General features: G+C 37.7%; 1 protein-coding gene and 1 long non-coding RNA gene across 3 annotated transcripts; both read left to right on the forward strand.

The window, feature by feature from the left end:
• Window positions 1-15,603: 15,603 nt before the first annotated feature.
• Window positions 15,604-58,619, forward strand: RIPK2 (receptor interacting serine/threonine kinase 2). Of its 2 annotated transcripts, XR_006213214.1 has the most exons (17): window positions 15,604-15,868; window positions 20,340-20,493; window positions 22,665-22,820; window positions 30,368-30,525; window positions 31,248-31,297; window positions 32,614-32,775; window positions 37,003-37,088; window positions 40,432-40,521; window positions 41,393-41,486; window positions 43,130-43,285; window positions 43,880-44,340; window positions 46,844-47,002; window positions 50,021-50,511; window positions 51,517-51,642; window positions 54,453-54,558; window positions 55,642-55,746; window positions 56,960-58,619. XR_006213214.1 is itself a non-coding variant. In XM_007084342.3 (11 exons), exons 1-11 carry the CDS (start codon window positions 15,696-15,698, stop codon window positions 44,215-44,217), a joined length of 1,617 nt encoding a protein of 538 aa, XP_007084404.2. In that variant the 5' UTR covers window positions 15,604-15,695; the 3' UTR covers window positions 44,218-44,694. The 2 variants fall into 2 exon arrangements, 1 of the variants encoding a protein (XP_007084404.2); XM_007084342.3 differs by lacking the exons at window positions 46,844-47,002; window positions 50,021-50,511; window positions 51,517-51,642; ... (1 more) ...; window positions 55,642-55,746; window positions 56,960-58,619 and having other exon boundaries at window positions 43,880-44,694.
• Window positions 58,620-72,991: 14,372 nt separating this feature from the next.
• On the forward strand, window positions 72,992-85,050 carry LOC122235012. Its single transcript, XR_006213080.1, has 3 exons — window positions 72,992-73,062; window positions 77,882-78,035; window positions 84,932-85,050. It is a non-coding gene; the product is annotated as an uncharacterized LOC122235012 (long non-coding RNA).
• Window positions 85,051-115,123: the final 30,073 nt, after the last annotated feature.

Raw genomic sequence — 115,123 nt, forward strand, 5'->3', positions numbered from 1 at the left:
CAGATCACCTCTTGACATGTTTTCCCAATCATTTATACTCCACAAAATAATAGTGATTCAATTTGTCATTCATTACCTATCTAGCAACCTCCATGTTTTAGCTTGAATATTACTGAATTTCCTGAAGTATTTCTTTTTTTTTTTAAGTTTTTAAATGTTTATTTATTTTTGAGAGAGAGAGACAGAGACAGAGAATGAGCAGGGGAGGGGCAGAGAAAGAGGGAGACACAGAATCCCAAGCAGGCTCCAGGGTCTGAGCTGTCAGCACAGAGTCTGACATGCAGCTCAAACCCACAAACCACAAGATCATGACCTGAGCCGAAGTCAGACGTTTAACTGACTGAGCCACCCAGGCGCCCCTACGTTAAATAACTAACGTAATCACAGGCATTTAGTTTCAGATGCACCATTTGAGTACTCACTAAGTAGAAATATACACAATGCATTTATTCTATAGAATTCATCAACTAATCACAAAGAAAATACGAAGACAGATGCAGGGCCTCCTGGGTGCCTCAGTCAGTTGAGTATGGGGACTCTTGATTTCAGCTCAGGTCATGATCCCAGGCTCAGTTTAGATCAAGCTGAGCTGCATTGGGCTCCCCACTGGTCATGGAGCCTGCTTAGAATTCTCTCTCTCCCTCTGCCTCTGCCCCTCCCTCACTTGCACTCTCGCTCTCGTGCTCTCTCTCAAAAAAGAAATAATAATAAAATAAAATAAAATAAAATAAAATAAAATAAAATAAAGATGGAAATTTATGATATTTAGCTCTTTTTTATGTTTATGTCCTTGTTTTACTGTAGCTCTAAGATATTTATCAAAGACTTAATTAATAAGAGCTTTCTGATGCAATGAACTTGAATTAGACTATCTCGGTTACTCCCAGCTCTATCACCTTCTACTTGTAATACTTGAGGCCAGGAACTCTACTCTAAGGCTCAGTTTTTCTGTCTTTAAGTTGGGAACTATTGAGTAAAATACTTATCACCCCTACCCCTATTCCAGTATTTCCTTCTAGGAGAAGAGTTCTTTCATTGGAATCACATACCTGGCCTCTTGCCACACCATTTATTCCCAGTACTGCTTCCTAGGGGAATAAGAGTATCTTACCTGACTGGTGAGTTTAGGAACATAGATGCTCATCTCCTTTCTTCCTTTCCTCTTTGGAATCTTCCTGTGTTCAGAGAGAATAGATTCTGCCTTACTCCTATGTGTAACACTGCCTAAAAAGAGGACAGGCCTCAGTTTGTTCTTCCTATGATTAAGTGGGTACAAGATTAGCAAACCCACTTGCCCAATATCTCTACATCATGTTCTCCAAATTTAGTAAAAGTAGGCAATTTGGCCTCCATCCCCACTGCTCTTTTACTTGCTTCTCAGTTGGCCTTGAACTTTGAGCAAAGAATATCATTTATTAGCCCCATCATAACTCAATAGGGATAACGGTTAGAACATAAGATTGTCTTAATGATATTGTATTTTATAGAATGTAAGACATTTTTAATGTATAAGTAGGCAGTACTGAAATTTTAATACTTCTTTTATCTATTTATTTCATAGTAAATTTTTAAGATTCATTTATTCATTCAATGAGATGACAGAGTTTTGACTAAATCTGCTGGGAGGAATAAGCTTAAGTCAATATCTAATTATGCTTAAAGTAAAATATCTTCCATCCAATGTTTTCAGCTGTACATGGTTTATTTTTTAATAGTTAATAAAATTTTAATTTTCTAAGTAGTTGACAGAAAATACTACTGAACTGGATACAGTCTAGAGTTTACATAATTATTGGAATACTGGCTGCAAAGATTTTTTTGAAATCTGGTACTTTTTTCATAACTTTACCTCTGCCAACTACAAGGATTTTTAAATGTGAACTTATAACTTTGAATAGACAAAAGCCTGAAATGAGCACATCAGATAATTCTGCATGCTTTTAACCAAAGAATTGCAGCCTTTGACTGGCTATAACAACATCTTTCCACAGCTTAAAGTGATAGTAGGTGAGTTATTATCACGTTCATTCATTGTCCTAAGCACTGGTAAACAAAACAGACATGGCCCTTGTCTTCACGGAGCTCACATTTGAAACAAGAGCACGACCATATACTATACTTGTGGTGAGCGCAGAATAATGTATAAAGAAGTGGAATCACTATGTTGTACATCCAAAACTAATGTAACATGGTGTGTCAACTATACGCAAATAAAAAAAAATTATTTTAAAAAAGACCATGGCTACATAGGTTTCAAATCACTTTTCAATTTTTCACAAACCAGGCTTTATAGTCATCTTACAAAGTTGCTAATTCCCACTTAAACTAAAACTGGCTAGGTTCTAAACGCTTCATTTTGAAAAGGGAAACAAATATTTATTGGATACGACCTTATACACATAATCCTGATTTGATTCTTGTAACACCTTTAAGAAAGGTCCATTGAAATCACATGTTGCCAAAGAGGTCCTGCACACTGGTCAATGAGGAAGAAGAATTTTAACTCAAAGCCATCGGATTCCAAAAGCCCTTCTTTTTCCTGCTAAAATGAATCAGTTAATGTCAATTATATCCCAAGTCAGAGTTGTTATTATAATGAGAAAGATTTTTTTTAATTTTTTTAACTTTTAATGTTTATTTATTTTTGAGACAGACAGAGACAGAATGTGAGTGAGTTGGGGCAGAGAGAGGGAGCCACAGAATCTGAAGCAGGCTCCAGGCTCCGAGCTGTCAGCCTCAGAGCTGAACTCACGAGCTACGAGATCATGACCTGAGCCGAAGTCAGATGCTCAACCGACTGAGTCACCCAGGCGCCCCGAGAAAGATTTTTAAAGGATAAAAATGGTGACCATAAAGACTTCAGTCATCAGCTTTGTAGGAAACGATGTAGGGAGCCTATTTATCTCTTGGTGTCCCTTATCATATACCAAAGATCCATTCACATCATCGACACTCAATAAATGTTGGATTAAATTGTTAATACGTAAAAAGAAAAAGCAAATTATACTCAATAGAATTGGTTCCATAAATTCTACGTTATTCCTAACAGTAAGCTATCATTAAAGAGATACACCGACATCTTTATAATTGTTAGACCGAACTGTTTTAAAAGATATTCTTGCTCACATATAAAATAACTCTTCATATAATAGTGTGTTGAGCTTTACCAAATCATTCACACTCCATCTCTCAGTAGTCTAGTACCACTTTGTGAGAGCAGTTGAATAGATTCAGGATACAGCAATATAATTTTCTTGATTCAGATCCAGGCTGTGCCACTTAAGTAATTAACATCTCTGTACCTCAGTTTCCACATCTTTAAAATGAGAATAACAACGGCATCTAATGCTCACAATGCTATATTAAATGAGTTATTATGTATAAATTATTTGGAAAAGTTCCTGACACATAGCAAACATTAAATAAGTGTTCTGTTATGGCTATTGTTCTTGTTTTAGAAATTTGGCACCTGATGTCTACATCCCCATAATCCACAAAGGACTTGAAAGATGAGATCGTGGAGATCATGGCCAAAGTCTCTTCTTCAGGAGTTCTGGAGCACCAACACCATAGACAAGACACTAGAGAAGTCACAGGAGTCAGCTCTCTGACTGAAATGCAGATAGTGAGGACTGCTGGCTGGGTATAACTGCTGTATGAACTTATCAAGGTTCTCTGGCCAAAGACCACCACGACCACATCTGCAGTTCTAGGAAGCTGGGTATATTGACTCATTGCAAGGAGAAAGAAATGTGTATCATGGGGAACCATAGGACATCTCAGTAAAAAGATGTTAGAAAAAAACATTATAGAATTTGGCCTTGTGTTAGGTGATTTGTTGGGGTAGGGGGGCGGGGTATTTAGGAAAACAGTCATCTTCCCCACCTTGGATGCTGTCTGCAAGTGGGGGCTATTGTCTGATTGAGTATCTCAATAATTCTTATCCATGAGAGGAATGAAGTTGAGCTAAAGTAATTAGTAAAAAAAGCAGTGGTCACTCATTATTAACCAGGAAAAGAGGATGTTTACTCTCTTTTGTGGTTTGGACGATGTTCTTATGTCTGTTTAGACATAATCATGAAGTGGTCCTATGTTGGTCTTGCTCCACTGAGTCACAAAGCAGTGTTGTCTGAGGCTGATCTTTAGTGAAAGTGCTTATACTCAACACGAGAACTTTACAGGTTCACTGTGAGTGCCAGGCCAGCTCCCAGTAATAGAGGCTGCCTTTCTCTTTCTCAAAAGAGAGGAGAATGTTTTGCTTGAAGGGCAGGGCTGGCCAGGAAAAGAACAACTATTACTGTTATTATTTACACGTATTGACAGGTTTGTAGTTTATAAAGTCCTTTTATATTCATTGTATAACTTGAGCCTCTCAGAACAATCCTGGGAGATAAGTAGAACCTGGGCCCCCATGCTGCACAACTCCAGGGGGCCCATTCATAATATATTCCATTGACTGGTACCTCTCCAATGTGAAGTGTCCCCTAGAGTTGTGTAATATGAATACATCTGCCCTATTCCTTTTTGCAATTATGAAGACTGAGTCAGAGAAACTTCTTGAGTGTTCTCTATTTCCCAATAAACCCTAGAGTTCTCTCTGGCAACCTGTTCAGCTGCTGTTATTAGAGCCTTGATTCAGTCATAGTTTCCATTTCCTCACAATTTCTTCAGCCTGCTCTGTTACAACCTAGACTACACTGGCTACTAAATAAGAAAAGTTCTGCCTTCTGCCCTCTTCCTCTACAACTTTGTGCCTGCCCAAAACAGGATGCTAGAAAGTTTACTGAACTTACTTACAACCAACCTCTTTCACAGTCACTTCCTAGAGGGGGGAAAAAAAAGTGTGTGTGTGTGTGTGTTGCCTAAAGAGTTAATATATCATAGTATACGTTGCTTACAATATCAGAATGGCAGATGGAAAACATGATTTTGAGTTCTGAAGAAATTTTAAAAAGCAGAATATCCTGTTAAATTCAGGGGCTGAAATTTTTGAATGCAAACTGAACTGCTAAAAACATATCTTTCCACAGTTCTGAAAACCAGACAAGGAAAATGTCAAAGGAAAATGGAATTTCCCATGAAATGTCCATTTATAGTGAATTTTTGTCCAGCATTGTATTTCTGTAGCTGGGAATTTCCCTCTTGCTATTAAAGTTCTCTCCTGAGACATTATATAAAGTGAAACTGAAAATAGAATACTCTACTGACATATCAAGCAGTTCTCGGAAAGACTACGGGCTCTGATTCAGATTTGTTGAGGAAATCCTGTCACAGTAACTCGCAAGCCCTGTGACTCTGGGCAGTTCATCTAACCTCTCTTTCATTAAGTTACCATGCATGCTTCTCTCCTCTATGACCTGAGAGTACCCTGGACTTCCCTATGAGAACATTTATCACACTCTATGTTCAGGTTTCCGTCCCACTTAGAACACTAGAAGCATCTAGAGGGTAGGGACCATATGTACTTTTTTACCCTTGTACTTCCAGGACCTAACGTTATGGCACATAAAATATTTGTAAAATGTATTTGTTGCCTTAGGGGAAATGAACTGGAGACCTGGAGAATCAGGAAGGTTTACTTTTCTTTTACATACCTCTTTATAAATTTTGAATATTTTACCATACCGACTTGGTACACGTATTTATTTTTAATGAAAAATAATATTTACATGAAAAGAAAAAAGGGAGAAAATGTTTCTTGCCAACAAATTGTTGGTAAAGGAATAGTAGCCACTCAGTACTGTTCAGTTGCCTTTCTTGTTTAAGCATGGGATCAAAGTCGGTGATTTTAGGCAAATTATTTTCTCTATATTCTTCTACATAATAAACCATATGTATAATTTGAGGACTAAAATGTAAATTTACGTGGATGTAATTTTTATTTTATTATGAAAAAGTGACAGACCAGCCAGTTCTATCTTAAATCCAGAACATTCCAGTTTGAGGTTAGGCGCAGGAGGACAGTGAGGGGAAAGATGAATTGCATCTTTTGCGTAGTGCTCCAGTCAGCTAATCAGAGCCTTGAAAATATAGTATGACTTTTCCTTCTTTGCCACTGTTCTTTGTGTGTTTGGCTTCTATCAGGGCACCTTATGGAACAAGATAGCTGAGGCATGATATAGCTACTCTTGAGTCTCTTTTCCAAATACTATGAAATAGCACCAAAATCCCGAACTCCACCCACTAGCAATTTGCACTTTTTAGTAACCAATTTTCCCTGCATGGAATACTTCCAAAGATTTCCGTCACTGATCATCTTACTCTGAATGACCACAATAAACCCTTTAGTCTTTCTAAAGGGCTTCTGTTTCTTTAGCCATACATATAAGATCATGCTGATGTCAAAAGATTTGAGTCAGAATTTATACACTAATTGAATATTTTCTGCCAAGTCATGCTTTATATTTTCACTTTTAAAAACATAACGATAAAATAAAATGAAGTCTTAACAACATGATCTGTTTCAGTGAGCAAATAAAACAAGCAATTTTCCCAGGCTATAATCTAAAATGTAAAAGATACTTTCTGTATAGCATGATCTAGAGGTTTGTGGGTTTGAGCCCTGCATTGGACTCTGAGCTAGTAGTGCAGAGCTTGCTCTGGATTTTTCTCTCTCTCCATCTCTGCCCCTTCTCCATTTCCACACTCTCTCCTCCCCTCTCTTAAAATAAATAAATAAACTTAAAATAAGATATTTTCTATATAGTAATTTATCTGGTTAATTAATAAAGAGAGGTCTCTAGTAGTCACCTCTAGATTCTGAACTTGTTTTGTTCTGGTCTACGTTTTTGTTGAATTAAAAACACAGAAGGGAATGAACATAGCATCTACTGAAGATATGCCATATACTAACCATTTTGTATACATTATCATACTTCATATTTAAAAAATTTGTTACAGCAATAATTTCACAAAGGGAGAGAATAAGGCTTAAAGAATTTAAACAGGCTACCCAAAGTTACACAGTTCATAAATAAAGAAGCAGAGAACTGAGTCAGATATGTATAATTCCAAACATCACGTTTCCTGGAAAAGATTGCCAATATGGCAAAGTACACATTTAAGAGAATCATGGAAGGGTAGAAGAACTGACCTACAAAGATATGATAAAACAATATGATTAAATTCAAAAATTGAACATGGGTCTACAAATGAGCTATTACTATACACTTATTAGATAGCCAAAATAAAAAAAATAGAGAAAATACAAAATGCTGGTAAGGATGAAGAAAAATGGAGTCTCTCCTATAGCGCTGGTGTGAATGTTAAATGGCATAGTCACTTGAAAAGGAGTGTGGCAGTTTCTTTAAAAAAACTCAGAAATAAAAATGTATATCCAAACAAGAACCAGTACGTAATTATTCATAGCAGCTTTATTTGTAACAGCTAAAACCTGGAAAAGTGAAAATGTCCTTCAATAGGTGAATGGTTAAAGAACTTTGGCGGGGCGCCTGGGTGGCTCAGTCGGTTAAGCGTCCGACTTCGGCTCAGGTCTTGATCTCACGGTCCATGGGTTCGAGCCCCGCGTCGGGCTCTGTGCTGACAGCTCAGACCCTGGAGCCTGTTTCGGATTCTGTGTCTCCTTCTCTCTGTGACCCTCCCCCATTCATGCTCTGTCTCTCTCTGTCTCAAAAATAAATAAACGTTAAAAAAAAAAATTAAAAAAAAAAAAAAAAAGAACTTTGGTATACCTGTACCATGGAATACTGTTCAGCAATAAAAAATAATCAGCTACTGACACAAGAAAAAGTTGGATGGATCTCAAGGGCATTATGCTTAGTGAACAAAGCCAGTCTTAAAATATCACATACATATCAATAACATAACATTTGTGAAATGACAAAATTATAGATATGGAAAGCAGATTAGTGGTTACCAGGCTTTAAGGATGGAAGTGTATGGGGAAAGGGGGGGGGGGAGGGGAGGGAGATCTTGTGGTAATGGAATAGTTCTGTATTTTGACGGAGGTGGTGGTACAGGAATCCATGCATGTGATAAAATGACACAGAGCAACATACACACATTGGATGAATGTTAAATTTCTGGGTTTGATATTACATTGTAATTATGTAAGATGTAATCATTGGGGGAAACTGGGTGAAGGATACTGGGGCCACTCTGTATCATCTTTGCCACTCCCTATGGATCTATTTTTATCCCAAATCAAAAAAAAAAGTCTTTAAAAATTGTACCTGTTAGTGTCCTGGGGCTGCCATAACAAAGGACCATAAACTTGGTGGCCCAGACCACAGAAATGTTGTCTCACAGTTCTGGAGGCTAGAAGTCAATATGTTAACAGAGCTGGTTCCTTCTGAGGACTATGAGAAAGAATTTGTTCCAAGACTGTCTTCCTTTGGCATTCCTTGGCTTATATATAGCTTTCTTCCTGTGTCTTCACAATATCTTCACTTTATATATGTCTGTCTGTGTCAAAATTTCCCTGCTTATAAGGGGTCATATTGGATTAGAGCCCATCCTAATGACCTCATCTTAACTGATCAGCTGCAAAGATACTATTTCCAAGTATGGTTACATTCACAGCTACTGGGGGCTAAGACTTCTACATCTTTTGGGGGAATACAATTCAACCCCTAACTCTGTGGTTAAAAGAATCAACTGCACAAATGCAGGAGAGAAAACCTGGCCTAAAGCCAGTTTATATCAAAAAGCAAGCAAAGAAACAAGTTAACAAACAAAAATCTCCAGTTTTAGTTGACCACAGGTCCAACCTAAATTAATAGTTTAATAAGACTGCTTTTAAAAAATAAATATTGTTTTTCATTAGACTAATAGATTCAGATCACAGACAGGCATAGCCACATGCCCCTCTCACCTATGAAACTTCATATGAAATTTTCTAATCTATATGGATTTTGGAGAATACTGATGAAGTGAAGTAGGTTCATAGGAAAACCACCATGAGTCTGAAAACCAAACTGAGGTAAATGAGATACATTAAGATGCCAAAAACTAAAGATGACAAAACTGTTTTCCAAGTATTCATTTTTTTAAATCCCTCATATCACCTTAAAAAGTGGTATCCCTTGGGGCGCCTGGGTAGCTCAGTCAGTTAAGCCACCAACTTCAGCCCAGGTCATGATCTCATGGTTCTTGAGTTCAATTTCTGCATCGGGCTCCTTGCTGACAGCTCAGAGCATGGAGCCTGCTTCGGATTCTGTGTCTCCCTCTCTCTCTGCCCCTCCCCAGCCCACGCTCTGTTCCCTCTCTCTCTCTTTCTCTCTCAAAAATGAAAACAAACAACAAAAAACATTAAAAAAAAAAGTGGCGTCCCATTTGTGTTTGTTTAATGAATGACAAAACTCAAATTGTCTAGGTAGAAGAATTAGGGTTATTCAATACAGCATAAACAGCTAATATGAAGACCAGAACTTCGTAAAACTCAATGTTAGAGAATTTTAATAATAGAAACTTACAACTAACGAAAACATCTTGTTCAAAATGTAGTTTATTCCCTACTGCCAGGAAACGCTCAAAAGAAGCCGGACAACTCTTTCCTAGGTGTTGTTTAGAAAGGAGATTGTACTAGTTCAGTGTCTTCCAACTTTTTTCTTTTTTTAAACTTTTCAGCACTTTCACAGAAAGTCATGTTAACTTAACTTTTTAGGAATTTCTAAAAACCATTTCACTTTGACTGCTAAATGATAAAGATGCAAGTTTAGATTGAAAAAAGTTTGAGAAAACTATTATCTATATTAACTATACTTATAGGTTGACTTTAATGTTCTTTATTAATAATTCTAGTGTGAGAAATGCTTACTTTTTTCCAATTGAGATGAAAATTTTGTTTAACTTAGCTTAATTACCAGAAAAAGCATCATCTTCAACAATTTTAAAATTACATGTTCAATTTTAGGATTGAGCACAATTAGAATGCTAAATGAGAAACATGATTATGCTCATTAACTGCAAAAACGTGTATTTTTCTGACTTCATAATTACAGACTCCATGTCATTACAGAGTTTATCAGATTTGTTTTTGAGATTTTTGGGGGGGAAGATATACTAAACGTGCCCTAAATGTCAGATTTCCCATGCAAAACTTACTAGGTGCTTTCAGACTGAAAAAAATAGAAAAAAATTATATATGAGATGTTTGAAATTCTTGGATTTAAGTGGTTTATTTTTCAATTTTCCATCTTTTTTCTAATTAAAGAGATATTAGGGATTTAAATTGCTATTTCCTAAAATAGCACTTGCAGTATGAATAACCTTAATTCTCAGTTAATGGCAAAACAATTCTTAATGTGATTTTACAGAATTTTGAACAGATGAATTCAACAGACAGATGTGATACTTGTCTTCTCATCTAATTTGCGTAATTTTTTTTCACTTAGTTGATGTAATTCAGCATCAGTATTCTTTAAGTTTTCTGTCTTTAGCCAATTAATTATGGAAATTAATTTAACAATATATATTACTAAGAATACATTTTTAAACCGCATAATGGTGAACACTATCATGAAAGCTAAAGGCGTGTGGTCATGACAAATAAATTGAACCCAAATATTTAGAAGTTTTGCAAGAAAAAGAATCTTAGCATTTAAGATTAAGCACTGAACTCCAGCAATCAACAGGCCAACATTGTAGCATCTATCTCAAAAGAAAATGAAAGCAACTGCGTGGAGGAACAGCACTCTTATTGTTTGTAGGAAAAAAATTGGTACAACCTCAGTGAAGAGAAATTCAACAGAAACCAAAATTACACATAGGTTTAACTCTTTGGTCCAGCAATTCAGCTTCTAGGAATTACATATGTAGATATTTGTGAATGATATTTGTGAAGATTATTTATTGCAGCATTATTTGTAATAGCAAATATGTGGGAACAATCTGAGTATTTGTGAAGATTATTTATTGCAGCATTATTTGGAATAGCAAATATGTGGGAACAATCTGAGTATCCACCAATGGGAAATAAATTATGGTATAGACACTAACCATTAAAAACAAAGGATAAGGAAACATCTTATGTGTTTGCATGGAAAGATATCCAAGATAAATTGTTAAGTAAAAAACAAGCAAGGTGAACATAGTGTGAAACTAATTACATAAAGTGAGAGACATAATACATATCCACATATATAGTTATTTTATGTTGAAACCTATTAACTTTTTGTTGAAGGATAACGATATACAAAAAAGTGCATGTTCAGTGTAACCCCAAAGAATGTTCATAAAGTGAACACACCCATGTAACTGGCACCTAGAGTCCACGTCCTAGATCCAGAAACAGAACACTACAACCAACCCAGAAGCCTCATTATGCCCCTTCTAGTCACTACCCTTCTCCCTACGAGAGTAGGAGTAGTGATCAGTATCCTGATTTCTAAAAGCACAGATTAGTTTTATTTTTATACTTAACGGAAATGGACTCATACAATCTATTCTTTTGTTTTTTTCATCCAACATTATATTTGTGTGATTAAATTGTTGTACATTGTTCAATCTCATTGCTGTTTAGTGTTCCACTCCATAAATATGCCGCAATTTATTTACCAATCTACTGTTTATGCGTATTTAGGTAATTTCCAGTGTGTGCTGTTATAGATAGCACTTCTATGAACACTAGCATTTGTGTGTCCACATAACTAGAAGAGGAACCGCTGAGTCATAGAATCTGCACAGCTGCAATTTTAACAGAAACTGCTCTACAGTTTGCAAAACTGGTTGTACCACTGACACTCACACTAGCAGTATACGAGTTCCAACTGCTATAAATCTCCACCCACATTTGGTATATTCTATCTTTTTGATTTTAGCTAGTATTTGTATAGCGGTATCACACTGCGGTTTTAACTTATAGTTCCCTGATGACTAACAGTGTTGAAAGAGCCTCAACTCCTTCATTTGCTATTTGCTATTAAGATACTCTCTTTTGTGAGCTGTCTGGGTCTTCTGTCCAGTTTTCCATGGGATTATGTTTTATACTGTTAAATGTTGAACCACATGATTACTTTTTAAAATTTTTTTTAATGTTTATTTATTTTTGAGACAGAGGGGGACAGAGTGCGAGTGGGGGAGGGGCAGAGAGAGAGGGAGACACAGAGTCTGAGGCAGGCTCCAGGCTCTGAGCTGTCAGCACAGAGCCCGACACAGGGCTCGAACCCACGAACCGTGAGATCATGACCCGAGCCAAAGTCAGACGCTTAACCAACAGGTGCATTCCAGGCGCCCCTATATTACCTATTTTTTAAGCAATGTAACTAAAATATAAATTTTATAGTGTTCTATGCTTCATACTCTCCCCTTCTTGGACATTTGTAAACTACTAGCATTGCAAAAGCTCTGAAGTCTTATTCTTTTCACCGTCACTGAACAGTCTGTAGAAATGTTTTTGTATAATTTTTATTTCTCAACAAATTGCTGCCTTTTCACTTGGAGTTTTGTAAGTTCTTTTTCCAATTTTATCACATATTTCATTTATCAAACATCTATAATATAATTTCCCCAAAACTCAAAATTAGATAATCTGTAAATTCAATTTTTTTAACTAGAGTCTTTCTCTTGGAGTCTGTCATCCTCCACTCCAACAAAAAATGATTGCTAATTCTGCCATATCCTGGGCTTACCTTCCTTTTCTCTTGATCCTTTTCCAGATCCCATGTCTTTCTCTTTGATTTAGTCCCATGTTTTGTTGGAGCACATCCTCCAGTAGCTTTCTTTATTAAAAAAAAAAAAAAAAAAAAAAAAGTCGATGGAAGGAAAGGAAACATTTGTATCCTTGTATATGTGGAAACATTTTTTTATTCTGCCTTTATACTTGATAGTTTGGCAGACTATAGAATTGTAGGTTGGAAGTTACTGTCTTTCAGACTTTGAAGAAATTTCACTTCACTGTGTTTTAACATTAGTGTTATCGCTGAAGAATTTAATGTCATTCTAATCCCCATCACTTTATTCTTGTTTCTTCTTTTTGAAAACCTATAGAATCTTCTATTTATTCTCAGGGTTTTGACCTTGTTAATAACGTGCTTACATGTAGGCTTTTTTTTTTTTTCATTCACTGTGGGTACTTGGTGGCCCTTTCCATTTGGAGACCCCTGTCCTTTGATCCTGCCAAAATTTCTCGAATTATTATTTTGATCATGTCTTCCCTTCCTATTTTTTGTTCTCCTTTTCTGGAATTCTTAGTTTGTTAACGGACTGGAAAAAAATGAATGAATGAATGAATGAACGGGAAAAGGTTTCTGAGCACTTTTTTTTTTTTTTTTTCTGAGCACTTTTTGTAGAAAAAAGCACAAAGCATCAGACCATATCTTTAAAGCTAAGCATTTTATTTTAAATTACCGAAATTTTAAAACACGGTGTTTTCAGGGCATGTGGGTGCCTCAGTCTGTTAAGCATCGGAATCTTGTTGATTTCAGCTCAGGTCATGATTTCAAGGTGGTGAGACAGAGTGCCGGGTCCAGGGAGCCTGCTTAGGGTTCTGTCTCTCTCTCCCCCTCTCCCTCTGTCCCTTTCCAGCCTGACCTCTCTCAAGAATCAAAAACAAACAAAAAACAACAACAAAAACACTGTGTTTCATTACAACTTCCCAGTATTGTAGTAACATTGCTACTCTCATCTCAGGCAACACAAAAATACAGGAAACACTGGTTCTCTACAGGCAGAAATCCCCTATTCAAGTCAGGTATTCCTTATTACTGTGGCCTTAGAATTCATTAAAAATGACTAGTATGGGGGACGCCTGGGTGGCTCAGTCGGTTGAACGTCCCACTTCGGCTCAGGTCATCATCTCGGGGTCCATGAGTTCGAGCCCCGCATGGGGCCCTGTGCTGACAGCTCAGAGCCTGGAGCCTGCTTCGGATTCTAGGTCTCCCTCTCTCTCTGCCCCTCCCCCACTCATGCTCTGTCTCTGTCAAAAATAAATTTAAAAAAATAAAAATAAAAATAATGACTAATATGGGGCCACCTAGGGGCCTCAGTCCGTACAGCATGGGGACTCTTGATTTCTGCTCAGGTCATGATCCCAGGGTCATGGGATTAGGTCCTGAGTGGGCTTCGTGCTGAGGGAGGAGCCTGCTTAGGATTCTCTCTTTCTCTCTCTCCTCCCCCTCTCCCCCTCCCACCTTCCCCTACTTGCTCTCTCTCCAGAAAAATAAAAATAATAAAAATAAAGAAGTAAAATGCCTAGTATGGACTTGGTATTGTATATAATATTTGCACTCACACTCTACAAGAGCATCATCCCAGTAGAAAAGGTGTTTCGTTCTAAGGTAAAAAAAGAAAAGATTTCTGGTTGCTTTGGGTTGACATTCAACGTTAATTGCGTTCCTCCCAGATGTGTGAGAAGGAAATTTTTGCAGTCTTACCTGGAATCAGAGGGATTGACTCTTCTCCGTTATTTTTCACCCTCTATGTAGTTATGGACAGCAAAAGAGAGAAAAGTAGGTCCCTGGCAGAAGAGCACGCAACAGGAGCTCAACCCGCGATTTGTTGACCGAGTTCAACCGTGACAAGCTCTCTCACCCACCTGTCCCTCCTGACGCACCTGGAAGCAACACTGGAAGCGAGGGTAGGCAGGTGCATTTACACCCCCACGGGGTTCTCCCCACTCACTGAGGGGCGCCAGGCGGTCACCGCCACGCCTCCTCCCCACCCAAAGCGTTTCCTGTGCAGGCGCGGGGCGAGGAACCCAGGGCCCTCCGACCCACACCCTGCCGCCTGGGGGTGAAAAGAAAAGCTCGTAGAAACGAGATAGAAGGGGCCAGATGGCCGAGGCTAGATCCTCTCCTTGCATTCTTTTAGCTTCTGTAATCTCGTTTGCCTCCTGTGTCCACCACCTGGCCGGAGTACCGGTGATAAGGCTCCCTCCCCTTTTTCTCGGGTCTCTCAACCCCCTACCATCCCAGCCATAAAAGGAGGCCGATGCCAAGGTTCGGGGGCTCAGCCTTTGGAGGTGACTCCGCTGGGAGGGCACACCAGTGGCCAACACACAGTTTTCTGTTGTTGTTGTTGTTGTTTTTCTGATTCCCCGAGTGCGCCTGGCTTGTTTGTCTCTTCCCGGCACCGAGTATTTGCTGCAACATATGGGGTGGGGCCACTCCCCCAAGACGCCATCTCAGAGGAGAGTCCTCCCCGGTTTGAGAGCCCACAGACCCACCGGACGGCAGGCTACTAAAAGGAACTTTTTGCCCTCAGAGAAAACTTTTCCAAACCTGGGAGCTGGGGGAAAAGAAGACAAATAGCCTCTCCGGCTCCCTTCCCCACCCCAACCCCCCGCCCGCGCCCCTGCGGGTGTCGCCCAGAGCGGCTGGGATCCCGGGGCCCGGGGGGGGGGCGCCCTCACCCCGCCTCAGTGTCCGCCGCTGACGTCGCCCGAGAAGTTCGGGGAGGGAGGAGCTCGGACCGCCGGGGCTCGGGCGGCTGGCGCGCCTAGGAGGGCCAGGTGGGGCGAGGAAGCTCCTCCTCGACGCGTCGCCGCAGCCCAACTTGACCCCGGCCCCCGGGAAAGTCCGCTCGGGCTCCAAAGAGCAGCGGCTGGCGTGGGCCGCGCGGGCGATGGGCTGCCTCGTGACCTAGTCCCCGGCGGCGGGCAGGGCCCGGCCGCTCCACCTCGGGCACGGGGGGCGGGTCCCGGCGCCCGAGCGCGGCCGAGGAGCCCCGGAAGCCTCCGAAGCGGCGGGCACACCCAGAGCCGGCCGGCGGCCCGAGCGCCCGCGCCGCGCGCGACCATGAGCCGGGAGGCCATCTGCAGCGCCCTGCCCACCATTCCCTACCACAAGCTCGCCGACCTGCGCTACCTGAGCCGCGGCGCGTCGGGCACCGTGTCGTCCGCCCGCCACGCAGACTGGCGCGTCCAGGTGGCCGTGAAGCACCTGCACATCCACACCCCGGTGCTCGACAGGTAGGGCGCCCGCGCGCAGCCCCGAACCCCGGGCTCTGGAGCCCACACGGCGGTGACACTTGGGGTCGGCCCCACCCCTTCGTCGCCTCTGGGCAGTCCTTCGAGGCTTGGGGCCCCGCGTGGTGGGGAGAACTGTGCTGTGTGGAGGAGCTGCAGCCGTCGCATTCCTCTGCTGCTCACCTCTTCCCTCCACCGCCCTCTCCTCCTTCCCTCTTACTCTGGGCTTCGTTCCTCCCCACACCAAAGTCTGTTCGGCGTGGGTTTGCTCTTGTTCTTGTTTTGTTTGCGGTTTACTACGTGTGGTCGTGAAAGTTTAGATACCAAACTCGACTTGGCTTAGTTTCTCTTCTGACTCCGGCAAGGAGGCCTGTCCCCAGGGGGTGTGGATTATTTGGCTAACAGCAAACCGAATCAGAAGACTATTACATGGCCAGAAATTTTGAATGCCTCTCACATCCTGGAACCATTTACATGCACTGTCTAGGTTTCAGAGGGGAAGGCTAGCATTAGTTTCTATTAACAGGAAAACATTTCAACCCTATACCATTGACCTGTGAGCGAAGGGACTGGTCAGTAGGGTCTAGTCGTTAGTCTTGTGTACTTTCCCTTCCAGTAGGGATATAACTGAGTCCCGCATTCAGTGAGTTCACATCCATGATTGCAACATTCGCCTCACCTCCCGTGTATCTAATGCCAGAATTCATCATGCTAGATGCCTGATTGGTCCGAGGTTGTTAGTATCCAGTGTCAGATAAATTCCTCAGTTTCAGCTCTGCCAAAGTTACTGTACTTTCATCTGCCTGTGGCTTTTCTTTGCTGTGTTGCTGTCAGGCTTGGATGGGCCACTCTCACAGTAGATTCCAGACTGTTCCCGCCTTTTGTATATCCTAAACCAGGTCTAGTGATTAATAAGATGTGGTGTCTGTTTCACCGGGGCCTGAGTTCTGTGGGGCAAGTGCTGGGCACACGTGGGTAGGTACATGTAGTCGACTTTGAAGAGTGGTTGTTGGTTACAAGGGGTGAATGGAGTTTAGAATCAGCCATGTAGATTACGGATATCTGGCCCTAGTGGACCCTTGTGGTATTTTAAAGCAAAGTGATCTTCCCATCTTGGATGCAGCTGCTCAGGATTTTCGTTTATCCAAGTTTTGTGCTATTTGAGAGCAAAGGAATGAAGAAGGGGGTTCCCTTTCTATTCTTTTTAACAATTTTCATAACCTAAAATTCTTCAGTAGGAAATTCTGTTGTCAAAGAAGCCATAAGGACCAGTTAAACCCTCTGGCATTACTGCATCACGTTCTTTCTCACACTTGTTGCCTATGATGTTAACATTAGCAGTATTTATGTAATCTGAGCATAGGGCTGGGCTATGCAGTTGACTCACAGGGTGTCCATTTCCTCACTTACAAAGTGGGAATAATAAATACATGTACATCTCGAGCTCTTGTGTGGAAAACGTTTGCATTGTTCTCTGAGACCACCTGGAAGAAAAAAGTTTATTTGCAGTTACGTGTTCTCATTTTAATGATCGGTGGTGAGTCATTCTCCCAAGCCTGACTTCTGCTCAATGAGTGGGCCTTCCCCAACAATCTCCTAACTCCGTATGTGTAGATGAGTCTGATTGGTTGTTCAAACATCCTGTGTGGATGACATAACTGTTTTGTGATTCAAATTTTGATCTGGGTAATATTGGTGATGTACCTATAAAAGCTGTATTTTTATTTTACATTTTTTTTTTTTTAATAAAAACCTACTTTTGACCTTTTTTCTGTTTTGCCACTCACTCAATCTTCCTGAAATCTGACTTCAAAAACTTGATTCTTTCTTTTCTCTGATCAAACACCAGAATGGAAAGAACACAGGCTTTGGAGTCCTACAATTGTGATTCAAATCTGATTTCAACTCTGCCACTTAATGTTGGCCTATTAGAAAATTATTTATCTGAGCCTCAGTGCCCTCATATGTAAGGTGGTGATATAAAACCAGGTTTAGAGGGTTGGTCTTTAGATGATAGTCCATAAACAGTGGCTGACACATAATAGGATGACAGTAGAAGGAAGAATGCCTGATACTCTTAATGGGAGAATGAACAAGTGTATTAAGTATCACTGAGACTTCCCCAGCATGCTCGTGCTCCTTCGCGCGCATGTTTTCTCTCTCTCTCTCTCTCTCTCTCTCTCTCTCGTTTTTTTTTTTTCAATGTATCCAAAAATCTTTAAGTCCATCCTCTGTCTCCCTGTAAGAGTGCTGAACAATATGTTGTTTTTGTTGATCTACATCTCTTGAGGCAAACACAGAACTGTTTAACTTTAGGGAAGATAAGTTTAATTAGGATAAGCTTCATAAACTGATATAACTGGTTGCCTTACCGTTGGGGTCTTAAGAAGGGGGCTGAAGGAGTTGGGGGCTGAAGAACAGGGAGAAGTAAAAAAGTTTTTTACTTTATGATAACTTGTAACTCTTGAATTTTAAAATATGTAAGTATATTACCAAAGTTTTGCTTTATTTTGCTTTTTGTTTTTAAAGCAAGCCTTGTAGTCTGGTCTGGAATGTCTGTTGTTTTCTTATTTCAACAGCCATTCATCCAGGGCTTGGGTGGTTTAAGCACTAACTAATCATCATTGCTTACTTAATAAGCTTCTCCTGGAGATGTTTTTATTATTGCTGCTACCAACATACATCCATCCAGGGTAAAAACGGTGATATCTCCAATTCCTTTGCCTTTTTTTTTTTCTTTCTTCTTCTTCTTTTTTTTTTTTTTTTTTTTTTTTTTTTTTTTTTTTTTAATATATCCTCCTTAGTCAGTCACCACAACCTGGGCATTCTATTCAGCTAGTGTTTTTCTTCCCATTTTCGCTGTGATCTGTATAGTTTCAGACTCTCACTGCTGCACATCTTCATTAGTATTATAATAATCTAATATTATAGAATAGTAGAATATTCTGCCCCTTTGTGCTGATCCTATATCTTTTTGCCAACTTAATCATCCTAAAAGTTTGTTCTGCTGATGCCGTTACCCTGCTCGAAAACCTGCAGTCATGATTTGGTGACTACCAAATAAAGTGTAAACACCCTCACCTGGCTTTAGGCTCTGAGATGAGGCTGTAGCCTACCCTATTCACCTTCATTCCTTTTACATGCTCTGTTACATATCCTGATTCGTATGAAACAATTTGCCATTTTCCAAACACAATCTTCACTGCAACTCCCTTGAGTACGTTTGATACATATCTATTACATATCTACCAGGTGCCAGGCCCTGTTTCAGGTCCTGGGGACACACAGGTGAAAAAAAAAAGTCCCTCCCCTCTTGGAGACCACATCCATCTTGACTGCCCATTTACCAGTAGTCGATAGTCTATCCATCCTTAAAGTACAGTTGAAATCCCTCTCTAAAGACTGACAACTCCTCTAGCCCTCAGTTTACTCTTTTTCCGAGTTTCCTATAGTTATTTATTTGCTTACTTATTTGTTTTTGGCAGCACTTACCACATTCTACTTTATATGTCAAGTATGTATTCTCTTTCTTTTATATGCTTTCCTTTTTTTAAGTTTGAGGAATAATTGACAAATGTAATTATATATATTTAAAGTATACAACATGAGTTGATGAACATATACATAACATATACATATTACCAAGATCAAGACAATTAACATATCCAAAGAAGACCTACACATGGCCAATAGGTATATATGAAAAGGTATTCAACATCACTAATCATCAGGGAAATGCAAACCAAAACCACAATGAGTATTTGTTTCTCTTAAAAGATTTCTGGGCAGCTTGAGGACACAGACCATGTTTATCTTTATATTCTCCATAATGCTGAGCATAGTCCTTTATTCGTAATAAATGTTCAATACTTATTTATTTGTTTTGTGAATGAATAGGCAAACCAACCTGAGATCCAGAGTTACCCAGGGATCTGTTACAAGCATTTACTTGTTCTAAGTGTTCTTTTCCTGAATTCCATTGTATAATTTCTAAGTATTTTTGACCTTTATGCAACTATTATCATCTAGTCATTTAAATCTACATCTAGTCATTTAAATTATATTGTTTGAATATCTGGAAAAAATTTACATGGTATGCAACCATAAAATTTAACATAGTACTGTAATACAACATAAACTTTAATTCAAACAGCAATCATGCTAATATAGACATTATAAACTTACTAAAATATTGTGTCCTTTCCCTTTCCTAGGAAAGTATAATAATAATAACCTGTGTATAGCACATTTTTTCTATCACTGGCTTAGAGAAGTTATTCTGATTTGTAAACAGACCTGTGAAATATATAGGACAGGTGTTATCCCTTCTTTAAATATAAAGAAAGGGACAGAGAAGTTGCATAATTTACATGAGGTCAATTAATGAAAAAAATCTAGGCTTAATTAATACTATAGATATGATTATTGTGTATTTTTCATTACCATGAAATAATTATGCATTTTCTTTCTTTAGTGAAAGAAATGATGTTTTAAGAGAAGCTGAAATTTTACACAAAGCTAGATTTAGTTACATCCTTCCAATTTTGGGAATTTGCAATGAGCCTGAATTTTTGGGAATAGTTACGGAATACATGCCAAATGGATCATTAAATGAACTCCTACATAGGGTAAGTATTGTGTATTTTCAGTAGCTATAATTCTGTTATTCAAGTGATCTAGTGTTTTGGCTTTACATATGATCAGATTATTTAGAGATATATAGATGAATCAAAGTAAGAATAATGGAAAACAATTACAGTAGTAAAGTTACACAATTTAAGTCTTCTTTTGTTTTGTTAAAAATACCATAGAGTCAGGTCATGCATTCTATGGGACCTAGATTATTTTGCTTAGGTTACTGAGTTTGAGGTTTAAACTGAATTCCAGTATCCACATGTGTATATACAGAGAAAGGAGTAGGAAAGAGAAGAGATAAACCCTGCACACTATATAATACCCTGTTAGGTAAGCCAGATTTTATTTTATGTTAAAAACAATTTAAGATTCAGATTAAGTATTAATAATACCAGCCCATTAAGTTCTGAATAGGCCAAATAAATCTGTCTCTGAGTACCAAATATATTAGTTTTTCCAATAATAGACAATGGCACGTGCCATTTACCTTTCTATCAAGGTACCAGTTACTCAGGCTTTGATTGCAAATCCCATCAGTGAGCCAACTAGACGGGCAAATCCTACCAGTAAGCAAATTTGGATCCTTAATCTCAAACTATGTGTATTCATCTATTATTGTTTGCTTGATCTTATATTATTAATATTATCTGCGTGAAGCCTGCTTAACATTGTCTCTCTCTCCCACTGGCACCCCCCCTCTCTCTCTAAGGGGAAAAAAATACACATATACATACATGTATATACATGTGTATGTACATATATGTATGTATATGTGCGTATATGTGTGTATATATATATTCTGATATTTTCTTCCCACACCCCAGTACCCATTAGATACTCTGGTACCCAAATTTGGAACCCATTAGAAATTATAGAGCCTCCTTCAGTGGACTGCCAACTCCTAGAAGGAATCAGAACATATAGAGTGAGTGCTCTTCTATTTCCATCTCCATGATCAAAACCCTCCATATGATACCATTCTGCACAGAGGCCTCGTTACTCCTTTGAACTACATAATTTTCAGAAAAAAATGACCTTTTATAGATTAAAAGATTCAGTTACTCACCAAGATGGGGGTCTGTGTATACCAAAGGAAGTAATGTTTTATGTCTCTTTTGGTTTCCTGTGTTGTACCATTAGGGTGGGATTTACCTTGAAAGTATTCTTCCCGCAACCTCAAAAAAGATTGTTGAAAAAAATCAAAGTGCAATGTAAAACCGAGTATTTTGAGCCTGTCAATGAGTGGATTAACATGTGATGTCTAATCAATGAGCTATAAGCTTACCCATTTGTAGAAAAAATTCTCAAGAACAGATTTGAGCTTTTAGTAAAAGCATACTTGTTCATGTCATTTAAAATGTATTCAGTAGCTTGGTGCCTGATGATTCATTGTCAGATCTTCCCAAATTACCAAATTTTTCTGAGTTTATTCATTTTCCTTGGAAGCTACCCTAACTTTTATGTTCTAAAGTTCAGATTAATATCACTTGTAAGTACAAGGAAATATAAAAGATTCTATTTTAAATATGTCTGTATTATATATGCTTAGAAATGGAGATGATCTTTGTCTCTTTCACAAAAGCAAAATGTCCAAAGGCTAATTTTTCGTTAGAATACAAAAATTATATAAGAAGCATGAGATATTAATGTATAGTAAATATAATATGGTCCTAATTTTAGTTGATGTAATGATAATTATAGTAAAGTATGATTTCATAACAATAGGAAAGTTAATATATAAATTTTGTATTAGTAGTTAGGTACTAGAAGCAAATTTTTTTTGTGTGTTTGTGTGGGTACATGTAGGTTACTTGATGTAAACCATAGAATGAAGAGATAGGTGTGAGTATATGTGTTCAGGTATTACACAGAAAAAAATTGAAACTGTGTTAAATGAAGAAAGAAGAGCCTATACCAAGTAGTTATATTACTGACATAAACCAAAAGGAAATATCAGTATTATAAAGCCATTTTCTCTAAAACCTGAGGGAAATAAGATATAAGAATATTAAATAATAATTGATAGCATGATACAATGAAATAAAAATAAGTATATGTTTTGACCTGAGTTTATGCTGTATTTCCACACAGAATATTTAATTTTCTAAGTGGAAATGTAATGAATGTGGTCACTTATTTTGGTTTTATTTTCATATATATGAAGAAAATGGAATATCCTGTTGTTGCTTGGCCACTGAGATTTCGCATTCTGCATGAAATTGCACTGGGTGTAAATTACCTGCACAATATGAATCCTCCTCTACTTCATCATGACTTGAAGACTCAAAATATCTTATTGGATAATGAATTTCATGTTAAGGTAATTTGGAAAAAAGTTTATCTGCATCCTTGAGTTTAATAGTGTTGAAGACTTTTTAGGATTTTTTTCACCCTACCTAGCCGATTTAATATCTCACTTTTCCATAGCCCGCAATTCTTTTCTTCAGTGCCCCTTCTTCCTGTTGCAGTGGCTTAGTTCTTTCTAGACTCCAGAGGTGATAGAATTGTGGTACGAAATACAAAGTCATTATGTCCTTAATTGAAATTGTCATGTAAACCTTTTTTTTTCTTTTGATTTTGAAGTTCTTACAGATTCATGTATGTAGTTCTATGTCACTTTATCACATGTGTGACCACCATAACAATCAAGATACAGCACTGTTCTGTCACCACAAAGCTATCATTCCTGCTACCCCTTTATATTCATACTCACCCTCTTCTACTATCCCTAACCACGGACAACCACTAATCTGTCTTCCATCTCTATGATTTTGTCATTTTGAGAATGCTGTATAAATGCAATCATGCAGTATTTGGCTTTGCTTACTTAGCATAACACATTTGAGATCCATCCAAGTTGTTGCTTATATCAGTAATTGGTTCTTTTTTATTGATGAATGGTATTTCATAGTAGGGGTATACCAAAGTTGTTCAACCATTTACCTATTGAAAGATACTTGCATTGTTTCCAGTCATTGGAAATTACAATAAAACTCCTATGAACAATCCTGTGCAACTTTTTGAATGAACATAAGTTTTCATTCTTCTAGATAAATGCCCAAGAGTGCGACGGCTGGGGGGTTTGTTTAGTTTTTTAGGAAACTACCAAACTGTTTTCCAGAATGACCATACATCCTACCAGCAATGTATGATTGACTCAGGTTTTCCACATTCTCACCAGCATTTGGTATTGTCACAGTTTTTTATTTTAGCATTGTAATAGGTATACCGTGATAACTTATCATAGTTTTAATTTGCACTTTTCTGATGGTTAGTGATATTGAACACTTTCTCATTTGCTTATTTGCTCTTTCTATATCCTTTTCAGTGAACTGTCTCTTCATGTCTTAAGCTGTTTTCTATTTGAATTTTTTGGCTTTTTACTATTGGGTTTTGAGAGTTCTTTAGATTTTTTAGAGAGAAGTCCTTCATCAGATATATAGTGTGAAAATATTTTCTCCCAGTTGATGGTTTGTTCTTTTCATCTTTTGAAAAGGGTCTTTCTCAAAGGAAGTTTTAATTTTGATGAAGTCCAGTTTATCAATTTTTCCCCTTTATGACAATGCTTTTCTGTCATATCTAAGTAGCCTTCATCAAGCCATAGGTATTGAAGGTTTTTTTCTATGTTACCTTCTAAAAGTTTTAGAGTTCTATGCTTTATATTTAAATCTAGGATCTAGTTTGAATTTTTTGTATAAAGCATGAGATTTAGGTGCCTAAAGGCACCACATGTAGTGATTCCATAGTTTACATCTAACTGATGACACCAAATAAAAAGTAGTTGCTAAGTAGCTAATACTAAATGTAACTTGCTTTGTTTTTATGTTATTTTGCTATACCTCTTACAATAATATATATAATTGAAGATCATTGTAAATATCAAAAATGTTCAAAGAAAAAAGTAACAGGGAAGTTGGAACCATAGAAAATTAATACAAAAAGTGTGAGAAAAGTTAAAGGAAAAACTAAACCTCTGTTAAATGCACTTCCTCTCCCTAGAATAAAATGGGAGCGGAAAGGAGACAGAAGCTAGGTGCTGCCTCAGTACTACTAAAAAAAAAAAGAAACTAATCTGTCACAACAGTTATAAAACCATGCGGGTAGAAGTGCTTTAATGGTCAGCTAGTCCCCTGAATCCTCACTGCGATAGTCCCTTGTCTCCCAAGGCAAATATCCTATAACAGGGAGTCTTAATATCCATCCTTAAATGACTGTGACATTTTCTTATATGATCTATCAAAACACCTTCCGTTTGTTTCCGTCCATTGGTCCTAGTTTTACTCTTTGTGATAACCTGAGTAAGTCCAATTCTACTTCCGCGTGACAGCCCTTTCAATGTTTGAAGATGACTTTAATCCCCCTGCCACTCACATACACTTGTGTTTTGTTCTCCTTTCTAAACACCCTTAGGTCTTTCAACCAATTTCCTTATTACATGGATTTTAATCACAGGTGCTGTCTAGATGCTTCTGTGGGTAAATCTCAATTTTTATCCTCACAAAGAAAATACTCCTGATGTGACCTGATGAATGTACTTTTCGATGGAAGTGTCATTTCCCAGGTCCCTAAATAGCATTAACAACAAGTCCTGAGAGGTTCTTTTTTTTTTCAGGTATTGTTGCTTAAGCCATATCACATACTTTGCAGAATACTTTTGAACATCATCACATTTTGTCTTGTTAGATTTGATTGATTACTTCAGCCTCTTAAGATCTATTTCAGTTTTACTTTTCTAGTCCAGGCGTTTTAATTTTATTTCCCAGATTGGTGTCACCCTCAGATTTAATTAGCTAGTTTTTGTGTCTTTAATGATTATGTATTAACCAGTATACAACCCAGATCAGAGCTGCACAACATGCTGCTAGGACTCACGCTCTAGGTCACTATCAATCTTTAATTAGTACTTTTGGAGAATAATCATTAATTTTGTTTGGAATACTTCTAAGAGAGCTGTTATACAGCCCATATTTCTCCATTTTGTCCTTAAGAATATTATCAGAGTCCTTAGTGGACTGCTTTCCCAGGTATCCTCCTGGCTTATTCCCTCACCTTCTTCACAGTGGCTTTCCCTGACAACTCACCCAATTTCTCTATGTCTTTGTACCTTGATTTATGCTCCTTCATATTATTTTCACCACCTGTCATAATATTTTTGTTAATGTATTTATTGACTGTCTCCCCCAATTAGAATAGAAACTCCAGTAAGACTGAAATTTAGTCTATTTTATTAACTGCCACCTGCTCAGTACATGCCATATTGAAGTATTAACTACGTATTTGTTGAATAAACAAACGAATGAATTCTAGATCTGCTCTGTATACCAGATAGGCCTGATAACTTAATAGTCAAACATGTTACTTTGAATAACAAAGTGTTTTGTAATATACAACTGTTTTAACATTTATGCTTTGACAGTCGTACTACTGTCAAAAAAGGAAATGAAATTGGTCATTGTTTTATTCAGTAAATGTTTATGGAGCAACAGTAGTATGGCAAGCATTGTGCCAAGCACTTGGGATATATCAGATTAGATTTGAAATTGACCACCAGTCAATATAATTTGTTTTTCATGACTTCTTGCTGGATCTTCCATTAATTACTCATAACTTACCCCTTTTATTAAATTTTCTAAATTTTTTTAAACAAGGAGTAAGCACAGTCTCTACCAGTATGTAGATATGCAAAATCAACATTTTCTTTCCTTTTTATTTTTTTAATTTTTTTTTTAATTTTATTTTTTATTTTTTAAAATTTATATCCAAATTAGTTAGCATATAGTGAAACAATGATTTCAGGAGTAGATTCCTTAATGCCCCTTACCCATTTAACCCATCCCGCATCCCACAACCCCTCCAACAACCCTCACTTTGTTCTCCATATTTATGAGTCTCTTCTGTTTTGTCCCCCTCCCTGTTTTTATATTATTTTTGTTTCCCCTCCCGTGTGTTCATCTGTTTTGTCTCTTAAAGTCCTCCTATGAGTGAAGTCCTAAGATTTTTGTCTTTCTCTTACTAATTTCACTTAGCCTAATACCTTCCAGTTCCATCCACGGCGTTGCAAATGGCAAGATTTCATTCTTTTTGATTGCTGAGTATTTCTTTCCTTTTTAAAAGTGAGAATGACATTTAGTTTTCTCATATACTATCCATTCTGTCCCACAAAGAGCACTAATAGCACCATGGAGGTATTTGCAAGTACCGTAAAACCTTGGTTTGTGAGTAACTTGTCCTGCGAGTGTTCCACAAGATGAGCTAACATTTCTAATAAATTTTAACTTGATAAACGAGCAGTGTCTTGCAATGTGATTAATACATTACATTGAACGTTGCATGATCACAGCTTAGCCAGTGGTTCTTGAAATTTGCTTTGATATACAAGTGCTTTGGGTTATAAGCATGTTTCCAGAATGAATTATGCTTGCGAACCAAAGTTTTGCTATTCTCAATAACCTGAAATATATATATAATAATCTGAGATTTGCCCTTCTTGACCTTTTCAACATCCTTGAACTTGAGTTTCTTCATCTCAGTCTGGAAACTAAATAGAGAAAACAGAAGCAAAGTACTAGGTAATGATTCCTACTTTCTTCTTTTCACTGATCAATAGGGTATCCTTTCTTGGTCTTTCTTTGATATGAATAGAATTTAAAATAGTTTGACTTTGTTTAGTTTGTAATTTTTATTAATTTTAGTACATAGAGAGCTGTGACCTTTCTAATACTATTCTTATAAATTAGTAGCATTCTTTTACATGTATCCTGTATGTCTCTATTTTTTACTTTATAAATGTCCCTTAAAAGTCACAGTTCGGGGGTGCCTGGGTGTGTCAGTTGGTTGAGCATCCGACCCTTGGTTTTGGCCAGGTCACAATCCCAGGGTGGTGGGATCAAGTCCCACATCAAGCTTTGTGCTGAGAGTGGAGCCTGCTTGATATTCTGTCTCTTTCCCTCACTCCCTCCCTCTCTCTCTGCCCCTCTCCACCCCTCTCCCCTGCTGGCTCACTCTCATGCTCGCGCTCGCTCTCTCTCTCTCTCTCTCTCTCTATCTATCTATCCCTCTCCCTCTCAAATAAAAAAAAAATTCAAAGTTCATCACTGACTCATAAAAAAGTAAGTTATTTAACCTACCTATCATCTTGGAAAGGCATTTAAATGAAGTATGTATCTTTAAAAATACTCAATAAAATTAAATGGATGTTTACACCTTGCTACCATTTTCTGAAGTAAGTTTTTTCACTGGAATGCTGGCCAGAAGCATAATAGCTGAAAGAAAAATATTTACTACTGATTTAGATCAACTGAGACTTTTCTACTTTAAAAAGAATACATTAAATTTGGTTATCTGTCAGGTGTTCATTAGTGTACCATATATACAAATGAACCAGTGATAGGCTTCTTTGAAATGAAAATATTTATATGTACCATACTTGCTTTCTCTGCTATTCTGTCAGTCTTATGTAGAAAACAGAATACTTCAGGATTAATCTTCAAAACATTTTGCTGATGATGATTTTATAGTTTTATAGATATGAATAGTATATGTAAATGAAAGTAGCTATTCTAGTAGGGTGGTAGGATTGTGGATGATTTTTATAGTAGTGTGTTTTAATTTCCTCTAATTTTTAAAATAATCTTCTTATTTAAAAAGAAATCCTTTAGCTTTAAAATGCATGTTAAAATCTTGCATAGTATGGGAAAGTTCTTATTCTCTGTCTTCATGGCTGAATGATTGATTTAAGACCTTCAAGAAATCATTCCTTCCCTCACATTGTTCACTTTTTTCCTGTTGAAGATCCAGATTTATTGCATCATGCCTTTTGTAATGGTATTGCTTGTAATAGAGAAAGGGGAGAAGTATAGCTCCATGTGAAAACCAAACTAAATCAGCTCAGAGAGAGAATTCTGATTTAGGTTTTTAGGTCAGGTTTGAAAAGAGGAAGATGAAAATCTTAGGTGAAAAAACACATGAGGAGGCAAGCTCAGGAATACATTTTCTCTAATGCTGTGTTCAAACCAACATTTATCCCAGGAGTTTGCAAATTATGGTTCAGGTATAAGGTGAGACAACATCTCAGATTTTTTTTTTTTTTAGAATTTTTCACTTGTGGCACAAAAATAAACTCTACTTATAGTAATGCTTATTACTCTAGCAAATGTGCAACTGGAGTGCTGTTTTTGCTCTTAGAAGGTAGGTGGGAAGAGCAGATTGTATTGAATAAGAGCAACCTATATACAAAACACTAATATTAACACATACGGATCACTTATTGTGTGCCAGATATTGTTCTGAGGGCTTTGCTTAGAATAAGGCATTTAATTTTCTCAAACCAGTGATATGGTGGTGTTGTCCCCACTGCACATGTGTGCAGATGGGTCATCTGAGGCAGAGAAATTTAAAAACTTGCTCGAGTTCACACATAGTTAATTAAGTGGTAGTATTGGAATCTAAATCTAAATAACCTAGGCTCCAGAACCCGTGTTCTTAGCCACATGGTATATTGCCTTTCACAGTCAATCCAGCGTAGCTCTTCATGTAATGGCACCATATTTTCTCTGGGTCTTTTCTACTTTTTTTTTTTTCCTTAGACTTACCCTTTTACTTTAATAATGTACGGAAAAATTCATATAGTCTACCCCCTCCCTTTTTAGAGTGGAGCCATAATTTTTTTTTAATAATGAATTTATCTAAACACTGAACAAATTGTTTCTTCTATTAAAACTAGTAAAAATGGAAGAGTTAAGTAATTGAAACACAAATGATGTGCTGGATAGAGCTCATTTCCCTCTGTTGATCCTAAATTATGCAGTGTGAAGGTCTAAGTAATTCAAATTAAATGTTTTTAGAGTCCTATACCCTTTTGTCCATAAAATACTATTTCTGTTATTTTGTCTTCCATTTAAAAAAAAATTTTTTTAACGTTTATTCATCTTTGAGAGACAGAGACAGAGCATGAGCGGGGAAGGGGCAGAGAGAGGGAGACACAGAATCCGAAGCAGGCTTCAGGCTCTGAGCTGTCAGCACAGAGCCCGACGTGTGGGGCTCGAACTCACAAACTGAGATCATGACCTGAGCTGAAGTCGGATGCTCGACCTACTGAGCCACCTAGGTGCCCCTTTTGTCTTCCATTTTTAAAAAAAAATAAGGAACCTTTTAAATAGAGAGTTATAAGGTGTTGTAGAATATCTGCATAAAATTTACAAGTGAAGCAAAACTTTAAAGGATATATCAAAAGCACAGAATGTCACCCATAATTCTTCAAGCAGTCCTTGTCATGGACATAAATATGCTTTATATGCTAAATAGACTCTTGCCAACAGATGTGATTCTTTTAGCAGTAAGCATAAATCATATAATAATGACCTATACTATATCGAAATTTTACTTCACAATTGAAGCTTACTATTTTTAGGGCATTATAAATAAGAACATATAAATCTGAGTTGCAAACAATACCCAGTTGCAATCATATTAGATACCAGTAGTTTAGCAGTTCTTTGGGGTGTGGGTGAATTTTGAAAGCACATGCTATAAAACTACTTGTCTTAAAAAGTAGTGTTTGGTGTATATGCTCATTCAGAATTTAAGGCACAAAATATTCCTGCTTAATTTTTCAAAACTCATTCTCCATTTTAAAATCTGTGATATTATGCTGAACTTCAAGTCAGTATCTATTGCTTCTAGAGTTATTGGGCTCAGCACTCTAGAATTAATAAAGAAACTGATAGAATATATAGAAATAAAATATTAATATAGAACATTTCCTCTAGTCTCATATCTCAATACAATGAATATAGACAAAGAGAGTCAATTCTTGTTTTTTTAAAGGAAAAAATTTTAAATTCAGTTATTTACTCTTTTCCCTTACAGATTGCAGATTTTGGTTTATCAAAATGGCGTATGATGTCCCTCTCACAATCACGAAGTAGTAAATCTTCACCAGAAGGAGGGACAATTATCTATATGCCACCTGAGAACTATGAACCTGGACAAAAATCAAGGGCCAGTGTCAAGCATGATATATATAGGTATAATTTGTTACTTTTGCTCAGAGTTAACTTTGTATAAAAATAAGATTAACCAGAATTTCAAAGCTACATTTTAAAATGTGATTTTTACTCTTCTCTCATAAGTGTGGCAAAAATAGAGACCACAGTGATTAATATTTTTCAAATAAAAGATTCCTTGCTTGAAGCTACTTTTACATCCTTGAAAAAAATTTAAGGCACATTTTTTGTCCTGTCAATTTATAATATAGTACTCAAAGGTTTTTTGTTTTTTGTTTTTTGTTTTTTGTTTTTAATCATATCTGACATTGATGGAGGAGGGAAGGAAACAGTGTGGTCAACACTTAACACTACAAAAGGAGATCGTATTTAGACCAAAAAAAGTCAATAGAGTAGGGCTACATAAAACCATCTTTTTTATTGCTGTTTATTTTGTGTGAATAATAGAATCATGTAATTAGAGGTCTTTAAAGAATCATCCACAACAAATTATCCTTTAACTTCAAATTTTTATTATAGTAATTTGCTAATTTTTCAAATTGGATTAATTCCCTTTCAAAACAAACCTGTATATAAATATTCCTGGTCTTGGTTGTATATGGTAGTTCTTTATACAGTATTTCACTACTTTGTCCCTTTCAAAAATGATCTCTCCGTAGTCAGCTTTTAAAATCAGTGCTATTTTAGTTTATTATGCATAGTTAGTTTATAATGTACTGTATGTATATTTTTATCTTAAACAGCTATGCAGTTATCACATGGGAAGTCTTATCCAGAAAACAGCCTTTTGAAGGTAAGTGTACTTTTTTTATTTTTTATTTTTTTTAATTTTTTTTTAACGTTTATTTATTTTTGAGACAGAGAGAGACAGAGCATGAACGGGGGAGGGTCAGAGAGAGGGAGACACAGAATCTGAAACAGGCTCCAGGCTCTGAGCTGTCAGCACAGAGCCCAACGTGGGGCTCGAACTCACGGACCGCGAGATCATGACCTGAGGTGAAGTCAGCTGCTTAACTGACTGAGCCACCCAGGCGCCCCTGTACTTTTTTTAAATCTTTAAAAAAAATTTTTTTTTTTTAATGTTTGTTTTTGAGAGAGAGAGAGACAGGGAGACAGGGTGTGAGTGGGGAAGGGGCAGAGAGAAGGAGACACAGAACTCGAAGCAGGCTCCAGGCTTTGAGCTGTCAGCCCAGAGCCTAACATGGGGCTTGAACTCATAAACTGCAAGATCATGACCTGAGCCAAAGTCAGATGCTTAACCGACTGAGCTACCCAGGTTCCCCTCACTTCCTTGTTCTAGATGACATCATGTTGCTAGGCCACATTCAAAACTATCTAAATAAAGCCCATCTTATTTTGAATCTGCCTACCATTCATTTTGTGGAAACATACTATAAAAGCATAATAGTTTATCAATTCTGAATCCACTGTATATTGGAAACTATACTGGATTAAGGGTCAGAAAAAGGTAGATTATAATTCTTGTTCTGATAGTAATTAGTTGTGTGATCACGCCACTAAATCTCGAGTCCTCTTTTTTTTTCATTTGCAAAATGAAATTTTTGAATATTTATTTTTGATTCAGTCCAGATCTAAAATTCTTTATTTGAAAATTTAATTCATGCTTCTTCTGTAATAACCAGCAATCATTAAAGAATAATTTCAAAGTTTTCTGATAATATTGTCCATTTCTTTATTCTGATTCTTCCATTCTGTTCGTAAGGGTCGGTTTGATGTGTGACAACCTCAGAATCTCAGTAGCTTACTAAATAAACGTATATTTCTCATTCACATATGATGTGAGTGGCCATCCTTGGCTCTACTAGGTTCTCCTCAGTTCTACTTGTGCTCTGCTGTATTCACATTCCATTGGCCAAATCAGATACATGACCAAGCTTAAAATTAATGAGCTGAGGTGAAGCTATAAACTCCACCACAGGAGGCAGACAAATCTCAATGACTGGAATATATATTTGTACATATATACTTCTTTAACAGAAAGGGGGAGGGGTAATGCATTATTCCCAACAGTTTAAGTTTCCCTCATATTTAAATGATCTATTAGATCATAATATATTTCTAATAAATGAAATATATTTGTTTTGACAGAAGTCACCAATCCTTTGCAGATCATGTATAGTGTGTCACAAGGACATCGACCTGACACTAATGAAGAAAATTTACCATTGGATATACCTCATCGAGCACTCATGATCTCTCTAATAGAAAGTGGATGGGCACAAAATCCAGATGAAAGACCATCTTTCCTAAGTGAGTGTACAGTTTTAATTTGGACATTTGGAATTAGAAAAATAGTGACTATACTATGAATAAAATATTCCTTGAAAAATTACACAAGTTAGATGGCAAACTTAAAGGTTTTGTTTTTTTTTAATTCACGTGCTGTTTTTATTTTATGAGATGAGATTAGAGAGATAAGGAGAAGCTGTTGGGCTACCACCAAAAGGTTATAAATCTATTCCAAGTACAATAGAATAGCATTAATATGTGCATTGTATGGAAATGACATGATCTAATTTAAGTTTTGAAGAGAGCACTCTTGTTGCTGTGTGGAAAATTGACTGAAGAAGGGCAGGAGTGGATGAAAAGAGACCAGCTAAGAGACTGTCAAGAGTTTACTAATTAAGGTGGTAATCCTAGATAGAAAAATTAGATAGAATTAAGATTTATTTCAGAGGTAGAATGGATCATCATCTAAATGTAAACATAGAAAATTTTTTTGACCTTATGGTGAGCAAAGAACTCTCTGTATGACATCAAAAACAAGATACATGAAAAAAAGGATAATTGGACTTGGAAAAAATTGAAAATTTTTGCACTTCAAGAGATGTGATTAAGATAAAGTGAAAAATAAGCCACAGACTAGGACTATAGAAGCAATGAAATATATTTTTTACTCGCAATTTGTGTTCACTGCTTATCATTACTATATTTAAAAAATCAAAAGTTGCTTGTAATGGATTCACATTTATTTCCCAGAGCTATCTGGGAGGGTCTATATCTCCCTTGTCCCCAGTGCCACTTCCAAATACTCATTTCTTTTCCATTCTCTAAAACTTCTAGCTCCTGTGAAGATCATACCATTAGGCAATACTTACTTTTCTATAGACTTCCTGGCTTTTCTTTATTGTTCTTTGAAGACTTTGACTTTTGGCTTAATGATTTCTCTACCCTGCATTGATCAGTACTTAAAGGAGCCCTCTGCAGATCACAGAGCTGTCTCTCTGTGTTACCTCTCCCCTCTCTGGTACTGTCCTCTGAACTCTATCTGCCTTGGTCTACCCAGACTCTCAGCCCCCTCTCCTCAATTAACTTTCCACTCAGTTGAGAAGTGAGGTCCCACCTTACTTCCCCTATAAGCTGCAGCTGGAAACTCTCTCTAGGCAGCAAGCCTGGGCAGTCCTAGGGCCCACCTTATTTGTTTCCCACCTCAGAGATCTCTGTCCTTTGTTGCCCAGTATCTAGTGTATTGAAAACCACTGTTTCGTGTATTTTGTTTGTTTTTTTTTGGTCATTTTAGGCAGGACGGTAAATCCTACCCTATTGCTCCAGAAGTGGAAGTTATTGGTTTCTATTTAAATTAGTGGCCAAAACTACACACTAAACACTACTTAGCAATTCTGTTATGCTTCTCAAATACATCTCTAGTATTCCATTCTCAGAGATCAACTGTTCTTAAGGTGTGGTACAAGGACCCCTGGGGTGGTTGGTTCCTGAGACTTTCACAAGGATTCACAAAATCAAAACTGTTTTCAGAATAAGAAATACTAAGATATTAATTTCCCTTTTTATTCTTATTCTCTCATGAGTACACGGTGGATTTTTTCAGAGGCTAAATCAGGTATGATGGTTTCACTGCTCCGGCAATTAATGGAATGTGTTCTCATACACTCCGATGTTTTAAAATTTTCTCAGTTATAATTTCTAATATAGTAAGTATCAATAGATATGACCCACATATACAAAAACTGGGATACTCAATAATTTTAAAGAGTCCTGAGACCTAAAAGTTTGAGATTTGCTGTCTTAATCAGTGATTATATTGTATTACTGTCGGAGACACACAAGTCCCATTTTTTTATGTTTCCAAAGTGAAGATGAAATTCCATTTCAATCCCCAAAAAAGCAAAGTATAGGGAGAATATTTTCTAGCTTCTATGTGTCCCTCAGCAGTCTTCCTCAGACTTTATCTTATTTGTTAATTTTGGAGAAAAACTGAGCATGCTTAGTCCCTTCTCAGTTTTTTTCCTTCTTTTAGAAGTCAGCCTATCTAAAGGATATATACATTTTCTGCTCCCCCATGTGGAAGTAGATGTAGACTCTGGCTGAGTAAAGCTGTGAATTCTTTCCAAGCCCTTTGGCTACAGATCTAAAGTTAATTTCTCTATTAATCTTTATTGGCCATAAAGGTGATACTTTAATCATCATTTATCATTTTTTTGTGTGGCTTTTCTTGGTAGATTCTGAGCTTAGGAAAGGAAGACAGGGTTAATACCTTAGCCTCCCTTCTTTTAAAAAAAAAAATTTTTTTTTATTTTAGAGAGAGAGAGAGAGTACAAGTGGAGAGAGGGACGAGGGAGAGAGAATCTTAAACAGGCTCCACAGTCAGCATGGAGCCCTATGCAGGGTTCCATCCCACGACCCTGGGATCACGACCTGAGCTGAAATCAAGAGTGGGACGCTCAACCAACTGAGCTAAGCAGGTGCCCCATAGCATCCCTTCTTAAACCTCCTTCGTCCCATGCTCCATCTTCCCTTTAACAGATCACCTGTTCTCACACTGCACTAAGAAATAGAAACCGTAAGAGAGTACTACCTCACAGTTCCACTACCATATCCACAAACTTGGTTGTCCTTGTATCCATCTTTCCTGCCTTATCTCTTTTCCAGTGGAAAAAAGTGTCCATATATATACTTAACACAAATGTAAACGTATCACTTGTGCTCTGGATGCAATTCCCAAGCCCTATTCAGCTTCTCGTCCTCATATTCTGTCTCTGTTCTTGAGTGTCCATCTCAGCCTATCTAGTGGGTCATTCAGCTGTCATACAGATATATTCCATTATTATCTCCTATCTTTATATAGGAAAAAAAATCTTAACCCCATATCATCTTTCAGTGTCACCTCATTTTTCTGCCCCCATTGAAATCTAAACACCTTGTAGGAATTACCTGTACTTGTTTTCCCTGCTTCTTTACGTCTAATTCAGTTTTTGACAAACTTACATCAGTCTTCTGTTTTCATATCTCCACGAAAGCTACACTGTTGGGAGTTACCAAGGATGGTAATGTTAGAAAATCCTGCTTATCTTACTTGGCTTCTCACCAGATTAGACATTCCCTCCTTGAAACTTTCTTTCTGGTTGCTTCAAGACAGAAGAAGCTACACTCTCAGCATCCTCTCTTTCTCAATCTTTTTCACTTCCTCTACTCAATTTCTAACTGTTGGAATGCTTCAGAGCTCTAACATGGATCCTTTACTACCTATTTACTATCTATACTCTCCCGTTACATCATCCGTTAGTGATGCTCAGTTTTATATCCGGATCCCTGGCCTCTCCCTTTGGCAACAAGTTTATATGTTGTTGTTGTTGTTGTTGTTGTTGTTGTTGCAATAGTAGTAGTGGTAGTGATTATGATTGTTTCTATTTCTTGGCTATTATGAATAATGCTGCTGTGGCTGCTCATATGCAAGTCTTTGTGTGAACATGTTTTCATTTCTCTTATATTGGTACCTATGAGTTGAGTTGCTGAGTTGCATGGTAAATTTATCTTTCATTTTTCAGAAACTCCCAAATGTTTTCCAAAATGATTGCATCATGTTATATTCCCATTTTTGAATTGGTTTATTTGCCTTATTATTGTCAGAGCTCTTTATATATTCTGGGTATAAGTCTTAGCCAGATCCATGATATGCAAAAAATATTCTCCCAGTCTGGGGCTTGTCTTTTCATTTTTCTTAATAGCAGCTTTTTGAAGTGCAAAAGTTTTCAGTTTTTTTGAAGTGCATTTAAAATTCTTTATGGACCCTGTTTTTAATGTCATATCTAAAAATTATTTACCTAACCAAAGGTCATGAATATTTTCTCCTGTATTTACATTTAAGTGCACGATACGGTTCAAGTTAATTCTATGTATGGCATGAGGTAAGAGTCTAAATTATTTATCTTTTTTCATGTGAATATCCTGCTGTCCTAGCACCACTTGTTGAAAGATGATCCTTTTCCCATTGAATTGCCTCAGCAACTTGGTCAAAAAGCAATTGACCGTAACTATAAAGGTTTATTTTTAGACTCTCAAGTGTATTCCATGATCTATATTTCTATCTATATGCATATGTAAAGGCTCTTAACAGAGTTGAGTGTCATCAGTTTGGGGAAAAATTGACCTAGGGCCTTATCAGGTAAATATTAGCATTTATATTTTTCAATTTAATGATTAGATCTGAACTCAAATAATTTTTTTTTTCTCATGTAGAATGTTTAATAGAACTTGAACCAGTTCTGAGGACATTTGAAGAGATAACTTTTCTTGAAGCTGTTATTCAACTAAAGAAAACAAAGGTAAATTGCTAAATGAAATAATGGAAATTGAACTTTAAATAATCATATATAACTCATGGAGATTTTCAGCTTAGTTAAATTCCATTTTTATGTATCTACTTTTCACAAATACAGGCTACAGTATTAGGGCAATAGAGTTTACCAGAGACTATGAATACTGTTTTCTCTGTCACCAAAGAGCTTTTCCATTTCATTCAAATGGCCAATTCTAGATTTCAGAGACATTTCTAGAACTCCCATATATCAAATGTAAATTTAAGATGTGTAATGAATACCAGTTATGTACAATGAATGCCCTAAGTCACTAGAGTTTTTTTAACCTATATTTCTTCCCTACTGTTGTAATATATACAGAGTAAAGAAGTCTGGGTTCTTTCACTTCTTTTTATTCAATGTTCTTGGGCTTTTTTTAGATTTATAAAAAGTTAAGCTATAGAATTGTATTAATTGAGACTAAAATGTGTATTTTTTATTGCTTTGTTTTGGTTTGTTTTCCCACTCAAACACTCCATGTTACATAAATCAAAGTAACCGTTGCTAAGAATTACTTAGAACAATTGTCTTATTGACTCATTCTGGCTTTTGTAGATCAGAACAATTGAAGAGCCCTATTACTGAAACGTTTTCTTAATATTATAGATTTGAGGGATGCCTGGGTGGCTCAGTTGGTTGAGTATCCAACTCTTGATTTCATCTCAGGTCATGATCTCATGGCTCATGGGTTCGAGCCCCACATTGGGCTCTGTGCTAATGCGTGGAGCCTGCTTAAGATTCTCTGTCTCCCTCTCTCTCTCTCTCTCTCTCAAAAATAAATAAACATTTTTTAAAATTTATCAAAATGTATTAAAAAGTAACCATACAGTATTTTAGGGACAAAGTAAGCATAGATGAGCTCAGCAAGTGCTGAGTTTCATTAAATTGCATTTGAGATATAATAATAAAAATAATCAGCTATTAACCAAAGTCTTAAGTTGTGAACAAGCATAGTCTACAATTTATGTATCACTACATGACCTTGATTGCTTCTTGCAATTTGCTGTATCTTTGACATAACCTTGGTTTAAAAGGGAAATGTGTGAAGAAAACGACTACCTTTAACCAAACTGAAAATTGAAGATAGCAGTATTAGTGCCTCTTTTTAAGGCACTAAAGAACTGTGTTTTAATTCTTTTGATAGCTTTTCACTGACCTTCCTACTTCTCAGTAGGTACAATCTTTTTTAGCACATTCCAGTGTCTCCACTTCTTAGTAGCTACAGACTTCTGTAATGCTTATTTTTGCTTTATCTTTTCAGTTCTCTTTGTCTCCTTCCAGCTTTTTCTTCTTCTGCCAAGCAAAGGTGAATAGAGGAATTGGTTCTCTTGGTTGTAAAGTGGAAGAGAACCGTATCAGTTTTTTTTTTCTTGTCCCCAAACTACTTAAATACTATGACCTATATTCAAAATGGTTAATTTTGGGGTGTGGCTCAGTCAGTTAAGTGTCCAACTCTTGGTTTCAGCTCAGGTCTGGATCTCTGTGAGTTTGAGCCCTACGTCCAACTCTGCATGGTAGCGTGGAGCCTGCTTGGGATATATTCATTCATATTCTCTCTCTCTCTCTCTCTCTCCCCCCCCCCCCGCCCCCACTCACACTGTCTCTTTCTCTAAATAAATAAATTTTTAAAAATTAAATCTTAAATTTTAGAAGAAATTTTGTTTTTTTAAATAAAATAGTTTAAAGTACATATTTTCAAATACCTGAATACCCTTTGATGATAGCATTGCTAAATTACTAAAACAGCATTACTTTCTTTGGTGTTTTTAAATAGCTATGTTGTTTTCACTCAAAATTTTTTTAAAAAGAAATTCTGTATCAATTCTCTGAAACTAGTAGGGAAAGAATATCATTTCTATTTGATGAGGTAACTGAGGTATAGGAAAGTTACATAATACCCTACGCAGCTGGTTAATGGCAGGGCCAACAATAGAATACAAATTTAATAAGATTTTTCATCAAGAAACTTCTGAAAACAAAGACCACCAGTTAAGGTGACTCGTTTGAGGTTCCTACATTTTTTTCATTTCTTTGAACCAGGTCCCGTAATTTATGTTTTCACAGATAGCCCTTTCTTATAAATTAAATAATAACAACCGAACCAAAAGGAGTTTCTCCTTAATATTCCCTTTCATTTCCTTCTAGGGATTGATTTACTAGTTCATAAATAACTTGAATTATCATAACTGATTAGTTATGAAAAATAATGTTACTAATTCAAGGATATTGCATTATCAAAAATGTTTCAGTAAGTTTAAAATCACAGAAAAGCCTTGTATAACAGAGACAGACCCAAAGAATAACTCTAAAGGTTCACATAAAAATGTATTTAACAAATGTTCATTGGACTACTTTGTGCAAAGTGCTATGGTAGGTAGATTATATATACAGATGAATAGTTGCTTTTCTTCTAAAATTCCTTACCTGGTAATGGAGAAGACCGTAATAAGTATGAATAATGGAGGGCTGGGAGCAGTTGGCATTATGTTGGTTTGGAGAAAAAAAGCATACTGATAGGTTTGTTTTTTAAATCACTCACTAGTGATGGCAGTTAATCCAAGATTGCTTTATAGCGATGGGAATAAATCACTAAATGAGTTTAATAGAGAGGTATAGCATGTATGTAACCCATCTGCTTAATAGCTAGTAGCATTTATTGAAGGCTAACTAATCTTAGGGCTTTTTTGTTTATAATCCTCCTTACAGTATTCCTGAAAAATAGGTATTCTTATCTCCAGTTTGCAGATAAGTAAACTGAGATTAAGTCTCACACCTAAAATCCAATGGTTAGGTATCCTGAGATTCTAAACCAGACCTGATTGGCTACATAGCCCCATCATTCCATTAGTACCCTCTGCATCCTTTACTTACTCCAGCCCTCAGTTTCTTATCTGTAAAATAATACTGTACTTACAAGCACAGTGCTTAAAATATAGTAAATGCTTAAGAATTATGGATAGATACATACACATACATAAATTGAAATTTATTAAGTACCTAGTTTGTATCACTTTATATTCATTACCTCACTTAATCTCTAAAACGATCCTGCATGTAGGTATTAGTCAATCTTTAAAGATAAATGTGCTCAAGGTAACCAATTAATATGAGGCAGGATTCAGTTTGTTTCTCTATAAAGTTATTGCTCCTATACTACACTGTCTCTACATTTAGATCATATATCCTCAATTGATGTAACTTTACTTTCCATTTGTTTTGTATAAACATAAATTATGTTAAGTAGATTGTATTTTATTCATAAAGCTTCCTAATCACTTCCAACTAAAGTACATGTATGCATTCATTCCAGTTACAGAGTACTTTGAGCACTATTCACTTATGCGACAAGAAGGAAATGGTGTCATCTCTGAACATACCTGTAACTCATGAGCCACAAGAGGTAAAATTATGTCGATAAACTCAAAATGTGAGAAGAATATGAAAAATCATTAAGTCTTGGGGTGCCTGGGTGGCTCATTCGGTTAAGCCTCTGACTTTGGCTCAGGTCATGATCTCACGGTTCATGGGTTCGAGCCCTGCGTTGGGCTCTGTGCTGACAGCTCAGAGCCTGGAGCCTGCTTCACATTCTGTATCTCCCTTTCCCTCTGCCCCTCCCATGCTCACACTCTATCTCTCTCTGTCTCTCAAAAATAAACATTTAAAAAAAATTTAAATTAAAAAAACAAGTCATTAGTCTTAATTCCTTCCTTAATATGTGGGAAGCTAAAGCTAGGGAGATTTTAGGATTTATTAGGTAGCCCATGGCAATCTCCGGTTTGAAATCCAGTGCTCCTAATTCTCATGCCATGTTAATCTCATTGAATCATACATAGTCCTTGCTTTTCTGTTTGCCATTAACTTTCGTCCTGTCATTGTTTTATACAATGAGCAGTATTCCTGTGTGGTATATAGACAAATCATTGATTATAGTTTTACCATTATATTTATCCAAATGTAAACTATCCAATGTACACCCTTATCCTTACCTCCTACAGTGATTACTGGAAGGAAAATGCCATTTGCATGACCATCTAAAAGGAAAGATTTCTTCAGTAGCATTCATTCATATTTCAAGTTAATAATTTCTCCTAAGAATATATAAAGCTTATTATTTTATATATGTGTTTCTTTAATTTTGTAAGGTATAAATTGTAATAGTTTTGTTCTTTTTTATAGTAAACCAAAAGCAACAACTGTTTAGAAATTAAAACTGTATAACTTTTAAAATGATTTTCTATTAATCTAAATCATTTATCCTCTGTTTACTTTAGGAATCGTGTGGATCCTCTCAGCTCCATAAAACTAGTGGTTCTACTGGAGCCTCAAAGTCCCTGTCAGCGTCTCAAGACAGTGATTTTTTACCTAGTATGTAAGCTTTTCAATCAGTATTGCTGGCAAAGTTTCCCTTTTTTTTTTTTTTTAAGATCGTATCATTGGTAAGCAGTCATGGTTTATATGGAACATGTCTTTCATTTGCAGTCGTGACTCATTTTTTTTTTTGTCAGAATCTAAAGATGTGAAAATAGTACTGGGATGTTCTACAAATACATTAAAATATTGAAGGCATTGTGTTAGACTCTAAAAAACATATCTTCTAAGGGAAGAGTAATATTTCTAAATAACCATAGTAAAGAGATAGAAAGTGATATGGATGTAGAGCTGTGGTAATACACTGGAAAAGTAAGTTTTTACAAAGTATTTCACAACAACCTTGTGAGGGAGATATTCCTCATTTTACAGATTTTTAAGATCAAGACTTCCTGGATCACATAGTTAGTAGCTGGCAAACCCAAGACTCGAAGCCAGGTCTTTTGATAAATATTTTCATGTCACTCCACTACACCATGTTGTCATCATGAAGAAATTGTTTCTGACTGAAGGTTGGACCTATAGTTATAAAGATGGGCCTTCCAGGCAAAAGGAACAACATAGAGGCACAGAAGCAAGAAAACACAAAGAACAGTGAGTAGTTGGGTTTAGCTGGTGAAGAGGATATGAATTAATAAAGATAAAAGATCAGTAGGGTAGAGTCATACCATCACAATTTCTAACACTAGGCTAAGCTATTTGGGCTTTTTCTCTTGGGTGGGAAGCAACTATTGCAAATTTTTGAGCAAGGGTGTGACTTGATAAAAAAAAAACTTTTTGCTCTAGGAAGACTCATCCTGTCTAGAATATGTGGAATATTTTGGAAGGAAAAGGAGAATGGAAGTGGGGAAACCAATCAGTTAGACTTTTGGCCTGTTACTGCAGTACACGAGAGATTATAAGACCTCAGAGTAGAAGAAGGAAGAAATAGTGAAAGGGATGTTATGGAGAGCACACTGAGGGGCTTTATAGCTCTTCACTTGTGGGAAGAAAGAATTTATAGATCTCCACTTGTAGGAAGGAAGACAAAAGAACTGAACAAGTTATCAAGCCTGGTGACTGGGAGAACATTGGTGCTATTAACAGAAATAGTTGAAACGGATTTTAGAGTTAGATGTGTAATTAAGTTTTTAGTGTTTTGTTTTTAATTTGAGATGCTTAGCAGCACACATGAGGGTGATGTCCAGTGGGCTGTTGAAAATTTAAGACTAAGGCTCAACGAAGACAGAAAATTTAATTACATAGATTTGGGAAGAGAGGTGACAGTTGAGGCCCTGAGATTGAATAGGATCACCAGAGAAGGGTGTAGAAAAACACACATCATAAATAGATTTAGAGGACACATTTAACGTGCTAAAGGAGGAAGAAGACACAGAAGAAGAAATGTGGGATTATGTGAAGAAGTAAAATTCCATAATTTATAATTTACATAAACACAAAAGTATGGTAAAAAATTTTCATAAACCCTTTTTGTTCTAAAATGTATTTACTTGTGGATTAGATTTATGAACCAGCTTTAATTCCAATGAAAATGTAAAGACATTGAATACTATACTCCGTATGATCCAGATGTTGATATTTTAGCTAATAAGAATAGCTAAGGACTATTCTGCCCCTAACGAAGATACTGTGTTTTGTAGGAAAAACTCAAGACTTCTCTACGCTGTATCACTATCCAGTAAATCACAGTTGTGATAGTCACATTTCTGTAGCTCAAAAGGTGACCTGTTGTGATCACAGGACCACCCCATGCTCTTTAGCAGTAATAAATCCACTCTCAGCTGAGGGAAATTCAGGTAAGTATACAACACTTTGTAAATGATGCCGTTTACTTCACAGCTATATGTTCAGTAGATTTGCCATACAGGAAGTTTTGTCTTTATTTCTTCAACATGATAAATATGTACCTTCTTAAGAAAGAAAGCACTTCCAATCCTGGAAGCTGTGAGTGCTGACATGTAATAATAGGCCCACATGGTATTCCATGAACACCTATCTAGTGAGGGACTGCCAGGAGGAGGTGTGACTTAATATGTTACTAAAGGTAGAGTTATTTTTGTTTTTTTAAAAATATGCAGGTATCTTTTATATTAAATATATAGATAGTTATAGAAATATAGATATCTGCAACAGAGTGGGGCTTGCTCCTATGGATCTATAGCATATAAAAAGGCTTTTTCTGAGAAGGGAACTGAAGGGAAAAGAAGAGAGAACCCAAATATCTGTATGTTTCCTGAAAATTAACAGCATCCCCCAAAGTACTTGTATTTCATATTAGCCTAATCACAGTAAAATTGGGTTTTATTCCTTACTGTTTCTTTTTTCATCCAATTTTTTTCATAGCTGTCTATCTGTCCTCAACTCATTTGTCATCCCTTGCTCTCCTACAGAGCGATTACAGCCTGGCGTAGCCCAACAGTGGATCCAGAGCAAAAGGGAAGACATTGTGAGCCAGATGACAGAAGCCTGCCTTAACCAGTCGCTGGATGCTCTTCTGTCCAGGGACTTGATCATGAAGGAGGACTATGAACTCATTAGTACCAAACCTACAAGAACCTCAAGAGTCAGACAGTTACTGGACACCACTGACATTCAAGGAGAAGAATTTGCCAGAGTTATAGTACAAAAGTTGAAAGATAACAAGCAAATGGGTCTTCAGCCTTACCCGGAAATACTTGTGGTTTCTCTATCACAATCTTTAAATTTATGTCAAAATAAAAGCTTGTAAGTGACTCTCTTTCAAGAAGAAAAGTTATTCTATGAGAGTATTTTATATTTCTGTTGCCTTTATCATATTGTTTTTACAAAATCCACATGAGTATTAGAAGCTTTAATGGAGTTTCTTCCTCAGGTAAATATTAGTCTTCTCCTGTGACATTACAGTTTTTTGGTTTTTTTTAATTAATATAGTAGAAAGTTTGCATTTTGCTAGATAGTTCAGTTTGTCTCTTTGGTTAATTGAAATTAGTTTTCAAATATAATGTCACTCTTGTACATAACAATGTCTTACGGTATCATGCATTTCTCATGGAAGCCATTTTCATATTCACTTTCTTTTGGATTATTTATTACTTGTCTCAGATACAGTTTGGCTTTTTGAAATGTAACCTTTAAATTAGAGATAGTGCAGCATTTCTCATGTGTAGTCCCAGGTTCAAATCCTCTCCAAAAAAGTTGTTCATTAAACTTTATTATCCAGATTACATTTTTAAATCTTATTCATTGGAATCTCTTTAAAAAAATATTTCGAAGGTAAAATACAAAATATATGAAGAAAAAATGTATCTTTCAACATGTTTCCACCCTCATTTCTAACCACAACCAGCAACCAAGGTAACCAAAGTTAACATAATGTGTATCCTTCTTTACCCTTCTTCCTACTCCTATGTAAAGTATATGCTCATTTGGGAAAGGGTCTTTCATTAGTATTATCATTTTAATACATTATACGGCACTAATTTTTGCACTTAATAGTACCTCATGTGTAGCCTTCCAGATCATACATAAATCTAACTCATCCTTTTTAATTGCTGCATAATATCAAGGCTGCATCTTTATCTTATTAATCTGTTCACCAGATTTAGCCAAAACAATAAAGATAGAGCATGAGTTATTTTTATGTTTAACAGCTTATGTCACTAAATGAAAACTTACAAGGAATAATCTCTCTTCTGAAAATGTTTATTACCAACGTCAGCAAAAAGTGTGATGCAGGATAAATTCAAAAGTACAGACTTTCAAGAGGTATCAGACCCACAGTATTATAAAAAAGAATAAGTCAAAATGATCAGAAGGTCCTCATAGGGCTATGTGCCATCAATGAGCCCACTTCAGATCCTCTGTCCGTCCCCCCCTCTCTCTCTCTGCCCCTCCCTTCCTCCCTCTCTTTCCCTGTTAACATCTTTTTTAAATGACCAGAAGGTATTGGGGCAATTAAATATTTTATTAAGATTATACAATGAGTGTTGTAATCTCCATTTGGAGCTTGACACTAACTGGTGGTGCCTCATTACTGCATCTCTGAGAAATACGGAAATTACTAGGGAAAGATGGAAACCAATTAAGTATATGAGTTATCTATTCTACCTCCTATTTTTAAATGTTAGGGTAAGGATTTAATTTGGGAAATAAGTTGAGAAAATGAGATTGTTTTAGGTAGTACATAGATACAGCACGAAATAACATTTGAGTCATATGGTACAGAAGTTCTTCTTCCTTGAGCCTTCTAATTAAGTAAAGGAGAATGTCACAGTTGTGCTGTCATGTCTTAATCCCCCTTGTTAAGAAAAAGAATAGGCTTCAGGCTCAGAACTTCAGAAACAGTATTTAGCAAGAATTTTACAGTTTTTTTAAAAATTGTATTTTATTTGAAAATGATCCACATATCACAAGTGGTACTAATTGTGTATGTATAATATATAAAGTTTCATTTTATAATCAAGACAATCCAAAATACTGAATTATAGGTAGAATGTGAGTGTACCAGCTATCATTGAAGCATAGTAGAAGGATGATAGTAAGATTCAGTCACTTAAGGAAGGGCCCTAATAATCTATAATTATCTCTTTTTTAACTAGATAGTACTAGATAATCTGAAAGTGGCATTCCTTGCAGTGTATTTTTTTTTGTACTTTGGTTTTTGTTTTTTTTTTTAATGTTTGTTTATTTTTGAGAGAGACATTCCTTTGTACTTTTTTTTAATTTAATTTTTTTATTTTTTAAAGTTTACATCCAAATTAGCATATAGTGCAACAATGATTTCAGGAGTAGATTCCTTAATGCCCCTTACCCATTTAGCCCGTCCCCCCTCCCACAGCCCCTCCAGCAACCCTCAGTTTGTTCTCCACGTTTATGAGTCTTTTCTGTTTTGTCCCCTTCCCTGTTTTTATATTATTTTTGTTTCCCTTATGTTCATCTGTTTTAAAACAGTCTTACCCACAAATGTCATCCACAGAACAGCTGCATTCACATCACCTGGAACTTGTGAGAAAGGCAAATTCACGGCCCTTATCTCAGACCTGGACTAATCTCAGGTAGTAAGGTTCAGAAATCTATGTCAATAAACCATCCAGACCATTATGTGTGTGCTAAAGTTCAAGACCCTTTGTTTTTAGGAAACAAAATAGAACTATGCATAAAATAATTTCCCTTTAGTTCACAGATCAGTTTTCCTTGTGTCTGCCACACTTGTCTTCAGGAGGTGTAGTCTCAGAACTGAGGTGTGATTAGGAAATTTAACTTTTGCGTTTTTTTGCATCCACTTGAATTCCCAAAACAATATTAGACATGTTTTGCATGTTGGAAAGATTGCTTAAATATGATAATCAGATCAGTTGATTGAATCTATCACTCAGCTCTTTAAAGAAGTACTTTAGAAGGGATCAGACACTTGAATTACGACAGCAGAAGAGCAGAGCTGATGTGGGGAAAGACAAGAAGCAAGACTGGATGCGTTGAAAGTTACACTAGAGAAACTGGCATCACGGTGAAAAGACCGGGGCGTGGCAGCCGAGGTACCCAGCGGCGGCAGCTGGTTTTTATCTCCCTTCTGTCGGTAATCCTCTGTTCACCCTCCCCCCACCCCAACTCAATTTCCTAATTTATGATGAAAAACTATGACCAATTGGGAGAACAGGAGAATCAGTAATCTTGCATGTGTAGCCATCCTCAAAACCTCTCACTGCTTTCAGAAATGTGTTTTTTCTCTATACTCTCATCTCTCAAGCCCAGTTCCCAAACAACCTCCTGCTTTTCCTCCCCTTCCCTGGACTTTTTTTTTTTTTTCTTTCCAAAGTCACACACCCAGATTTCTTTTAGAAACAAAATTCTTTTATTTGATCTGTCCCTTCTCACCCTTTTCCTGGAAAATTATGCTGCCTTTAATCTTGTTACCAATTTCACTCTTAATCTTTTAAAATTTGATGTCCTAGAATTAATGAATGTCTAGGTTGAAAGGAATAATTATGCAAGGTTATGCCTCAAATTCCTCAAAATAAAGACTTTAAACAGATAAGTATCTCATGATCAAAAACTTGTATTGATGAGGGGGGAAACATTTACCTATTCAGGCAATATGCTTCATCTCCAGACAGGTCACTTCTTTCCTACAGTGATTTAAAAATCTATTTCCCTACTGTTTATATCTATTGGTCATGGTTCCAAACATTGGGATAGTATATAGAGTACATCTATTCCCTTACCCATATGGCAACTCTTTATATATTTCCAGGTAACTTCTGTTCCTGATGGCTTTTTTTGTACTTTAAAATAATCCCTTCCTTCAATGGCTATTTAAGAGCTATGATCTGTATTTCTTTTAACATATGGTACCCACAACTGCATCTGTTTCTTCTAATCCATTTAGGTCTTACCAGCACAGTTGAGATATCTCCTCCCTTGTAATTAATATATTAAAAGCCCATTTTTTAACACTCACATGATGCGGAGTTGATATTTAACTATGAGCTAAAAATCGTCTGTCTTTTGTAACTATGCTGTTTTGCCGCCTTCTTTTCTGTACTCAAAGTTGAGTTGGGTTTGGGGCCCACATATAAGGCTATGCCTTTATCCCTCTTCATTTTTCTAAATTCATTCCTAGTTCCACCCACTCAGTATAGTTTTGGTTCCTAAATCTGGAATCTCCCAGCTTGTCATCCACAAATTTGACAAAGTTGCTGTTTGTAATTTCCTCCAAGTTACTAATTAAAATGTTGAATGGTACTGGGCCAAGGAAGAGTCTGCAGAATGCCACAGGCTTCCTCCCTTAACTTGACAGAGCTCAACTAATCATCACTATTTAGGTACAACTATGACCTACTCACTAATGAATATAATGGAAATATTCTTAAAGTGTTACATATTATCATAAAAGACTATGTAATCTACACGTTTAACCAAAATAATATCTATTTCCAGGTCAGTTTTTACAGCGTATTTTTTCATCTAAAATGTGTGTTTCAATGTAAGCATACTTTTGTTGGGTGTTTGGGGGATAAGTACATTAAATATTAAAAAGGAACTTGTCTCCTGTCCTTACATAGAAACAATATGGTATTGTTCAGGCTCTGCTTATGAAATCTAGGTGCAAGGCACTGTGCCCACCAAAATCTCATGATTTAAGTAGACCAGCTGTATAAAGAATCCCCAAATTCAACATCTGAAGAAAATAAAAACCAAAGACTAACGAGAAGACAACCTTAAAATAGGTATAAGTAATACCCTTAGAGAGATTTGAGTGGGAATATCTTTAAAAGTAGAAGTTGCTATGACGTAGACACAAAATAAAATCTAGAAAAATTTCAAGCTATGATCTTCAAAATAGTAACCCAGCAACTGTTTCTTCTTGAAAAATGTCCCACTTCTCACTCCCACTTCTCATTCCTAGGGAGTTTGTTGTGGTAGAAAACGGAGAGCTCTGAGAGATTTCCCCTAGGGAAGAGGAGGAATCTGCCAGGTGAAGATGAGAGTGAGTGAGGCCAGTGTTATTGGAGGTGGTGACTGAGGACAAGGGAGCTGTGAGCTGAAGCCAAAATAGTAGGCAGAGGCCAGAATCACACAGGACTTTGGGGAAGAGTTTGGGTGTCATGATATGTGTAATGGAAGCCACTAGATAAATTCAAGCAGAGAAATGATATGATGTCTTGTGGTTGATATGTTTGAAGATTACTAAAGATGACTGGAGAGGGGCTAGAGTAGGGAGAGCCATTTAAGAGACTGTTCAGTAGATGATGCCTTGACTACAGTGGATAGAAATGGCCTGATTTCAAAATTGAACTGCTGGAATTTAATACATTTTTTTAAATTACTGTAAAGAAATGCCCTGTCATTCAATGCCAGACTTCACCTTTCTGAAATAGAAATGTATCATGTCACACCTGTTTAATCTTCAAGGGTCCCCCAAACATCCACAGGAGAGAGGCCAATCTCCTGATGGCAAGAAACCATTTAAGTTATCAGCTATGTAGCTTTTCAGGCTCTGCTTCTAGCATCACCCTCTCTATGCCCTAAACTTCAGCTACACCAGACTACTTTTTTGTTTGCATTTTTGTTTTGTCATTGCCTTGCGTGTGCTGTGAACTTTACCTGGAATACCACTTACTCTTCCTCTCATGCACCCCATGGACACTGAGTCATCATTCCCAACCATAAGGACACTCTCATAAAATCCCAGACAGGTTAGCTCCTGCTTCCTTCATGAGCTCATTGCAGCCCAAGTGATTTTTTCATTGAGTTCTGACTTTTTGCAGCAGACTGAGAGCCCTGAGGGCAAGGACTAGGCTTTGTTATTTGTGTTCCTAGAACTATGCCTCCTGAGTTCTTTAACTGCTTTTCGAAATGAATAAATGGGTGGATCATGCTGAAAATTGACTCATAGTGTATTCCCTCAGTGACACCATTTCAAAACTTTCTCCTGGATATCCTTCAACCATTCTTTACGTTATTATGGTTTGAGTCAAAAGTTGTTTTTGTCATTCTCTTGTATCATCTCATGAATAGCATCATTTTTTTTTTTTCTTTTCACCAACCCACAGGAATGTTCCAGCACAAAATGGCTGGTCATTTTTCTTTGTGCTGTGGTAAACATGTCACACTCAGTAATGGAGAACCAGCAGAAGACAAGCAAGACAAGGACCAGGAAGAAAAAGTCCAAATTAAGCATAATATTGTACTAACTGGCATCTGTCTCATAGTGGGATATATGAGGCTCGGGCACACTTGTATCACCCACAGAGGTTCTTAGGCTTTTCCTGAATGTTTGAGCTATTACTAGACTTTTTTCACTGTTTGGGGCTTCATATTATGGAAAGCGCCACCCAGTAGTCAAGGACAAGCTATGCATACATCTTGGAAGCATTTTGTGGATTTACTGTCTTCATCTGACTTTCGTCATCTTTACTCATTGAGCCAATAGGATAGACAGCCCATAAAGACAATCACATTTATGAAATTTGTTATCACACCTCTTTGGACAAATTGTGAGTCGCTTATGAGGAAGGGAAATGGATCGTGACTGCCTGCATATGTAAGTATATTACTTTTCCCTTCAGACTCATAAAATCTTATTCTAATCAGGGAGACTTCGTAGGCTATTTTAAAGCCCTGCCAACCTAATACTTCAAATTTAGCTGACGACTAGTCTATTTGTGGAAAATAGTCATTTGTATTTCTGATAATACTAGATTTTTTAACTTGGGGCCTTCATCTCCCTGAAAGTTACATTCATTTATTTTATATTGATTTTACAAATGTTATGAAAAATAACTGGTAACTCCAGGTTCATCACCCACTAACAGTTCATGAACCTGGACTGATAGTTTAATTCTGTTCCCTTCTATTCAGTTATGAACCTTCTACACATTAGAAACTGTGGGGACATAGAAATAGGGTCTTCCACAATTAGCATATATATCCTAGTGAGAGCATAAGACACATAAAGAACAGCATAAGCAAAAATGACATTCCATCAGAAAAGTATAAACAAGTGCTGTAAAATTTCAAAAGTGAGGGAGCTCATATTTGCACTGGGGGTCAGGAGAAGTTTCTTAAAGAAGGTCACTATCAAGATAGACTTTGCAACACTGGATTTTGGCAAACACAAGGGCGTGTACAGTAGACGATGCCATCTGTAGAAAAGAGCCAAGCAAAGGTCTGAGGACAGGCAAACAAGAGAGGTCTTCTGTGGGAATGTCCTCCCTAAGGGGTGCAACAGGTGAACTCCACTTTTCCCACATATGCAGAAGAGAAGCCTGGTGAGATGCAGGGAGGCGCTGCGACCAAGTTCTACTTCAGGATCATTTTCCGAACTCATCAAGCCACTTTCACCATGGGTTGTAGATAGATAGGAAAATAAAAGTAGATAAAGTTTGAAAACTACCGTGTAAACGGAAAGTGTAGGATTTTTGTTTTTTTAAACAATGGACTTTTATCCTGTGGAGAGTCCTTCCTGAACCCTGATTCTTGTGAGGGCCCATGCCTCAGATGTGAGCAGCACGTTGTATTTCACTCACTACACTCATTCTTTCTACAGGAACCATAGCATTTACTAACTGCATGAATGTGAAGTAGGAAAGCTGAGTGAAGGATATCTTCATGTACGCGAAGATCTTGACGTCCATCTTAATTATATCGATGAATGGCTATTTTGTTTTTAAAGGTAAGACCAAAAGCTGGGCATATGTAATTAAATAAACAAACAAAAAACACCTATGAAGTAGTTAAACGAATACAAACTACTGTATTACATGAAATTAACCTACAATATAGTTCTCAGAGACTAAGCTAGACTGTTGAGGAGGCTCCAGGTTACGTTATGCAGTTTCACATGTAGCCACTATGAAATGTTCCAGCCCTGAGAAAAGTAAATTTATCTAGCTTTTCAGTTCTCGATAGCTTTTCATCATAATTGTCTCATTTAATCATCAAAGCCAACCTGTGTTACCTGATGGCCATTTTAGGAAATCCAAATATTGTTTATTCACAAAAGACATCTTAATAGTTTTGTTTTTCTTTTTTTAATTTTGACTACAGGGTCTGAATTTGGGATAGGCAAAATCAAAAATATTGTTAAGAAGACCAAATATAAGTCATAAATACTTAAGAATAGGAAATATTCACAGGCAACATTGTCAAAATACACAGCAACAAACAACAATGGTTATTAGAAACAATATTTTTAGAAATAATTTTTTTAAAGTAAGGAATCTTTGACAACATGATTTGAGAGAATGTCAAAAAGCGCTAACAGTTGTGTGGGATCAAAAGGAATTTTTACTATTTCAGGCATAAAATAACTTAGTCATTTTACAGAAAAGAAAAAAAAGACCCAAGTTCTGATTGTAATCCTTTATCCTTTTGTTCATTCATATAAAAATTTGCAGTAAAAGATTTAACAATGCACTTTTATATGTTTGTATTTAGCTATATTCAGGTATATAAATATATGAATAATTGATACATATAAATCTTTAAAATATTAACTTATTAATATATCAAATAAAATAATGTATATATCTTTTCCTATGTATATAAGTATGTATTTTTCAAAATGGTAATTATATATATGCCATAATAAAGTTACCATTTTGAAAAACTATAATAATTTTCTTAATAAGAAAACATAAATATATATTTTAAAGCAACCTAGGAGTAAATAAGGTGAGTTTTGTTCCCATTTTATGGATCAGGAAGTGAGACTTGGGAAGACGAAGTGATTTCCCAAGGTTACCCAGGGAAGACACTCATGAAACCTCTCATTTGACAAATGCTGACTCTGGCCCGGGCATAGTGCTAAGCTTTAGCTAATCGAAGATCAATAGGCACATCCCTGTCCTTGAGGAGCCACATCCCATCTTGAGTGCAAGTCTTCAAAATCTTAGATATGTAGGAAAATTTTTAAAATGCTATAACAGACTATGGAAAAGGTACTCTAATATCAAGTCAGGAAACTTAGATTCCAATTTAACTCTAGCAGCACAGAGCCACTTGAGAAAAGTACTGAAATATACCAGCTTGCAATTTTCAGAGCCATTAAACGAGTGGCTCTCAGGTGAAATTCCTAAGGTCCTGCCAGTACCAAAAATTCAATGAACATTAAGAATTGCTACTTACAGGTCTAAAGTCAACATTCACATCATTGTGTGATGAATATAACTTTTCTTATGAGCTTGCTATTTTTGTAAAGTACCTACTTTTTAAAAACCTTCTGGTAATAGCATTGGTTTTATTTACTACTAATGTACTTGTAAGCCATGCATATTAGTGCCATCCAAAGAAGCTCCAATACCTCAAAGTAAGTCAAAACCTTCACAAAATTATTTTTCAACAAGCATATATTTGAATGCTTAGAGAGGAAAAAAATGAAAAAGAAGCATTCTTGCCTTTAAAGAGATCAGACTCGGGATAAAAGCAGAAAACCAAAACCAGAGCAATTATCCAAAATGTACAAAGCATGGAGCCTGATGCAGGGCTTGATCTCACAGCCCTGAGATCATGACCTGAGCCAAAATCAAGGTTGGAGGCTCAACTGACTGAGCCACTCAGGCGCCCCTCAACATACTTTTTAAAGGATATGACTGCGTTCATATATGTAGCACTGTATTGGACATAGCACACTATAGCAGAGAGTGAACTTTATTATTTTATTCACGTAGGTATATATGTGTGTATTTTATTATGTTTGTGTGTAAGACCCCTGATACAGAGCTCACAAGGCTAAAATCTAGGTGTAGGCAAAGCTGCATTCCTTTTTAGACTCTAGGAGTGAATCTATTTCCTGGCTCATATAGGTTATTGCCAGAATTCTGTTCCTTGCAGTTGTAAGTCTGAGGTCCCCATTTTATGCCATTGTCTTCTGAGAGTTGTTCCCAGCTTCTAAGGGCTGCCTACACTTCTTGGCTCATGGTCCACTTCCATGTTCAAAGCCAACAAGGACAAGGAGAACCTCTCTGTAAATTTCAGCCTCTCCTGCCCCTCTTCCAAATGATACAAGGTGATCTCATCAAGTCTGACTGGCACCCTTAATTCCATCTGTAACCTTAATTTCCTTTTGCCACCTATGCAGCATATTCACAGGCATGACACTGGGTTTAGACTGAGGGGGACAAAATCTTTCTTCCACACTGTTAATGCCTCAGCATATCTTCCTTTGTCACCTAGCAAAAGTTTAAGGGAAGATATTTTCTCTGATGGGAAGCTATAAATATGCTTGTAGGAAAGAGAATATAATTGACGTTTTTAAAACAGATCATACCAGATTATTTATTTCAGGATGACAGTTTCTTAATGAATTAAAGAGAAAGTGAGAGAAAAGATGTCTTGGAGAAAGTGCTCTAAACTGTGAGGAGAGTCATCACCTTTGCCCACAGGAAAATCTTCCATTTGGATGCAATGCTTATATTCTTGGGTTCTTTTCAAATGTTCAAACAGTAAAATGTCCTTTTGTTTTTCTTCTTTGGACTCTACCAGTGTCCGTTTCTGTATCCATGCCCGTTGTGACCATCCTTTATTTGCTGACCAATGTGGCTTACAATGTCATCTTACATATGTCTTCTTTCCCGAAGCTGTTGCTGTGGTAAGTTTGAAATGATCCACTGCTCCTTGCCTCCATTGAGAATTTTTTCATAAGAGGAAAATATGGGCAATTTGTACCTCTCTGTGTTAGATTGGTTGTTGGGAAAAAATGAGGAAAATAATAACATGGGAGCACTGTGAGAATTAAATGAGCTAATACATGCACGTCTTACCACAAAGTGTGGCACAGGAATAAAGGTTCACTGTCTTCTATTCTTGTTGTTGCACTAACTCCAGATCAGGATGAGACACCCATTAATGTCACAATTATCCACTAAGGACCACATTATGCATACCAGGCAGCATCAGGAGGGGTGGTTCTGTTTCCCTGTGGAAACTTAGAATGGACCCACAAAAACAGGCATAGGATTTCCTCATCAAATCTGCTTACAGCCAAGGTAGTCACCAGAGTTGAAATGAATTTTCCAGCCATGTTTACATTACTGTATTGGTGACATGTGTGGTTTTCAAAGGGCCTGAGTTAAATTATCTACTTTCCTGCCCAAAGACTAAGACTGCATTTATAACAAATTCATATGAGGCGATTGGTTGATAAGACTTGGGTGAGGAATTGATTGTGTCCACAATATCCTAATATACAGTCTTGTTTAGCTATTTTTCTTTTCTAACCTTTTATTTCCACCTTTGGAAAAACTCCAGATTATATACCCCTAGATCTGATTCCCAAACTGCCACATTTTTATAAATAGATATTCTAATTTCCTATGAAATCAAGAAAAAAAGAAGGAAGAAAAATATTGGGAGGCTTCACATGAGAGTAGTGTTGGCCTAGTATGAACTTATAATTCAGTGTTAGTTAGTTGAGGGGAACTCAACCTAGAGACATAGTTGCAAACGTGTGATATAGGTATTATTTATCTTTTACATTTTAATTGACTGACTTACAGTTCATTGATACTTCTCGACACAAACCATAGGGATCATCAGTCTCTTAATTAGTATTGAGTCCATTTCATTCCAAATTTCTGTATCCTGAGGTTAGTGCTAAAAATAAACCAGATTCCCAATATTGAGTTTTCTTTTCACTAATAACTTTCTTTTCTTATTCCCTCCCTGCCCCCAGACATTTGGTAATAAGGTCCAAAGCCATGTTCAGGGACTAATTCCTATTACAGTGGCCATGGCTTGTGTCAGTGAACTGAACTCAATCAGTCATTACAGCATCCAGGTAAGAAAATCAAATGTGCTGTAGGTTATTTGTGTTTTCAAAGCTCAGCTAAGGGAAATCAATCACTGCTTATGTTTAATGTCACTAATGAACAACAGCCAAGCATTTTGATCACCTCTTGGTCTTGCTTTTACCATCAACCTATTTCAGGGACTTCAAATGCTAAACTAGAGATTCTGTTTGGTCATGTTTGTCTTTTTCACCAGTCAGTGCATAAATGCAGCCCATTTTAAATAGACTCTAAAAAAGAGTCAATCTTTTCCGGGATGTGGGAAAGCAGGGTTTGCATGAAAACTGTTTAGTAACATCACATACTGCAAATAGTTGTTTGTCAGGGATAATTGCAAAGCAAAGTACAAATGTGGAAATGTGCTGAGTGCATGAATCCAAAGGGAGAAGAGCCAACTGATGAACACAGCAAAACAGGCTGTGAAAAATCAATGCTAATACACACCCGCTCACCTAGTGTACTTAAAATCAGATCCCTCGGTTGGCCACCTTAGCCCTACAGCTGGCTAGCATCATGATGGGCCATCAGAAAACTGCTCAACAAAGCAATTGTAAAGAGAGGAGAGATTACAGTATAGGTGTGCTGGAAGGAGATTTGGGGAAGATGTTTCTAGTTTGGGATGGGGTGTAGTAAAGATGGAGCAGTTCCCACCTATTTTTATTGAAATGATAATAACAAATCAGTTTTGCTAATCTTGTTTCATTTGTGTTAACAAACCTGCGAAATTGTTGCTAAAGATAGTATCATTATGAGTTGAGTAAACCAGCTCATTCAGTGTGACCTAACGGATTTATCCAAGGTCATATCAGTAAACAGCAGAGCTGGGGACTCACATCTTCTGACTCCAGTCCCTACGGCTTTTCCACCTCACCATGCCTCCCCTTGCTATTAATGGCTGAGTTCTGCTTCCATCCAGTGAAAGACAGGATTTGGCTCCCATTTTCATTTTCTCTCGGTTGTGTTATTTAGTGGTTGCACAAAACCTCAGTGGCAGCACTTAGTCCTATCTGCTCTTTTCTCATCCTTTTCCTTACTCGTAATAAGCAACTAAACAAAATGAGAAGTACAAGGGGATTTCCAGTTCTACTATCTGGTTCCTGTGTGGCCTTTGATTTTTCTGGAGTAATCAGAAAAAAAAAAAGTACCTCATTATGTGTGCCATCTGAATTTCTTTCTTTTTCTTGCCCAAAATATTTACAATAGAAATGCCAATTGCCATGTTTGCAGAGCATCTAACTGATGGCAGCCAAAGCCTCTCATTCTTCACACACAGTTTTCAGGCTCCTTTATGTGGGCCCAAAGGAAGGGCACCTTCCCTTTGGTTTAAGCATGATCCCTGTGGAATGATTCACACTGGTCCTTGCTCTTCTCTCCAAAGTAAGTGAATCCAATGTACATCTTACAGAAACTGTTATTGTCAAGAATTCCTCACTTGTCCCACTCATTTTCTATATACATTTACTGGAGAATATTCAGCTCTCCGCCCAGCTATAAAATAAGGAATGCAAGGGCCTATGTCTTGCTGAGTCCCGAGGGAGAACAGCATCTTAAAGCGTCTTATTCTATGAGGGAACTAAGACCCTGGGCCAAAGACTGAGCAGGGGTAAACAAGATGTAGATTCTAAAGATAGGAAGGCTCCCAGGAAGAGTAAGTAATGCTTTCGCTGAGTTGTCATGCATTGGAAATTTCCCTGTAGTCAGGGAAACAGGAAAAAAAGGGATAGTCAAAAAAGAGAGATTCTATTGGAGAAGATATTGAACATAAAACGGATAATTTGTACTTGGTTGTTCAGTGTTTCCTATGTGCTAGATAGTAGATGTCATCGCCAGATGGGTAAGTGATTGACCTGGGACAAGACATACAGCAGCCAGATGATCTTTTAGCACATCATTCCATTCTCCTATTCGAGAACCTCCAAAGGGAGGTTCTCCTTACAAACAAAGTAAAAATCCAAATTCCTTAGCGTGACCCACAGTGCCCAATATGATCAGCCCTGAGAATTTCTTCAAGCTCATCTCCTGCCACATCGACTACACTCCAGTCCCTCTGGCTTTCTTTCTATTTTACAGGACAAACCTTTGCTTCTCCTGGGCATTTGCATTTATTGTTTCCTGGCCCCCTTATCCCTCAGCTTTCAGGTCTTAGTTCAAAGGCTTTGAGAAGTCTTTCATTAGCACTCTAAGATAGAAGCCATCTATCCCCAACCCACCACATGACTATCTTTGTCCAATCTCCCTATCTTACATATAACCTCATAGTACTGATTAAACCGAAAATGACTATTTGCTTTGTATTATCTGCTTTCTCCAACAATACTGTAAGCTCTGTGGAAACAAAGATCTTAATCTGTCTCTTAGACACTGCTCTGTTCTCAGTATCTAGAGAACTTGGCAATCATCTGTTGGATAAAGGAATGAATCACTGTCACGAGGATGAGTAAGCTGATGAGTGTTCATAATCAGGAGAAATGAGATTATTTTAAAGAGATTTCCTGGGTAGGGTTTTCTAGAGTAGAAAACTTAAAGGCTGAGTTGATAAGACATAAATAATAATCCATGAGGAACTATGTTATAAAAGGTTCTTAAGAAAGGATCTTAATTTAGCAAGCATTACTATATTCATTGTGAATATATTCATTGTGAAATCCTGGAAATATAAACCAATGAACTCAAATATCCATATAACACTAGAAATACATTCATTACGTTGGTAGAGCATGGTAGCCATGATGAATCTTCTGGTGGAAGACATCTTTCAACTCTCATCATTCCTTCTGCTACTGGTTCTATGCCAGGCTCCCCATTATAGTATTAATGAATGTAAGGAAAACACAGTCTGAAAGACCAAGGCCAATCAGAATGAGCAACATATACACTATCTGGAAATGTCTTACTACATTTCTTGATAATTTTTTAACTAGTATAACGCATTATTTATATAGTTTATTTTTAAATTTTTTATTATTTATTTATTTTTTTAACGTTTATTTACTTTTGAGAAGCAAAGAGAGGCCATCAACAGGGTAGGGGCAGAGAGAGACGGACACAGAATCTGAAGTAGGCTCCAAGCTCTGAGCTGTCAGCACAGAACCCTATGCAGGCCTGGAACCCAAAAACCATGAGATCATGACCTGAGCCGAGGTCAGATGCTTAACCGGCTGAGTCACCCAGGTGCCCTATTTCTTGTTAAAATTTTTAAATAAAATAACTTATGAGAAGCATAGACAACTTTTTTTTTCTAATATATGAAATTTATTGTCAAATTCATAGACAACTTTTGAAGACACCGTTCTTTACTCAACATGGATATAGCTAGGAATTTATTCTAAAGATAAAATTTAACAGAAATAAAAGCATATGTGTGACAATGTCAACTATATCTTTATTTGCAAGAGCAAAAACAAACCAGAGAAAATATCGATCAACTTGGTGGGGAATTATATGAATAATAAAAATAATAGCCATATAAATGATAGAAATACTTACATGACAAAATATTTAAGTGAAAATAACATAATATAAGATAGCATTAGTAGTATGATATGTTGGGTCAAACACAGATTTTTGAATATGACATCCATATTTATACATCCAAATTACAGGTAGTTACTTATGACCCATATGACCTGGGTATCTCCATTAACCTTACTAAGCTACTGTTTTCTCATTTATAAACTAAGAAATATCAGGACACCTGGGTGTCTCAGCGGGTTAAGTGTCTGACTTCAGCTCAGGTCATGATCTCATAGTTCATGGGTTCGAGCTCCATGTTGGGCTCTGTGCTGACAGCTCAGAACCTGAATCCTGCTTCAGAATCTGTGTCTCCCTCTCTCTCTCCCTTCCCCTGCTCATGCTCTGTCTAACTCTGTCTCTCAAAAATGAATAAATGTTAAAAAAAATTTTTTTTAATAAATAAATAAACTAAGAAATACCAATAGAGCAATTCTATTTCACAGGGACAATTTTTTGTTAACTAAAATTCATTTATAAAAATTTTATTGAAATGCCTCATTAAAAATATTCATGTGAAAGCCATGGACTCTGAAAAATTGTGAAATATACATTACATTGTAGACTTAACTTTTATATCTCAACACCAAAATAATTAACAGAACCTGCGACTGTGTTATGGGGTGCTTTGCAAGCCTAACTATTCAAACTTCCTGATGAATAATACATAAAAATTAAGAACTAAGACTAAGCAATATGAAATAAAGTACTAATAACAGAGCAAAGCTATGGCTTTCATTTGTTTTCTTGAACTGTTTTCTCATTTACTGTCATAAGCCATTTTTTCTTCAGAAGAGCGTATAATGAAACCTCATTCAGGTATAAGTAAGAGATGTTGAACTGTTAATAGAGATGAAAGAAGGAGATAATAAATCACAAAGAAGAGGAAAAGAAAGCAAAAAGAGTGAAAGAACATTGCTAAAGAGCACAGATGCAATGGGTTGGAGCAGTAAAGCTGGGTATAATTTTCACAGATGGCTGTGATTCCCAACAGTGGTATAGGATATCTATGAACAGCATTTAATTTTACTTGGTAGTTTCATTTCAATTCAGCAATTCTAAATCTATAAAATTTACAAAAGTTGAGATAATATGGCATGCTGTGTCTGGCTCATGATTTACACTGAAGGCTGTGACACAAAATATATCACCGCACTTACACTGTCCCTGCGTTTTAGGGGTAAGGCTGTGGCAATATCATATTTAGCCACAAAAACTAGCTAGCTTATTGGTTTCTATAACATTAGCAGCACTTGACGAATATTATAAATACTAGCAGCCGTTTTTATCACCTCTTTTGTAAGTTTATTGGGAGATTTATACTCTTACCTAAAGATGTTTTTGTTTATAATTGGTATTACGAATTTGAAATATTGCAGTAATACATCCCAAACTATTTCAATCCAGATAAGAGGTTAATATGCTTTTTAAATGTAAGGCACAGATGAAATGATTTTAGCTTCCCATTGTCTTCATGCTTTTTATGACCAAATGAAGTTTGGGCTAAAGATTTCAGTATTAGGGGGTTACCATAGGCAGTCAAGAGTCATGTATTCACATGACTCAGTTTTCCTGGGTTTAGGGTCATCTTAAATGTCACTCCAGTTCTGAATTTGTCACGGTGTTAGCAAAACTAAAATACCTCTTGACCCACTGCTTTTGTTTCTACCATGAGGTGAAATAGAACAGGGGAGACAATATGGAAGCAGTTGTAGGCACTCTACATGGGGAAAATAGAGCTGGTGCAGCAGAGCAAGTGCTCAAGAGAATAAACCAACTGGTAGTTCCTAATTTACGTACTCATTTATTTTTGTTTCCTTTTATCCTAGCTAAGACTCTTCTTTCCTGTAGTGTATTGCTTGTGTACCCTCTCTATGAGATACAGTCAACTCCTCAATTGGAATTGCAATTTATCTGGAATTCCTGCATATTTCTTAAGAGTATATTTATCAGCAAAAATTACCTTCAAATTTACAAAGACTATGGTAAGAAAACAAACTCAACTTTGTTTCCATTGAACTCTGTGACTTGCAATGCCAACCATGTAAATGGAATAAAAGCTTGTATGTGTAAAATGCAAGGACTTCCCTCTTTCACTCCACTCCAAAACACACTCACACCTACGTATCTGTGAGCATTTAGCAGTGTCTGGCACAAGCCATGCACTTAAAAAATATTACTCTCCCCTTCCTTTGTATAGAACTGTATACATCACCAAAAATTGGCTTAGCGAATTAATGGCTAAAGCAAAAAGCAGGGAGATAACTCAACTGTTAGAAATGTGAGCTTTGGTATCAAAACTGGTTTTGAATTCTGATTTCACCGTGTAGCAGTTCTCTGTCCTTAAGAAAACTACTCAAACTCCAATTCTCAGTTTCTTCAAACACAAAGTAAGGATAATACCACTAGGCCACAGGATGGTTGTTAAAAGTAATAAGCTATTGCATACAAAGCACTTAACACAGTACCTAGCACATAGTATTTTCTCAATTATAAAAACAAAACATTTTAAATTAAAAAAAATAGTGCATACTTACTAATCATTACAGAAATGGAAAACAGAATGCCAATGACACATTAGGATGGCCACTATATAAAAAAAAATAGAAAACAAGTTTTGACAAATATGTAGAACCTAGTAGGGAAGGTTCTCAAAAAACTAAATGTTAGAATTGCCATATGATCCAGCAATCACACCTGCGGGTATATATCTAAAAGAACTTAAAGCAGGATCCCCAAAAAATATTTATACACCCATGTTCATTGCAGCATTATTCACAATAGCCAAGAGGTGGAAGGAGCCAAATGTCCAGTGATAGGTGAATAAAGAAAATGTAGTAAATATAAATAATCAAATACTATTCAGCCTTTAGAAATTAGGAAATTCTATTACATGCCACAACATGGATGAACCTTGAGGACACCACACTAAGTGAAATAAGCCAGTCACAAATATGAGATGTCTAGGATGGTCAAAATTATGGAAGCAGAAAGTAGGAGGGTAGTTGCCAGGGACTGGGGTGGAAGGAGAGTAAAATGAGGAGTTATTCAATGGATATAGGGTGTCAGCTTTGGGAGAGAAGACCTCTAGAGATCTGTTACAATGTAAATATAGTAAAGGTACTATACACTTGAGAATGGTTAAGAATTTTACATCATGTATTTTTGCAATTAATTGTTTTAAAAAATAGGATCCCTAAAAAAAAGAGCATGTCTGTAAGGATGTGCTTTCCAGTGCTTCTCCAGTGCCAGAATAGAAAATGGGAAGGAGAAAGGAGAAACATAGTTGAAGAAAGAAAAGAATGACTTTCAGTACTATATATATGTTTGTGGCGTTCCTTCAGATTAGAGGGAGAGGAAAGGATATGTAACACTAGAAAAGGCTGATCGGAAGCAGCCTTTTCCCCTCAGTTTTGGGAATACTCAAAAGAGGACAGTGGAAATAACCCATCGTGAGTAAGCAAGTGTCTGTCAGTGTATTTGTATAAATGCTTTGCCTCAGAATTGGAAATGAGAAGTGTTGTGAGGAAGGACACACAACTTTGAAAAGGAGGGAAGGAAGCAAGCATTGCAGAAAAAGCCTGTAGTGTGGTGTAAGGATGATGAGTGTGACTCTTCTTTCCACCACTTGCTTCTCCTCCCTGGGAATGACCTTATTCATTACTAGAAATGGGGATGATCGTGTTTTCCTAAGAAGTATTGTGAGAGTTAACTCAGGATATTGTGCCTGAAACATTCTTTTTTTTTTCTTTTTTTTTTTTTTAATCCCATGAAACAATATACATTTTGCTTGTGTTTATTACAGGTAATCAAACCCTGGTTAACAACCAGAACAGGGAGGGGCACCTGGGTGGCTTAGTAGGTTAAGCATCCTGTTTCATCTCAGGTCAGTTAAGCATCGGACTTCGGCTCAGGTCATGATCTCACGGTTGGTAGGTTTGAGCCCTGTGTTTGGCTCTGTGCTGACAGCTTAGAGCCTTGAACCTGCTTCGGATTCTTTGTCTTCCTCTTCTCTCTGTCCCTCCCCCCACTCTCACTCTGTCTGTCTGTCTGTCTCTCTGTCTCTCTGTTTCTCTCTCAAAAATAAATAAACATTAACAAACAGAACAGGGAAAAGCAATAAGTAATTCCACATGCTTATTCACAGGGCTAATCATTTATTATTTTTATATCTCCTATTAGTCGTGTTTATAGATGTCAATACTGATTCAGTAGGGGCATGTGGGATAATTCTTATATTCAAACTGAAAATGTGACAGCTGGCTCCTGTGCATTGCAAGCTCTTATTAAAACAAGGATGCATACCTAATTTTAAGACTATAAACTAATGATCTTAGGAAGTTCATTAACAGAAAATTACTAAGTAGCATTACAATCATAAAGTAAACAAGTTAACGAAAGTAAAGCTCTACACTAAAGTAGTTATCGCTTATTTAGAAGCTCAGTTTCATGTCACAGTGCGCGGGGTATTTTTGCCAATGTTGCCTGAATATAAACAATAATAACATTGTTCCATGGTTTCCACTTCACTGATCTACTCTTGATTTGTATCAACCGTGAACCTTTCCACATAGGTACCTCTTTGAACTTGCTCTCAACATATCCTGTTTCTGTGCAAACAGTAGGAAGAGAAAAACTTGCATGTGTATGTGAGAAGAAAGGGAAAGATGAAGAAATAAAAGGCTATCAGGAAAAGTAGAAATTTCTATGAAAATCTCCAGCACATTTTTTAAAAAACATTCTAAACAATCTTCCTGAAACATCCAACCTGAGTGTTAGCTGTTATGCAACAAATACTTTAAGATGAGGAATTTCAGGGGCACCTGGGTGGCTCAGTCAGTTGTGCATCCGACTTCAGCTTAGGTCATGATCTCATGGTTCATGGGTTCAAGCCCCAGGTCAGGCTCTGTGCTGACAGCTCAGAGCCTGGAGCCTGCTTCGGATTCTATGCCTCCCTCTCTCTTGGCCCTCCCCTGCTCGCACTCTGTCTCTCTCTCTCTCAAAAGTAAATAAACTTTAAGAAAAAGATGAGGAACTTGAACATTTAAACAGAAACAAATAACATATGCTTTGTCACATTTCCTTACTTCTCTAAGTAAACTGAGAGTATGTCATGGTCTTCAGTTAGGTTCAACATCCAAGGTGTTCTGGTTTAGAGGAATGAGCACTAGAATTAGAGTCTGAATTCTAGGCCTATCTTTGTCCAGTGATGTGACCATGGGCACTTTAACCTTAATTCACTGGCTTTACTCTTCAAAGTTGCCTAAAATTTCTACCATTAAAGATTAGGAAATACTGCATTTTACAAGAATTCATAAGTCTGAATTTATCCTCTAGAAATAAAAAAAAAAGCCTGCTTTGGACTCTCATATGAAGACATCATATGAGATGATGCCTTGGCTTGTCCAAGTGGATCAGGAAGACAGAGAAAGCCCCACTGGGAGGTGTGGAAACAAAGAACAGATACAGTCGATTGAGGCTGAGTGTCTCTATGAAAGGAGAAATATGGTGGGTTATCCTGTGTCCTTATGCTCACCTCTTTTACTCCAGGCCATGGCTGACTGAGATCTGGAAGTGACATAGACTAAAGAGAGGTTGTTAAACGACGGCAGGAGAACAGTTGCTCAAAGGTGTCACCAGGAAGCAAGGAGAGAGACATTTCCCTGGTACTTTTCAGTGATGTTCAGGAGTGAGGATTATATCTGAGATTACATTAGAAAAAGAGAAGGTCGGGAGGAGCCAAGATGGTGGAACAGCATGGAATTGTATTTTTTGCATCTTGCATCCATGAAATACAGCCAGATCAACACTAAACCTTCCTGCTCACCTAGAAAACTGATCTGAGGATTAACACGACAATCTGCACAACATGAACCAAAGAACTCAGCAGGTACATGGCATGGAGAGGTGAACTGGGGGAAAGAGAAGCCCTGCAGGGCAGGGAGCTGTTTTTGCTTGTGGACAGAGGATGGAGGGGGGAGTGGGGGGTGGAGAATACAGGAAAAACACCCCCCCCCCCCCCGCCAAAAGCAGCTGGAGAGAAAGTGGTAAAGCAGAAACAGGCACAGGGACTGAACTAAAAAGGGAGAAAGGAGAAAGGAGAGGGTTTAAATTCCATTAAGACACTATAAACGGGGGAGCACAGAGTCTGAAACAGCGCAGCTCAAACCTGGTGGTGCTCTGGTGAGAAGGGCGAATCCTCAGGAGCAAAGTGAAGTCCGGAGGTCTTTGGGCCACACGGGGAGAGCCAGTTCCCCTGCTGGGAGGACACCTGGTAGAGGCTGTGTGGCTCTCCCACAGGCAAAGGCCCCAGTGGACCCGGGAAAACAACCACATTCGCTGGTGCTGGAACAAGGTCCTAAAGGGTGAAACCTAGTGCCAGATGTGTGTTGTGATTTTCCATAATCCCTGAAACACTGCTGCTACATGATCACTTGAACTTTTTCTGGGGTTGACTGGAACCCAGCCGCAGTCTCTGGGCATCGGCAGCAGCACAGTCCTGCGAACATTCCTGGGTACAGCCAGCACCCAGGCATTGCTCGGTGAGACCCTCCGGCAGAGGGGCAGAACAGGTCAAAGCCACAGTCCCTCAGAAGTAAGGGGTCGAGAAAAACAGCCGCATCTGAGATAAAACTCAGGAGGGAGATGCTGCCTGGGGCTGGATCACAGACAGTGTGAAAGCAGGAAGTGGATGGAAGCCAGAGACAAAGGACAGGTGCGTGATTGCTAATTGGGGAAAACAGAGCTCTGATACTAGAGACTGGGTAGCTGGGTGACACCATTTTCACCACTCCCATGCATGTGCATATGCACATACGAGCGCCACAACAATCCACCCCATTAAGCTAAGCAGTGCCATCTAGTGGAGAATGGAGCCATTACACTAAGCCCCGCCCAACTGGACCAACTTCGCTCTTCAGGAACACAAGTCTCTGCCTGCTGAGTTTATGGACTATAAAGTACTTCATAGTTTGACTTCTAGGGGAAAACAAAGTAATTTCAATCATATTTCAGTCTGTTCGCTGGTCCATCTATTCAATTTTCTTTTTTTTTCTCTTCCGTTTTTCTTGAATACAGAAAGAAAGTATTTATTTTTATTTTCAACTTTTATTAAAATATTTTAAAAATTTCAACTATATTTTTTTACTTTTTTGTAAATTTTTCAAATTCTATTTGACTTCCATAATTTCATTTTATTCTATTTCAGTGTACTCGTACTCATTTTTTCAAATTTTCAAATGGTTTCCTTTTTTTCCCCCCTGTTTTCTCTAATCTATCAAGCCCCTTTCAACACCCAGACCAAAACACACCTAAGACCTAACATCATTTATTTGATCTGTGTGTGTATGTTTTTAAAATTTTTTTAATTTTAATTTTTTTAATTTTAATTGTTTTAAATTTTTTTACCTCATTAATTCCTTTTCTTCCTTCAAAATGACAAAACGAAGGAGTTCACCTCAAAAGAAAGAGTAGGAAGAAACAACAGCCAGGGACTTAACCAACACAGATACAAGTAAGATGTCTGAACCAGATTTAGAATCACGATAATAGAACACTAGCTGGAGTCAGAAACAGATTAGAATCCCTCTCTGTAGAGAAAAAAGAAGTAAAAGCTAGGCCGGATGAAATTTAAAAAATGCTATAACTGAGCTGCAATTTCGAATGGATGCCACAGTGGCAAAGATGGATGAGACACAGCAGCAAATCAGTGATATAGAGGACAAACTTATGGAGAAAAATGAAGCAGAAAAAAAGAGGGAGACTAAGACAAAAGAGTACAATTTAAGAATTAGAGAAATCAGTGATTCATTAAAAAGGAACAACATCAGATTCATAGGGGTCCCAGAAGATGAAGAGAGAGCAAAAGGGGTAGAAGTGTTACATGAACAAATCATAGCAGAAAACTTTGCTAACCTGGGGAAAGACACAGACATCAAAATCCAGGAAGTAGAGAGGACTCCCATAAAAATTCAACAAAAACCGACCATCAACAAGGCATATCACAAAATACTCAGGCAAGGAGAGAATCATGAAAGCAGCAAGGGAAAAAAAGTCCTTAACCTACAAGGGAAGACAGATCAGGTTTCAGCAGATCTATCCACAGAAACTTGACAGGCCAGAAAGGAGTGGCAGGATATATTCAATGTGCTGAATTAGAAAAATACGCAGCCAAGAATTCTTTATCCAGCAAGGCTGTCATTCAAAATAGAAGGAGAGATTAAAAGTTTCCCAAACAAACAAAAATTAAAGGAGTTCATAACCACTAAGGCCAGCTCTGTAAGAAATTTTAAGGGGGACGCTCTGAGGGGAGAAAAGAATACATACATACATACATACATACATACATACATACATACGTACATACATAAGTACCAAAAGCAACAAAGACTAGAAAGGACCAGAGAACACCACCAGAAACTCCAACTCTACAAGCAACATAATGGCAATAAATTTATATCTTTCAGTACTCACTCTAAATGTCAATGGACTAAATGCTCCTATCAAAAGACAAAGGGTAACAGAATGGGTAAGAAAACAAGATCCATCTATATGCTGTTTACAAGAGACCCACTTTAGACCTAAAGACACCTTCAGGTTGAAAGTAAGAGGATGGAGAACCATCTATCATGCTAATTGTCGACAAAAGAAAGCTGGAGTAGCCATACTTACATCGGACAATCTAGACTTTAAAATAAAGACTGTAACAATGGATGAAGAAGGGCATTATGTCATAATTAAGGTGTTTATCCACCAAGAAGACCTAACAATTGTAAACATTTATGCTCCAAATGTGGAGCAAAAAAATATATAAATCAATGAATCACAAACATAAAAAAACTCATTGATAATAACACCATAATAGTAGGGACTTCCACACCCCCACTTACAACAATGGACAGATCATCTAATCAGAAAATCAACAAGAAAACAGTGGCTTTGAATGACATGCTGGACCAGATGGACTTCACAGATATATTCAGAACATTTCAACCTAAAGCAGCGGAATATATGTTCTTCTTCAGTGCGCATGAAACATTCTCCAGAATAGACCACATACTGGGACACAAATCAGCCCTCAACAAGTACAAAAAGATCGAGATCAGACCGTACATATTTTCAGACCACAACGGTATGAAACTTGAAATCAACCACATGAAAAAATTTAGAAAGGTAACAAATACTTGGAGACTAAAGAACTAAAGAATGAATGGGCTAACCAAGAAGCTAAAGAGGAAATTAAAAAGTACACGGACGCCAATGAAAATGAAAACACCACAGCCCAAAACCTCTGGGACACAGCAAAGGCGGTCATCAGAGGGAAGTATATAGGAATCCAGGCCTTCCTAAAGAAGGAAGAAAGGTCTGAGATACACAACCTAACCTTACACCTCAAAGAGCTGGAAAAAGAGCATCAAATAAAACCCAAAACCAGCAGAAAACAGGAAATAATAAAGATTAGAGCAGAAATTAATGCTATCGAAACCAAAAAACAAAAACAAACAAACAAACAAAAAAAACAGGAGAACAGATCAATGAAACCAGAAGCTGGTTCTTTGAAACAATTAAAAAAATAGATAAACCACTAGTCAGTTTGATCAAAAAGAAAAAGGAAAGGACCCAAATAAATAAAATCAAGAGTGAAGAGGAGAGATCACAACCAACACAGCAGAAATAAAAACAATAATAGAATATTATGAGCAATTTTACACCAATAAAATGGGTATTCTGGAAGAAATGGACAAATTCCCAGAAATATATAAACTACCAAAACTGAAACAGGAAGAAATAGAAATTTTTAACAGACTCATAACCAGTAAAAAATTGAATTAGTAATCAAAAATGTCCCAAAAATCAAGAGTCCAGGGCCAGATGGCTCTCCACGGGAATTCTACCAAACATTTAAGAAGAGTTAGCACCTATTCTCTTGAAGCTATTCCAAAAAATAGAAATGGAAGGAAAACTTCCAAACTCTTTCTATGAAGCCAGCATTACCATGAGTCCAAAACCAGACAAAGACCCCACTAAAAAGGAGAAATATAGACAATTTCTCTGATGAACATGGATGCAAAAATCCTCAACAAGACATTAGCCAACCGGATCCAACAATACATTAAAAAAATTATTCATCACAACCAAGTGGCATTTATACCTGGGATGCAGGGCTGGTTCAATATCTACAAAAAAATCAATATGATTCATCACATCAATAAAAGAAAGGACAAGAACCACATGATCCTCTCAATAGATGTAGAGAAAGCATTTGACAAAATATAGCATCCTTTCTTGATAAAAACCCTCAAGAAAGTAGGGATAGAAGGATCATACCTCCAGATCATAAAAGCCATATATGAAAGACCCAATGCTAATATCATTCTCAATGGGGAAAAACTGAGAGCTTTCTCCCTAAGGTCATAAACAAGACAGGGATGTCCACTTTTGCCACTGTTATTCAACATAGCTTGGAGGTCTTAGCCTCAGCAAACAGACAACACAAAGAAATAAAAGGCATCCAAATCGTCCAGGAGGAGGTCAGACTTTCACTCTTTGCAGATAACATGATACTCTATATAGAATACCCAAAAGATTCCACCAAAAAACTGCTAGAACTTACTCATGAATTCAGCAAAGTTGCAGGATATAAAATCAATGCACAGAAATCGGTTGCATTCCTATACACCAACAATGAAGCAACAGAAAGAGAAATCAAGGAATTGATCCAATTTACAATTTAACCAAAACCCATAAAACACCTAGGAATAAATCTAACCAAAAAGGTGAAAAATCTATACACTGAAAACTATAGAAAGCTTATGAAAGAAATTGAAGAAGACCAAAAAAAATGGAAAAATATTCCATGCTTCCTGATTGGAAGAACAAATATTGTTAAAATGTCAATACTACCCAAAGCAATATACATATTCAATGCAATCCCTATCAAAATAACACCAACATTCTTCACAGAGCTAGAACAAACAATCCTAAAATTTGTATGGAACCATAAAAGACCCCGAATAGCCAAAGCAATCTTGAAAAAGAAAACCATAGCAGGAGGCATCACAATCCCGAACTTCAAGCTTTATTACAAAGTTGTAATCATCAAGACAGTATGGTACTGGCACAGAAACAGACATTCAGATCAGTGGAAGTGAATAGAGAACCCAGAAATGGACCCACAAACGTATAGCCAACTAATCTTTGACAAAGCAGGAAAGAATATCCAGTGGAATAAAGACACTCTTTTCAGCAAGTGGTGGTGGGAAAACTGGACAGCAACATGCAGAAAAATGAACTTGGACCACTTTCTTACACCATACACAAAAATAAACTCAAAATGGATGAAAGACCTAAATGTAAGACAGGAAACCATCAGAATCCTCGAGGAGAAAGCAGGCAAAACCTCTTTGATCTTGGCCACAGCAACTTCTTACTTAAGACATCTCCAGAGGCAAGGGAAACAAAAGCAAAAATGAACTACTGGGACCTCATCAGAATAAAAAGCTTCTGCACAGCGAAGGAAACAACATCAGCAAAACTAAAAGGCAACTGAGAGAATGAGAGAAGATATTTGAAAATGACATATCTGATAAAGGGTTAGTGTCCAAAATCTATAAAGAAATTATCAAACTCAACACCCAGAAAAACCCAAATAATCCAGGGAAGAAATGGGCAAAAGACATGAATAAACACTTCTCCAAACAAGACATCCAGATGGTTAGCCAACACATGAAAAAAATGCTCAACATCACTCATCATCAGGGAAATATAAATCAAAACCACAATGAGATACTACCTCACACCTGTCAGAATGGCTAACATTAACAACTCAGGCAACAACAGATGTTGGCAAGGATACGGAGAAAGAGGATCTCTTTTGCATTGTTGGCGGGCATGCAAGCTGGTGCAGCCACTCTGGAAAACAGTACAGAGGGTCCTCAAAAAATTAAAAATAGAACTACCCTACAACCCGGTAACTGCACTACTAGGTATTTATCCAAGGGATACAGGAGTGTTGTTTCAAAGGCACACATGCACCCCAATGTTTATAGCAGCACTATTAACAATAGCCAAAGTATGGAAAGAGCCCAAATGTCCATCGATGGATGAATGGATAAAGAAGATGTGGTATATATATATATACACAATGGAGTATTACTCAGCAATCAAAAAGAATGAAATCTTGCCATTTGCAACTACAAGGATGGAACTAGAGGATATTATACTAAGCGAATTTAGTCAGAGAAAGACAAATATCACATGACTTCACTCATATGAGGACTTTAAGACACAGAACAGATGAACACAAAGGAAGGGAAGCAAAAATAATATAAAAACAGGGAGGGGAACAAGACATAAGAGACTCTTAAATATGAAGAAAAAACAGAGGGTTACTGGAGAGGTTGTGGGAAGGGGGATGGGCTAAATGGGTAAGGGGCATTAAGGAATCTCCCCCTGAAATCTTTGTGCACTATATGCTAACTAACTTGGATGTAAATTTTAAAAATTAAATTAAATTAAAAAGAAAAAAAAGGTCAAATATGGAAGCATGGAAAACATAAAAATTATGTTTTTATTCAAGTAACACGTGCACATTGTGGAAAAGTCAAAAGGTGTAGATAATCACAAAATAAGCTCACTACCAATAAGCACAAAAATAAGTACTGTTGACATTTTCCTGCATATCATTCTAGGCTTCTTACGTATAATCTATACATAAATATATGCCTGTTAAAAATAGGCAGAATCAAAAGTGCCATCAAATTTTAGGGTTAGTATAAATTGCATTCTGTTGACAAGAGGTTTTTTTTCACCATGTACAGAAGTGCCCTTTAAATTTGGGAACTTCTGTATCACTCAGATGTGTACTTTAGCAGTTGTAAAAAGTATCAGATTCTACTCTCTGTGGGCTGCCTGTGCTAGACAAGGCTTAAATTGTGATTTAAAAAAATTTTTATTTTAATCTATTTTATTTTGAGAGAGACAGAGAGAGAGAGAGAGAGAGAGAGAGCACACAAGCAGGGGAGGGGCAAATAGAGAGAGAGAGAAAGAGAGAGGGAGAATTCCAAGCAGGCTTCATGCTATCAGCACAGATCCCGATGCAGGCCTCAATCCCATGACTGTGAGATCATGACCTGAGTTGAAATCAAGAGTTGGATGCTTAACTGACTGAGTCACCCAAGCACCCCTTAAATTATGATTTTTAAAATCAAGGTTATGTAATTTCTTGTAAATCATTGTGAAAGGGTCAAGAACTCAGGATAGCCATTCCTCTAATTTCCATTTAAAATCTATTATTTTCATGTTAGTAGAATTATTAAGTTGTTACCAAGCAAAACTATATTTAAAACAAAATTTTAAACTATGTATAGGTATATATTCATATGCACCTATGTATTTAACATATTTAATCCTGGTTAAAAATAAAAGTTTATTTGTATTTAATCCTGGTTAGAGATAAAACTTTAAAATGCTGTGAGTTTTTTCTTAGGTGTAATTGACATCTAACATTATACTAGTTCAGGTATACAGCACAATGATTCAATATTTGTATACACTGAAATAATAATGAGAAGGATGTATAAATGCTCTCAAAAAAATGGGCTCCCTGTCTTGGCACAAATGTTCTCTTTTCTATAAGGCTTTACCCATCTTTTTAAATTTTGCCAGACCTCCTCTCTTTGCCAAAATAGTAATCTCCTTTACCCTCTTCCCTGCTGTTTCTCCACAGCAAATACCACTGGACAGCATACAACATAATTACTTCCTTGTGTTCGCTGCCTCCCTCTCCTCACTGCAGAGTAAGTCTCTTTCAGTTTTGTTCATTGATGTGTCTCAAGTACCTAGAACAGTGTGTGGCCCGTAATAAATACTCAAAAATATTTGCTGAATTAATGGAAGTGGGAAAGGAAAGGATGTACTACCAGGGATTGATGCAGGTTTTGTGAGACCTCACACTTGTAAAATTGGGGAGGGTTCTCTTTAAGAAAAAAAATGTTTTAATATCTTATTTCTGCAAATTTTACAAAAACATATTATGACTATGTGAACACATCTGTAGCCTGTAAACTTAACTTGAAAGTTAAGTTTATTAGTTCCGTGGTAATAAAAACTAGAATTTTGAGGATTACCCATTTCATGCTTTAGATATTGATAGATTTAGATTTAGAGATTTTTGTCAAAGGATAGTAACAATATTGCTCTGTGAAAGAAACAAGTTACAAATGGGGTGTATATTATGACACCATTTGGTACAAAATGAATGGAAGAATATAGAAAGTATATCTGTGGGTGATGGGATTACAGGTGTGATTTCTTCCATTTGCTTGTCTATATTTTCTAAATTAAATAAATGAATATGGATTACTTTCATCATGAGGGAAAAAGTTATTATTTTTCATTATAAAAGCAGATTCAATGATAATTAGAAGGGTGTGTTCTAATTCCTTTTAAAGTATTGATGTAGGGTTCCCTAAATTATTTATGCTACTTCTCCTCTTCCTGATGAAAACATAACATACCTTTTTTAAAGAACTGGTCAAGATCTGAGAACGCTTCTTGGCCATAGCTATAACCACTACCTGCCCAACCCCACCCCCCAACTGACACACATCTTTGTTCCTGTCCCCCATCCCCACAATCACTCTAAAAAGTTAAGCACACTAGCTAAGTGGCCCATGAAAGGTACACAATAAAATTCATTTCCAATGAAATTTAAAGAGTTAATATATATATGGATATTAGAACTGCCCTTTATATCAATAACAACATGGACATACAGACTTGGCAGGGAGATAATGGTCTACTCTTTGCACACATTCAGGTAGTTCTTAGCATTTCCAATGAGAGTTCCTAATTTTATCTACAAATGGTTATTATTATTCTGAATTGTATTAACTAATTTGATGTAGCCAAAAATGTTTTTGAATGCAATTAGAAATAGGTTTAAGCAGATTTTATTTTTAATTTATTTTTTCAAGTTCATTTATTTATTTTGAGAGAGATGTGAGTGGGGGAGTGGCAGAGAGAGAGGAAGAGAGAGAATCTCAAGCAGGCTCCATACTCAGCATAGAACCCATCAAGGGACTCATCCCAAGACGCTGGGATCATGACCTGAGCGGAATTCAAGAGTTAGTCGCTTAACTGACTGAGCCCCCAGGTGCCCTATTTTTACCGGATTTTAAATGGATTAGTAAAAGCACTAGGACATTTCTGCCATTTGTTAAGAAGCCAGTTTTATTTTCAAATTGTGAGGAGCTATCTCAGCACATTTTTAACCTACCACGCTTCTGGTTCCTTTTCTTTTCTTTCCAATTCCAACTTTCATTGGGAATAACCTAAAAGTAAACTGTTTTGCACATGGCAAAAATAATGTTCTGAGTTAAGTTCCATAAAAAAAAAAAAAAAAAACACCATTTTGGATGCTGCAAGCTTTTGCCTTTTCAAAAGGATTCAAGTTCTAATGGACAAAAGGGAGTAGAACTAGCAAAGGAGGCTGAGAAGGACTAGAAAGGTAAGAGGAAACTCAAGAGAACATTGGACTAATTAATCCAAGGCAAGGGTCTCAAAGAGAGGAAGAAGGGGTTATAAAACAGAGCCAGGGAAAGAGAGTACTTACTGCATATTCCCAACACCTTCCTCTGTGCCTGAAAATAGCCAGTTCCTACCTGGCTAGTAACTTTCTCCTTCCTTTCAAAGAATTGTTATGAGAGGCACCGGGGTGGCCCAGTCTGACTTGGCTCAGGTCATGTTCTCAGGGCTTTTGAGTTTGAGCCCCGCATTGGGCTCTGCGCTGACAGCTCAGAGCCTGGAGCTGCTTAGGATTCTGTGTCTCCCCTTGCTCTCTGCCCCTGCCCCACTCGTGCTCTTTCTCTCACTCTCTCCAAAATAAATAAACATTAAAAAACAAACAAAGAATTCTTATGAGAATAGCAAAGAAACTGAAGTACAAAACGCAAACATGAAGGAGCTTTGCAATCAGTAAAATGCTGTGTACATGACTAGTCAGGTGAATAGTCTGCTGGTCTAGGTGATTCAGACATGTCCCCTTTATGGGAAAGAGCTATTGCAACACAGGTCAGAGGTGATGGATGGAATCTAGTGCCTCAGCAGGGGAGCTGTTACATAGGAGATATTCGACCAGCAAGGTCTTCAGAATTTGCTGTTCATGCCGCCTGTATTTCATCACCAACGGTTCACTATTTATTCTCTGATCTTTAGTTTCTCGTCTACCTTAATGCCCCTGAGCTACTAACATTGTGCATGGAGTTCTTTCAAACACTCAGACTTTAAAAGGACAGGTACATGGGGCCCCTGGGTGTCGGTTGGGCAGCCGACTTTGCCTCAGGTCATGATCTCGCAGTCCTGTCCGTGAGTTTAAGCCCTGCGTTGGGCTCTGTGCTGACAGCTCAGAGCCTGGAGCCTGCTTTGGATTCTGTTTCTCCCCACCTCCCCCCACTCATCCTCTGTCTCACTCTCTCAAAAATAAATAAATGTTAAAAAAAATTAAAAAAAAAAAAAGGACAGGTACAAAAAACAGTAGTGGTATAAAATCCAAAGCAACTTTAGAGTTGTGGTCAGCCCTCTATGAATAATGACAGGAATGCTGAAGCTTTAAATGAGGTTAGACTTGAGGGGAAAAAAAAGGAAAAAGGCCAGAGATAATAAAGACAAAAGGGGTTCCTTATCCTTATTGATGAGGTCCTGTTTAACACTTAAAAAAAAAAAGTAGAATACATAACTTCCATCTGACTTTCTTCTTTCCTATCAAGAAAAAGATAATCAATGAAAAGTTCCCAACACTTGAAAAGATAAACCAAACACACTTAACAAGGAGCTGAAGTCCATTTGATAGGTGAAGAATGATACGATCATTTAGCTATTTTCAGTGTTCAAGTGAAATACTTTCCGGAGCACTAAAATGAGTGAGTTGTCAGTGTCGGCAAAGGACTACCGTCAGTAATCTTTGAAAATTGCAAAGAATGGTCGAGATGCAAGAGAACCAGATACAGAGATGCCCTAATTTAAGAACAGAGAAAAAAATGCTCTCTTCTTAGAGAGAATTGCCCCATATGTGGGGCAAGGTTGCTGTGATCCCTGTTAGAACTTTCTAACCCTAGGTTATCACAGAAGGTGGGGGGGGGGGGGCAGTGATGGCTTCCCACCAAAGCTGGCTGACTAAACACACACATTTACCTCTCTTCCCAAATCCCAAAGGAATGTCAGAAGAGTAGCATTAAAGCAAAATAAATCTAAATAAGTTTTAGAAAATTCAGAAGGGGGTTACTAATAGTCAACCTGAACAGTGAGAAATTTCTGGAATACATAGATGCTGAAATGAAACAGAGCTAGTAACCCACAAATCTAGACCATGAAAGAAAACTTTAAAAATACGAGTTTTCCCTTAAAGACCTGAATGTGAGACCTGAAATCATAAAAATCCTAAAAGAGAGCACAAGCAGTAATTTCTGACATTGACCATAGCAACATTTTTCTAGACATGTCTCCAGGGGCAAGGGAACTAAAAGCAAAAATGAATTATTGGGACTACATCAAAATAAAAACTTCTGCACAGCGAAGGAAACAATCAACAAAACTAAAAGGCAACCTACTAAATGAAAGAAGATATTTACAAATGATATATCTGATAAAGGGTTAGTATCCAAAATCTATAAAGAGCTCAAAACCCAAATATGTATATAATTCAAACCCAAAAAACAAGTAATTTGATTAAAAAATGGGCAGAAGACATGAACAAACCTTCAAAGAGATATACAGGTGACCAAAAGACACATGAAAAGACGCTCAATATCACTCACTATCAGGGAAATGCATATCAAAACTGCAATGTGATATCACCTCACACCTGTCAGAATGGCTAAAATCAAAAACAGAAGAAAACAAGTGTTGGCAAGGATATAGAGAAAAAGGAACACTCATGCACTCTTGGTGGGAATGCAAATTGGTGCAGTCACTGTGGAACACTCTGGAGGTTCCTCAAAAAGTTAAAAATAGAACTACCCTAAGATCCAGTAATCACACTGCTCAGTTATTTACTCAAAAAATACAAAAACACCAGTTCAGAGGGAGACATGCACACCTATGTTTATTGCAACATTATTTACAATAGCCAGAACACGGAAGCAGCCCAAGTGTCTGTCAATAGATGAATGGATACAGAGGAAGTGGTACATATATACAACAGAATACTATTTGTCAGTGAATAAGATTGAAATCTTGCCATTTGCAAAAACATGGATGGAGCTGGAGAGCATAATGCTAAGCAAAATAAGTCAGTCAGAATAAGATACATATTATACGATTTTACTCTATGTGGAATTTAAGAAACAAAACAAATGAGCAAAAGGGAAAAAAAAGGGGAGAAAGTCAAAGAAACAGACTCTTAACTCTAGAGAACAAATGGATGGATACCAGAGTGGGGTGGGTCGGGTGACATGGTGATGGGGCTAGAAAAGCACACTTACCATGATGGGCACTGAGTAATTTATAGAATTGTTGAGTCATTATTTTGTACATCCGAAACTAATATGACACCATATGTTAACTATACTGGAAATAGAATTAAAACCTTAATTTAAAAATTACAAGTTTTCCCAGCAGAATTCTGCAAAGGCCTTGCCATCAAAATCAGAAGCCGGCTGGAGGAAGTGAGCCGTGGCCAGGCGGGAAGCTAACTTGTGAAGCCAAGCCGGTCCCTGTGCTGTCTAACGCTGATGCTGACACATGGCCCAGGCTGCATACGGTCACTTTTCAAGTAAGATTCTCTCAAAAAAGGATCTCACGTTCTCTCTGGTGCAGAGAATTAGGACCTTGTCACAGGCAAAGGAGAGCCGCATGTCTTCAACATAGACCATACTCACATCTTAAAGGAAAGCCCACCACCACTGGAGTCAGAGCTGATTTAATCTAAACGTGAGCTTCTAGGGATGCCTAGGTGGCTCAGTTGAGAGCCTGACTTCAGCTTGGGTCATGATCTCACTGTGGGTTTGTGGGTTCGAGCCACTGTGCTTGGAGCTTGCTTAGGATTCTGTGTCTCCTTCTCTCTTTGCCCCTCCCCTGCTCATGCACTCGCTCTTTCTCTCTCTCTCTCAAAAATAAACATTAAAAATAAATTAAAACAAAACAAATAAACTTGAGCTTCTAGCCAAGCAAACAAGAATTCTTACTGTCTCCAGCCACCAATAATGTTCAAATTAAGATCTCACTTACAAATATGGCCAAACAACCAAGAATAATCAAACAACAAAGAAGCTGGCAAGGAAAGCACTGAACCCAATAAGCAGAAATAACCCCTGAGAAAACACAATATAGGCCAGAGAATAAAATGCTAAAATAGTCATGTTTGATATTTTCAGAAAGATTCTAGAGAGTTCTGAGTCTATAATAAAAGGAAGTACAGAGAGTTACTAAACATTTAGGAAGGTGCTTAAGATTATTCAAACATTCAAAATAAGAAAATGAGGAGAAAAGAGGAAGCAGCGATCACTCTGAGGCAGCATGACCTTATGAACACAAGTGCTGGCTCAATTTCTTCATTTCCTTCTTTTCGAAGTCATCAGACTGGTAGATCGGGGAATGCCAGGGGCATGGGGTGTCTGTCTGGAATCTAGCAGGCCATTAAATTGTTTCATGATAGGGGCGCATGGGTGGTTCAGTCGGCTGAGCGTTCGACTTCAGCTCAGGTCATGATCTCTCGGTCTGTGAGTTCGAGCCCCACGTCGGGCTCTGTGCTGACAGCTCAGAGCCTGGAGCCTGCCTCCGATTCTCTGTCTCCCTCTCTCTCTGCCCCTCCCCCGCTCATGCTCTGTCTCTCTCTCTCTCTCTCTCTCTCTGTCAAAAATAAATAAACATTAAAGAAGATTAAATTGTTTCATGATACAATACCCTGACAACAAATTATGTCCTACCAGTGACTGATAAAACAAGCTGATAGAACTTTATAACACCTTTTTTTTTTAATTTTTTTTATGTTTATTTATTTTTGAGAGAGACAGAGACGGAACACAAGCGAGGGAGGGGCAGAGAGAGAGGAAGACAGATTCCAAAGCAGGCTCCAGGCTCTGAGCTGTCAGCACAGGCCCAACACAGGGCTCAAACCCACAAACCGTGAGATCATGACCTGAGCCGAAGTCAGACGCTTAACCGACCAAGCCACCCAGGTACCGCTCACCTATTTTTAAATCTCTCATTGATCTGTATTTTTCTCCAGATAGTAAACTTCTTAAGATAAGAAACCATTTCTCTTGGGGCACCTGGGTGGCTCAGTCAGGTGCCAACTTCAACTCAGGTCATGATCTCACATTTCATGGTTCAAGCCCCATGTCAGGCTCTGTGCTGACAGCTGGGAGCCTGGAGCCTGCTTTGGATTCTGTGTCTCCCTCTCTCTCTGCCTCTCCCTGCTCACCTTCTGTCTCTCTCTCTCTCTCAAAAATAAATAAACATTAAAAAAAAAGAAACCATTTTTCTTTATTACGTTCAGCCTATCTCCATTGTCGAAGAGATATTTAGCAAATGACAGATTCTCAATAAATGTTTATTGATTGATAATTAAATTTAATATTAATTATCACAAAGCCTCAGCTTAAAAGTATGTATGAGGAGAAAGGGGAAGAGCTAGTTTCTCCGATCATTTGGAAACAAAGTAGGGCTTTTAGCTGATTGCTTACTTAATGTTGTCACCATTGTGGCATGGCTGACAAGAGAAGCATAAATAAAAGGCTATAGTAATGAACAAATAGTGAGGAACAGAAGAGTTGTGGCAGATTGTAGTTTGCAAAGATGACCACAACAATATCTCTCACCCTACATGTATTTACAATGTGACTTTGACTTTTGACACTCCACCCATTGAATGCTACGGATTATGTTCCCTCCCCTTGAATCTTAGCGTGTTCTTTACTATGGCAGAAATGCCACCATAGGACTTTCTGAGCTTAGTCTTAAAAGACAATATAGCTTCTGGGGCACCTGGATGGCTCAGTTGGTCGAACGTCCAACTTTGGCTCCGGTCACGATCTCATGGTCCATGAGTTCGAGCCTCACGTCAGGCTCTGTGCTGACAGCTCGAAGCCTGAAACCTGCTTCAGATTCTGTCTCTCTCTGCCTCTCCCCTGCTTGTGTTCTGTCTCCTCTCTCAAAAATAAACATTTAAAAAAATTTAAAGACAATACAGCTTCTGCTTTGTTCTCTTGGGACATTTGCTCATAAAACCCAAGAGCTGGACAGCTCCAGCTGAGGTCTGAACTGCCAGACATGAGTGAATAAGCTTTCAGATGATTCTAGCCTTAGGCATCGAGTAATTTCAGCCTTCCTATCTTCCCAGCTGAGGTCTCATACATTGTAAAGAAGAGAAAAGCCATCTGTTTAAGAAAAACTCAATTTTCCTCCTTTTGTGTAGGGTAAACCCCAGTTATTTCTTATGATGTTTCTTTTCTGTATCTCTCTTCAAAGACAGAGAATGCTTCTCTTCTGGGTCACCAAATACATGTAGGTTTTTCCTCACGCCAAGCAATTATCTGTGACTGGATGTGTTCACCAACCTGGAAGGTCCCTGAACATCCCACTATTGGGATTTTATGGAGGTTTCCTCATGTAGGCATGATCAATTATAAATTCCATTTTTAGACCCTTTCCCTTCTTGGGAGGTGGGGGATAGGGCTGAAAATTCCAAGCTTTTAATAATGGCTTGGACTTTCTTGTGACCAGCCCCTATTCAGGAGCCCACCCAGAACCACCTCATTAGAGCAAGAGATGCTACTTATGTTCTTATCACTTAGGGATTTACAACATTTTAGAAGTTCTGTCAGGGACTGGGGCAAAGACAACCATAAGAATAAGAGATACTCCTAGTATTGTTATTACAAAAGAAATTATAAGGGCTTTAGGAGCTCTGTGTGTGTGTGTGTGTGTGTGTGTGTGTGTGTGTGTGTGTGTGTATAGGTGTCCTCATTGTTCCGTTCTTAGTTCCCTTGGTTTTAACTTCTGATGATGTCCAGAATTCTATCTTCAGCTCTGGTCTCTATCTTGAGCTCCAGACTTATATATTTGAATAGTTACCTGCTCTCTTCAATTGGATATCCCATAGGCACCCCAAACTGCTAGTGACTGGTGCTAATACCTACACATCCAATCCAGAACCAGCAACCTAGAAATCAGTTGGAGATTTCTCTCTCGCTCCTCACCTCCCACCACTGAACAACCCCTGCCTCCACAGCCAGAGAGGCCACTGAGCCTGCCTCCTGTTATCTGAATCAATCCCTTTTTCTCCAATTCATCACCATTCCCTGGTTCATGTCATCATCACTGCCTCCTTGGGTTCCTTGATCTTCCTTCCTGCCACCACATGACCTCAAATTTATACTAGGCGATGCTGTTATGTTGTTTCATCATATACAAATATGATTATGTTACCATCTTGCTGCAAATCCTTCACTTCCGAATAAAGCCAAAGATTCTTGTCATTGCCATATAAATGGTGGGGAGGTACAGAACAACATACACAGTATGATGTCACTTCTATATCTCTATCCTTGTACTCATATGTTTATATACATAGAGAAAGATACTGGATGTTCAGTGAAATGTCATAGTTGTAATCTCAGAGTGAGAGAGAGTAGTGCAGGTGGTTTTTAGTTTCTTCTTTGTACTTTTATGAATTGTTATCATATATATATATATACACACACACACACATATAAGAATCCTTTTCAAAAAATAAACACATCTCACTTTTACAGAAACAATAAAATGTTTAAAATATTAAATAAAGAGACTCTTCATTATCTGGGGCCTTCACTTATTCAGCTTTCTCATTTCTCTTCTCTCTTCTAGTCCTTCCCTTGGCCCCTGCTTCATACTATGTTGATTCCTTCTGTTCACTCAGCAAACCATGGTCTTTCAAGCATTCATACATCCGATTTCCTCTGCCCAGAGGCACTTTCCTCCCTCTTTGCCTGTCTGATATCTACTCATTTATCAGGCTCAGGTCAGATATTGACTCTTACAGGAGGCTTTTCCTAACCAATGCCTTCACCAAGCTCCTGTGTTGACTTCTACTAACACTTACCACACTGCCTCGTATTATCTTTGGCCTCCATCTTTGTAATGAGTGAATCCAACCCCTGGTATCCACAGATCCCTTACGAGGATGACACAATGAAATTGTTCCATACAATGTTTCCCAAGGAAATCAGTGAAGCACTGTTTAGGGAGATAAGAGCTGAAGGGCGAAGGTTTTGGTATTGCACTCGCTGGGTTCAAATTTCCAGTTTTGCCATTTGCCAGCTATGGAAGTCTAGACAAGTTACTTAACTTGCACCTTAACTGTACCTTAGTCGCCATATCTATAAAGTGAAAATAATGCTAACCACATCATTGGGTTGTGAAGATTAAGTAATGTCAAGTGTAAAAAAGTTTCACGTAGGGTAAGAATTTAATAATAATAATAATAATAATTATTATTATTATTATTAATATTATTTGCTCTTCCCCTTTGACCTATAATCTCCCTGAGAGCAAGGCTGTGTTCTTTATAACTGTATCTCCGGAATCTTGAATGTAATAGGTGTTTCATGGTTTGACAAATAGCTATATGAGCTCATATATTCTTGAATGTTCTGAGAAATGTTTTCCCTTTATTTAATAATTACTTCATGACTATTTTCTCCCTGGAATCAATCCTCCCCTAAGAGCAGCACGACAGAGTCTGCAATACTGGAAAACCCTCATATCTTTCCAGAGCTTGTACGATGCCCAGATAACCACACCCGGCTTTGAGAACGGCTGATTGTGCATTTCCCTGTCTTTCCTCCAGAAGGTCCTTTGCTTCCACCGTTTCTGATGTGTGTTATATTTTTCTGAATTTGAACATGTCTCTCTTCCCTCCTATGTCTTTCCTCCTCTGCCCATACTCTGCATCTTTGATGAGAGATGTTGAATAATAGCAAAAAGAGTCACACAGGAAGGTGTGGAGACATCCAATCCAGCCTTGGGTTTCTGAGATAAGACCTGCCTTAGATCATTCAAAGGGAATCAGTGATTCACATAGAGTCCCAATGAAAGGATTCCATTCAGGGACTCACTGGGACCTTCAGAAGTTAAATATGCTTCTCCAGTTCTCAATCCTGGTCACTTAAAGCCCATTTGAAAAATAATTTTATTGAATTTGTAGGAAAGATGAAATGAGATGATAGATGTGGAAGCTCTTTTGAAAAGTTAAAATGCGAGACACTGGGGCAGTTAAGTGTCAGACTTTGGTTCAAGTCACAATCACGGTTTGTGAGTTTGAGCCCCACATCAGGCTCTCTGCTGTCAGCTCGAAGCCTGCTTTGGATCCTCTGTCCCACTCTCTCTCTGGCCCTCTCTTGCTCACGTTCTCTCTCTAAGTAAACATAAGGAAAAACATTTTAAGTTAAAATGCATAGATGATCATGTGAAATTTTGAGGATAAATTATCCTGTTTGTGTCTTCAGGTAATCAAACTTGGCAATTTTAACCAATATTAATTTGAAATGCCAAATGTTTCTAAATTAAACACAAGAAAATCTACAAATAAGTTTTTTTTGTGTGTCATATTCTTAGAAGTATCAGGGCCTATTAATTTTGACAAAATCAGAAACTTGGGAAATATTTTGATGGTAACCAGGCAACCTCTGGTGAGTAGTAAGCTTGTCATCCTTTCCCACAATAGGAGTCACCATGAAAGTGAGAGAGCTGGATTCTTTCCGCTCTCCACTCAGAGGCAAGTCCGTAAGTGTGGTCTTCCTGAGACACCCCAATATCACACAAGTGCATCACAATATTTTCAAGTTAGCTGCTGAGAGATGCATATAGTGTACTTTATACTCCAGAGTAACTTTCCTGAGCTAAATATCTACTGAGGAAACGGTGTTTTAGCTAATCTGTAAGGATAGTGACAGAGAAGATTGAGGTACAGGCCAGTCCAGAAGGAAGAAAGGAAGGAAGGAAGGAAGGAGAGAGGGAGGGAAGAAAGAAGGAAGGGTTAAAGAAGAGATAAGGGTATGTCTGAAGACAGTGAATAAACCAGTTTGGCAGCAGTAAAGAATCTGTATTCAAAATAGTGGAGTGTTCTTGGGGCACCTGGCTGGCTCAGTCGGTTGAGGGTCAAACTTCAGCTCGGGTTGTGATCTCACGGTTCGTGGGTTCGAGCCCCACATCAGGCTCTCTGCTGTCTGTATACAGCCGGCTTTGGATCCTCTGACCCTCTCTCACTCTGCCCCTCCCCTACCCGTTCTCTCCTTCTCTCTTTGTATCTCTGTCTCAAACATAAACAAACATTAAAAAAAAGAGTGGAGTGTTTGTTTATAAAAGGGAGTCTCGGAAAGATGGTTGAGAGATTTTAGCCACGTGCAAAAGAATTTAGACTCCATGGAGTCAATAGGATCAGGTAGGAAAAAAATTCGGTTTTTGTCTTGTTACTGAGGACACTCTCACAAACCTCTTTCTTGAAACAGAAAAAGTACTGTTTGGGAAAGCCTGCTGCTGAGAGACCTATGTAAAATAACCAGCTCAGGAATTGGCCTCTGCCTTCTTCATCAGACAGCGTATCACCTTGCTGGGGTTTTGTTACATGCGAGGGGCTTATTTAGTCTTGCGAAGTAGGTACTGTTATTATTTATCTTCATTTTTCAGACAAAGTGTACCAACTCGCCCCAGATCACGCAGCCAGCAAGGGTCACAGCCAGGACATGAACCCAGCAGTGTGACTCTGGATCCCTAGCTCCTGTCACTGCTGACTCTTCCTTCAGGCCTCGTAAGTAGGGCAAGATGGGGCTTTTCAAATGTCATTCTGGTGCTAAGATGGGGGAAGATAGGAGGGGAACAGCAAGTGTCCAATAGATGTTTCTGTTCTAGTAACTATTTTAGGTTGCAATTTTCTTATATTGAATCATGAACACAAGATTTGAGAATAGATGATATGTAAGATGAGTGGTTTGGGTGTAGAAAATCAAAACTCACAACCAGTACCATGTTGGCCTCTTTGGACTTTTGAAAACACATTAAAAAGGGGCGCCTGGGTGGCTCAGTCGGTTAAGCATTTGACTTCGGCTCGGGTCATGATCTCACAGCTGGTGGGTTTGAGCCCAGTGTAGGGCTCTGTGCTTCAGATCCTCTATCCCCCTCCCTCTCTGCCCCTGCAAGGCTTGTGCTCTTTCTCTCTCTCAAAAATGAAAAGGGGCGCCTGGGTGGCTCAGTTGGTTGAGTGTCCGACTTCAGCTCAGGTCATGATCTCGCAGTCCGTGAGTTCAAGCCCCGCATAGGGCCCTGTGCTGACAGCTCAGAGCCTGGAGCCTGCTTCAGGTTCTGTGTCTCCCTCTCTCTCTGCCCCTCCCCCACTCATGCTCTGTCTCTCTCACTCTCAAAAAATGAATAAATCTTAAAAAAATTTTTTGAAAAAAAAATGAATGAACATTAAAAAAAATTTTTTTTTAACACATTCAAAAGGCATAAATAAGCAAATAGTCTCTCCTTTGCTGTCCTGCCCCTGCTCCCTTCGGTATATTCAATAAACTTTTATCTCCTTTGTTCTGCCTTGGGTGAATTCTTTCACCACCCATGCCACTGGCCTCCACCCAATCCGGTTGCCCCACATTTGGTGGCCCGTACATGGAGGCTTTGCCAGCCTGGGGCTCTTCTCAGGTTCTCTGGGATTTTCTCGGGACTTTCCCTCAGTGCACCGACTCTAGTAGTCCTTGGGGAACTGATGACCTCTAGGGGAGATTACTCCTTGGTGAGGACCTTAAGCCCCAAAAGGAGCCAGTAGGACCCTTCTTGCCCCAAATGGTGAGGGATTTCCCCTCTTGCCCTTCAAAGGGATCCTTCTCTCCCTCTCCTTTCTCTTCTCAGCCCTTTGGTGGTTTAGCTAGTACTCCTCAGACAACTGAAGGTCTCTGGCCAGGATGACTCCTTCATGTGATCTAAAGGTCCGAAGGCCAACAGGTTGGATTGCCTGCACCTGTGAAGGGAAGGACCCCTTTTCTCTCCACTCCCACTCTGTCTATGGATCACCTGGGGCAAATCTGCACATGCCACAGGCTCACTTGGGACCCTTTCCTAATGCTAGCTGACTCTCAGCTACCTCGATTCTTTCAGGCCCCTCCTTTTCCTTTGTTCCTGTGCATCCAGCTGCCATCTTGATCTGCAGGCAAAACATGTTCCTATGTGTCTGAGTGAATCCAACAATTCCATATCCGAATGGTGGTTCAACAAGGATCCCAGCCCATACCATCAGATGGTCCCCTCACCCCTAAATCCCACAGACCTGGCCACCAAGGAATTTCACTCAAGATGCCTATCATCACATTAATACAATATCATGCTCTGGTCTAAAACTGCACAAACCCCCTGATGGACTGACCAGTTTAGGTAGGAACAGGGTGCCCCTTCCCTTTCCAGCATGAAGCAGTTACAGAAGATGAGACCTCTGTCTAAATGCCAAAGACTTGTCATTATTGATATGTGTGTGGGGGGCGGGGAGATGTAGAGACCGCTTTTAGGCAACAGGCCTGAGCAATGCAAACGCGAGTAAGGTAAAAGCACCCACAGCCACCATAGCCACCACAGCCACCACCACCGGCCTGAATACAAACAGGCTCATTAGGCAGCCCTCCTCAAAATAACCATGGGCCCTAAATGACCAATGGGCTACTTACCACCAGGCACAGCTACCAAAAAGGGAAATTCCGTGTGTTCCCATACCTCCTCACTTCCGCCTTAACTGTAGCCCCTCGTCACCACTGCATCCGGGCAGACAGTCTCTCCTTTGCTGTCCTGCTCACTGCTCCCTTGCAGTGTTTTCAATCAATTATATATCTTTTTAAAGAAAAGGCATGAACATAGCCCTAATGGTTCATCAATAAGACATGCTTACAGGATCTCTGTTTTTCCTATAGTGGTAGCAGTTATTCCCTCCATATCCAGGGAGTAACCCACATCTTACTCTCAACATGCAAATGAAGGAGACCCCTATTTGTTGGACATCAAGGAGAGTATATTGAAATAGAACTGGTGTGTGTGTGTGTGTGTGTGTGTGTGTTGTTGTTGTTGTTGTTGTTGTTGTTGATGTTGTTGCAGGGAGAAGGGGTGTCTTATACGAACACAGTATTCTGGAATATTCTCTTATTTACCCTATGCTATAATCACACAAAACGTTTTTAGTTGTAATTTCCATTTTTAGTGATGTTTTCAAATTATAGTTTATTAAATGTTTCTTCACAAAATTCTGACTCAAGAAATAATGTTGCATGGGAGCACCAGGGGGGCTCAGTTGGTTACACATCTGACTCTTGATTTCAAATCAGGTCAGGATCTCACTGTTCCTGAGATCCAGCCCCGCATTAGGCTCTGTGCTGACAGTGTGGAGCCTGCTTGGGATTCTCTCTTTCGCTCCCATTCTCTCTGCCCCTCTCCTGCTCGCACACACTATCTCTCCCTCAAAATAAGTAAATAAACATTTAAAAAAGGCAATATGTTGTATAAAATTAAGCAGAATGGAAAGTAACTAAATTTAATGGAATTAAAAATAATTGACTCATACTGTGAAATATGTACAATATCCAAGTTCTTAAATGCCGGCTGTATCGTGACACTAGAGGGAGCTCGGCATTTAATTTGTATTCTGAGTCCAGCACCCTAGCAGTCACATCACGAGGCAGCTTGCATCCTGTTGGGCTCTGTGTAAAAGGGCTTCCAAACAAACCAATGTCGTTATTTTTCCTAGTAAAGAAAAGTGATTGAAAGCATTAGCTCTCCTGCTTTTCATGGTATTTGGAGCAAGGAGAAATGCCTGTGTCCCTGTGGCACCACTGTCAAAATAACACTTACACTTCTTTGAATGCCCCCTCTGAAGTGACTCATGCTCTTTGCAACCGTCCAAAAAGGAATGGATGAGTGAAGACTGGAACACAATGCATGAAGTGTGCTGCAGCCTACTGTCTCAGGACGAGGGTCTAGAATGGTCAGTAACAAGATGTGAACCTCCATGAAGCTCCACCTTGAAATCCCCAGTATTATAACGTATCAACTGCTCATAAATACACCTCTTGTGATAGATGCATTTTTTAAAAAACAAGGGAGACCTCAATTTTGTCACCACTGTTCATGGCCAAAGCCACTGAACTTTGGACTCAAGCTGTTTAAAAAAAAAAAAAGATTAGATGAGACTTTTAGAAGACAGTAAACATTCACCAAGTCCTGCAGCTGAGGGCTTTTGAACAAAAATAAAAGATAATTCTGGGTCTCAGAGAAATAATTGGATGAGACTCGTAAAAAAGAATGAAAAGGATAAAGGGGTACCTGGGTGGCTCAGTCGGTTAAGTGTCGGACTTTGGCTCAGGTCATGATTTCACTGTGTGTGAGTTTGAGTCTCACATCAGGCTCCAGACTAGTGGTGTAGGGCCTGCTTTGGATTTTCTCTCTCCCCCCGCCCCTCTCTGCCCCCTCCCCACTTGCTCCTCGCTTTCTCTCTCTCTCAAAATAAATACATAAACTTAAAAAAAAAAAAAAAAAACGAAAAGTATATTAACATCACATGTCTTTTTTCACAAGCCTGATTTGTAGTGAGGAATTAAAACATAATGAAAACAAGGGTTCCAGTGTCCCTTTCTGCTTTCCAAGCGGGAGCCAGTAAATAAGAGCCTTAAGTTTCTCAGGACATGGTTATTTGCATGTCCTGGGGGAAAAGCTAAAGTTCATAAAGTCACAGACCCTTCAGTATGGAAGGAACTCAGAAGCCATTGTCTATCTCTTACCCACACGGGAAACGTCCTGCGCCCTCTAGTCTGCGCGGTGCTCAGGTGCACGGAGGAGATTCCCACCGCCTGCTAAGGCAGCTTCGTCTCCTATCGGATAGCTCCAATTCTGCAAAAGAATCTATCTTCAGAACTTCATCTCTCTGCTATATAACATTGTACTTTTAGTCTCATTCTGCCCTTTGGCTGAAAGTCAAAAGTCTTTTTTCTTGGTTCTCAGGAAAGGCAATGTGGACATTTTGTCCTTCCTCCTTTCCCAGTCCCACCCCCTCCCCCAACCAAAGCTTCTCATAGCCAGCCAAGAGAGTACCCGCTCTTTTGCAACACTTTTAATTAAAATACACTTTTCTCATTCTTCCCTTGGGATAAAACTTTGTAGAGAAATTAGAAAATTCAGACTTCCCAAACAAAGAAAAATGACATTACTGCTCATAATTTATTTTTCTATATCATTGTATATACCTCTTTGTTAAATATGTTTGCAAAAATAGAGGATCATCCGTTTTGTTCAAAAACGTTTTGTTTTTATGTAACCAACCAATAAGTCATCTATAGCAACATTTTTAAAGTTGAATAGTACTCCACTGTGTTCTTGTAGCATATTTATTTAAATAATCCACTATTATTGGATATTGAGGCAGTCTTGCATTTTGGCTATTAGAAAACCCACTAAAAATTCTTGCAGATGCATTTGTGGCAAGACACTTGTGTTATTTTCTTATGTTTGAGTTTCTTAGTATTTTGGAAGTTAAGATCTTTTCATCTTTTTACTTTTTTTTTTTTTTTTTAACGTTTATTTATTTTTGAGACAGAGAGAGACAGAGCATGAACAGGGGAGGGGCAGAGAGAGAGGGAGAAACAGAATCCGAAACAGGCTCCAGGCTCTGAGCTGTCAGCACAGAGCCCGACTCGGGGCTCGAACTCACGGACCGTGAGATCATGACCTGAGCCGAAGTCGGACGCTTAACCCACCGAGCCACCCAGGCGCCCCTCTTTTCATCTTTTTAAAAGGGACTTGTTTCAAAAGTAAAATATGTTTACTTCCTCAATAACTTCTTATGAAACATTGTCCAAGTCTATCATCACCTTTGCCAATCTTAAAATTGAGAAATTTACATTAAATTTAAATTAAAATTTTAAAAAAATTGAGAAATTTATTTCTGTCTGAACACTTTTTCTCAAAAGCCGTCCCCTTCCCCCAACATCATTTTTCTAAGTTTTCTGAGCCCCCGGTCTAGGTTAGGTCTCTGTTATAATGTCTCATTGTACTTTTTACTTGTCCTTCCTAGTACTTTTCATGATTGTAATTACATGGTTCACTGTATGATGGTTTGTTTAACTCTGTTGGCCTGTTAAAAGCACAAGGACAGAAATCCAGTCTGCTATTTCCGCACAGCGTCTCCAGTGACTCACACAGTACCTAGCAAAAACAGGTCCTCGAAACCCTTCTTGAATAAATGGAGTCACAAATTTTCAGTGACTGGGTTAACAAAGTTCACCATCTCAGGTAGACAAGAAATGTGATTTAATATTCTGTCTTCTGAGTCCTTATTCTACAGGGCTGGCAGAAGACTTAACCCCGGTCATATTGACAGGTTTCTACATCTTGCCCACCTCACACCCTACTGATCCATAGACACTGGGTCCACACAGGGCAAAGGAATTGAGAGAGGAACTGCTTGTTGGTCCACATGTTACCTGTCCACTGTTCTTTCTGCATGGCCTCGCTAGGTCTAAGGCTCTTTCCAGCTTATGTGACATGTCTGGGACATGTGAACCTTCTCAGAAGGCTGCCTGCACAACGGTCTGCACCCCCAAATCAATTTCTCAAACAAAATGTGTATAAGGATCACTTGAGGGCTGTTGTTAAAATGCAGATCCCAATCCCCAAAATCCCAGCAGGTCTGGGGTGGAGCATAGGAATCTGTCCTTTTTAACAAGAGCCACCCACCCAAAGTGACATATCACCTTGGTAGATCACAAGTTGAGACACATTAATAAAGGATTTTTTAAAAACTACTTGTAGATAGGGGCGCCTGGGTGGCTCAGTCGGTTAAGCGTCTGACTTCAGCTCAGGTCATGATCTCACAGTCTGTGAGTTCAAGCCCCTTTGCTGACAGCTCAGAGCCTGCAGCCTGTTTCAGATTCTGTGTCTCCCTCTGTTGGGGGTATAGCTCAGGGGTAGAGCATTTGACTGCAGATTCTGTGTCTCCCTCTCTCTCTGACCTCCCCCATTCATGCTCTGTCTCTCTCTGTCACAAAAATAAATAAACGTTAAAAAAAATACTTGTAGATATATCATTTCATCCCCTCAGTTATATTTTAAAGTAAGGAGGACTCGTATTGTCTTCATCTTATAGATCAGGAAACTGAGTGTTTAAAACATGACAGGGGCACCCCAGATCTTTTCTACAGGCTGGCCCTTTAACTATCAGAGAGATTGAGTTTATTTTATACAGAAAACACATAGATGTTTATGCACTAAACTGTATATACCTTGAGGACAGCAAGTCTTATCCATTTTCCTATTTCTAGTACTTAGCAAAGCACAATAAATATTTAATGAAAGAACTAATTTTTGAATATCTAATATTTCAAACAAAGCATCCTTTGAAACATTTTTAGTTTTTCTCAATCAACAAAAGTTCCAGAAAAAAAAAAAACACAAAAACAAAAAACCCTTCAAGCTACAGTTTTCACAAAATATAAACCTTTCTTTGTTTCTTACTAGCTGAGTTAAAAGTAACTTTCTCACAGTTGGGGAAAGATCGTGAGGTCACACACTGACACCTGGAATGGAATGGCCACTTGTTGCTTGTTCATGGAAATGATGAGGCCAACAATCCTTTGTTTCTGGTATAATCAGACTCTGAAGTTCGTCCAGGCCTCTAGGTCCGGGCTGCCCATGCTGGCTGCCTCGCTTCCAGATAACCGACCTCGCTTCTGCTGACTCATAAAGACAACTCCCAGAGTCACACAGGGCCCCTATTCAGATGGAACCAGTTTCTTAACCTTTGTGTGTGTGTGTGTGTGTGTGTGTGGGAAGGGGAGACATAAAACCCTTTGAAATAAAAGGGACTCCTTTGAATCTTGCAAACAGTGTCAATGGACACCTTAAACAAGATTTTTGAACCATTTTGCAAAACCAAATATTTTCTGATTACTCATAAAATATTTTCTGCTGGAAATAATTTGCGTAAGGGTATAGCTCTAAGTGGTTTATCTAGTAAACTGAGAGACAGCAAAGTGATTTTGATGCTTATTATGACCCCCAACATAGTTTATTCAGCAGCAGCTTGTTCAAGGCTATTTTTTTCATTCTACAGTGGAATGTTTGGGGAAAGCTTGTATTTCCCTCAAAGGTAAACACAGAAATCATATGGAAGGAAATTTGGTCTGGAAGTTTGTATAGTGACAGTACTTAATGCGATGAAAACTGCTCAATATAATTCTGTTTTCACTGACAGCGGAGCTTGGCAATATATCACAAATTAAAACTTGAGGTGTAATGTGTAAAATGTTAATTATCAAGGGGTTACAGTCTCTTCTCACACATTTAAAGGTAACAATACATATCAAAGTATGAAATAAGAAGAGCCTCTCTCCAGCTACTCCTAGAGTCAAGACGATGCCCTGACCAGTGTTTTTGACTTTACAGTATCTGCAACTACAAATAGCATAGACTGTCCGCAAGCACTTTCTTGGCAAAACCAGTTTGGAAACTTTTATCTTACCGGTAAGACATGTTTCTCTTTTGTAATACAGCACCCTGTGATGATTCACAAGGACAGGAAGAATTGTGCCCTGTATGAAATTTCTAGGTCAGAGGTGGAATAACATAGGAATATCAACTAATGAGACTATAAAGATAAGATGTTTTACCAAGCTGTTGTTGAGTCCGATGGTAGTGATCCAACAAAAGGACTGCTGTTTTCTCTGATAAATATTTTCATTTTATCCATTTTACAATCAGGGAAACCAAGTTTTGGGGAATGTAAATAACTTCCCCTAACCAGCAGTGAGAAAACAAAGTCTGCCATATGACTCCATATCCCAATACCACACTAACCCCAACACGCTTTCTTTAACTGAAACGTATGTGAAAAATACTATGGTTTAGCTAATTCGGGTACTCTGGGAAGCAACATTAGTGTGAGTAATACAGAGTGAGAATAAAAGACAAATTTTCTTAAGCTTTGGAATAAGTTTCTATACCTATGTCTGGACATGGGTGTTGTTAATATTCTGAGATTTGATAAAACTGTCTTGTTCTCCAAAGCCAGGATAGATAATTTGCTATCTTGATTTTGAAACAAACATCATACCTCCTTCCCTTTCAACGACTTTTGGATTGGAATTCCAGAAAATGTAGTTACAGGGATAAAAGAACAGATTTAGAGGCACGTGAGTGGCTCAGTAGCTAAGCGTCCAACTCTTGATTTCAGCTCAGGTCATGATCTCACAGTCGTGAGATTGTGCCCCGTGTGGGGTTCTGCACTGAGTGTGGAGCCTATTTGGGATTCTCTCTCTCCCTCTCTCTTTCTCCGCCCCTTGCCTGCTAGTGCTCTTTCTCTCTCTCTCAAAATAAGTATATATTAAAAAAAAAAAAAAAAAAAAAAGATTTAAAACCAGGATTATCTGAAATACCTGGTCACTTTTTTTGTAACATATAACTTAGGGGTATAAACAGGAAAGGTGATCATGTTAACAGGTGATCAGATTAAAACTGACTATTAAAACTGACCAGATGAAAGTACCATAGGAGAGTTAAAGGCATGATTTATTTGGTATAAGTCTGTATTGTTCATGCATTCCTGACTAGAGGACGAGGCAGGTGATATTTCAGCAACAACATACCTTGCTATTTCGAGATCACCGAGGAGACAGAAAAATGCTTGCAACTAAAACGCAGCTGAACTAATTAATTTGCAATGGTGCTTTCACACTGAAATGTTATATCCTGAGTTTCTAAAAGAATTACTTTGTTGTCAGCTAAAGATTTTGGAAAGGAACACACATATTAAACATTCTGATAAATATTTTCCTTTACAGGGTTTTTAAATCACTAAAATGCCTGCAGCTGTGGTAACAAGGAAAGTCTAAACAGCAAGAACTGTTTTATGTAATATGGGGTTGTGATTTTCATTAAATAATAATAAAACATTAAATAATGTTAAACCAACTATAAAAGTAGTGTATATTTTTGGAAAATTTAAAAAGAAATTTTAGGGGCACCCGGATGGCTTAGTCAGTTAAGCATCCAACTTCAGCTCAGGTCATAATCTCGCAGTTCGTGAGTTCAATCTCCGTGTCAGGGTCTGTGCTGACAGCTCAGAGCCTGGAGCCTGCTTCAGATTCTGTGTCTCCTTCTCTCTCTGACCCACCCCCCACTTGCACTCTGTCTGTCTCTGTCTCTCAAAAATAAATAAACATTAAAAAAATTCTTTTAAAGATGTTTAAAAAAAGAAATTTTAAAAAGAAAATTTTAAAGTTCAATATACTGAAAAGTAAACAGCAAAGACAAATCTCAAACCATCTAAGAATAGAAATAATGATAATACTTTTTAAAGTTTTTATTTGAATACTAACGTTTTAATGTATTTTCTTCCTATCATTTTTCTAAACATTTTTATAAACATTTGGGGCATTTTAAAAACATATATAATTGAAATGCACTCTGTGTGAATTTATCATATCTTATTTAACTATCACTTTGTAGTCAGAGAATATTTTAATTTTTATGATTATAAATCACATTGTTGTGAACATCATTTTTCTTTTTTTTTAAACATTTTTAACATTTATTTGTTTTTGAGAGAGAGAAAGAGAGAGAGAGTGATTGGGGGAGGAGCAGAGAGAGGGAGACAGAGAATGTGAAGTAGGCTCTGCACTCAGAGCGCAGATGTGGGGCTCAAACTCACGAACCATGAGATCATGACCTGAGCTGAAATCAAGAGTTGGACGCTTAACCAACTGAGCCACCCAGGTGCCCTGTGAACATCTTTGAATACAGACTTTTCTGCATTTATTGTTATTTATGCGAGATAGAGTCCTAGCAAAAGAATTGTTGTTAGCAATTGGATCAAAAGATATAATTAGTTAATTTCACTTAATATATAATCAAATATAACTTTGTTCACCATTGCAAATAATATTTTATTGGCTCTATGATGCATTTTAATATCTCTGAAATCAGAAGGCAACATAAAATCCACGGTGTCAACATCATGGTTTTCCAAGCCTGGACCTGGCTGTCATTTCCTGTGTATGTGTGAATGTAGTGGTTATACCTGGTGGCGACAGCTGGAGCCCTGTGACCCTCCCCAACTCAGTCAACAAACCTGGTTGAGACCATCTGAAGAAGAAATGAGCCCTGGTTATTCTCCAAACACTTTCTCTTGACACCCTCTCCCGGGTGAGGAAAGCACATGTCTCAAAACTTAGAAAACAGTTTTTAGCCCCTTCGAGCTCACTTTGAAGGAAGGTCATTAACATCTCACCCTTGATAGCACAGAGGACAAAATTATGCAGAAAAACATGTACACAAACAACTCCAAGTGCAAGAGTGACACAGAAGAGTTGAATTCTAAATTTAAAGAAGTTGGCTTATATTTTTCTTTTCTATACATGACCTACAATTATAAATAATACAATTTCGTGCCTAAAAACATCTAAACTCGTTAAGTATAAAATCAATGTTATACATGAAAGAAATCATTGGATCATTGTGTATGGCAGGCTTTATTTCTTTCCTTGTGATAAAGTTGTATCTTAAGATACATCTTCACTGTACCAGGACACTTGTATTGCCAAATTAGTTTTCATAGGTGTTATATCAATTTACAAGCCAGCAGTTTATTATGGTGGGAAAATAGCTTAAAAGTTTTAAGTTCTATTAAATATAGAATACATTAGAATATAATTAGAGTAATGCAGCATATAAAAAAATTATGAAAGGCTACTTAAAAGATAAATTTTCACACATTTTTCACCTTGTGTGAAACAATAAATAATTGGTGATGATAATGCACTTATTGCTGTAGCAGCAATTTTAAAATATAATATTATTAAGGTAATATTAAACATTAAATGTTCAAATGTGAAACTATTCTTCTTTTCAGAAAAAAAAATTAAAGGAAAACTTACAACAGATTTACCTTCAACTCCTTCACAACTAATATATGTTAGTTTTCCTAAAATGTGTCTCTTTATTTTATTTTTAAAAAATTTTAATGTTTGTATTTGAGAGAGAGAGAGAGAGAGAGAGAGATTGCATGACCAGGGGAGGGGCAGAGAAAGACAGAGACGGAATCTGAAGCAGGCTCCAGGCTCTGAGCTGTCAGCACAGAGCCCGACGCAGGACTCAAACCCACAAACCGTGATTTCATGACCTGAGCTGAAGTCGGATGCTCAACCGACTGAGCCACCCAGGCGCCCCTTAAAACTGTGTATCTTTAAGTGTCAGAACAATAACAGTTGGGTTCAAATCAAGATGAAACAGTATCTGGAAGTTCAGGAGACCAAGATAATAAAAATGCACAACAAAATAATTTCCCTTATTGAGCATCTACAGAACCAGGCCAACTACATGCACCACAGCAAATAGGAATTTCATGCAGTAGGTATTATTATCCCTAGTAAACAGAGAAAGAAACTGAGCCTCAGGCCAGGTGTTTAGTGTGACTGGTGGTCAGTGACAGTGAGAACTATTTTGAAGCCCATGATTTATACCATTGTTTTCTCAATATATAATAAAGTATTAAGTCTTCTCTAAAGCCAAGCAAAGTTCCAATCACTGCCTTCATAGGCATAAGATCTAAACAAAATATTTGCAACATGCAAGACACATGATTTATATCCTTTATAAACAAATTACTCCCATAGACAGTGTAATTAAAAAAAAAAAAAAAAAAAAAGATAGTTACAGATAGGACCAATGCAGGGCAAGAACTTTCTCCATTATCCTCTTAGCATCGCAAGCTGGGCCTAAGAATTTTATTGGTATAAGACAGATTAACAGGAGAAAAGGATACAAATTCATGTAATTTTTTTGTGTGTATATGGGAGCCTTCACAAGGGATTGAAGACCCAGAGAAATAACCAGAGCAGGGAGTTTTGATATCCCTTAGACAAAGCAACAACATACCTGTAAAGAATTGACAAGACAAAGGAATGTAGGGTAGGGATAGTAAATGGTGAGGAATTAACCAGGAAGATAAGGATTCATTTAACAAGGTTTGTTTGTACAGATTTCTTGGCTCCAGATTCCCCATCTATGATAAAAAGAATGTCTTCCTTCCTTCTGGTAAAGGGAGGGTACTTTTCACATGGGAGTTTTATCTCCTGCTTTCAGGGGGGAAAAGGTGGGTCAGAGCATCCTTCTTGTACCTCCTGTTTCTAAGATGTCTTGAATTTAAAATATTCAATATGCCAAAGTGGCAAATTCTGGGGTGAGAGATTCTGTTCTCCTTTACCAGGCAAGTCTAGGAACATAAATGCAAATGTCTAATAAACATAGTTTAAAATACTTAACCTTACTAATAAATGGGGATGTGAAAATTAAGGTAAGATATCGATTTTCCTTATCAGGCAAAAATTCAAAATATCACAGTGGAGAAAAGGATACTCTCATATACTATTTTTAGGAGTGTAAAATAGTACCTATCAAAAAAAAAAGTCAAAATACACATATCTTTTGCCTCAGTAAGTGCATTTCTTATTATCCCTTAAGCAGAAACATTCACATATAATGGGCAAGGATATCTGTTCAAGACTATTCTTAGTAGCATTTTTGAAATTATTAAGAATTAGAATAAATTTATTATTTTTTTATTTTTTTAATGTTTATTTATTTTTGAGAGAGAGAGAGAAAGACAGAGTGTGAGCAAGTGAGGGGCAGAGAAAGAGAGAAAGATATAGAATCCGAAGCAGGCTCCAGGTTCTGAGAGCCTGACACAGGGCTCGAACCCACGAGCTGAGAGATCATGACCTGAGCTGAAGTAGGACACTCAACTGACAGAGCCACCCAGGTGCCCCAAGAATTAGAATAAATTTAAAGTTAATCAGTGGAGGACCGGTTTAAAAAGCTGTGGTACATTTTTTCACTAGAATAAAATTCAGACTTAAAATAATGAAGCAAGTGTATAAGCAGTTGAAAGGTACACGTGATATGTCACTGAATAAAAAAGCAAGTTTCAGAATAATATGTTAGTCATGATACAATTTGGTTAAAAATAGATATGTATATCTTCATTTGCATAAAGAAAGGTGTAATAGGATAAAAATTGAAAAAAATGGTTACATCTAAGGAAAGAGGGCTGTAGGAAAAAGTAGATAAGGAAGAAACATTAAATTTTGTAAGATTTGATAATTTTTCATTACTTCCAACTTTTTAAATGAAAATATGTTGTAAGTCAAAAGACAGAAACATTTTAAGAAGTGAGAGCAACACATTCCTCAAGCAGTGTTGCCTGGATAGACTTGAGAAAATCTCAAAGGGAAAGTCAAACTCAAGCAGAGCTGGAAACCACTCAGTCCAATTGTTTCTCGAATTGCTTCCAACCCTAAAAACTGAAAAGTGCAACATTTTGTTTGCTTGATTTGTTTTTCATTTGAATTATTAAAGCGCAATTTACGGGGCACCTGGGTGGCTCAGTTGGTTAAGTGTCCCACTTTGGCTCAGGTCATGATCTCACGGTTCCTGAGTTCAAGCCCCGCATCGGGCTCTGTGCTGACAGTTCAGAGCCTAGAGCTTGCTTCAGACTCTCTCTCTCTCTGCCCCTCCCCTGCTCACCCTCTGTCTCTGTCTGTCTCTCTCTCTCAAAAATAAATAAAATTAAAAATATATATATATAAAAAATAAGACTGCTAAAGGGGAGATTGTTCATCTGTATTAAAAAAATAATAAAACAAAAAAACACTTTTCATTATAGAAATTTCCAAACACACCCCAAAATAAAATGATATAATGAATCCTCATTATCCAGCTTCAACAATTACTAATATTTTGCCAATTTTATTTCATTTATCCCCCCTGATTCTTTTTTTTTTTTTTTTTTGGCTAGCATATGATGGCAAATCTCAGATATCATATTATCTTATACAAAATCATACATATATAAAGTGGATAATGGTAGATAGTATGACAGCTCTTTTTTATTTTTTAATTTAATTTTTTTAAGTAGGTTCCACACCCAGCATGGAGCCCAACATGGGGCCCAAACTCACCAACAACTCTGAGATCAAGACCTGAGCTGATATCAAGACATCGACACTTAACTGACTGAGCTACCCAGGTGCCCCTGACAGCTCTATTTTTAAATGTCAATATTTACAAAATACCAGAAAGTCTTGTATTTTCTTATTCTGAGATATTTCAACATATCTGAAATTGGATAAAAAAATAAATTTGACATTTATTTCTTTCCCCTTTTAAATGAATTCGCTCTAAAAAAAAAAACCAATACCTTTTTTTTTTAATGTTTATTTTTGAGAGAGAAGGAGAGCACAAGTGGGAGAGGGGCAAAGAGAGGGGGACACAGGATCTGAAGCAGGTTCAGCACTGACAGTAGAGAGCCTGATGCAGGGCTCAAACTCACAAATCTCAAGATCATGACCTGAGCTGAAGTCAGATGCTTAACCAACTGAGCCACTCAGGCACCCCTAAAACCCAGTAACTTTTAAAATATGTATTTTATTTTGGACATAGCATAGATTATAGCTAGAGAAAAATATAATATTTTGCCTTATGGCATCATTATAGGTCTGTTTTCCCTTCAATTCCAACATGAAAAATTCTGTAGCTTTTTTATAATTGTGGTGTGAACTCATTAGACAGCAAAACCTGCCTAAAAAGATGTGAGGTTATTTATAGTCCTTATTCATTTCACTTAGTGTGAATATTTATTTTGTTGTGAACATATTAATGTGTTTGATTATAGGGTGATTCCTCAGACCCTGGTAAGATTATTATGTGCATGATGAAAGGCATATGTTTAAAAAAGAGTTGAAAACACATATGAACCCAAGTGTTTCATATAAGGGATGGGTATTTTATTTTATTTAGCTGCAGAAAACTTACATTCTGTATTTTTAATCCACTTATTACATTACTGACTGCATCTCATGGTCTCTCTGCACAACATATTCATATGGCTGAGGCCCATAGAAGCAGAGAGAACTATGTTTATAATTAAAAATACCGAGACCTTTAAATAGAATTCAGCTAACACATGACAAGTTTTTTCCTTTAGAATTAAACTTGTTTTTTTCCAGAATAGAATCAAATGCTAAAAGCTTGCATGTATTATTAGAGCCATTTATGTTACTTCCCAAACTCACCTTGATTTCATATCATTACACTCCCCAAGGTCCACAGTCCCTGCCCCAAATAGAATAAATGGGATGGTTATAGATAAGTAAACAATGAAGTATATTTTGTCTTTTAGGAAAAAAAAAAAAAAAAAGGGCCAGTTCTACAGGAATTTTCCAAAATAGAAACAGTATGTCTTCCTCACATTTTGACTTTTGACCTTTGGAAGTGTTTTATTTTTACAATCTGAAAAAAAGCCTCCATTGTCCAGTGTAATCTCAGTCCACAAGAACCAACACTATAGTGAACATCAAAAATAGTCACAGCAGTGGGGCACCTGGGTGGCTCAGTTGGTTAAGCGTCGGGCTTTGGCTCAGGTCAAGATCTCACGGTACGTGAGTTTGAGTCCCGCGTCGGGCTCTGTGCTGACAGCTCAGAGCCTGGATACAGTGTAGGATTCTGTGTCTGTGTCTCCCTCTCCCTCTCTCTATGCCCCTCCCCCACTCACACTCCGTGTCTCTGTTTCTCTCAAAAAATAAACATTAAATTTTTTTTAAAAATATAGTCCCAGCAGTAAGCGTGTGAATCATAGAAGAATCATTTGAAATTTGTTTAAGAATTAGTTTAACACTAAAAATAACAAAAATTAAAGAATAATTGTTTATGCCAAAATATCGGACTTAGGCTTTTTCTTCAATGTTCAAAGATCAACTCCTTAATAAGGCCTTATTATCCAAATAATCCAAATTATCCAATAATCCAAAGATCAGGCCTTGATAAGAATTATACACATTATAGAGTTTTGTTTATGAAACTACCTAAAAAATAGGTAAGCTCTTCATCAGAATGTTAATCAAAAGTTTTCAATTCTAAGATCAATTTAAACTATAAGTCTATAAGGTTTTATCTTTTCCTTTGGCTGGCAGGGGGTCTGGTCATTATTTATGACAATTAATTTCCTCTCTCAGAATTGTTACAATAACTGAAAAGGCGTTTGATCAGAAAGAAAGAAAGATCATCTTCCTCTCTTTTTTGTCTAGTCTAATATTCTGGTGTAAACATCTATTCTTTAATTTTTGAACAATTTTTAAGTGAGTCTTCTGTGATTCACATGCTTACTGCTGTAATTTTGCTTTTGATTGGGTGAGTTACACACAGTCAAGAGCAGAAGTTGTATCTATCCTGCTTCTAGTTCTCCTTCCCAGTGTACCTCCCCCCCCCAAATTCCTCATAACTGAATCATCTTTCCCCATCATTGGGCTCCAACCTGTGGCACAGCAGAACATAGTAAGGGCAGTGTCCACGGCAGTCCGAGGCGCCAGGACAGATGCAGTAGCAGCCAGCCACCTATCTGAAAAGAACCAGGAGATGGAGAGTACAGCATAGGGATATAGTCAATAATATTGTAATAATGCTGTACAGTGACGGGTGGTAGGGACACATAACGTGGTGAGCGTTTTGTAATGTATATACTTGTCAAGCCATGTTGTATACCTGACACTAATATTGTATGTCAGCTATACTTCAATTAAAACAAAAATTAAAAGTAAATAAAATAAGACCGGGAAAAGAAGAACATGAACAGCAGTAAGCCAACCAGCGGAAGTATAACCACGCTCTGCGTGACTGCTGCGGCACCGCGGGTCACCTCACTTGCGATTCACCTTCAGTAGATGAAAGCTGTAAGGGGTATCGAGCCCAGGTCCCACCTCCCCAGTGTCATCTGGAAACAGACACTCTGAAGCCAGCTGTGTGGAGGGAGTCAGATCAGGAGTTCCATGGGAGTAAAAGGAACTACCATACAATGTTATCTTTAAGGGGAGATCTCACAACTGCTAGAGCTTTGTGCTTAAAACAATGAAAAACAATACCTTATAGTGTTATTTACACATTCGCATGTGCTATATCATTTTTCACTCTCAAACAACTAAGGTGGGTAAATCAAGGAAAGGAAAACAGAGAAATTGAGAAATGCAATGATGTATTCAAGCATTCACGTCCAGATGGGCATAGATCTGATATTCTCAGAGAACAGTCATTGACCGTGTGGGTTGGAGATCCAGGCTTGGAAGGCTGGAATCCTGACTTCAACATATCTGAGCTGTGTGGTCTCGTGTAAATGATTTAACCTCCCCATGTTGTCCGCGGGGATTTTCACAGGGCTGTGTTCTGGAATAGCTGTCAGGCTCCGTAGGTGTTCACTCTTATTCACCTCCCATGTAATAGCATTTTCTAATCTCTTGATATGTTCTTAAGTAAAAGGAAAAGTCAACATTTTTGCTTCTGGTTGATATTGCTTATCTAAACTTTGAACCAATAGCCAGTGACATTCTAAACTAGGGGAATAACCTGGGAGAAACAGCTGTCCTAGAAAGGCATTACATGTAGAGGGTTAAAAAGTAATGACTCACCAGTGATAACCTGTCAGAAGCCCAAACCCACCTTCTCTCAGAATGTAGATGAGCAGCCTGGGAACTTGGAGCTGTTCAGGCCTTGCTTGCCTCTAAGCAGTTATCAACCTGCCCTTCTTTAACTACCTTTTACACTCCTCCCCATTGCCTAGATGTAACTCAAGAATTAGGTCTTCCTCTGCTTCATTTATGTGTAATGACTAACAGGCAAACATTACTTGTTATAATGTAATCAGAAATAAAATATATTTTGTAGTGAAAAAATTTCCTTGGTATTTTTATGAGGTTTAAATGGATTGATACGTAAAATGTTCTTAGAAGTGCCTGACAAATACTCTGTATTAGTTACGATGTTTCCCTCTTCCTTAATTCTCACCCATTGACCCTTAGGATCATGTCAGTCACACATTCTGCATTTGCTTTCACCAAATTAATGCACTATCTAAAGGGCCACAGCCCAAAGATGTGGTTCCATTGGTCTCACTTCCACATTATCCCAAGCCTCATTAAATTCATCTGAGGGGGGGTGCCTGGGTGGCTCAGTTGGTTAAGTGACTGACTCCGCATTTCCACTCAGGTCACAATCTCTGAGTTCATGGGTTCGAGCCCCACGTGCTCCGTTGGCAATGCGGAGCCTGCTTGGAATTCTCTTTCACTCCCTCTCTGTCTGCCCCTCCCCTGCTCTTTCATGCTCTCTCTCTCTCTCTCTCTCTCAATAAATAAATAAATAAATAAATAAATAAATAAATAAATAAACAAACGTTCTTAAAAAGTTTACCTGAGGAAGAAGTCTTGGAGAGAATCTTAGCTCTGCACTCTCTGGGCCTTGGGTGTGGGACATTGGAATTATTTGGAAGTGGCTATAGGTTCGCGGTATGAACCCAGAGTTTGTCCTAATGGTAGAGAGCTCGTCCAATTTCTGTGAGGAATGAAGGAGACAGCTGTGGGCTGTGGGAACGAGGGTTGTGAGCCTCTTCCTCACCCTCAGTTCCCAGCCCACCAAGCGCTCTGCGCCCCTATTACCAGCTACGTCTCTAACTTTTCATTAAGATTGTAATGTTGCTGACCTAGCCTAGCTAGCCAGTAAGCTCTGTCTTATTTACATAGTTACGAGGTTGGTTTTTCCTAAAATATAAGGGACATATGATTCTTAAGTTATTTTCCTTTACAATTTTACCCAGCTGGTGTTTCTGAGTCTACATTTTCAGATCAAATTAGTTTTTCTTAAAATATCCTCTGTAGAAAGTACAACATTGCATCTTCAGCTTCTTTCATTCAAGATTGTTTGATTCCAGATAAAGACCTTGTTTTTCTGGTAAAGAATTACTTACCTTGAAAGAACTTCCCTCTTAAAGCAGTGACCAGTCTGATGCCTAATACAATCTGTGAGCATGCGGCATCCATTGGAATACAGCATGGTTTGCTTTCCACTCTTTCTTTGGAAGAACTCCCTGTCAGCCCATGGTCATATTTGGCAAGGAGGAAGAGAACTGTGATAGCTGGGGCCACAGTGACCTAGCTGTCTGCAGACAACTGGATTTGATACAAAAAGACATCAACAATCTGAGCCAACCCAAACTTACATTGCACTAGGGGATAAACACACACACGTACATACACACACAAAGGTTCAGAATGGAATTTGCCTGGTTTAGATGATTAAGTAAGTCCCATGTTTTATGCCCAAATATTCAACAAGAGGGAATACTGTTAAATATGTTAGGTATAAAATATAGGGTATACTATTAGGAAACTATTAAAATATTATCTTCAAAAACTATTTAATGAAAGCAGGATTTTAAAAGTATGTGTGTGTGTGTATATATATATATATATATATATATATATAATGAATTTATATGAATATATGTATGTATATTACAGAATGGAATGTGCAAATATATTAACAGTGGTTACATTTAGTGGTATGATTCTTATAATTCTCATTCTTCTCTTTATAGAAATGTATACACTTTTCTTAACTTTATGTAATAATCAGGTATTATTTCTAAAGTAGAAATTCAAATATATATTCTTAAAGGAAGGAGGTTTTTAATTTTAACATGTTTGAAAAGTATTTAGATATAAGTGCTTTTAAAGCACCCAGATATTTGATAAACCCCAAAACGCCTATTCCTAATAACATTAGTTTTTTAAAAATTACTAAATTGCATGTATCTGAAATATCCCATTTTCCCTTTAATATCTGTCCAGTCTTTGGGTATAATAAAAATTTATACTTTTATAAATTTATTCATTTTATAAATATATCATTCATTTAGCTTAAACATTTATTTGTTGCTTGATTACTGATTTACTCAGATATAGCTATCAGCCTAAGTAAGTACCTTAAGTAAAATACCAGTGACCTTGGAAATCTTCGCTCCCACGAATCTCAAAACGTGAGCTCTGTGTTTACAACTTAAATCCATGCCTTATCTTTAACAAGGATCAACTTTAGCTCAGCATTCCTCAAAGTGACTAATGTTGAATCCTACTTGCTTTTCACTAATAATGTTTTGCAGGAGGTGGTAGAAATTAAATGAACAGCTTTCACAATTAGAGTACTTAAAATATCTCACTACCTCTTATTTTATACTGTGTCCCTGCTTCCCCGGGTACTGACTCTGGCACTTTGCCAAAGGACCAGAAAAAGCATAGAGTGATTGACAATAACGAAGATACAGAGGCTTAGAATTGGAAAGAACATTAGAGACCAGATGGTTGAAGTTCTGTCCAACAGATTCCTTTGCACAACATGCTGAAGGCTGGTTGTCCAGCCTCTGCCTGAATAACACCTCAGGAAGCAGGAGGCTTCGTTCTTCCTGAGGCAGCACATTGAATGCTGACCAGTGCTAATTTCTACACCTATGTTTATTTTTATCACTACTGCTTCTGCTACTGCTCTTACTGCTGCTAATTCCATTGCATTTGCACAGACCTTTCACATGTATTATCGCATATCACCTTTACAAAAATCCTTTGAAGTAGAGATATGACAAATTATTATCCCCATGTTATACATTAGGAGAGAGAATTTTGAGAGTTTAGGTAACTTGTCTAGATCACATCGTTAGCAAATGCCAGCCCACAGCTGAGTTAAAAACCCATCTTTTCCTTCTACATGAATCATTTTGCTCTTTGTTGGAAAGTTTTCCTGTTCTGAGCCAAAATTTTCTTCCTTGTAATTCTCCCCTACATTAATACAAATCACCCTCCCCACCACTAAGAACTCCATTAATGTTTCAAATCCAACTCCTTCAACTTTTATAGACTATTAGAAGGAAATTAATGATCCAAATTCCCCCAGAGGTTAAGAAGAGACAGGCAACATACTACGATGTGTCTGTTTGGATTGGTATCTAGTTCAGCTACGAGGGAGAGAGAAATTCAAAATAACTGGCTTAACTTCCCTTCCATGAAATGTGGAGCAAAGTCATCAAGGGTTGATAGTATGACTTCACAAACTATTGCACATCTTTATTGCCCCAGGGAAAACCAAGAGGAATGAATTGAGTAGAACCTTATATAGAGAAACTCTATATAAAGAACCTGTACTCAGAATCTAAATAAGCAGATAAAAAGATGCTCAACAGTATTAATCATTCATGAAAAGCCAATTACAACCAAAATGAGATGCTCCTTTCCATACTGCCAGAATATCTAAAATTAAAATGACTGACAACACCAAGTGTTGTTGAGGATATTAAGCAACTGAAACTGTCATGCATTGCTGATGAGGATGGAAAGTAATACAGCCTCTTTGGGAAACAGTTCTGCATTTTCTTCTAAAGGTAAGGATATGCTACCATTTGACTCAGCTATCCCACTCCTGGGTATTCCCCAGAATGAAACGAAAACACATCTACACGGATGTTTACAGCAGTTTTATTTTTAAATTCTTGTCCATGATAACCCCAAATGGGAAATAACTCCAATTATCCATCAACTGATAAATAGTTGTGTAGTTTATATAATGGAATACCATACATGGAATACCACTCAGTAATTTTTTTTTTTTTTTTGAAAAAAGGACATTCCAGGGAAAGAATAAAGCTGACACAAAGGCTCAAGACAAGAACTATCTTGGAGTATTGCCATAACTGCTAGGATTTGGATGTCACTGGAAAGTTAAGTGGAAGGAGTTAACCAGCAGTTAAAATAGACCTCATACCCTGCATTCTCTGCAAAGGCTTAAGGTTGATATTTTTGGTGAAGGGATAATTTCTGCAATTTGTTTTGGTCAGGATATGGAAAACAGGCAGGTATTGAGATCAAATAAATAGAAAAGAAAATGTTTATTCAACAGAACATGAACTGACTTATTGTCAAGGAATCCTAACCTGTGTAGGTAGGCTAGGGAGTCAAAGACAGGGAAGAGAGCAGTGGCACCCAGTGGAATTTTCTGGAGTGTGTGGTTTAAATATGGAGGATAGGTGAGATCCACAAGTATATTTCTATGTCATTTCTGTGTGGTTGCGTTAAATGTATAGTTTCTCTTTCAATGTTCAGGTTAACATGGTTAACACATTATGAAAATCGGAGAAGTGGTAACTATATCAACACTATCAGAAATACGATACTTTTTCAAGTAACCAAAAGTAACCAAAAGTAACTTTTTCAAGTAACCTCTATCTATAGAGGAAAAAAAGAACATAATATTTTCTTCTGTCAAGAGAGTAAATAAAGCTTTAACTCTATTTTATTTCAGGTTTTGGCTCTAAAATATACCTTTAGAAGATGAAGCCAAGAAGTGTAACACATCGGTGAATTGCATAGGGTTTGGGGCATTCCTCAACATAAGAAAGTAAAAAGCTTTGTTGAACAAAACCCACCAGGATGGGTTGATGGTAGGAGAGCCCCAGATAGAAATACAAAGCAGGAAGAAAACCTGGGTTATGGTCACTAGGGAAAAGTTGGAACTGAACTAGTGGAGGAGGTAGAAAAGGCAGTTGCCAGAGTTGCAATAAAGCCAAGTTGTCGTAATGGAGGCTTGTTGCCAACTGCTTTCTTTGCACCAGGTTTCTCCTTGCCTGAGTGCTCTGCCTGGGCCTGTAAGTCTTCAGAGGGTAACCAATGATCATGTTGGAAGGAAGGGATGGATGTCTGTTCATGTCTGAAGGCGTGAATAACAAAGAAGGGACTGAAGAAGAGTGTAATGAATCCGCTCCAGTAGCCTCTTCTCTGGGAGCTCGTGGCCCACTTGGCCTCATTTGATTTGTAGCTGTGCCATGAATATCGAAACTCAGTCCACGTGTGGACTCTGCCTGATGGGTTCAGCTCACCTACCTTGTGACTCAGTTCTGGTAACTAGATTTTTGTTGTAGGCCAAAAACCTACTGCCCATTTTGACTTAATGCAGATTGAAAAACAGGCCTGCTTTGTTCACATGTGTCAGTGTTGTTTTCTGTTAGTTTTCTCGGTCTTCGGTCTATTCAGAACTTTCTTGGCTTTTGCTAGTCCCGCTCTCATAGAATGGTGTCCTGACTCTAAGCAATGAGCAATTAGGTGTGAATTCTACTGCCAAAGAAGTTTTTCTGGCTGTAATTACATGTCAAATAGCAATAAAGTATTATTAAGCATTGGGCACATCAGTAGTAAATTCAAGTTTAAAGTACCAGTTTGATTCTCTGAAAGAAATAAAATAACTATTTTACGTTACCCTAGGAATGATGAACATCCAGAAACCATACAGTACTAGACAAAATTCAGTCAATATTTCAAGGGGAAAATTATTTACTACCTTTGTACCTAGGATACAAGTAAATGTGAGTATAATAATAGGGAAATCGTTAATAAACTCAAGTGGAACTCACAAGGAGCAGGAAGACTTGCATATATTAAAGATATTCATAACCATAGGTCAGCGTATTCAGAACGAGTTGATATTGGAAGGACCTCTTCCCCCTAACACGAACACATGGATCACCCCAAACAATGGAAATTGTGTATGTACTATCAAGCTAGAAATTGACAGGAAATTCTCCAGATTGTAGAAATAAAGAAATGGAAAACATGGGGCATTGATTAGAGAGTAGGAGCAGAAGCCAAAATAGCTTACACTTCAGAGTAACACATGTACTGGTTTGATAAGGATAGGCTTGCTTTGCACCTGCTGCTTCAGAGTAGTTAGAACAATGTCCCCTTCCAATTTTCTAAGTGCCCTGATCTGGATGCTAAGTTATAAGGTCCTCCCAGCTAATGGACATGTTGAAACCAGATATGATGCTTGAGAGCAGGGTGCTGGGATTCTGAGAAACATGAATGAAATATGTCCTAGCCAAAAGACTTACCTATAAACTTCCTGCCTATGAGCAGGAGTCATAAGGAGCTGATCTTTTCGTGAAATGGAAAAACTTCAGCCACTGATCCTGCTTAGGAAATTGCAAGGAAATGGGGCGCCTGGGCAGCTTGGTCATTTAAGTGTCCGACTTCGGCTCAGGTCATGATCTCGCACTTTGTGAGTTTGAGCCCTGCATCGGCTTCTGGGCTGACATGTCAGAGCCTGGAGCCTGCTTTAGATTCTGTGTCTCCCTCACTGCTCCTCCCCCACTCGCACTCTATCTCCCTCTCTCAAAAATAAATAAACATTAGAAACATTTTTTAAAAAAAAAGAAACTGCAAGGAAGCTGGGTGGAAAAGAAGTCACCCACAGGAACCTATCTCAGCCTGTGGGTAGCTCGAGTCAAACTTCATTCTCTCTGCTTGGCTCAAATGATCCTCAGCTGAGATATTTCCATTAAAACTGGTCTAGATTTGGCCCAGTCTAAGCAGAAGCAAATGTGCAACTAGGCTGTGGTATCTACATCCTGAGACCCCAGCATAAGCTCCCAAGCTGGCTCCTGCTGGAGATGAATTTATAGCTAGAGATCATATTCTTCTTGAGGAAATCAATCACTGGAGAAGGTGCTAGCAGACACAACAAATAGAAGAATTTGCACACCAAGGACTAGAAAAAAGGTCACAATCTAGTCTGAAAGATACTTTGACGTGTTTATAAAGAAGGAAAGAATATAAATCACAATGAAAGAACAAGACAGTACATTAAATAAGAGCAGACAGATTTGTAAATAAGCCAAACAGAATCTTTCTGCAAATAAAATATATATTCATAAGAAAAACAGTACTGAGTAGATAGATTTCAAATTTCTTTATTTAATTAATTTCTGTAATGCTCCGGTATCTTTTGTTAACTCTGGAGATCAAACCTTGCAAATGCAGTATTTTTAAACAGAAAAGAAAATTGATCCTCCCACCCTCCCTGGAACTGCATGTGGAAGCTAGATTTGTTTTACATGCTTCTACAGAAATTGATTCCAAATTCTGATTCTGGGCTCTGGGTGCCGCATTAAATTTCTAGCATACTTTGCTTGAGTTTTTATTGACTTCTATTATTGTTCCTAAAAATAAAACACAAATAAGCACAGTCCTTGGCCACCTTCCAAAAGTACAACCCTATCAAACATTCTAGTTATAGAAATGGAACAGGCAATTAGTCGATAAAAGATTAATTTAACTATGTTATGACTGGTACATACTCTAAAACAAAACTTAAGAAATAACTATATGTTCACATTTATGGGTAAAGCGATTATTTCTGGGATTTATAATAACCTGTTTTAAGATTGAGAGCAAGGACAAATACATAGTTATTTTAGTAATGCTATCTGATGATATCCCTGTTACATAAATAAAGGGTATTTGTCTTATTTTAAAATAATTTTTAAGTCGTAAGTGCTTTAAAATGCCAGGCTTGCAATTCCTCCTCTTTTATCACTGAAACATATCAAGAAGAGATTATATAATGTTGGCTATTCAACTTTTCTTTCCAAGTAATCTGATCTTGATGTATTTCACTTTACAGCTCCTTCTTTCAAATCTATAGGGCATAAATGCAAAATAGCGGTGGATGTTCAAAAGGAGTGAGAATCTTCAACCAAGTCACTGTTAATTGTTAAGTAACTCGAAAGAGTCTAAGATCCACACATGCAAAAGAACTGCTATATCATATAACTACACATACAAGAGTCATACGTACATAAGACTCTCTTATTAACCGAGAAGGCCAAATAGTCTCAGAAAATGAGAGAATAAAGTTAGGAGCAAAATAACAAAAATCCATTTTAAAGTAAAAAAGCAATGTCAGTGCCCTTATGAAATTATCCTATTGGGGGCATAAATTGAAATGCAACAGCCTCTGGAGAGAAATGTCAGAAATGGGTCCCTTTCCAAAAATAACTTTGCCAAGCTCTTAGAATTTCCTCTAACTTAATGAGCAAACAATCACTGAAGACGATGAGTAGGTAGAGAGGATATCTATAATTATATTTGTTCTAATCCTTTTTTATGGATAAAACTGATTAAGGGGAGGTAAATATACTTTGCAAGATGTTGATTGGATAAGTTTATATCAACAAAATATCAATATTTAAATCAAGTAAATAACTGATCTATTAAAAAAACTACAACAATCTATTTTCCTGCAGTCAATATTCTTCATAACCTTACTAATAAGTCTCAGCTACTATCATCATCCAGATCGAATCTCCTTCTGGCACTAAAATGACTCTTAGTGGAAACAAAGTCTGAAACTACTATATCGATGTAAATTAATGAATTGAGTTAATTAAATTGCCCAGATTTAATATTATTCTGAGATATTAAAAAGCCTCATTCAATGAAGGAAATTAAGTTTTTACTGTATTCTTATAAATCTGAGAGACTGAATATGCAAACAGACGATGATCAAACCATATATAAAAATAGAACTTTGGGGGTGCCTGGGTGGCTCAGTCAAGTAAGCTTCTGACTTTGCTCAGGTCATGATCTCACAGTTTGTGAGTTTGAGTCTGGAGCCTGCTTCAGATTCTGTATCTCCCTCTCTCTCTGCCCCTTTCCCGCTTGTTCTCTCTCGCTCTCACTCTCTCTCTCCCTCTCCCAAAAATAAATAAACATTTCAAAAAGATAGAACTTTGACCCACAACCTGCAGCAACTTGCTCCGGGAATCCAGCCCCCTATCGATAATTAATAGCCCAGGAAGCCAGCCTGTTTTGTCATACTTACAGGGAGCTAGATTGCTATCTTTCGTGACAATCCAGGAAGTTATGGAAAGTTACAAAATAACTTCTGTAATAATTGGCTCCAAATGTCCGGGACTTGCTAAATAACTGCGAGCTCCCCTATTTTTTGTTCCTGCTTCTGACTTAGTAGCAAGCATAGAAAGCCAAATATGTACCCCTAACCAGTCACATGGATGTCTGGCTTCTAGGTAGCCTGCCTAGAAGTTCCCCTTGCCATCGGTCTCCAACCAGAGGGGCCTGTCTGAAAACTCCCCTCTTTTCCACTAAAAGCCTTCCCACTCATCTGCCTGCTTTTGAGTTTCTTCCAAAATACAAATGACGGTGGCCAACTCTGCTCTACAGAAAGCTCAGAATAAATAGCCTTTGCTTTTCTCATCTGATTAGTCTTCATTTATTTCCACAAACCCATGCAACAGAAAGTATTGCTAAGATTAATATTTCATAAAAAGTTAATAACTAACAATTATTGAGGCCTTCTCAAGAACCATGTACCATATTAAATGTTTTGCATGGGTTATCTATTTTCACAGTAAATATAATGACTTCTGAAATTGGCACCATTACTATATTCATTTTACAGAAGAAGGGACCTGAGGCTGAAAGTTGTTTAATAACTTGTTTGATACATAGGTAATGAGTAGCTAAGCAAGGATTAAAATAAGGACAATCCAATTCCACGGAAGATAACTGTTAACCACTCTACAGTTATATATAAATTTTATATAAATTCATCTTGTAATATGGCAATAGGTGCATATTTTAACTGCTTTTATAAGAAAATGGAAGACAACACAAACTTTACATTGTGTTTCAGTCTCACAAGTGGTAATAAAATATTTTATGATGGAAGAAGAAGAAAACTTGGAATTTCATTTATACCAATCTCCTTTTGTAGATTATGTAAGTGAGGCTAAGAGAGGTGAAGGTAACTTGCCCAATAGAATATACCTAGTTAACGGCCAAGACTAAAGCCCAGGTTTTCTGACTCCCAGCCCAGATATCCAGCATGCTCCACTGGGAGACAGAACATTTGTGGATAGATTTACAACTCCACAAAGACTTTATGTAACAGCGTAAGGCTAGCACGTTCCAAACACATCTTATTATAACATGGCTGAACACATATCTTTTATAGAGATAATGAGCTAAATGATATTTAAGAGCCCACTGAAGCCCAGCAAATATTTATTGAGTGCTAACTATGTGAGAGGTACTATTCTAGACACTCAAGTTTCTTTCGTGAAAATGGAAAAGACCCTATCTTATTGGTTCACATTTGAAGGGGAGGGAACAAACATTACACACTCGATCCATTTAGCAGGAGTATTATATATTAGAAGGTAATAAGTGCTATGATAAAAAGAAGAGTAAGGTGAGATTGAGAGTACCGACTTGGGACAAGGAGAGCAGGTTATAATTTTAAACCAGGTGTTCAGAGTCAGCTTTATTGAGAAGGCGATATTTGAGTAGACTTCGAGGAGGTGAGAGAGTTACACGTGTGATATGGTAGGAAGAGTGTTCTAGAAAGAGGGAAGGAACAGTCCATGCAAAATCCTAAGGAGAGATTGCTTTGGTATGTTTGGAAAGAACAGCATGGCGGGGGGGGGGGGGGGGGCAGCGAGGGGGGGGTGGGGAGACACTGAGAATAAAAGGTCAGATTAGAACTGTAAACTGCTATGTGTGTGTAGGGGGCTTTTGACCAATAAGTTAACTTTATTAATGAAATATAAGCCATTCATTTTCTATTTACACTATAACGATGTATTATGGGATCAAAGAAGTGAGTGTAGTTCTCCCTCAGACTCACTATAGCATGAATATCAGGATGAAAAGTGGTTTGAAGCTCTAATTTGTTTTGTCAGTTCGACCAGTTATGCAAACACTGTTGTGAATTGCATGTTAATGACTTGAATCAGGTGCCTGAAGTCCCTTGGCCAAGGACTTTTCATCAGTAGTACTTCATACTACCTGGGCATTGTTTTTTAAATGCTTCCAGGTGATTCTTTTTATTTTTTATTTTTCCGCTTCCAGGTGATTCTAATATGCAGCCATGCTTGAGAAGTGCTACTCTGGTATATGTGAAAAAGAGAAGGCTTTTCTTACTCTTGCTCCCAGGTAGTCTGCCCAATACCTCATCATGTTTGCTCCATGCTCATGTCAGTTTGGGACTCCAAAACCACAGATCGCCTCCACAGAAATCGTGGGACCTCTCCCAGTCCCCAAACTGGTAGAGAAAGGTAAGACAGGCTTATTTGTCCTCTGCTGTCCCATCCCCAGGTTCCCCACAGCACCAACAAATAAGACTGGATGTGGGGGTCAGATGACTGAAAAGTTTATGGTAGAACATGACAAGGTAAGAGGAAGGGTTTTAAAGAGAGGGGAGGAACAACATGGTTGGAATCAATTGCCTAATAATTTTTTTAAGAATAAGGCTAACGTTCTATTTTAAACTTTGGCATTGTTGTGATAGAAAATATACGGTGTCTCCAAATCTTCTGTTTCATTTGTGTGCCTGGCACATTTTTGGTACACAATACATATCTGTTATATGAATGAATGGATCAGGTCAGGTGGGTTGAACACAAAGCAATGAGCCCCAAACCCATCCTTGCCCAATTCCCCCAATCTTGTTCCCCAGAGGCAATCACATTTACCTCATTGGTACCCTCTTCTCTCTAAATATTATTACCTATAATAGTTATTTATTAAAATAATATTTATTAATAATATTATTAATTAGCAGCTTATGCTGCTCATTCTGAATTTACCAGTTTAGATTTTGCATGCTCACTTCCTGCCCAGAGAGGTAAGAATTTAGTAAATTAACCACCTCAGATTTTCCCTACCTGCAACTCCTAATAAATTATATGGCTATCATTAGCTTTCCCATGAATTACATTTATGATGTTAAATAATTATTGTATTTTATTTTCAAGTTTATTTATTTATTTTGAGACAGAAAGAGCGAGTCAGGGAGGGGGAGAGAGGGAGAGAAGAGAATCCCAGGCAGGCTCTGTGCTGTCAGCACAGAGCCCATGAACCATGGCATCATGACCTGAGTCGAAGTCTGACGCTTAACTGACTGAGCTGCCCAGGTGCCCCAATAATAATTTTAAAAAGATATTTCCTGTTTCAATTATAAGCAGTATCTCTTTACTTTGTCAAATAAGAATATTGTATTCCATACTTTTCACCTCTCTTGGTCTCTTTACATTGTCATGATTAACATTTAAAATACATTTTATAACCATTGTTATGAGATTCTTGCTTC

Source organism: Panthera tigris, chromosome F2, assembly GCF_018350195.1.
Source record: "Panthera tigris isolate Pti1 chromosome F2, P.tigris_Pti1_mat1.1, whole genome shotgun sequence".
Lineage (NCBI taxonomy): Eukaryota > Metazoa > Chordata > Mammalia > Carnivora > Felidae > Panthera > Panthera tigris.

What these genes read in the sequence shown, in the direction of transcription:
- RIPK2 (XM_007084342.3), top strand. Translation starts at nt 15,696, where the DNA reads ATGAGCCGGGAGGCCATCTGCAGCGCCCTGCCCACCATTCCCTACCAC. An exon ending in GTCAAGCATGATATATATAG is followed by an intron (nt 30,526 to 31,247) that starts GTATAATTTGTT and finishes TATCTTAAACAG; the next exon opens with CTATGCAGTTATCACATGGG. An exon ending in AGACAGTGATTTTTTACCTA is followed by an intron (nt 41,487 to 43,129) that starts GTATGTAAGCTT and finishes TGTGTTTTGTAG; the next exon opens with GAAAAACTCAAGACTTCTCT.